This window comes from Ailuropoda melanoleuca, chromosome 2 (assembly GCF_002007445.2).
Source record: "Ailuropoda melanoleuca isolate Jingjing chromosome 2, ASM200744v2, whole genome shotgun sequence".
NCBI lineage: Eukaryota > Metazoa > Chordata > Mammalia > Carnivora > Ursidae > Ailuropoda > Ailuropoda melanoleuca.
The window spans coordinates 108,277,181-108,421,359 of NC_048219.1; the positions used below are offsets into that span (position 1 = coordinate 108,277,181).

A 144,179-nucleotide genomic window follows, 5' to 3' on the forward strand; every position below is an offset into this window, starting at 1 on the left:
CTGGTTTATCGAGTCATTCTTGAGCAGGATGGTTCTTAGCCTCCAAGTGTTTGAGTTTCTTCCAGGTTTTTCCTTGTGGTTGAGTTCCAATTTCAGAGCGTTGTGGTCTGAGAATATGCAGGGGATAATTTCAATCTTTTGGTATTGGCTGAGACCTGTTTTGTGTCCCAGAGCATGATCTATTCTTGAGAATGTTCCATGGGCATTTGAATAGAATGAGTATTCTTTGGTTCTGGGGTGTAGTGTTCTATATATATCTATGAGGTCCAACTCGTCGAGTATGGCATTCAAAGCCTTTGATTCTTTGCTTAGTTTTTGCCAGGGTGTTCTGTCTATTTCTGATAGTGGGGTGTTGAGGTCCCCTACTATTACTGTGTTCTTATCTATATGTCTCTTTATTTTGGTTAAGAGTTGGCTTGTGTATCTTGCTGCTCCCCTGTTGGGGGCATATATATTAATAATTGTCATATCCACTTGTTGAATACTTCCTTTAAGAATAATATAGTGCCCTTCTGTATCTCTCTCTATGGCCTCTAGTTTAAAATCCAGTCTATCTGATATGAGAATTGCTACTCCAGCTTTCTTTTGAGGTCCATTTGCGTGGAAGATGGTACTCCATCCCCTTACTCTAAGTCTGAATGCATCTTTGGGTTCAAAATGAGTCTCTTGTAGACAGCAAATGGATGGGTCATGTCTTTTTATCCAATCTGCAACCCTGTGGCGTTTTATGGGAGAGTTTAAGCCATTTAGATTGATAGAGATTATTGACAGATATGATTTTAATGATGCCATTTCTCTTTAAAGTCTTTGTATCGGTTGTGACTTGCTGCTCTGTATCACTCTTGGGGCCTTTTTACCTTTATAGAGCCCCCCTTAATATCTCCTGTAGGGCTGGTTTCGTGGTTACGAAATTGGTTAATGATTGGCGATTTTGGAACGTCTTTATTTCTCCATCAATTCTGAATGACAGCTTTGCTGGATAAAGGATCCTTGGCTGCATGTTTTTCTCTGAAAGAGCTTTAAAAATGCCCCCCCAAGCCTTTCTCTCATTCCAGGTCTCTGTAGACAGGTCTGACGTAATCCTGATACCTTTGCCTTGGTACGTGAGAAATTTCTTTGCCCTGGCCGCTTTCAATACTGTATCCTTGGATCTAATATTTGCGAATTGCACTATGACATGCCGTGGCGTAGGTTTGTCCTGGTTGAGCTTGGATGGGGTCCTCTCTGCCTCTTGGACACGAATGCTTGTTTCCCTTGCTAGATTAGGGAAGTTTTCAGCTACAATTTGTTCAAATATCTCTTCTAGACCTCTGTTTTTCTCCACCCCTTCAGGGATGCCGATGATTCTGACATTGGATCGTTTCATAGAGTCAGTAATCTCCCGTAATCTACATTCGTGGGCGTGGATTTTTTTAAGACCAGCTTCTATTTTCGTTTTTTCTTCTACTAACCCATCCTCCAATTCGCTAACGCGTTCCTCTGCCTCGGTGACCCTGGCCGTCAGAGCCTCTAGTTTTGACTGCATTTGGCTCATAGAATTTTTAATTTCTGTCAGATTCGCTCTCATTTCTGCCCTTAGGGATTCTATATTCTCAGCAACGCTTTCTCTGATGCTTTTTTCAAGTTTACTCATCATCTTGACCATTGTTGCTCTGAATTCCATTTCTGATAATTGGGATACATCCATATGTATTAATTCTGTGGCCGAGGCCAATTCTGTGGCAGAGGCCACAGACTCATTATCTTTTCTTTGCTGGGGGGGACTTCTCCTTCTCGTCATTCTGATGAAGAGAGATTGCAGGGTTGTCCAGAGCCCAAGTGTTGACTGGGACCCAGGCCGTGCGCCCTTGTTTTATAGAGATCTTAGGGATGTGGGCTTCTTCCTTAAAGAGTTTATTTATTTATTTGAGAGAGAGAGAGACAGTCAGCAAGAAAGGGAACCCAAGCAGAGGAGTGGGAGAGGAAGAAGCAGGTTCCCGGTGGAGAAGCCCGATGAAGGACTCCTTACGGAGCGTTGTGATCACACCCTAATCCGAAGACAGGTGCTTGGTGACTGCGCCACTCAGGCGCTCCGGGTTGTGGGCTTCTTGATTTTTCAGCCTGCCTTCTGGGGGAGGGGCCTGCCTGCAGGTACTCAGAAAACCCTGTTTGGGTAGAGTCTCTGTGTCCCTTGCGAGGGGGGATGGGGATGGGCACCCTGTGAGCCGGTATTTCCGGGCTTTTGTTCTCTGGCGGCTTTCCCTGGCGGTTTGCTATGCCTCTTCTGAGAGAGCAGCAGCGGCTGAAATTCAGCCTCTGTCTCAGAACAGAGGGATCGCGGATCGTTCTCCACTGATGTTCTGGCCACTTTAACTCTGTTTCTGTTGGTGCTGCTCAACCCTGCAGCATCCCGGGCTGTGCGCCCCACACCCGGCGTCCCAGCCCTCACTTCCAGGGCCGGCACGTCTCTGTCCTTTGTGTTTCCAACCCCGCCCGCCGCCAGCCGCCCCGCGCGGGCTCCCGGAGCTCCCCGTCTCAGTCTGGTGTCTCACGGGTGCTGACCGCGAGTCCGCCTGCTCCCCCGTGCAGGTGGCCCTCCAGCCGCCAGCCGCCCCGCGGACGCTCCCGGAGCTCCCGGTCTCAGCCTCGATCCAGTGAGCACACCGGAGCTCCGGAGCTCCGTGAGATGCTTGGTGGTGCACGCTCCCGGCTCACGGACTCAGTCTGCCGTTTCCAGAGTGCGGGTCCGCGGTCCGCCCGCTCCCCGGTGCAGGTGGCCCGCCAGCCGCCCTGCGCGCGCTCCTGGAGTTCGCGTTCTAAGTCTGTTGTCTCGCGGGTGCCGTCCGCGAGTCTGCCTGCTCCCCCGTGCAGGTGGCCCGCCAACCGCCAGCCTTCTCGCGTACGCTCCCGGAGCTCCCTTCTCAGCCTGCTGTCTCAAGCGTGCGGGTCCGCGGTCTGTCCACTCCCCCTTGCAGGTGGCTACCGCTTCCCGGCGCCCTGACACGGCGGCTCCCTCCCCCTTCTGTTTAGCTTCCGATATCTGTGCGCGGTTTCACGGCTCCCCGCTTCGTACCTCGATACTCAGCGCTGGAGATGTTCATTTGTAGAGATCCAGATGTATCTTCCTGCGTCTCAGGCTGATTCCGTGGATATTCCTGCTGGTCTGGTACCTATCCAGCTCAACTCAGGGGACCGGCTGAAAAAGGTGTCTCCTACTCCTCCGCCATCTTAACCTCCCCCCCTGGGTCTTGCTTTTTTATCCAATCTGATACCCTGTATCTTTTGATTGGGGCATTAGCCCATTTACATTCAGGGTAACTATTGAAAGATACGAATTTAGTGCCATTGTATTACTTTATATTGTCTGTTCTTTGTTAGGTGACTGTTACTTTTATTGTCTCTGTTCCTCTCTGGTCTGTGTTACTTTTGGGCTCGCTCTTTGCTTAGAGAACCCCTTTCAGTATTTCTTGTAGGGCTGGTTTGGTGATCACAAATTCTTTTAGTTTCTGTTTGTCCTAGAAGCTTTTTATCACTCCTTCTATTTTCAGTGACAGCCTAGCTGGATAAAGTATTCTTGGCTGCATATTTTTCTTGTTTAGTACCCTGACTATATCGTGCCAGTCCTTTCTGGCCTGCTAGATCTCTGTGGATAGGTCTGCTGCCAATGTAATGTTTCTACCGTTATAGGTTACAGACCTCTTGTCCCGAGCTGCTTTCAGGATTTTCTCTTCATCTCTGAGATTTGTAAGTTTTACTATTAGATGTCAGGGTATTGACCTATTTTTATTGATTTTGACAGGAGTTCCTTGTGCCTCCTGAATTTTGATGCCTGTTTCCTTCCCCAAATTAGGGAAGTTCACTATAATTTGCTCCAGTATACCTTCTGCCCTCCTGCCCTTTTTTCTTCTTTTGGGATCCCAATTTTTCTAATATTGTTTAGCTTTATGATATCAATTATCTCTCGAATTCTCCCCTGGTGATCCAGTAGTTTATCTCTCTTTTTCTCAGCTTCTTTATTCTCCATCATTTGTTCTTTATCACTAATTATCTCTTCTGCCTTATTTATCCTAGCAGTTAGAGCCTCCATTTTTTATTGCACCTCATTAATAGCCTCTTTGATTTCGACTTGGTTAGATTTTGGTTCTTTTATTTCTCCAGAAAGGGATTGTCTAGTGTCTTCTATGCTTTTTTCAAGCTCAGCTAGTATCTTTATAATCATTATTCTGAACTCTAGTTCCAACATCTTACTAATGCCCGTATCAGGTAAGTCCCTGGCAGTCAGTACTGCCTCTTGTTTTCTTTTTGAGGTGAGTTTTTCTATCTTGTCATTCTGTCCAGAGAAGAATAGATGAACAAGAGAACAATATACTCAAAAGGCAACCACAACCCTAGAGAAATATACACTAAACAAATCAGAAGAGACCTAAAACCAGGGTTGGGGGAGGTGAGAATATGATCAGGCTGATGAATAGAAAGAACATAGCCATACGCTAGATTTTGGGTGTATTTTGGTCTGTTAGAAGAAACTGCATCCCAAAATTTTAAAGAACAAAAAACATATATATACAAAAATAAGGTTAAATATAATGAAGGGATAGAATATGAGTGTAAAAATGAAAATTAAAGATTTTAAGAAAGGAATTGATAAGTTGGTTGAAAAAAATTTAAAAAAAAATTTTTTTAATTTAAAGTTGAAGAATCATGGGGAAAAAGCCATGAGTTCTGTGTTCCCCTAGCACTAGAGTTTTGCAGTTCCCTTTGATCAGTAAACTTGGTCTTGGCTGGATGTTCTTGCTGATATTCTGGGGGAGAGGCTGTTGCATTGATTATCCAAATGTTTTTGCTCCAGGACGAATTGCACTGCCCTTGCCAGGGGCCAGGCTAAGTAATCTGCTCCAGTTTGCTCTTGGTAGCTTTTGTTCCTTGAAGGCTTTCTGTGCAGCCTCAGTAGATGAAAATGAACATGGCGGCCTCCCAATTTCTGGCCCTGGAGGAGCCGAGGGCTCAGGGCCCCACTCCTCAGTGTGCCCTCAGGGAAAAGCAGTCAGTCACTCTTGTCTCCCTGGTCTCTGACTGCACTCTGTGCTCACCCGGCCTGTGACTGAGCGTTCCTATCTCTGGCACACGACCCCGTTTGGAGTCTCAAACCCAGCAGAGTCCTACGGTGTGCTCCCATGCCACTCTTTTCAGGGGAGGAAGGGGAGTCTCCCCAGATCTGCTGCTTGTTGGGCCCCTGCTCAAAGAGCTCAAAGAGCAGGGGCTCAGCTGTGCTGCGGATCACGGTTTATCTCAACCCCGAGCTGAGAGCCCACTGCTGGGCTCACTCTGCGGCTTGCTTACCCACTCTAATACCTGGGAGCTCTGCTGCACTTAGGCACCTCGGGTCTTCCTGTGACCCTGAGAGTCCTGAGACCCTACTGTCCCAGTGAGGGTTCCACCCCCCTGCTTAGCCACCAGAGTGACGTCCCTCACCAGAGCAGACTTCTAAAAGTTCCGATTTTGTACACCGCTGCTCTATCACTTGCTGGTAGCTGGCTGACGGAGGCTCCCTTCCCCTGTGGTCTGTCTTCCCGTATATCACCTTGGATTCACTTCTCTGCACCTCCTGCCTTGCAGAAAGTGGTCACTTTTCTGTTCGCAGAGTTGCCACTAGTCTTCTTCAATCACCTGTTGAGTTCGCAGGTGTTCAGAATGATTTGATAGTTGTTTAGCTGAGTTCCGGGGACAAGACGAGATTTAGGTCTCCTACTCCTCTGCCATCTTGGACTCCATCAGTCTGTTTGTTCTTAATAGTTTTTATATAAATCAATCCTTCTTACAGATTATGAAAGGATTAAAAATTATTGATTATTTCTGTAAATTAGGCTAGGAATGGAGCTTGGATAAACTCTAGGGTGCTGTGTAAGTTATACACGTTTTAGTAGATAAATCAGTTTGTTAAATAATGAAAGATTGGTTAGCAGATGGCCCCATTCTCCTAAAGCTTAGAAAGTCGTTAAGAGATTCATGGAAATGGAGCAGTGACTGGGCTGGTTTGGCTTGGAGAACAGATGAAGTTAAACTGCCAAAAACGTGTAAAGTCTTGTGCCATCATGTTAGGAGATACGAGTATCTCCCCTGGACTCTCCATAAAGTACAGCTGTCTGTCCTGACGAAGTGTAAAGGAAACAGCTTTGTATTACTGCTGTTTTCACTTTTTGTCGCCTTCTCTTTTCTCCCTCTCTTCTTACATCAGGGACCCAGTCAGGAAAAGAGTGCTGGAGAAACGGGGGGAAGACTTTAAAAAGGAGGGGAAGATCTACAGATTGAGGACTCAAGATGACGGTGAAGATGAAAACAACACCTGGAATGGAAACTCTACTCAACAGATGTAGTGTGACAAGTACAGTATGTGCAATAATCATTGTTTCCCTTATGATTTAATGCAACTAAAATTCTACTGGAGAAGTGGGACTGCTTTTTTGTTTTCCGGCTGGTCTATAAAGTCTCTTTATTCCTGCTTAGTGGGTTAAAGTTGTTTAACTCCTCAGACAACTCAAGAGATGAGATAACTGGCCGCTAGGTCCTTGCATATGGTAACCAATTGCTAGAAGCCTAAAAGAATCAAAAGGTCTGCCACAGCCCCCCTTTATCCGCTTTGTTACTCAGTATCTCATATACCCATTAGCCCCATGCCCTCAGATGACACGTTTTGTTTAGAGCTATTTTGCTCCAGAACTTTGAAGTCCACACAAGGTAACTGGTTATGTCACGGAGTAATTTGACTCTGAGAGCATTTTTAACCACCCAATCAGATGATAATTTATGTTTAACTTTTCTCTTTTTTGCTCATCAGCTGCAAACAATATCTTGTAGTTTTTAATCTTAAACACTGAATAAAAAATCTTTTCCAAAAATCGAAATGATCTTAGTTTTGCTTTAAGTTTTCTTATCCTAGCATCTTTTTGTTGCACAGGGCTCTGTTGAGGTCTTTTGTTTGATTTTTTTCCCCCCAGTACTGCCCTGGAGCTATCTCAGGAAAGTAGCCGTGACCACCCTACTTGACATATCACTGAAGGAAGATGTTTTCTGACGTACATGGATGCTCTGTTGCTGTCTGTCCTAAGTCAATGAGGCATCACTTTGTTTGCATAATGTTATGTATGGTCTTTGTTCTCCTCAGATGCAAAACAGCTGCTGAGTTACAGCTAGTTCTCCATCACCTTTATCCTGAAGTTTTGCTCTGGACAGTCACCTTTCAAAGACCTAAAGTACCTGTAGGTAGGACAGGAAGTATGGAATAAAGATATGCCTTCTGCTCATTTGGTTATTCTTAAGAATTTTAAAGAGATTCTTAACCTGACTTACATGATATTTCATTCCTTGGTTTTGGTAATGGAGACCACTAACTTGTAATGTTTGAAAAAGAGTAGGCTTGACAGTTCCTCTTTTAACCTTCCATTTTTAGATTGGAAGATAGCGCTTTTGAGTGACCTTATAGACTGACTCAATTTTGTAACGGGAAGAGGAAATTTTCTCAGAGCAAACTTTCTGTTTTTCACCTATGAAATAACGATTTTTAAAAATGCTAATAATGTTGGCAAGGAAACAGCCAGGCTATGATGTTGGTAAGAGTGAAGACTGGTATACTCTTTCCAGAAAACATCAGCAACCTTAAATGTTTCAAACTCCTTGATCATTTTTTCTAAATGTACACAAAGTTTAGGTACAAACATACTCGTTAAGTCTTACACCAACCAAATGCCTTCTGCAGAAATAATTAATTTTTGATGAGGAGAAATGGTACAATACTAATTTATCAATTCAGTTTAACATGTTTTCATTGACTACCTGTTATGTGTTTAGGGGGAAAAAAAGCAGAATACAGAGTTGTAGGTACAGTATGATCTCAGCTTTGTAAACACATTTTATATATAGATAGTACCTGTATTAACGTAAAGAAAACAACCAAACACCGGGGCGCCTGGGTGGCACAGCGGTTAAGCGTCTGCCTTCAGCTCAGGGCGTGATCCCGGCGATCTGGGATCGAGCCCCACATCAGGCTCTTTCGCTATGAGCCTGCTTCTTTCTCTCCCACTCCCCCTGCTTGTGTTCCCTCTCTCGCTGGCTATTCTCTATCTCTGTCAAATAAATAAATAAAAAATCTTAAAAAAAAAAAAAACCTCTTTAAAAAAAAAAAAAAGAAAAAGAAAACAACCAAACATTAACAATGATAAGATGGGTATTTGTTCTTTTAGTTCTTTTTGCACCTAATAGGTTTTCCCACTTTTCTGCAATGATCATATTACTTGCATAATTTAAAAAGTGAGTTTGGAAAAGAAAAATTTTCACCAAGCATCCCATTTAAGTAAAGGATTGTAATCTTAAAAAAGACAGCAATATGTGATTTTTAAAAAACCCCAAACCTTTCAAATGGGTGTGACCCTGCTAATAACTATTAGAAATATGCTTGCAGAAACTTGGAGTACCTCGTTTGTTTGCTTGAAAAAAATTAGATTTCAGAGAAATGTACATAAAAGAATGTTCACAATCTGAGTAGGAGGATCCCTCCTCTGTTTTATAATTTAAGAAGTATACTTGGTAAAAAATTCAAAACAACATAGAAGGCTGTGAAATGAAAATGAAGTCTCTTTCCTTGCATCTTACCCCAGAGGTAACTCCAGAGTAACCTCTAATAACAGTTTCTTTTGTAATCTTCAGAAAAATGTTACACATATATAAGCCAATATGTGATATTTTTTAAATACAATATTATATATACTGCTCTGCATCTTGTTTTTTACTTACACAGTCTTGAAGATCTTTCCCTGTCAACACATAAGCTACCTCATTCTTATTAATGGCTGTGTAACATTTTACTTGATAAATGTACCCCAACTTAATCTGTTATCTGGTGGCATCCATTAGTTATTACAGGGTTTTGTTTTGTTTTGTTTTGTTTCGCTTGTTTTTGTTTTTCTATTAGAAATACTGCTCTACTGAACATCTTGGGACAGTATCTTCTTAGCTGTGAAAATATACAGTACATGTACAGTAGGCTATGTTTGTATAACTGAGTCATGGAGTGTGTGTTTGCAGTTTGGATTATAAATGCAGTTGCCAGACTGTTGCCTCTAAAGGCTTTATGAATTTACTCTCCCACCAGCAGGTCTCAGAATGGTGATTTCCCCATATTCTTACCACCATTGTTACATTTTTTCATCTTTGTCAGTGGTAGATGAAAAATGGTATGCATTTTATATGCATTGTATTGATCACGAATGTCGTTGAGTGTCTTTTAATATTACTGGTCATTTCAGTTTGAGAACTGCCTGTATTTGCCAATTTTTATTTTGTTTTTCATCTTTATTGATATATAAGAATTCCATGTACATAAAGAAATTTAGCCCTTTGTCTAGCATATGCTATAAATATTTTCTCCCTGTTTATCTTTTGATGAGTATGTTGACAGTAATTTTTTGCCACAGTATTTGTGTGATCAGATTTATCAGTGTTTTTCTTTATGGCCTCTGGGTCGTAAGTCTTGCTTATAAATACTTCTCTTTGAAAATTAATTTTAAAAAATCCACCCTTCTGTCCTAGTATTCATTTCTTTTACATTTAAGTCTAGTATCCTGGGATGGGATTTGGCTCCCTTCCCTGTGGCTAACATCCTCAGGAGCTAACCTCTTGACCCACCACCATTTATGGACTACTCTGTCTGTCCCCCTAATTTGGCATGCCACCTTTGCCCTGTCCTTTATGCCCATATGTAGTTGTTTATGTGTAGTCTTTTGTTGATCTTTCTTTTCTCTCCCTGCTACCAAGCTATTTTTTTTATAACTAGCTCTATAATGCTTTTTCTTTTTTTTTTGCCCAGATTGTTCTGGCTCTTCCTACAGGTTTATTTAATGTGAAACTTTATATCAGTCTGTGCCCCCCCCCAAAAAGTTACATTGAATTTTGAGATTAGATGTAATTGACAACTTACAATACTGTGTCTTTCTCTCAGTTTTAGAACTACCCTTACCCCCATCTGACAAACTTTTCCATCTGTTGATGGAGGAAAATGCTTCTATACCATAAATTGTCAGGTTGGGGCCCCCAGCAGTGAAACATTTGATAGGAATTTTCTACAGATACAACAAATTCAGGTAAGGAATGCCTGCAAGAAACAAAATTTCAAGTATAATCATTTAATTTTATTTTAAGTAAGTAAACTCCATGCCACATGTGGGGCTCAGACTCATGACCTTGTGGTTAAGAGTCACATGCCCCACCAACCCAGCCAGCCAGGCACCTCATGATCACTCTTTTAACTCTAGCTGAAAACTACTCTTTATTTTTAAATAACATTCTCCCTGATATCTAGAAATAAGTTTTTAAGTATTCTACACTGAGATTGTCTTATTATTACTAGCACATTGAAGGGAATTGATAAAGACCACATCATCTTTCTGTGCTCCCACCACTACTCTGGATGTGTTTTGTGAATAAACACACAAAAGGAGCAGGTATGCTTTCTATGCCCTGTCTCCTGTGCTTGCTGGAGACAGACGTGGTCCTTTATCCTCAAGAGGCTGATTGATAGTAGAGAAATATATACTTCCAGTATAATATGGACAAGCTGTAATGGGGGTATTTATAAGCAAAGTAGAGGAAGGTATGTTTTGGGGAATTCAGGGGAAGCTATGCAGAGGAAAGTGCATTGTTTGAGCTGAGATTCGAAGGCATTTTCAGAAGAAGGGGCATCCTAGGGAGAAGAATTGTATTTGCAAAGACACGAAGAGGGGATAGTCAAGGGCTTACACGAGGTTCAGAATTACCACAAATTGAGAGAGAAAGAAGAGAAATAAGCTAAGTGAACTAAGGGCAGATTACATGGGCCTTTGAAGTCATCCTGGGCAGGGGGAAGTTAGGAAGGATATAAAAGATGGCTATGAGGGGAATAAAGTATCATTCAGAGATCATTTCTCTTTGGATGTTAGGATATCTCTGCCCAGGGAATATGTAATGTAAGCAGAAAGCACGGGTCTGGTGGAAAAGCTTAGAAGCACCAGAGGGCTTGTGTGACTGCATAAATTCTTCGGAACCTACCTTCTCAAGGAGAAGCAGCCATAGGATATAGGACATAGCTCACAGTACCATTTTTCTTTTCTAAGCAACATAAGGTCTGAGGCTGGGAAGAGTTTGAAGAGAGGGCAGGAGATGACAATGCAGTCCATCTACACAGTGGAGTTGATGTCTTATAAAAAGTATTGCTATGGTTTTTACTCATATTTCCACCTTCAAAGCCTCTGAACCTTAAAAGAGCCCTAGGTTAAGTGGCTCATAGAACCACCCGATGAGGTCAGTACTTGCACATTTCCACAAGAGCCAGGTGCAGGATCTTCCAGTGCTCTCATGAATTCCTGATACTGGGACAAGACGTATTTCCATTTTAATTAGAGAGGAGACTTCAAGATTCATGTAGTCCTACAGCTCAGAAGGCGTTTATGAAGAAATCTGGCATGAGCAGAACAGAAGATCCTAAGGAGTTTGTGGGCAGTGAAGGTATACAGGCAAACTAGGCTTGTTTTGCAGAACTGGAGCAAGTGGTAACTTGTGGGTCAGAATGCAGAAATAGTGCTCAATTCCTGTTGGCCTGCTTGTGTTTTCCCTTGCTTGGAGTGCTTACAGTACTTGTATGACAAAAACGTCACACAACAGACGCCGAGAATCGCAAGACAAAAGAGTACGTACAAAGCTGTCTGGGCTTCTGTCACACCTAGTGTTAACCCCAGGAACTGCACTTCCTCCTTTCGCATGGGGCTGACTGTAGGTCCAGCATCTAGGAGAGGAAGACAGAGGGCAGTTTATGCACTCATACAGATGTAGTTAGCAGATCCATGTTAACCGATATTCCTTGGAATAGAGTGACACAGGCATCCAGTGCAAGCTCATTGCTGAGCTGATGACAGGATGCATCCCTTTCACTGAGTTACTGAACCTCTGAATGAAGTAGTTGTATTTTTTAAAAATCTGTCAAAAGTTGGAGTAAAGTGGATAATTACCTCTTTTCTGTAGTGATTTATGCTTTTCAGTCATTTAGATCTTAGGCCCCTTACATCTTGCCAGCCACTGTGTTTGCAGTCATTGTGTTAGATCCTTCTGTCCACCTGAAGGCATGTGCCTGGTTTCTTGCCTCAGGTTGCACAGTTAGTGGTAGGGCTGGGACAAGAATCTAGACTTGCTCTTCCCAGACCAGGGCCTAGTTTCTAGATGTAACATTAATCTTCGGTTCCCTTGTTTCATCTTAAGAATGGAGCATTCAAAGAATATTTTGGTTGAATGAATGAAAATAAATATTGGAAAGGCAGAGAGGAGGGGAATAAACTAGAAGAAAGTAGACTGAAAAGGCCCCTCTCTTCCTCTGGCTTTAGTCCATCCCAGAGCCATGTCTCACCTTCTGGCTGGAGACAAGGGTGTGGCCCCGCAGCAGGGTCAGGGAAGCCGTTGCACCGGGTTATCGAGGCGAAGAACTTGGCTGATGCTTTTGGGATTCTTGGCAGAGAAGGGTCAGTGTAGTTCACAAAATGCAGACCAAACCGCTCTGCGAAGCCTGTGGCCCACTCAAAGTTGTCCATCACACTCCAAACCGTGTATCCTCGAAGGTCCACCTTATCTTGCACAGCTGCCCAAATGCAGAGGCTACAGCGTGAGCTTCCTTTGTTTTATTAAAGAGCCCATTCCGCCCAGCCTCCAGAAGCCACGGCTGCCTACAGCTCTCCCAGTCCCCGCTTACAAGTGCAGGGTCCTCTGTGGAGGGACTTAGAGCCATCAGCATTTTCCTAGAAAGGCTCAGTCCTGGTTGGGAATCTGGAACATCAGTAGACTACGTTAATCCTGCTGAGTCACCTGCTGTCCTGTCTCCACGTGCTGGCATACCAGTCTTGGGGAGCGCCTTAGAGTGTTAATGCTTCTTCCAAAGGAGAATAAGTGCCCCTTGGAAAGATTTTCACTGGACTAGGACTTTCTAACCGCTTCTTTCTGCTGCTGCAGCACTCACTCTTCCACTTAGCATTAGAGTCCCTTGTCCTAATCCCATCCCAGAGGGTTCTGCTGAGCTAAGGGTCTCAAACTTCTGCTTGAGGAACAAAAGACCCTACAGACAGCCCCCACAGCCTGCTTCTCCTCCTCCTAGCTCCTGCCTTCAGCAGGCCGCTGCTGGTCAGGGACATCAGACATCAGGAATGATCTGGCAGAGCAGATGACTCTGGCCAGGAATTCAGGTCTCACTTTATCAGGCAACTGGGGTTGCTTGCTGAGCTTACATCTAGGAAGGAAAAGACTCAGAGTGCAGCCTCAAAAGCTTAAACCCAACAGGAGTGAGAAACCACCTCTTTCTCATGGTGGGGTCTCGTGGATACAGTATTCCCCTAACTGGAGACATTAGCAGGCGTTTCCGGTGGTGAGAGGTGCGCATGGAGTAAGGGATTCTCCTGCCCTACCTTTCAGGGCTTCGTTGATGTAACTGCGGAGGTAGTAGATCCTGAGGGTGTCATTGAGGTCCGTTTCTCCCCGTTGGGACACTCCATTCTCTGTTACATAAATTGGGGGGTTGTTGTACTCCTCCTTTAACCAGTTCAGTATCTTCCTGAAGCCAAATGGTGTTATCTTCAGCCAGAAGGAACCAGAGTCGGGCCAAGAGCGATCTGTGATGGAGGCAACTCCCCTACAGGTGCAAACACAAGAGATTAGGTCTTAATTTGTAAATCCCTAGAGGCCCTTTGCACAAAACACAAAGCAGGATTTATCCTAGGAAAAGCCTTAGGTTTAGTCTAGACTTGACAGTCATGACTAACTGCAAAGAGTCAGGTTGCCTCACATTCTCCTCTTTTCATTAGTTCTAGTTGTACTGCTCAATGCTGGCGTAGCTGTGACAGGCCACCTGAGCTCTCTGTGTGCACCTCTGCAGATGAATGGCTTTACTCATGGACTGATCCCTCCAAAGGCTGAAAGGCTCTGGGATTCCCTGATCATAGTCTCCAGTAGGATCTGAGTGCTCTGTCAGGAGAGAACGGGCTTCCCTGCGTCAAAAACATCTAGTCAACACCAGACGTGTGGCCACAGGCACCAGTGGTTGGGGCTCCCATTTGTGTGAGGACAGGGAGCAGATAGGCTGGGACCTGCTTCAAGAGCCCAAGACCCTGCCTCTCTCCAGTGATAGATCAGGGGAGGGCAACAGCTTGTGCCAAAGAAGCACTCCTGGGGGGAAGCACAGAAACTTGAACATCTCCAGAATCATTTTTTTTTTAATTTTGCTTAACTTACAGTACAGTATTGGTTTCTAGAGTAATATTCAGTGATTCATCACTTACATAAAATACCCAGTGTTCGTCACCACAATTGCCCTCCTTAATACCCGTCACTCATGCAGCCCATCCCCACCCACCTCCCCTCCACCAACCCTCAGTTTGTTCTCGATCATTAAGAGTCTCCTGTGGTTGGTTTCTCTCTCTCCTTTCTTTTTCTCCCCTTCCCGTATGTTCATCTGTTTTCCTCCTTAAATTTCCCATATGAGTGAGATTATATGGTATTTGTCTTTCTCTGCAGAGTCATACATTTCAAATAAGAACCAATTATTTAGATTTTAATGTCCAAATCCTTCAGAAAAAAAAAGTCTTATCAGTAACTGAATTTTTCTTGTTCAGCTGAAATGGACCCAGAACATTTTATAAGTTTCAACACAGTTCACGGGGAGACAATGCAAGGAACCATGAGGCAGCAAGACTCCAGTGGATGCTTGGATAGGGACCAGCAGGGGGGCAGGGTGTTCTCAGCCCCCTCAGCGAGTCCAACTCTGGGGGTTGCAGAAATGCAGTGGGGGGGGTGTTTTAAAAGGACCTAGATTCACAGCTGATGTGGAAACATGCTTGTTATAAAAGGAACAAGACAGTGTATATCTATCTCTCTATATTAATCTATATCTATCTATATATATATCAATATCATTGTGGTTTTGGTAATACATTTTTATGTATAAATACCACATAAACTATACTTATAGTTTATATCATGTATGTACTTAGGTGTTATATTTATGAAGAGAAGGAGAGTAGTATACCTCCTACACATATGCATACACTTCTGGAATGACACCCATAAGAATTTCGTATTCTTGCTTTCTGATGTTTCTACCGTAAGTATATTTGTATAATGCAAAAATAATAGTTTGACATTTACCCCAAAAAGGGGAAAAAAACCAACAAAACCCCTTACTGTTATTTTGACTGAACTACATCTGATGAGTGAAGCAAATCTGACAGAAGAAGAAAACCAAGGGAAGAAAAATACATGGAAGTCTTGAACATGTTTGACAAGAACTCCAATCTTGTCTGTCTCGATGAGAAGCACCTTAGAAATCCTAGCAGGTATTACTAGCGGACTGACAGAGGTTTGACTAGGTATCTCAGGAGTGGACTCATCTTCAAATGCCAGGATGTATGGTATCAGGAGGCAGCTCTCTGAGGCTGTGCAGTAAGAGCTGGGCAAAGGGCACCTTGCTGTCTTCTCCAAAGATTGTTCCACGTGCCCTGTTGGCCGACTTACCTGTCTGCATCAAAGGAGGAGATCCAAGAGGCATAGTCAAGGTTGTAGGCCAGGATGGTGGTGTAGTGATTGAACCCAAAAAAGTCATAGGTGCCATTGATCCTCCTCTTCTCACTCTCCGTGAACTCTGGGAGCCTGGGTGGAAGGAGCCATGAGAAGTGTGGGGCTTGAGCATTATGCTTTGGGAAGAGAATGTCCTGGGACAGGGTTGGGGGAGCTCTCTAAACCATAGGCCTAGTGGGGGCAGGCGGGGTGCTGTCCAGAAGCAAGCAGAGATTCTTCCAGCTGCTGCTGAAAGCACCCGAGGCTCCTCCCACCAGACCAAAACCTCACTTCCCTTTTTTGTAACAAGACCCTCTCTCTTCCTGTTGGCCAGTTCAAACTCCAAGTGACTTTCAGAAACCTCTTCAGGGCCATACACATGGACATTATGTACACACAGGTGTATTTTTATTTACTTCAATAATTAACATCATCTTCTGATACTTAACCATCTATGATAGATTTTGAAATTAAGAACAGGTCAGAGATACATCCCTTGAGAATAATCCTTCATGGTCACAAGGTTTTAATATCTTATAATTTTTATTTCCATAATCTGCCCTTTCTAAGGTACTCTGTTTCTGTTGTGATTTGTTTAGGCATGCCTCTTTTCTCCAAAGTTCATCCTTATTAGTAGGGGAAATATTTTTTAAAAATTTATTGAACTTTTGACGGGGCGCCTGGGTGGCACAGCGGTTAAGCGTCTGCCTTCGGCTCAGGGCGTGATCCCGGTGTTCTGGGATCGAGCCCCACATCAGGCTCCTGCGCTATGAGCCTGCTTCTTCCTCTCCTACTCCCCCTGCTTGTGCTCCCTCTCTCGCTGGCTGTCTCTCTCTGTCAAATAAATAAATAAAATCTTTAAAAAAAATTTTATTGAACTTTTGAGATTTGGACTTTATTCTCACGTGATTTTACTACACTTTTTTTTAAACCTCTGGTGGAGCATTTTCCACATGTACCCTTAGTGAGGCTTTGCTACAGAACGTGACTGACATGCACTTGGGGGCAGCACTTACAGGTTCCACAACCGAATCTGAGCTCGTGTCCCCTGACAGGGAACCCCTGGGGCTGCTAGTTTAGGATTGCTTAGAGATGACCCTGCTTAGGCACCTGACACTTCCATCTTGACTGAGATTTTTGCTGCCATTAACCTGGTGGATCAAAACCTTCCCCCACTGGGGTTTCTGAAATGCTGGGAGAAAACTAAAGCCCAAACCCCGCACACCTCTCACCCTCCTGCCCAGGAGCTAGCAGTGGCTCGTTAGGGCTTGTGGCATCAAGGCTGAGCCCCTGTGCCCAGCCTCCAGGCCCTCTGCCCCGTGGCCTTTCCCCCCACCCCAGCCACTGGGCCAGTTCCCCCAACTCTGAATTGCAGGTACCCCACTCATTCCCAGCAAGCCAGCGTTCACGCCCTTCCCCTCAGTTGGAATGCCCTCTGCTCTCCCACACGCTATTCATTGTCAAGGCCCAGCTTAACTGATGTCCCACCTTGTCCATGAAGTCTGGTTCTACTCAGCCCTCCCTCATCTCATCTTCTGAATTTTCTTTGTATGGAGAAATTAGGGAAGAGAACTGTAGTGGTGAAGTTACTCTCTTCCCAGCTGGCGTGTCGGCAGCTTGAGGAGCCAGACTTGGAAGCCTCTCCTTACCTGGACCTTACTGGACCTGGCCCTGACCTGGGCACACGGTAGGTGCTCAGCCGAGTTGTGTCGATGGACCAGAGTGCCAGCGTGCTTGTTTGAGACCAGAGTTAGCAGATCCGACCTTGAGGCACAGCCCACTCAGTGGGACTTGCCCCAGCCTGGGCAGGAGTGCTTTGTAAGGATGGGGACTGGATTCTTGAAACTGCACAGCTGGGCTACATAAGGGAAAGACTCCACCGGCTATGTTAGGAATTCATACCTTTGGAATTCCTTTTATCTTCCCCTGCTCATGGTCACATGAGTTCCCTTGGAGCTTGTGGGTATATTCCCGTAAGGTCAGGTCACTCTGTCCCCTTCTGCACACCACATCTCTAATCCTAGCCAGATGACTCTTCAACTCAGAGTGGGGGCCCTGGAGTCAGCTTGGTTTCAAATCCCAACTCTCACTTCAGTAGCTGGGTAATCTTGCCATAATCTTTGTGCCTCAGTTTATTCTTCCTTAAATACGACTAAGAATGCCAATAGAAGATGGATAAATGCTAAGTGTCCATGTTGCTATTACTCCCTTAACAGGAAGAGGAGTGGACCAAAAGTAGGACTGCTTTGGTGCAACCATCGCCCCCTACTGGGCAAATGACAAAACGCATGTGCCTGGCAGTCCTCCACTGCTACTCACATTCACTCATAAGGTGGTGGTGATATATTAACCAGAATGAGCTGGGGAATTCGTCCTTGCGTGAGTTGGTGGATTGCTAAGAAGAGGGGTGCCCTTGAGACAAATTTCCTGGCGGTCCTACAGAATAATAACCACGTCTGCCTTTTGTCAAACACACAGCAAGGCCCTGTCTTCAGCTGAGAGCTTCACATGCACAATCATGTTCAGTCTTCCCAGCCAGCAGGAAACCTCAGAGATACAAACAGTAATTTGCCTAAGACAGGCCTCTCTGACCCCAACGGCCATGCTCTCACCACTGAGCTGTCCACCAGGAGCCTCAGTTTGGCATCACAGATCAGACTTCCTCCTGACCTTTCCCTGGCTGAGCGAGTGGGCACCAGGACTTACCGAGACTTGCTGAGGCCTGCGGCCAAGCTCCGGTCACGGATCCGTGTCTTCATCACCTCATTGTAATCGCCGTTCTTGAAAATAGGATGTGCAAACCAGCCTCCCATAAACTGCAGGGGGGGGGGGGTGACAGCCTGGTCGTTCCAGCTTAAATGCCCACAGGTCTTCCCACCTGCTAGTCTCCTTGCGGGCAGGGCTGCATTCTCAACCCCTGCAGCTCAAAAGGAATAAACTGCACTGAGCGCTGCCTCAGGACCCAGTAGATGCTGCCTGGCTGCCCTTGGCAGGGTCCCGCAGAAGACCAGGAGAAACTAGAAGCCTCCAGGCTGTGGATTTCCTCTTAGCAGAGCAGGCCCTTCCCTATCATCCTGCCTAAGGATCAACCAGAACTCTGGGGAGGGCTGAGTTGCAAGGCTTTCCTGGCTGCCCAAGGCCAAAAGTTCCCTGGGGAACTTTTCAACCTATTTTCTTGAATGGGGTCTAGACAATCCTTACCCTTAACGAGGATATGTGGCACCCAAATATGATGATGCTGGGGTCCTGAGAGGCTTCTTCGGTCTCTCCCCATCGCCCCCTTACTTGCTGGCTGATGCCTTAAATGTGGGGTGAGGGCAGGCTTCCATTCTCAAAGAGGAGGCTTTGGAACACACACATCCTGGCAAAAGAGGCCTTGTGCACTCGAGATAACAAAGTGTTTCCGTGGAAGCTGATTTGGGGTATGTGTGTATCCTGATCCTGGGCCACAGTTTCAGAGTTCATCAGGTGGCTCAATCTAATGAGATCAGAGCTTAACATTTCCTGAGGTTTGGGGTTTTGATTTCAGGAAAATTATTGCTCTACTTTACTAGTTCTGTGAGTCTAAAATGAGACTTATTTGTGTTCCAAGACTTTTTCCTCAGCTGGCTAATAAATGGGAAAGTTAAGCTCTTTGCATTCATTAATTTGACTGCTGTTACCAAGTTCTCTTGTGAAAAGTCTGAAACCAAAACTCATGTTGTCTCCTCAGAATGCTCTTCTCTTCAGGCTTGTCCACAGAGCCAAAAGTGGGGGCCAGTGTGGAGAGAGAGACCCTTGCCTTTCTTTTCTGATGCTGAAACATGCGAGAGGGTGCTTTCTAACCCCATCAGAGACACTAGCAAGTGCCAGGGGATTGATTTATTTTAGAGATAGCGTGAGCATGGGGAGGGACAGAAGGAGAGGGGGAGAATCTTAAGCAGACTGTGACTGTGCTGAGAAAAGAACCCCATACGGGGCTTGATCTCACGACCCTGAGATTATGACCTGAGCCAAAATCAGGAGTCAGACTTGAATGTTCAACCACCTGAGCCAGCCAGGTGCCCAATGACTGCTTTCTAGGATCAAAATTCCATAACCAAAGGTGCATGTCCTTATGTTAAACTCACAGAATTGGAAAATTATGGGCACTAATGAATTTCACATAATCCAAAGGCCCCCAACTCAAGGAATTCTTAGGCCAAATAAATAAAATTAGATGGTGACACCTACAGGTGAAGTGTGACATTGCAGCCCAGCTCTATTAGCTATTGTAGTCAAACCAGAGATTGAAGAGATGGAATTTCTCTTAGCTTCAAGCCAGTGTTGCATGTAGCAAGCCCTACATGTACAAATCATTTTTAAGACTTAAAAGAAAACTCAACCCCCAAGACCTTTGATCACAGCAAACCTATGATATAGATAGGTCACCTCTGTTTCATAGATGAGATAACTAAGTTACAAAAATGTTTAGGTGATTTTTCCAAGCTCACAAAACCAGGTAATAGCAAAACAGGGCCTTGAACCTAAATCATTGTTTTGCAATCTAATTCCATTTCCCTTAGCTCATGACAGGAGGGAAAGAAAGGCAAGAGTATTAACAATGCCCAGAGGAAAAACAGACCTGAACGTATCTCCTGGCTGCCTCCACATCCTCCTGGTTGGAGGGGTCTCTGGGCTCAGCCCAGTCGCTGCTGATGGTGATGGAAATCACGCCACCTTGACTGGCGCGGTACACGTCGTTGTACAGATGCCAGGCCTCAGCGTGAGCCTTTATTAGGTTGTGGCCAACAATGTAGGGGGCAGTGCCGGGCCTAAAGGAGATTCCTAGAAACACACACATGGATGTCAACGAAGAAAGAACATGACCAAGAACATCACTCTCTCCCTACAGATGGCTTCTGTGTTTGGGAGAAAGAGTGTAGATTTTGGTGTTAGGAGGAAGCGAATTCAAATCCTGGCTTGTTTCTAGCTGGCTGTGTAACTTTGAGTAATTCAGTCTTTCAGGTTCCTCCCTGGCAAAGTGAGCAATAAGAAAGTTGTTGTCAGAAGGAAATGAGAGCGTGTATATGAAGCACCTAGCAGCACTGTGTCTGATGAGAATGCTGGTTTCTTTAAGCTTCTCCCCAAAAGTGACTCCTATATCTCAGGCCAGGTACCCAGCAGAGTATATGCCTTTGGAGCTGACATGCTGGCACTGTCTGGGGACCTACAGTGGAAGTAAGGGTTGGAGAATTCAGCTAATGGAAGCAGCTGACAGATTCCATGAGAGCAAACATCGTGAGAAAGGCCACCTCTCACGTGTTGCAGCAAATTGAAGGAATGGTAAACCAAAGCACCAACCAAAGACCAATAGGAGATAAATGTGGTAACGATTTGTGGCTCTTTCCAGCTTTTACACGTGACCCCAAGGACTCATGTGAACACAAATTCGCTCTCTTAGGCTCAGAACTAGAGAAAAAGTGAATTGGATGGTTCTAAAGGCACAAGGACAGGTCCATAATCCCTTATTCAAGACCCTTAGTGTCTATGTGGTCTAGAAGTACAAGGTTTTTGTAACTTAGAAAAGTACTAAGTGGCAGACAATGTATTTACACAGCACCCCAGCAGGACCCAGGAGAGCTCTCCGTAATTAAGGACCTGAATGCATCTGCAGCAGGAATGTCCACACTAAGTGAGATCATGTCCAGAAGCAGCCTCGTATTGGTTCGAGTCCGGATGAGCTCAGGCCTGCCAAATCAATTTTGCAAACTTCGGTTTTGAAGTTGCAGAAAACACACTGTGGACCTGTACAGTCTGATGGCTTGTCCTTTCCTACATCCATTGGTCCCTGCCCCTGATCTCAGGCAGCTTTCTGTCTGAGGCAGGGCAAAAAAAGCACAAAGAAATGAAGCCATTTGGAGGTGCTGAGCTGTAAAATCCATGTTTAGCAGAAAGTGCTGTCAGAAGGGAACCCGCTGCGTGTCAGGCAGCCTTGAACAAGAGGCAGAGATTCTGAGGCAGCGCCACAGAGCTTTCTTGGCCTCCTCTTCCAGGGCCACCTGGATTTCAAGTCTTGGTGGGGCTCAGAATGTCATGCTCCAAAGAGCTGATGAGTTGAGCCTGGGAACCTTACCTGGAGCTGATGTCCCATAGCCATAGCCCTGGTTGGCGATGACGAAGGGTTCGTTCAGGGTGATCCAAAACTTCACCTTGTCCCCTAGCCTCTGGAAGAGCACATCTGCATACTCTTTAAACCGCTGCACGATGGTCTCATTCTCCCAGCCTCCAACATCCTGGAGTGCCTGGGGCAGATCCCAGTGGTAAATGGTCACCTGTGGAGAAAGCAAGACCAGCAGCTGCATCCATGTACTTTCAAGGGAAATCACTGCTGCTGCGCGCACCAGCACAAATGCTACCAAAGCCGAGAAGGGATGAGAAGACAGGACAGCTCAAAGGTTCCTTGGTGGATGGGGAGGGCAGCCGTGCTGAAGTGTGAGACAGTCAACATCTGGATCTGAGAAGGCTGGGTTTGAGTCCCGGCTCCACCGCCTGCCAGCTGTGTGACCCTGGCTCAGGCACTAAGACCTGCGTGTCATGGAATCGTTGTGGGCCTAAGTGACGTGGCAGAGCCCATGAGAAGTGGCGGACACCCTGGCAGCTCTTCAGGGTTGCCCTGGTTGTGGTCAGGAATCCGAAACGCTACGCTTCAGAACCTGCCTGTGTGGACTGTGCCGAGCGTCTGAGGCTCTGAGGCTCCGGGAGAGTAGAGAAGGGACGCACGCGAGAACTCCGTCCAACGTGTCTAGAGGTCCTTCCTGTGCAGCTGGGAACCCTTTGCTGGAGGTGGCCCCCCTGGCCATGTCCATGAGGCCTTGGTTGTCTCCTGGCCTTCCCCTTGATGGCCTCACACACCCTGTCTTGACGAAGCGGGGTCTCCACCGTCCTCAGTCTGCACGGGGCTAACCACCTTCAGCCCAGACGCAGTCTCTCCCTTGGCATGGCATGCCCTTCCCCTGCCAATGTATCCATCCAGATCCTCCTCTCTATTCAAGACCCACGCCGCGCTGAAGCTTTCCCTGCCCTAGCACTTATCCTTTCCGCTCTGGCTCAGTGCCCTCAAGGGCTGTACCGTCCTTGGCCCTGAGCTGCGTGCTCTCGGATGTTGTTTGGAATTGTGTGTGATGAAGTTCATTGTGCACTCAGACCCTGGGGTCCTGCAGGGCAGCCACCTGGCCGTGTTCTCTCTCTGCATTCGTGGTGGTTAAGTGCTGCATGGCTGGTTAGCTCCGGCCTTGGTATCAGTAGGAGGAAAAAGTCCAGGTAGCACTTTGTTGTAACCATAGGGATTACAGTCTGGCTGCAGTATGTAATCTCAGCTAGTGCAGCAGGGGAAATGCAGAGCTTCCTAGAAGATGCCCTCCACAGCTTTCTCACACGTGCCCAGGGGAAGAGGAAAAGCGTCTGTAGGCTCCCAAGTAAAATTTTAAAATTTTAGTGAGAGCCAAATAAGCTCACAAGTGAACTTCTGTTTTATCATTCTTAACTCCTCACTGAAAACACATGCCCTCTTGCCCCGGTGATTCTGCTTCTAGGACCACAGCCTACAGATAAATTTACACCCAGGTGAAATTATGTGGGTCTGTGATGACTCACTGCACTAGTGGTTAAAATGGCAAAAGACTGGAAACATCACAGGGAAGAGGGTCGGTAAACAGGAAAGTAATTCGAGAGGTAAAGTACAAACAGAATTCCACATAACTTAAAAAAAAAAAGAATCAACAAGGAAACTAGATATGGATATGGAAATATGGGGCAGAAATACTGTTAAATAAAGCAAGTACCAAACTGCATGTATGTGGCCCTTACGAGAAAAGGGGAAAAAGGAACATTTACAGATGTACACATCTCTGGGCAAAAGAAAGACATGAGAACGTAGCAAACGACTGCCTTCTTTAAGCAAGAGAACTGGATGGCTGGGGGTCAGAGATCGAAGGAAACTCTTCACTGCGGACTCTTACACTTTTAAAATTCCACACCCTGTGAATTTATTGGCAGTTCAAAAATTGCATCTGAAAACAGCATTTTGTTTATGGAATAAAGAGCTCCCTTGCCCAGCTGGCTCCCGCATGTGGACTTGACCAGAGCCTGGCTGGGGCCCGATCTCACCTGGGGCTTGATGTTGGCAGCCAGCAACGCGTCAATGAGCCGCACGTAGTAGCTGAGGCCCGCTTCATTGATGTGCTTGGTGGTGCCGTCCGGGAGGACACGAGACCAGGCAACAGAGAAGCGATAGTGGGACACACCCAGGTTCTGCAGGGCGACCACGTCCTCGGAAATCTTGTGGTAACTGTCACAGGCCACATCTCCGGTGTCATCATTCCCAACCCTCAGTGGTGTGTGAGAAAACGTGTCCCAAATGCTGAGTCCTTTGCCGTCTGCTCTCCATGCACCTTCAATCTCAAGGTGACAAGACATGGCCTAGTTAAGTTCTGCAGTCAAGCCCCCACAAGTTCCTTTCTGTCAATGGGGTGTCGCAAGTCAGGACACAAGTCAGCGTCACCTCCTCTGGGAAACTTCTCTGGCCACCCTCTGATTTCTGAGCTCCCACAGCCTTCTGTACACACTGTCTGTCCATCCCGGCACTGTCACACTGCATCACGCAGTTATGGGAGTGCTGACGGACTGCCCTAGGCGCTGGGTCTTTCATCTTGGTGGCCCAGTGCTTAACACAGCAGGGTCTGGTGTATGGCCGGTTCTCACTAGAAGCCTGAATGAACAATTCCACATGCTTCCAAACCCAGCCATGATCAAACAAAACACCAGCGATGCTAGCTGCGGAGGCAGAAGTTCTAATCAGGACCCGTCTCATGGCTTCTGTGCTTCCTTTCTCTTTTCCCACCTACCTTACAGGAAAATGACCATAAGCCACTGGGCAAATGCCTACTTACAGACTCAGGTAATGGGCCAGGCACAAGTTCTGTAACTTACTTTTTTTTTTTTTTAAGATATATTTATTTCAGAGACAGAGCAAGCATGCATGAGCTGGGGTGGGAGGCAGGGGCAAAAAGAGAGAAAGAGAGAATCCCAAGCAGACTCTCTGCCAAGCAAGGAGCCCGATGCAGGGCTTGAGCCCACAACCCTGAGATCATGACCTGAGCCAAAATCAAGAGTCAGTTGCTTAACTGACTGAGCCACCCACGTGCCCCTACTTTAAAGCACTATAGCACATATGCTGTGATATTACGTGACTGGACACTGCTCAGGTAGTGTTGGCATCCCAACCAAGAACACACACCCAGGCTTGACCTGCATAGCCCCCATGCAAGGGGCGGGTCCAGGGCCAGCAGGCACGCACGGGCACAGGACATGGCCTTGGTGGCTGGGAGATTAATGCAGGAGGGTGGAAAAAATAAGTGACAACGTTGAGGCTCTTAGGAGCTAGATTTTTCACCATCAGAGAAAGGAGATAAAAATATGGGCGATGGGGAGGGGGGTGGGGGGATGGGCTAGCCTGGTGATGGGTATTAAGGAGGACACATATTGCATGAAGCACTGGGTATTATACGCAAACAGTGAATCATGGAACACTACATCAAGAACTAATGATGTACTGTATGGTCACTAAAATAAATTTAAAAAAATAAAAATAATAATAACATAAAAAAAATACGGGCGATGGGAAGGCTGGCATTAAGCCTGTGGAGTTGAATTGGAATTAGAGGTATCAGTATGAACTCACTGTTTTTCAATCTACATAGAGATGGGGTGGAGGTAGAAATACATACAGGTGCGTGCGTGTGTGTGTGCACACGTGTACGCGTGTGTATGTCCTGGCTCTGTCTATTGCAAGAGCTGAGGAATGCTGACACCCAGTCGTGGTGAGAACACCCAGCACCTAGACCTCGGGTTCTAAATGCCCCTATCTGGTTAAAGAGTCTAGGGCTCATTAGAGAAATGGATGGTTACAAGGCTGGGGAAGAAAAGGCCCAAGATGAGCCTGGAGCATCCTGCACCAGGAAGAACTAAGGAAGTGCTCCAAGAACGATGGGCCATGTGAAAAGGACATAGGATCTGGCTAAAAGGACCTCCCTGCAGTAAAATATTTGAAAATATGAACATCTAAAAACACAATACTAGCAAAAGTATAATTCATTGAATAAAATGGGACTCTGTGAGGTCATACTGCTGATGCATAGTTATATACTATGAGTAAATAGGAGAAAAGTCAAAGCTTGACCTTCTGCTGAATGCCACCTAACAAATACAAGAGCAATGAAAAAGTGAGAAAATCACTGTCGGCTATCACTGTAAAAACCCATTCAGGCAAAAATTATTAACAGTCGCTAGACCGGGTAAAGTCTGATGAGGAACAGGTTACTTATAGGGTCTCCAAGTAGCTCCCCACAAAATACTTATTATTTTTAACTACAAAATACTTACCAATTTTATGGTAGAGAAGCCTGGCAAACACCTCATTCAAGTGATGAAATCATTTCATATACATACAATCTCTATGTATACACACACACACACACACACACAGAAAATAAGGCAAATGGTAAAATTTTAACAGTTGAGGAATATGGGGAAAGGGTATATAGGAGTCCTCTACTATTTTTGCAACTTTTCTCTATGTTCAAAAAGATTTCCAAATAAAAAGTTTTAAAAAGAATGCACGACTGGGGTGTTGGGGGGGTGCAGTCGGTTGAGCATCTGACGCTTGGTTTCGGCTCAGGTCGTCATCTCAGGGTCAATGAGATCGAGCCCTGCGTTGGGCTCTCCGCTCAGTGCTAAGTCCGCTTAAGATGGTTTCTCTCCCTCTCCATCTACCCCTCTCCCTCAACCCCTCTCGCCATGCGTGCACTCTCTCTCTCTCTTTCGTTCTCTCTCAAATAAATACATAAATCTGTAAGAAAAAAAAGAATGCACAAAAAAAGAATGCACAATCAGTTGGTATCTAATCAGGAAGCCTGCACTATAAGCACTTCTCATCAATTCTTGACTTGTACGTGACACTTTGCTAATTAGATGATTTAATGTCACAAATGGCAGGAATTATGCCTGCCGGCTGCCTGGTGAATAGAAATGGGTGCTTGCTGATGCCAATTTAATCATTCAAGATGTGAGTTGGCTAAAAGCTTTTTAAGACACTCCTTTCCCTTGCATGGACAGGGCTTAAGAATCCTATAGGGTCTGCAGCCTGTGCCCTAGAATAAATTCTCTTTTTTTTTTAAGATTTTATTTATTTGACAGAGACAAAGTGAGAGAAGGAACACAAGCAGGGGGAGTGGGAGAGGGAGCAGACTTCCCTCTGAGCAGGGAGCCCGATGTGGGGCTTGATCCCAGGACCCTGGGATCATGACCTGAGCCAAAGGCAGACGCTTAACAACTAAGCCACCCAGGCACCCCTAGAATAAATTCCTAATCCTTCCTGTGTCCAGCTATAAACCTGTGGGATAGTGGTTCTCCCCCAGGGGCTATTTTGTCCCTGAAGAGACACTTCGCAATGTCCGGAAACATCTTTGGTTGTTACAAGTTGGGAAGGAATGGGCTGACGTCCGGCGGTACAGACCAGGGACGCTGCTAAACATCCAGCAGGGCAGAGGGAAGCCCCTCAACGAGGACTCATCCATGCAAATGTGCAGCAGGCCAAACTGGGGAAACCCTGGACAGTGGGTTCTCTTGCCCTGAAGTAAGAGTAACAGAACATCATCTCTGAAATCTTGGCATTTCCTCAAATGGCTCTTTCACGCAAGGTGTTGGCCAGAGCACCTAAGAGGACCAAGAACTGGGGTTTCCTCCAGTCCACAGAACAGGTTACATGAGCAGTTTTTCTATTTGTACATGTACTTAATCATGTCTGGACATGGCAGAATTTAGCCTGAGACTTCACTGTAACCTAGTAGTGCGGTCATCTGGGAGTAGCTAACCATCCCCTCCCTTAAAAACATTTTCAGTAGCTCTGATTGTCTAGAAAACGGCCGAGGGCTAGGCAGACCCAGGGTCAGGTCAGCTCACAGCACTGACCCTGCCCAGGTCCCACAGGGAGCACACTGAGCCCCCACTCCTGCCTCAAAATCAATGGAGGCAGAAGATGTAAAGCAGGGACTCCCCACTAACTGCCTGGGCAAGTCACTCTTTGCTTTCTATCTTTCATTTTTCTGGGGAAAAGCAAAACCCTTCTGCTTTCTGTATCAGTGAGCTTCATTTGGAACAAATAAGCTAACACTAGGATGTGGTCAGGACATCAAAACAAGCCCAGGCCCCTGTGACTGCTGTTCTGAGCCAACTGCCTGCTCAGAAGAGACGGGGTGAGAAACAGACACATTCTAGCAGAGAAGCTTCCTGTTGGCATGTATCTGCCTAGTGTTTGTGTCCAGGTTCATCTGCTCCATTTTGCCTGCCAACACCTGTCTCAGCACAGCTCTTAGAAGCCAAGCTGGTCTGCCTGAATTCGGGGATGTGAAGAAGCTGGGCTGTCCAGGGAAAGGACCTCCATGACTCCAAGCATGGCACCTGTACTTTCCTCCCACAGGTCTGTGAAAACCCCCTGCTCTTACCTGCACCTCCCGGCACCAAGCACACAGCCTGGCACATAGTAGGTACGCAACAAATGTTGCTGAACCGGCCCCGGACTTCTCACCTGATACGCAGCGGAAGCTGCACTCCAGATGAAGCCCTCGGGAAAATGTCCATAGAGAAACTCGTCTTCCCTGGGCAGTGGCATGCCGTTGTTGGTGATGACCTCTGTGTAGTACCGGGCAGAGGCTCTTGCTGTGCGAGGCCTGTTTGTGTTATTGAAGTCGACATGGTACAGTCCAAACTTGACTGTGTAGCCATACAGCCACTCAAAATTGTCCATCAGAGACCATGCAGAATACCCTCGAAGATCTACACCATCAAGTCTGTAGGCTGGGAACATCCCAAAGGGAGCAGAGAAGAGCTTTACACCAGGAGGGTGAGGTCCCCAAGAAGCCCAGCCAAGACTGGCACCTCATTCAAGACAGTAGTCCTAAACCAATACCTTCTACACACAAGTAACGTATGCCCAGGTAGACACATCGCCTTGTCTTTTCTGCCAGCCCTGATGCCCTCACAGCAATAGTTAATGACTGACCTCTGCAAAACCAAATTCTTTTGTTGGGGTAGAGGCACATGCCTCAAATCAAGGGTCTCAGCCCACTTTAGAAGTTAAACATACAAATGAGAATTAGAGTTTCTTGTTCTGGGGTGCATGGAATTTACCAGAATATAAGCTCCATGTTATCTTTTCGTTCACTGCACTTAGAATAGCACTTGTCACATAGTAGTTGCTCAGTAAGGAATGGACGGACCCATGAAAATACTCTGTATGCGTGGGTAGATGACCATAGCTTTTTTTTCCAGATTTCTAAAGGGATGTGTAACCCCAGATAGGAAAATAATTATGGAGTTAGGACCTACGAGAGACCTGTTGATGGTTTGTAATTCACTCTGCCAAACCATTTCAGGGACATGACATATGGATGCTGGAAGATTCTGTAAGGGGGACATGAATGCTCACATACCTTTCAAGGCTTCATTGATGTAGGTTTTGTGGTAAAATATCCTATCGGTATCTTCCACTTTCGGATTTGTCAGCCCCACTCCATTTTCAGTGATGTAAATGGGGATGTCACCGTACTCTTCCTTGATCCAGCTGAGCAGTCTTCGTGTCCCCCAGGGCACAGCTCTGTTCAGTGCTGTGGAAGGCCATGAAGGGTCCTCCTCCTCGGTTGTCTCCCAGTCATCTTCATAGGAGGGTGGGTTTAACCTGGGTGTTTTGTGCTGCACTATTCTGGAGTAGTAGGTGTTGAGGCAGAACACGTCAGCTGTAGCCCTGATGTACCTCTTCTCTTCCTCGGTGAAGCTTGGCAGGCGGGAGGTGGCTAAGTGTTGAAGTTCACTCCTATTCCCCACTTTCCACTTCATGGCATCGGGATAGTCTCCATTTCGGAAAATGGGGTGGGCAAACCAGCCCAGTGAGAACTGCAACATACGGTCAGCTGCTTCCACGTCCCTCGGGATCTCTGGTGACTTGGGCTCTGCCCAGTGTGCACTGAGGCTCAAAGAGATGACCCCCTTCTGTTCCTGCCTGTATTTCTCATCATAAGTGTGATAGACTCTGGCATGAGCTTTGAGAATTGCATGGCCAATCCTGTAAGGTCCCCAGCCCGGGTCCTTCACCAGTGGAGGAAAATCCCCTGAGCCATAACCTAACCATGCCTGGTTTGTGGGCTCATTAAAGGTCATCCAGAACTTGACTCTGTCCCCAAAGGTCTGGAAACAAAAGTCCGCATAGCTGTTAAACAACTCAATCAAGGAAGGATTTTCCCAGCCTCCAATATCCTGGAGGGCCTGGGGCAGGTCCCAGTGGAACAGTGTCACCATGGGTGAGATGTTGCTTGCCACCAAGCCATTGATCAGCCTGTTGTAATAATCAACACCGTGTCTATTGATAGAACTGTTTCTCCCTGTTGGGAAAATCCGAGACCAGGAGAGAGAGAAGCGATAGGCCTTCACCTTCAAAGCTCGAAGCATATTCAGATCGGCATCCAATTGGTTATAGCTGTCACAGGCAATGTCTCCAGTGGCACCGTCTTTCACATTGCTCCCCGGTGTGTGGGTGAAGTTATCCCAGATACTGGGGCCTTTGCCATCAGCATCCCAAGCTCCTTCAATCTGATAGGCTGATGAAGACACGCCCCACAGAAAGTCATCCCGGAAAGTGCCATGGTAGAACAAATCTCTTTCAAACTTGGGTTGGTTGGAGAACTTTTCCCAAACGACTTTAGCTTTGGAGGGCACGTCAGACGGAAAAGTGAAGGTTCTCATTTTAGGGGGAAAGTCTGCCGTACTGGCTGGTGGCAGTCTCTTCATCACCTTGGGAAGGAAACCATTCTTTTCAATGATGCTGGTGAAAAAGTAGGCAGACTTCCTAGGAGTCCTTGGCTTGCTGCTGTCATTGAAGCTGACGTGATGCAGCCCAAACCTCTGGCTGTAACCAGAAGGGCCTTCAAAGCCATCCATGAGGGCACGAGCGATGTAAGATCGAACATCCACAGAGTCCTCCTTGATAGCTATGGAGAAAAACAAAACTCAGGATTGTTTTTAAGTCACTGTTACTGATGTTGCTATTTAAAGGTTTTCCTTTTGATATGCACATTTTGGAGGGGACTTGGATTACCCCCAAAATGCTAACCCTTTTTCCTTAGAATGAATAAAAGAAAAATCCATAAGACCCTACAAATCATCAGGCCACATCTGTGGTCATAAATCTCAATCCAGAGGAGCGTTGCTGCCTTAAAATGAATACGAGAATGTGTCCCATCTGCTATTATCAGGGCTCCTTGTTTTTTTATAGAATGCATAAATACTTAAAATGTACTTTTGTTTTTCCTTATGCTTGGCAATGACGTAAAATGATCACACATTTTATGTTAAAAAAGAGAAATAAAGCCTACAGTTAGATATTTCCTGGTACAGTGGTTTGAATAGTGGTCCCCAAAAAGATATGTCCAATTCTTAATTTCCCATACCAGTGAATGTAACCTTATTTGGTGAAAGGGTCTTTGTAGATGTAATTAAGTTAGGGATCTTAAGATGAGATCATCCGCATTAACTGGGTGAGTCAGAAATCCAGACAAGCATCCTTAAAAGAGAAATAGACAAGATCTACATGAAGCTGGAGGCAGACATTGGCATGAAACAACCGCTAGCCAGGGAATACCTGGAGCCACCAGACGCTGGAAGAGGTAAGGAAGAAGTCTACTTTGGAGACTTTGGAGGGAGAGTGGCCCCACTGACATCTCCATTTTGGACTTCTGGCCTCCAGAACTATGAGAAAATTTTTTAAAAAGAAAAAAAAAAAGTCTAGTGAGTCAACCAAAGACCAGCATCAGAGTAAAGCAATGGCTTTGGGCTCAAACTGGGAACCGGCAAAATATTAAGCCCTATTTTTATCAGATTACACAGCCTCTTAACAGATGCTAACTGTATAAGAGGCAGGTAATTCATATATTTTGTATAGTTCATTTAATCATTCAATAAATAATTTAGTAAGCACCTACATTGTCCCAGGCTGTAATAGGCTCTGGAAACAAAGACGAATAGAAGCCTCATAGGTTTGTGGGTATTGCTGAGACAGAGATAGATAGAAAGCCCTGTGGTTTCACTCACTGGCTGTTTGTACACAGCATGTAATCTCTCTGAGCTTCAGTTTTCACAATTGTTCCGTGAGGATATCTGCCCCTACTGTGTCTGGGTGGCTCAATCAGTTAAGCATCTGCCTTCGGCTCAGGTCATGATCCCAGGATCCTGGGATGCAGCCCCATGTTAGGCTCCTTGCTGATCAGGAAGTCTGCTTCTCCCTCTCCCTCTGCCCCTCCTCACTCCCCGGCTTGTGCATGTGCTCTCTCAAATAAAATCTTTTTAAAAAAAAATCTGCTCCTATGTCCTGCACAAAACTGTTTCAAAGATCACTTGAGGTAATATCTTAAAGGGATTCCAGGATTGTGAAGATTACAGAATTGTAACCCTGATGCTAAGAGTACAAGGAAAGTATAAGAGGGTGTTTGGCCTCAGGAACAGTGAATGTGTGTCTCCATTCTTTACTGCAGTGCCTAGGGCAGGTATTACTCATCAGCTCTTTCACTGAATCTAGACCAGGCTTTGAAATCTCAACATAGCCCCCTAGGCAGGTGACTAGCCACTTATCAATCGATTAGCACTGACATATGATATGAAAACTATTTGCCATTCCTTTTTACTTGGAATAAAAAGGCTTATGGGAAAAAGACAGTCTCTTCAACAAATGGCATTGGGAAAGTTGGACAGCTACATGTAGAAGAATGAAACTGGACCAGTTTCCTACACCATAAACAAAAATAAACTCAAATGTATTGAAGACCTAAATGTGAGACCTGAAACCATAACCTAGAGGCGAGAGAGCACAGGCAGTAATTTCTCTGACATAGGCCATATTGGCATCTTTCTTGATATGTGTCCTGAGGCAAGGAAAACAAAACCAAAAATAAAGTATTGGGACTACATCAAAATAAAAAGCTTCTGCACAGCAAAGGAAACCATCAACAAAACTAACAGACAACCCCTGGAACAGGAAAAGATGTTTGAAAATGACATATCCAATAAAGGGTTTGTATTCAAAATATATAAAGAATTGATACAACCCAACACCCAAAAAATAAATAATCCAATCAAAAAAATGGGCAGAAGAGACAAGCAGACATTTCTCCAAAGAAGACATACAGATGGCCAACAGTGAAATATGTTCAACATAACTCATCATCAGGGAAATGTAATTCAAAGCTACAATGAAATATCACTTCAGATCTGTCAGAGTGGCTAAAATAAAAAACACACGAAACAACAAGTGTTGGTGAGGATGTGGAGAAAAAGGAACTCTTATGCACTGTTGGGGGGAGTGTAAATTACTACAGCCACTGTGGAAAACAGTACAGAGGTTCCTCAAAAACTTAAAAATACAATTACCCTATGATCCAGTAATTCTAGTACTGGGTATTTATTCAAAGAAGAAAAAAACACTAATTCAAAAAGATATATGCACCCTGTTCACTGCAGCATTATTTACAACAGCCAAATTATGTAAGCAGCCCAAGTGTCTATCAAAAGATGAATGGATAAAGAAGATGTGGTATTTAAAAATACAATGCAATATTAACCAACCATAAAAAAGAATGAAATCTTACCAATTGCAACAACATCTATGGATGTAGAGGGTATAATGCCACGTGAAATAAGCCAATCAGATAAATACAAATACCATATGATTTCACTCATATGTGGAATTTAAGAAACAAAACAAATAAAGAATACAAGAGACAAACCAAGACTCTTAACCATAGAGAACAAACTGATGGTTACCAAAGGGGAAGGGGAAGGGATGGTTGAAATAGGTGAAGGAGAGTATGAGTACATTTATCATGATGAGCACTAAGTAACGTATAGAATTGTCAGATCAGGGGCGCCTGGGTGGCACAGTGGTTAAGCGTCTGCCTTCGGCTCAGGGCGTGATCCCAGCATTATGGGATCGAGCCCCACATCAGGCTCCTCCGCTTTGAGCCTGCTTCTTCCTCTCCCATACCCCCTGCTTGTGTTCCCTCTCTGGCTGGCTGTCTCTATCTCTGTCAAATAAATAAATAAAATCTTAAAAAAAAAAAAAAAAGAATTGTCAGATCACTATATTGTATGCGTAAAACTAGTATAACACTGTATGTTAACTATATTGGAATTAAAATTTAAAAAAATTTAAAAGATATATGAAACTGTGTTAGACAAGAATGATTTTGTAGATATGAATTAATTGGATCAAAGTGAATGGTGTGCAATGTAGATGTTACAGCTGGTTAAAGAAGATGCAGATTAATGTGGCCAGAACAATGAGGGAAGGTTTAATGGGGTGGAGTCCCATCTTATAATGCCACTGTCATCCTATATTGTAATTTTCTGTGTTCCTCTGGGAGTGGTGCGTCCCATGGGAAAAGGGTAACATGAAGGATTCATGCTATTACTACCACTACTACTCTTTGACTTCATTTTCTTGGGAGAGTGTTTTTGTCTCATTAAACAAAACTCTGAAGACTTGGAGAAGTACCACCCACCTTCCAGTCACCAGCATATCCACCATTCTTACCCTTGAGCACCTCGTTGATATATTTATTGAAGTAGTCTACTCTCAAGGAATCCTCAAAGAGATCTTCGGTCTCCCCTATGGGCATGCCATTCCCAGCCAGGTAGATCGGAACTTTTCCTTTTGTATATTCCAAATATACAAACTGCAACAGTCTCCTTATACCCCAGGGCACCACATAAATCCAAGGGGATGAGGTCTGGGGCCATGCAGGGTCCACGTGTTGGGAGAAGCCTCCAATGGTATCATAGCTGGGGATGCAGGAATCTTGTTGGGCCTTGCTGATGAGGCGGGAGGTATAATGAGACAGACCCAGAAAATCAGCGGAGCCTTTCAGGAGCTGCTTCTCTGCCTCTGTGAACTCAGGGAGTTGGGCCACAGGACTGGGGCACTGTTGGTTCATCTGTTGGATCCGGGCCTTCAGGGCAGCAGGGTAGTCTCCATCCACAAAGATGGGGTGTGCAAACCAGCCCAGCATGAAATGCAAGAAGCGTTCAGAGGCTCTGAGGTCCTCAGGACTCTCTGGGGACAGAGGTTCTGCCCAGTCTGAGTTCAACACAATGCCCACGCGTCCCTGCTGCCATGGACGATAGTGGCTATTGTAGTGGTGCCAAACTCTGGCATGAGCCTTGAGGACCAAGTGAGCCACCTTGTGAGGAAGAAAGAAGGAAATACAGTGCTTAATAACAACCAATAGCAAAGCCAACAACCATAAGCCAACAGCAAGTTGACAACATCAACAAGTTAGCACCAATGTCGTTACCAATGTTAATAACAACACTAACACTGAAAATGTCCACATCAGTAACAAGAGTAACGTAAACAACATCGGCAAGTCATCAACAAGTTAGAGACAGCCAGCAAGAGAGGGAACACAAGCAGGAGAGTGGGAGAGGAAGAAGCAGGCTCATAGCAGAAGAGCCTGACGTGGGGCTCGATCCCATAACGCCGGGATCACGCCCTGAGCCGAAGGCAGATGCTTAACCGCTGTGCCACCCAGGCGCCCCCATCAACAAGTTGATGCCAATGTCAACAAGTCAACAATATCAATAAGAAGTTAAGACGGATGCTAACAATGTCAATAAATCAACGACATGGACAATGTTGACATCGACAACCCCACCAGCACCAGTGCCAGCAACATCAACGATGCAGACAAGAGTCAGTAAGTCAATGACAATGTCAACAAGTCACCACCACCGCTGACAGGTCAATAGCAGCAGTACCAACAGCCATACTTCATAGTAAACATTGTTAGTGAATTCTCTCACGAATTTCTTACAACAACCTTATACGGCAAGTATAATTATCTTTACCACTGTACAGATGAGGGGAACAAGATCCAGAGAGGTGTAGAACGCAGGAAGTCTGACTCTAGGCCCGTATTGTCCCACGTGATGCTATTTCGCCTTTGTCCTCAATAATCCTTATTGACTAATTCATCAACAATGAATTTGGCGGGATCATTTTAGTTGACATATGAGGGATGGGACAATTCTAACGTACCTGTCCTCCTTTCTACTTAATGAACTCTAGGAAGAAAACCAATGACCAGGAATCTCTTTGTAGACTTAACTCCGGGTCTTACAAAAGTCAACAGCTTCCTTTGGCAGAGCACCATGGGAAAATGGGCAAAAGCAGGGTGCCTGGAGTGTAACAAACCTAGATTTGAATCTTGACCTTGTCACTAACTCGCTCAGGGAACTCAATCTTCTCATTCAGTCTCCTTGTCTGCAAGAAGCAGTAATTATGGATCATTTAGCAGGACTAAATAAGATCGTTTATACAAAGCACCAAGCAGAAACCCGGAGTGCAGGAGGGGGCCTGCTGCTGGCTAGCTTCCTTTCCTTTTTTGTTTTTATCATCTGAAGGTGATGACACTTATTTTTGAAAATTTTCCTATCAAAATATGCCCTAGAAGTGAAATTTCTCACCGCTTCTCATGTTCCAAATGTTAGTCTTGTCCGTGTCCGGACAAGGCACGGGGATTAACTGGGTCCTAACCTCCAGTAGCAACCTGTGCTCTTTTCCAAAAGGCAGGAATGCTTGCCTTCTAAACGAGTCCGCGTCAGGTAGGGGGCTCAGTGGACTATCAGATAACCAGCAAAACCAGCTACTGTGGCCGTGTAAGAGCACGCAAGTGTTAGTGACGTGTCAGGTGAAAAATGGGCGCTCGGGTAATTGTGATGTGTCAGTGTAGGCTCGTCAACTGTAATGAATGTACGATACTGGCGGGGCGGGAGTGTGTGTGTGTTGATAATGGGAGAAGCTGTGCGGGGCTGGGGGCGGGGGTAGAGGGTATATGGGAAATCTAGGTAACTTCTGTTCAAGGTTGCTGTGAACATTAACTACTGCAAAAAAAAAAATACAGTATACTTTAAAAAAATGCACTAAATTGAGTGTACTCTGAGTATACTGTGAACGCAAGGGAGCCAGGACTGGAAGGAGACATGGGCAGAATTGGGAGAGATACTTTTTCTTTGAAATTTTCCCTTAATGGTATTATACTGTTTTAACAAATACATAAAAGCAAGACGTGAAGGAGCAAAGTGAGGTGGACTTTCCAGGATCCACGCTTATAGGCATAAGAAGCCTGAGGAGAAGCTAAGGAGAAGACGTTAGGATGAGATTTACAATGAGGAGACCAATAGAAAGGTTCCAACCTTCCATTTTCAGAAGTGTTCTCCCTCACTGTGTGCGGTCATTTGCTGAACGAGACCAGAGTGGAAGCCTTGACTTCAGTGCTATGATTTTTGGCATTTCACCAAGTCACTGATTCCGATTTTTCTAGCTCATTCTGACTGTGGACATTTTAGACTGCTAATTTTCTTATATGTATTTGTATCATCTCGTCCAAAAAGTTTTAAATCTCAAAGACATGGGCCACGCGTCCTCTTTAACAGCCAGCATGGGGCAGCGCAAAGACTCCCATTTCAGAACAGAACCCCAAGTGTGGCAGGAGAAAGCCAGACTAACAGGTCCATCCTGAAGAAGGCTGCCAGGGAAAGCTGTGATTCTGAAGAAAAAAGGAAATGATGGAAAGGTCCTATACTAAGCCATTAAAATTTTTGTCTCCAGTGTAAACATCCCCTTCTTGTGGGAATGAAAGCTACCCGGACTAGCCTCTGGACAGCCCAACCCTTTCTCCCTCCCCGCCGCTCAGCCAGGTGTGAAGGGTGGAGCTGGGATCGGCACCCAGACCAGGCAGGGCATTCCAGTCCCCTAGCCTAGACCCAGTGACTGGTTCAGGGATGGGCACGCGACCCAGGCGGCAGCCACGAGACACAGGAAGGCGTTTCTGGGAATGCAGAAGAGAGGCAAGCTTGCTTTCCCGCTGGTCTTGAAAGAGGAAAGCAGGGCTGCTGTCTTCTGGTTACCAGGCAGCCCAAGCAGAAAGCCCACAGGGGGCAAGAGAGGAAGAGAAATTGAGTGCTAGTGGCATCATTCGGGGTCTGATCGACCTCCACTGTGACCAGCTAAAACCCAGACTTTGCAGATGCCTGAGCGGAGGTATTCCCTCTCTGCTTAGGTCAGTCTGGGTTTGGTTTTCTGTCCTTCGCCACTAGGAGTCCTGGCTGAGGTGGAGAACTTGCTGTGGAGGTAAGCCGACTCGGGCCCAAATTCTGTCTTCTAACGGCTGGCCCTCTACCCATGCCCTCATGAAGTAGCTTCTGCTCACTGAGCCCCAGTTCCCTCCCCCAGCCGCTCTGTTCCAAGCATGTAGACTCTGTTTTCCAAGTGCCCGCACAGTGTCCGGACAAGGCACGGGGATTAACAACTTCCAGTGCCTTCCCTCCCCCGCTCTGGCCGCCTTTAAAGGACAAAAAGGAAAGGCCTGCTGAAGGGCAGAGAAAAGGGCTTTCTCCCAGAGAAAGGTCTCCCCCAGGGAGGCGGCCCGACAGGGACGACAGGTACCTTGAAAGAGGCCACCCCCGGGTCTGAGATGCCCGGCGCGTGTCGGCCAGTGCCGTAGCCAGCGTAGCTCATCACCCACGGCTCGTGGAAGGTCACCCACAGCTTCACGCGGTCCCCGAAGGTGGCGAAGCAGAAAGCCGCGTAGTCCAGGAAGGCGTCCACCACGCTGTCGTTCTGCCACCCGCCGCGCTCCTGCAGCGCCCGGGGCAGGTCCCAGTGGAAGAGCGTGGCCATGGGCTGGACGCGCGCGGCCCGCAGGCTGTCCAGGAGCCTGCCGTAGTAGGCGACACCCCGGCGGCTGGGCCCGGGCCCGCGCCCGCTGGGGAAGATGCGGGACCAGGAGATGGAGAACTTGTACACCTGAGCTCGGAGGCCCCGAAGCAGGGCCACGTCGGTGTCCACCTTGTGGTAACTGTCACTGGCCACCTCCGGCGTCGCTGCGCCCTCGGCGTCGCTCGGGCGCCCCTGCGGGTCCCAGACGCTCGCCCCTCTTCCGCCCTCGGCCCAGCCTCCTTCCACGTTAAAGGCTCCGGTGGAGACGCCCCAGAGGAAGCCTTCCGGGAAGACGTCCTGCAGGAAAGCGTCTCTTTCGGCCCCGGACTGGTTGGCAAACGTTCCCCAGACTCTTCTGTAGGCCGAGCCCTGCGGCGAGGGGCCGGCTGAGCTCCCCGCGCGCTGCTGCCCCGCGGCCTGCAGGGGCGGGCGGTCCGTCCGAGCGCAGGGCCTGCTGCGGGATCGGGGAGACAAAGGGACACAGGAATGACTCTGCGGGTTACCTCCGCCCTGAGACTGATGCATAGCCACAACGTGTGTCATCAGGAACGGTTCCAGAAACAAAGTTGCGGGCAGAAAGTGACTAATGGGTACGAAAATTACTATTATTGCCCGTTCTTAGGCAAGTTATTATTCCTCCTGTAGGAGTCAAACACTGTGCAAGCCTGCTGTTCCCTTAGTAGCTTGTCCTTGAGTGCTGTTTTTGGTTCTGATGCCATGCTTTTTTCTTATTTATTATTTATAAAAAAACATAGCTAATTGGGGCTCCTCGGTGGCTCAGTGGGCTAAGTATTGGCCTCTTGATTCTGGCTCAGGTTATGATCTCAAGGTCCTGATATTGAGCCCTGTGTTGGTCTCCTGATTAAGATTCTCTCCCTCTGCCCCTCTCTCACCTCGCTCGCACTCTATAACTAACTAACTAAATACAAACAACATAGCTAATGATAATGACGGCTTTACTTCATTATGGCTTGATTCTGGGCTGGCCACTGTGATAAGAATGTAGGGCTCTCATTTAATTTTCACAAATTTATGAGATAAGTACTATAATTATTTACTCTCATCCTGCAGAAAAGGAAACTGAGACTGAAAGTAATGAGTAAGTTCTGGGCATCAGGGGACCAGCACCTATTTACCAGCTGGTTCAATAATTGAGCCACTGGTATAGCTCTACTGATAAGCACCAGCTAAATATTAACCTTCGCTCTTCCACTGGGACCTGCCCCCGGGGCTGCAGGAGCATGGTGAGTGGTAGTCCTTCCTTCATGCTGCCTGGGTTATGGACATAATGGCAGGAGCTCAAGCATCCATCCTGGACCGTAAGGTAGAAGCCTTGTTAAGGATGACAAAACAAAGTAGGAGCCTGGATTCCCGATAATTTTACCTATTCTAGATTATCCATCTCCAGCCTTTTTAATGTAAATGAACTCATATCTTCTTTTCTTTTAAATGAGAACTTCTCCTTGATCACACAGTTTGCAAATCGTAGAGCAGTCTGTGCTATCACCGTCTTTGTGTGTAGACATTAATATATTTTAAATATTTTATATAGGGGCGCCTGGGTGGCACAGCGGTTAAGCGTCTGCCTTCGGCTCAGGGCGTGATCCCGGCGTTATGAGATCGAGCCCCACATCAGGCTCTTCCGCTATGAGCCTGCTTCTTCCTCTCTCACTCCCCCTGCTTGTGTTCCCTCTCTCGCTGGCTGTCTCTATCTCTGTAGAATAAATAAATAAAATCTTAAAAAAAAAAATAAATAAAATAAATATTTTATATATATATAAATTCAGATAAATATATATTTGAAATAAAACAATGTAAAAATGCTATCCTTACATGAATGCAGTCTATTTTCGATGTAATTTTTAGTCCATTTCTCTCCTTTTGTCTTTCCTTATTATTATTATTTTTTAATAAAATGGTTCTAACATTTCAAAACAAACCCTAAGTTGGTTTCCTAGTCTCCAAGTCCTGGCCTGCAGGCTAGAAAGCACTGTTCAATGGCACGTGGTAGTTATACCAGCAAGGGGCAACCCTGAGGAAGGGTCTGTGTAGGTGGGTACACTTGGTTCTGCAAGGAAAATATAGAGTGGGGGGAAGGGAGGGGGTGCACGTTCCCAAGGAGGTGCGGTCCAAGAGCATTTCCTGCCCAAGGGCCATCGTGTGGAGAGATGACGACATTTGTACTAGGCTGGCCAAGAGTACAGAACTGGTAGAAGTGACAGGGACACTGCAGAGGGACCTCCATCCCATGGAGTGAACCTGGGTCTTCCAAACCTAAGCACCTTCTGTTTCATGAAGCATCGACTAACACATTTGCCGAAACAGCAGTGGGGGAATGATCTCTAGTTATGGATTATCCACAATATATACAGGTGTCTGGAGCACAATCAGGGACACAGGCCACACTCAGCTGCTCTGACCCAGCCCTTCTGCCCCTGGCCTGTCCTCCTGGCTTGGAGGACATGAGGTCTTGAAGAAATAAACAAAGAGCCCCTGGATAAAATACAATTTGCTCTAAAGGCTTTTTTTTTTTTTTTAAGTTTAAAAACTACTTCAGTAACCTCTACACCCAACGTGGGGCTAGAACTCACAACCCCGAGATCAAGAGTCGCATGTTCTTCTGACTGAGCCCGCCAGGTGCCCCTCAATTTACTCTAAAGGTTTGAATGCCGGGAGCCCAGGGTTTCCCTAACTCGGGAAGAGATTTAGCACCCAGAGCCTCAATCCCTATGCCCAGGCCTTCCAGGCAGCCCTCCTTCAGCTGCCCCTCCCCTGCCCCCAGCCGCCTCAGATCATCCCAGATAATGCTCTTTCTCCCCTATCTGGGGAGCAGTGCTGTGTCTCCTGCCACAGTCTGGTGTTAGAGTCATTTGTGGGCTTCTCTGACCCCTCTCTGAGGTCTAACATTCTCAAAGAGAATGATCTTAGTCCTGTAGGAAACCTGCCGCCCCCCCTTGCTCCTGCCCCCGGTGGGTTCTCCACTAACGTTCACCTGAGTGAGGACCCCTGGCTGTTAGTTTAATGTTAGCCAGCGTTGGACCTTTGCTTCAGGCTTAGGGAGAACCTTAGAGCCGGTGTCACATGACATCTTGTGGTTTTACAATCACTGAGCTTTCAGGGTAACCCTTTTTTTATGGCCTCTTGAGATCTATTTTCTTTCTTTCTTTTTTTTTTTTTTTAAAGATTTTATTTATTTATTCGACAGAGATAGAGACAGCCAGTGAGAGAGGGAACACAAGCAGGGGTAGTGGGAGAGGAAGAAGCAGGCTCCCAGCAGAGGAGCCTGATGTGGGGCTCGATCCCAGAACACCGGGATCACGCCCTGAGCCGAAGGCAGACGCTTAACAACTGCGCTACCCAGGCGCCCCTTGAGATCTATTTTCTGATAAGACATGGCCCAGCACTTCTCCACTGACCCCAAGGGTGGGCAGGGAGCAGTTCTGACCTGTCTCCTCTTTCCACTGTTCACAGTCCCAGGACAGACTTACATGAAGCGGGTGCTCCGGGTTTGTGGATTTGACCTGCTGGCTCGAAGTGAGTTGAGACGACTAAACAACAGAATGAGATATACAAGTGCTGGGAGAGGAAAAGGACAAAGAAGTGCTAGCAACTGGACCATGGACAGAGCTGTCCTAGCAAAGTCTAAGATGAAGAGCAAGGAGAGCTCTAATTCAAAGTCAGGGAAGCTAAATGAGTCCTTCCAGGCTTTGTCCTTTGTCAACACACGGTGCACGAAGCTCATGCATGTAACACACACATGGAAGGCTGAAGGTTCTGGGGAACAAATGTGCCGGTTTCCACACCATCTTGTCTTAATCATTTGAGAATCACATTAGATGATGAGTGTGTGAGGGTGTCATTACGGGGGTAACCTCAAACCTGCTCTGATTTTTAAAAAAAAATAAGTCATTTATAAATTTTGGTACTTCAGTTATTCAGTAAGAAATTATTTGCCCCCCACCATAGATTAAAACCTCTCAGGGACGCCTGGGTGGTGCAGTGTGTTAAGCGTCTGACTCTTGGTTTCGGCTCTGGTCATGGTCTCACCGGTCATGGGATCAAGCCCTGCATTGGGCTCTGTGCGAAATCTGTGCCTGCCACCATCCCCTCTCTCTCCCTCTCTCTAAATAAATACATCTTTTAAAAAATAGAATAAAACCTTTCAGAACACCACTGAGTTAGGCTTCTGTCCCACTGCAACAGCTGAATCTCCAACCTGCACTGTCTGCTTGTGGGAAAGATGTTTCACAGCTGACAGAAGGAAATAGGTGCAGAGAACTCACCCACTTACTCAGGTCATGTCACTTCAGTGGGGTGGTCAGATCTATCTTTAACCCAGCCTGCTCTTCCACAAACTCACACTATCTCCAACAAGATCTTAAACTAAAAGGCAGGGGTTCAAATCCCAGCTCTGCTTGCTGTATGCACTGGGGCAAACTGCAAGGTCACAAGTGTAGAATGACATGTGAGGGTGCAGAAACACGTGGGCCCAGAGTAAGATGCTGTGGGAGACAGACTCTTCGATGCTGTCCCCTCTGAGCCTTCATTTCTCACCGTGATAAAAATCACTGGCCAAGAGGCAGATGACAACAGTCCCATGAGATTATACATGTGAAAGAGTATTCTTCAAATACCAGCTATTGGTAGTTCAACAGGAAATCTAACATTACCTTTTCTTGGAACTTGGTGAACAGCTTAGGAGAGTATTCAGATCAACCCCAATGGTGAGAACCTGGTTTTCACTTATGGCTGTAAAAGAAGAAGTTTAATTAACACTCTCTGAAGTCCAACCAACAATATTCATAACTGCAATCAATAATTTTCTTATTTAGACAACACACCCAAACTCTAAGCAATTATTCTAAGCTCCCTGGAAAATACCACAGGCTAAAGATGTGGGGAGGTCAGGAGTGATTTCCATGTACTCAGAACAGTGGTTCTCAAACTTCCATTTGCACTTGCAGAGCTTGTGAGACACAGATTGCTCGGCCCAGCCCAGAGTTTCTGATCCAGTGCATTTGACATGGGGCTCGAGGATCTAGCAAGTTCCCAGGTGATCCTGATGTTGCTGGTCTGAAGACCACACATGGAGAACAATTGACTTAGAAGAACTCAAACATCAGAAAGAGATGGAATTTTCTGAATTGTAGTGAACTATGCATAAACATAAAATTGACCATTTTAGGCATTTAGAAAGGTCTGTAGGAACATAAAATTGACCATTTTAGCCATTTAGAAAGGGCTGTAGGAACAGGACCATCATGCCATCGAAAGGGAGCTAGGGTGAGGGTTATCAAGTTATGTCTATGGATGAGGGTCATGAGGTCTGTGAAGCCAGCTCAGCACTGGTTACAGGTAGTAGAAAGGGCACTACTGACCTCTAGCATACTCTGCCTTATAGGGTGACTGGAATGAACATCAGGACACCCAGGAACCTGCCCTTCTCTAGTAGCCCTCAGCTCCTGATGCCTTAACACAATCCACCTTTCCCTAGATGTGACTGGACCCAGAGTGATCTCTTGATCCATGGCCCACCAATCAGATTCACTTTCACGAATTAGAACTAAGAGACACAGAGAAGATGGTCCATGAGCTGTAGGTCTTAGACCTGAAGGCTTCGGTAAGGTGCCCACCACGGCCATGTGCGAGCTGAGGTAATGAGGAAAAGAACAAGGGTAAGTGGAGGGGGGCAAAGGTGAGAGATCTTGGAGGGAGGGGTAATGACAATGGACACTCGGGCACAGAGCAGCTCCCACACTTATACCTGAACCTGGAAGCCTGATGGTCTTTATTTCCACAAGATCAAGGCATCTCTGTCATCTTTGTACAGAGCCTCACTTCTTTCTTGAGTCAATGGGAGCTAAGAGACCAGCAATACAAAGGGACACTAAAGCCTTCTGGGGTGGGCTCTCAGACCAGCCCTCTTCTGGTCCCTCCTCTTACTGGAACCCCAGACTTTTAAAAACTGCTACTCCCCAAGCCAGTGCACCCAATGTCACTCAAAACCTCTCCAGCAAAAGGGGAACCCTCTTACACTGTTGGTGGGAATGCAAACTGGTGCAACCACTCTGGAAAACAGTATGGAGTTTCCTCAAAAAGTTAAAAACAGAACTACTCTACAATCTAGCAATTGCACTACTAGGTATTTACTTAAAGGATACAAAAATAGTGATTTGAAGGGGCATGTGCACCCCAATGTTTATAGCAGCACTATCAACAACAGCCAAATTATGGAAAGAGCCCAAATGTCCATACCGATGAATGCATAAAGAAGATGTGGCGTATATGCAATGGAATATTATGCAGCCATCAAAAAGAATGAAATCTTGTCATTTGAAACAACATGGCTAGAACCAGAGTGTATTATGCTAAGCAAAATAAGTCAGTCAGAGAAGGACAAATACCATATGATTTCATTCATATGTGGAATTTAAGAAACATATGAACAGAGGGTAAGGGAAAGAAAAATAAAAAGATGAAAACAGAGAGAGAGGCTAACCATGAGACTCTTAACTATTGAGAACAAACTGAGGGTTGATGGAGGGATGGGCTAGCTGGGTGATGGGCATTGAGGAGGGCACATGATGTGAGGAGCACTGGGTGTTCTATGTAAGTAATGAATCACTAAATTCTACTCCTGAAACCAATTCTACACTGTATGTTAACTAACTTGAATTGAAATAAAAACTTGGAAGGACAAAGACAAACCTCGGCAGCAATGGTCCACTCACCCTCAAGAAGGCTGAAGAACAGCCCAGTTAAGTTCTTCTTAGTGGAAGGGCAGTCCTGGAATCTCAGATTGAAGATGAAAATTTTCACTTTTGGCTCCATAGTCTGAAAAAGATCAAAGCCAGCAAGTGAACGGAAACTGCCTAGAGTAAGTCTTTGGGTAACAGGGACGGATCTTCAAGAGGAGAAGTGACAAATGCTCTGGTTTGGGAAGTGTTCTCCAGCCAGGTCATTTAATATAGGGAACTGACTCTAGACTCTGAGGGAGAACAGTCTACACTTTTCAGGAACATCAGCGAAACATCAGCCACTCTCCCCATTGATCCCCAGCAAAGAGACATGTTCAACAGGCTTACAAGGCTCTTCCCAGAACCAGGCCCTGTGTTGGGCCAGGAACAAGGCCATCCACTCATGTTAGGGGCCTTTGTTACTACAAAAAGCTTAATCAGGTGCCACCGTAACAGTATTTATGAATGTCTGGGGTTTGCTTCAAACAATCTGGCTTGAGGGGCACCTGGGTGGCTCAGTCAGTTAGGTGTCTGACTCTTCATCTCAGCTCAGGTCTTGATCTCAGGGTCGTGAGTTAGAAACAACAACAGCAACAACAAAACCCCCCAGTCTGGCTTGAGAAGGGGAAGGTAGGGGTTAGATGGAACAAGATCAGCCATGAGTCAATAGCTTTTGAAGTTGGGGAAGGCGTCATGACACTTTTCTTTCTACCTCTGGATATATTTGACATTTCCTATGATAAAAAGTTAAAAGAAGAGGTCCTCATTCAAATGGAACAGGTGTGACTTTTCTCCCATTTCTAAGCCATTTCACTGTCGAAGGAAACAACTGAAAGTTAGCATGTTGCTTGACTTCACCTTAAATTACCTTCTTTTGGGAAGGCTGGGTTTGGTCATTTTCCCTACACCAAGCTTCTCCTCCTCTGCGGGGTTAAAGGCCACTGAGAGATACCAATACAGCCTCTTCCAAAGAAGGCAGGCACATTATTTTCTGAGTCACCTGCAACAGTGTCCCTTCTTTACAGACGAGGTGCCTTCAGCTTTGAGAAGCTGAGTGGCTCAGGACCACAATTAGTGGTGTTGGAGCGCACATAGCCCTTGTCCTTTCCCTGCGCTCGTCAGTGCGGGAAACCCCAACTATTAAGGAAACGGAGGGTTTTCTCTTTCCTGAAAGGTCAGTACATGGCGGGGCAGGGAGGCAGTCTGTAAGATCATAGGATGGGAGAGCTGGAGGAGCCTTCTGCTAAGTGGAGAAGTCCCTGGGTGAGCAGAGCCTTTCCTGCTAAGAGGATGTAGGATTCTGCTCCTGCACCGCCTGCGGAATTCAGAACTCGGATGTGCTATGGCTCTTCATCGGAGTGCTGGACATGAAGGGTGCCCTCCAGCCCTAAAACACCTGTGCACTGGCGGGAGGAGCACCAAAGGATGGGCCCTGAGGCTCAGAGAGGGACATGCAAGTGCTCTGGGGAGAGTGGAGGGAAACAGCAATGGCAGAGGACACCTGCTCCTGTCTTCCCGGCCTTCAACCTCTTCCCTTACAGTCCCCAGGAGGAGGGCGAGGGGACCTGGGATGGGAGGGATGGGCGGGATGCTGGGAAGGGAGCTGTGGGCAGCATGATTCGGGGTCCTGGGAAGAACTCAGCTGCTCTTCCTGTCCTGGGGGCGCGAACTGTGGGAATGCTGCAGGCTTGTAACCAATGACCGCAGAGAGGGACAGTACCCTCTCCAGCTCGGTTCTCGCCTTACAGCTGGTGACCAGGTCATCCTGCATCTCTGGGGTTGCAGCCGAGCTGTCAAGTGCAACATCTGGAATTTAATTCCTACCTAAGGAAATAAAAGGAACAAAGAATCGCAGCAGGGCATAATCCCTGGCTGCCAAGTTTGTCCAGGAAGGTTTTACTGTTTGTTGGGCCAGCTATTGACTGAGGGTTCACAGCTTTATCCAGGCACTGGTGGGAGGAGGTTTTCTTGAAAATGTTTTGATATAAAAAGGGAAACACTGTAAACCACATCCTCAGGCAGAAATTGAGCCAACGCTCTGTTGATGGGCTCTCCGAAGCATGCTGCGTCTGCATACCCAGACGGTTTTCAAATGTCAGCATTGTCTGAACCCATTAACTGAGCAACAAGCTCTGGTTGAATTTCTTAAGGGAGACAAAAGACAGATTTAATTATCACAGGCATCGGAAGGCCTTGAAGACACTACTTAAGTGCCACTGACGGACCAGAAATCTGGCTAGCAAGCCCACAGGGGCAGGCTCTAGGTCAAGGCAATTTGGGTTCAGGTAAGAAGATATTTACAAAAACAACTAAAATTATATGTGATTTTCAAAAATGCCACCCTCATTATAACATCCCCAACACCTTGAATTTATTTTTGCTTTGGAGAGGCAGTGTGGTGTCATATGTAAGCCCTGCTTCCAATCCCAGCTCTGCTCCCTACCTAGTGTCTGACCTTCGTATGCTTCTTACGTGCTGGGGTCGGCCGTGGGGGGTAGAAGTATGGTGAGGATCGAGTGCCCCACACGGTGCTGGGCACAGAGCCGGCACTAAAATCATAGCGGCTATTACTCGAATGCCCTGTGACTGCACCCGCTGTCTTGGATTATTAGATCATATTACTTGCAGATAATAAAAGTAGTGGTGCCTATGATGGCCAGCAGGAAACCCAGAGACATGGTGACGGGACTAATGCTAATTCCTCCCTTTCCAGCGTTCAGCCTCAGGTCGAATGGAGATTCCACCGAGCAGCAGCACTGAGGATTTGATGCTGATGAGCTCGGCCTCTCAACAGATCATTCCTCTAACAATCCATCCGGCTTGGTGGTGGGGATGCTGGGATTCAAAACCAGGACGCACAGGGCGGAAAGCAGAGGGGAGCGGCTTTGTGCCCACCCCTGCAGGCGCAAGCGGAAGGCATGGGCGAATGCTGGCGGCTAGGCATCCCCAGAGAGGCCTGTGAGAAGGTCGCTCTTCAGGAGTGAGTATAGAAATACTGTTAGGATTCGGAAGGTACAATCCGTTCTACCCTGTCAGGAGGTGGGGGAATAGCCAGGACTCCATGGAATTTGGAATTCGTCTTCCTCAAGGAAGTTGCTCAGCAGTGACCAAGCACAGGAGAGAAAGCTAACGGGTAGGTAGGTGGCAACCAACATACTTTCTCTAACGTTAATCACAATCCTTACATTTGAGGAAAACAATCCTGGGAATGGGAAAAAAGGGCCTGAGGTTACAGGAAGGTTCCCATAGCTGGCATCTGATTTAGCAGACCTGGGTGTGAAATGTCTTTTTTGTTGTTTGGGGTGAAATACACATACAATTTACCATCGTAACCATTCTGAGTGTATAGTTCAGTGACATCAAGTCCATTCACGCTGTTGTGTAACCATGACCACCGTCCATGACATGACTTTTTGAATCTTAGAACACTGAAATTTCAATTCTCAGATTTCTCCACAAGAGATCATGAAATATTTACCTTAATGACATAACCCTCATGATCCCTTCCAGGGAAGACTGCCTGACCCCCCTCCATGGTCTCCAGCAATGCGTTCAAGGGAGATCTTCCCTGGTGCAACTCTGCTTCTCCACCAACCGTGGGGACAAGCTCGGTTTACACACCAGCCAGGGCGTTAAAGGTCTAGTATGCTATCGGGAACCTTCTCCATTCCTCATCAATATGCGAAATGGCTCAAATTACCTGCAGTTTACTCAGCTTCTGTGGGAAACTTGACTCTCTTGGGCATTCGTAAGACAAATCAAGAGAGAGGAAATCGACAGTGCCCTAGAAATAAGTAAATAGGGTTATTAGAATGTAAGCAATTTCAAGGCAAACTACTGTTCAGAAATATCCCTTTTTCTTTCTCCTCCTATTCCTAAACTGATGCTCTGAAGTGAGATTGTCCAGGAGAAAAGCAGGCAGAGGACAAGCTGGGACAGAATGAGAATGTGTGTGTGGGATGTGCCTGCATGTTGTTGGGAATACATCACCACGGATTCAGCAAAGTTCTTCGCACACAGTAAGTGCTTGAGAAGTGTATATGACTCAGTGAGTGAATGGAGTACGTATGCCAGAAATGGTGGGTTCCCACCAAACAGGTGAGCACTAAGGGAGTCAGAGGCCAGAGCTGCCCTGGTCGGCACCCTCCTCCCAGCCCTTCCAGTTTGCTGGGATGGAAAGAGTGGAGCCCTCAGACACCCACAGGACCCTCAGGGATCTTTCCAGACCCTACTGGGGTTTTGGGTTTCATTTTAATTGTAGGCTATAGTTACTGGCTACTGTCAGGCCACAGTTTAAAGTCCGCCCTCGTGGACCCTAGCTTGGCCCATAATATTATCGGAGAACAGAGCTCTCACGGTCTTGGACATACCCCCTGCACGGTCTCTGGCCTGCGTACATTCTGAGAACTTCGGATCTGCAAGAGTCTAAGCACACAAAGATACAACTGTGATTCCCTCGCTGCCTTTCTCAAAAGTCATTTCTATCCTTATCAGGACTAGATCATCAATCCTTCCTAGATGATCTGTTCCTTCAGGACAAAGACCCTGGATAATGCATCCAACGACAACCAAGTGCCCTGTGGACCTTCGATGACTGACTCACCACCAGTTCCCTGTGGCTTTCCTAATCAAGTCCTCAGCAGTGTTTACCGAACAGTCCACACCTTGCTCCACTTTGCTGAGTACCACTCCAACCCTTCCTTCCCACCCTCCGCCCGCGGCTCTTACTTTTGTCTGTCCATTCTGCACAACACATAGTCGTTGAGTTCCTGCTCTTAAAATCACTGTGCTCAGTGCAGCAGATGACGATTCACATTTAAAGAGAAGTAAGAACCACAGAAGCTTACCACTTAATAGAGTTAGCAAATGCACGACATGAAAAAAACACAGAGAATTAGAAAGGTTATAAGCGAAGTCCACGCCAGTGGTCTTCAAACTCACCTGGGAACTGAGGAAGCCTCTGAAGACCCAGGATGGTCCCTCCACATTAAGCCTTGGCCGTTATGGGCTTTACTAGCTCTGCAGGTGATTCTGATACACAAGGCTTGGGGAGCGCTGATGTAAGCAAAGGGCTAAGTGTTCCAAGCGGAGAGAGCACATCAGGTTGAGCAAGGGAGTATTATTAAATGAGACCTCTTGATGGAGAGCATATGTGCATGTATGTTGTAAATGGGTAGAATTTTGTTGGAAGAGATCTGAGCAAGGCTAGGATAGGAAGCATACATGAGTGCACATGCAGAAGAGCAGGAAAAAAGCATAGCATACACACTGGGAAAAATAGGAGGGGAGACCTGAGAGAGAGCAAGATAGCCTGAGAGAGCTACACTCTGGAAGGCCCTGAGAAATTTGCACCAATTCAAGCAATCTGTGGCAAAATACACAGAACATAAAATTTAACATGTCCAGCAGCATTAGTGCATTCACATCGTTGGGCCACCATCACCACCATCCATGCAACGCATTTTAAAATCTCAGAGTGAGCACTGAGTGTAGCTTCCCAGTAGGGAACTGATAAAAACTGTGCTCTTGGAAAATCCAGAAGCACTGGGGGTCATGGACTGGGGCAAAGAGACCAGTTCAAAGGCTACTGCCCAACAAGCACTTTTCTGATCAGCACTTTGGTCTTCTGGGTTCATAACTGATAGCAGTTATTACCCCTTATAAATTAATTTAGATGGCATTCGGGCCATACAGTCAGCCTCGGAGCTGGTTATTCAGAACCTTATCACATCTGGATTTTAAGTTCCTGAGCTGGTAAATTTGAAGACTGGACCCTGACCCACGGAGCCTGCATCGTAGCCCAGACCCCAGGTGTCTGTCATAGGGCACTGTGCTATCTATGCAACACCCTGCTGAATGCCACAGAACTACAGAAATCAGCTATTTTTTCTGATGACTTTTCACATTGCCCAGCAGCCAAGATTACAGAGGCCAAAGCTGTTTAATTCTCAGATTTTTTTTTAACTTTTCTTATTAAAATTGTAGTTAAAAAATTATGTTTAGAGGAGGCAGGAACCAACATGGTACTACAGGGAGCACACTGTTTAAAAAACAAAACAAAACCCTTTACTTTTCCTTGTATCTGTTTTGCTATAAGCTGGCCTCTCCTCTAATAAGCTATTTTGGACTCAATAAAAATCAGAGCAAACTGGAGCGCCTGGGTGGCTCAGCCAGTTAATCGAACTGCCTTCGGCCCAGGTCATGATCCCAGGGTCCTGGGATCCAGCCCCGCATCAGGCTCCTTGCTCAGCAGGAGTCTGCTTCTCCCTCTCCCTTTGCTTGCTATTCCCCCTGCTTGTGCGCTCTCTCCCTCCCTCTCTCTGTCAAATGAGAAAATCAAATCTTAAAAAAAAAAAAAAAAAATCAAAGCAAACAGAGCTGTTTGACTTTTTTGCACAGGCAAGGGCTAGGGCTGCAACAAATCAGATTTTGTTTGTAAACGTGAATCTAGAGAATGGACTGCGCTCAGAAGAGGCACTTTAAAAAAAATGTCAAGCCGACAGAGGAAAACTCTTGTGCTCTAAAATTAAAATTACAACTTTACTCAGATGTTACAAATGCTATCTTGGGGGACTGTCATCACCTTGGCAAGCGAAGATGTGGATGATTCCAGCAGGAGCTCCGAGACGGCGTCAGCTCGCAGGACCAGAGAGAGCTTTCCACCTAAAACCAACCAGAGGAACCAGCTGCATGTGAGCGAGGTGGGACGCTGGCACCACAGGAGCTGCGTGGGGACTCATTTCCTGTTCCATGTTCACGGACTTTAAAAGGGATTTCTGGGGGCACCTGGGTGGCTCCGTCTGTTAAGCGTCTGCTTTCTGCTCAGGTCACGGTCCTGGGGTCATGGGTTCAAGGCCCTCGTGGGGGCTCCCTGCTCAGCGGAGGCTTCTTCTCCCTCCCCCTCTGCTGCTCCCCCTGCTTGTGTTCTCTCTCTCCCTCTCTCAAGTAAAATAAAACCTTTTAAAAAAGGGGGCGGGGAGTTCTGAAGAAATCACTTACATCACTTTATTCCAGCTGAAAGATTTTGGATAACAAGGTGGCTTTAAAAACGAAAAAGTCCCTTTGGAGAATGTTTCATCTAAAGCAGGACTCTGAAACGCAGGACACTTGTAAGTCTCTTAGAAGAATAAAAGCAATTACCATGCTCTGCCCCTCCACAGTGTAGAAGGCGGTGAGGGGAGAACTGCTTCCCCACTTGCTTAAAGCAGGGCACTCTCGGGAAGCCCCTGTTCCCAGCCCCTCTTCACTGTAGAACGGCAGTTCAGCCCCTACTGCGCATGCGCGGCGGGGAAACCGAAGGAACTGCAAACAGCTGCAGAGCGTGCCCTCTTGCTTTGCTATTTGGTTACCTACAGTGGTGCCGGTACTTGTGCGCTCCTCAGCGGACTGAGCCCTGCAACAAGTGCCCTTTAGCCTCCCAGGTGCTCCTGACGCAGTGGTCCTCCCACTACCTTTTGAGAAACACGGCCGCCGAGTAGCGCTTCTTCAGCGGTTTGCGCTGCGTTTATGACTCACGCGCCTCTCTCTCCCACCGGATTGTGTGCTCGCTGAGGAGCAAAATTTAAAACACCCCCTTAATCCCTCTAGATACGGACTTCAGCACTGGATGCATAGCCGACCTGCGGTTTGGAAACACTTAAAACCTGAATAAAACCGGAGTTTTCAGAGTTAAACTGTAAGGCTGTATGCCTGACTTCACCTTCATGCAAATTCTCTACAGGAGGACGATCTCCTAAAACAGTGAAACCACCACTAACAACTACAAGAGTGATTGGCTTTCCCCCACCCCCCCATAATCTTTATGCCCAATGTGGGTCTCGAACTCAGAACCCCCAAGATCAAGAGTCGCTTGCTTTTCAAACTGAGCCAGCCGGGTGCCCCCAAAGGAGCTTATTTTAATAAACATGATAGAACTCTGAAATCTTCTGAGTGGGGAATATCATTTAGAGACGTTCAGCCCTCGTCTGATAAGATAGCGTCATTATCTAGTTACTCAGTGATCGTGCCTGGTGGTTCCGTTTCTCCTTTCACAGATTCCCGTGCTCTCGTCATTATCACATCAGCACATCTGGAACATACAGCTTGTGCTTAACATTTAAAAATGTACAGTTTAGTGTCATCTCTAGACCAATGAAATGAAACAAGAGTACACAAATCATTTCTATTTGACTCTGCAAGCTTTTAGAATTAGAGTGAACAAATGTACTTGAAGTTCCAGAAATTCTTATATCATACAGAATAATCAAACTTCCCCACCATGGTTGCCAGCCTAGCCCCAGTGCAAGCATAAACTATACTTCTTAAAATACTGCAAAAGGCAGATTACTCAAAACCAGATTCTCACTCTAAGCTTGCGGCTCATGTTTCCTATGGGACTGAAAGCGGGGTAATTGCTCTGCTTTAGGATAATTTGTTGGACGTAATTAAAGGTAGGTGTTCATGCATATAGAGCTCAAAATTGGTATTTGCAGGGCATTGAAGATTAACTGTTTTAAGCCTGTGTAGAAAATCACTGCATAGTATCATGTAAGTTCGTGTCCCTACTAGGCTTTGCTAGACCTCACTAAGGATAACCTCACCTGTTTCCACCACAAAGGGAAGTCATCCCGTTAAAAACCATTGCAGTTGTTTACAAAAAATAGCCCCTTTCCTTTTGCTCCTTCCCCCTTTGCCTCAAATGAGCCAATAAAGTAATCTGGCCAATACTGAACTGCCAATACCAATGCTTCAAGTTACTACTACTTCTTGGGTAGGCTGGTATTATTAGGGTTATCCTGGGTTGCATCCTAGTGTTGTACAAGTGGGGGATGCTGTGTGCAATTCTACTCTTCCCATGAGAGGGTTGTTCCCGCTACCCCCAACCTCCAACTTTGCCAAGAATCCTCTCTTCTATTGAATCCTCCCCAGAGACAGCACATTGAACACATAAATAGTAGGTTTATAATCATGAATATAGAAAGATTAGAAACTAACTTTTAAAAAATTCTGGTAAAATATATATAACAGAAAATTAACCATTAAATTTTTATTTTTATTTATTTATTATTTTTATGAGGAGGGGCTAGGGTTCGGGGAAGGGCAGAGGGAGAGGAGAGAGAGAATCTCAAGCGGACTCTCTACTGAATGGAAAGCCCGATGCAGGGCTCGATCTCACGACCTGAGATCATGACCTGAGCCTAAATCAAGAGTTGGAAGCTCAATTGACTGAGCCACCCAGCAACCAATTAAACTACTATTAATTTTTTAAAAAAGATTTTACTTATTTGAGAGAGAGAGTGAGAGAGCTCAAGCAGGGGGAGGAGCAGAGGGAGAGGGACGAACAGACTCCATGCTGAATGTGGAGCCTGACAAAATGCTCGAGCCCATGACCTCGAGACCACAACCTGAGCCAAAATCAAGAGTTGGAAGCTCAATTGACTGAGTCACCCAGGCGCCACACCATTAAATTTTTTAAGTGTACATTTCAGTGGCATTAAGTACATTCACTTTGTTGTGCAATCATCACCACCATCTATCTTCAAAACTTTTCCATCAACCCAAACTAAAACTCTGTGTTCATTGAACAGGGAACTCCCCATTTCCCTGTCCCTGGTAACCAGTATTCTACTTCCTGTCTCTGTGAAGTTGATGATTGTAGGTCCTTCGTGTATGTGGAATCCTACAGTAATTGTCCTTTTGTGACTGGCATATTTCACTTAGCATAATGTCTTCAAGGTTCATCCGTGTTACGGTATGTGTCAGAATTTCACATCTTTTTAATATCAAATAATATTCCATTGTACGTAAATAGCACATTTTGTTTATCCCTTCATCCATCCATGGGCATTTGGGTTATTTCCACCTTTTGGCTGTGTAAATAACACTGCTATGAACATAGGGGTATAAATACCCGTATAAGTCCCTGCTTTCAGTTCTTTTGTGTATGTCCCCACAAGTGCTAGATGATGTGGTAATTTTATGTTTAATTTTTTGAGGAACTGCCATACTCTTTTCAATACTGGCTACATCATTTCACACTCCTGTCAGCAATGCATAAAGATTACAATTTCTCTATATTTTCACCAACACCCGTGATTTTCTGCTTTCAAAAATAACAGCTATTCTTATGGATGTGAAGTGATATCTCATTGTGGTTTTGATTTGCTTTCCATAATGATTGAGCATTCTTAACGATTGAGTTGATTTGTGTATATAGTACAAGGTAAGGGGTCAATTTTGTTCCACATACAATGGATGTTCAGTTTTCCCAGGAACACTCGTTGAAAAGACTCTCTTTTCCCCACTGAAAAGCCTTCACACTTTTGTAGAAAATCATTTGGCCATATAGGGAAGGGTTTATTTGTGGGCTTTCTATTTAATTCCATAGGTATATATGTCTGTCCTTACGCTAGTACCACACTATTTTGATTACTGTAGCTTTGTAGAAAAATTTTAAATCAGGAAATGTGAGTCTTCCAACTTTGTTCATTTTCAAGATCGTTTTGGCTGTTTGGGGTCCCTTTGAGATTCCATGCATATTTAAGGATGGATTTTTCTATTTTTTGCAAAAACCGTCCCTAGGATTTTGACAGGGATTTCATTGACTCTGTATATTGCTTTGGGAAGTACTGAAATCTCAACAATATTAAGTCTTCCAATCCATGAACAAAGGATGTCTTTCCATTTGTTTTTGTTTTCTTTACCTTCTTTCAGCAATGTTTTAAAATTTTCAGTGTACAAGTCTTTTGCCTCCTTAGTTAAGTTTAAAAAATAACTTTTTTATTTTTTTAAAGATTTTATTTATTTGAGAGAAAAAGAGAACACAAGCAGGGGCAGAGGGAGAGGGATAAGCAGACTCCCTGCTGAGCAAGGAGCCTAATGCAGGGCTTGATCCCAGGACACCAGGATCATGACCTGAGCTGAAGGGAGATGCTTAACTGACTGAGCCAGCCAGGTGCCCCTAGAAAATAACTTTTAAAAACTACTTATTAGAGGGAGCATAACTCGGGGCACCTGGCTGGCTCAGTCGGTAGAGCATCCAACTCTTGATCTCAGAGTTGTGAGATCACTGGGCGTGGAGCCTACTTTAAAAAAAAAAAAAAGGAGGGAGCATAACTCTCCAATCATTAAGTGTGAGCTGTGTATGGTGACTTCTTTCCAAAGAGTGCAGTGTGGAAGGGAGGTTAAAAGAGTAACTTTACGCTAGGGATACCTGACAAATACAATCTCAATGAGGCGATCAGGGACATCGACAGTGTAAGTCACGTTGATAGTATGTACCCTTGATATGACATGATGAAAGCAGCACTTTATTCTGTAATCTTCCTTCCTCAAACTCATAATCTCAACCTATCCATGAGAGAAACCTCCAACAAATCCCAATAGCGGTAGTCACAAAAGACCGCATATTATATTATTCCATTCATACGAAATGTTCGCAACAGGGAAATCTATAGAGACAGGAAGTTTATTAGTGGTTGTTTGGGGCTGAGATGAGAGAGGGGAATGGGGACAGTAGGATGATAGTTGGAGCCTCTTGTTGGGTACAGAGACTACTTAAAAATAAAATCTTTAAAGTATACAGTTCAGTAGTTTTTAGTATATTTACAAAGCTGTGCAATCATATCCACTAATTCTAAAACAGTTTCATCACCAAAAAAGAAATTTCTTATCCATTAGCAGTCACTTCCCGTTCTCTCTTCAAGCCCTAGACATGCTAATCTACTGTAGTGGCTCTATGCCTATTATGGGGACTTAATATAAATGAAATCATATAATATGTGGTCTTTTCTGATTAGCTGCTTTCACTTAGCTTAATGTCTCCAAGGTACATCTGTGCTGTGGCACGTATCATTCCTTTTTGGGTAAATAATATTCCATTTTATGTATATACCACATGTTGTTTATCCATCAGTTGAGGGACATTAGTGTTGTTTCCATTTTGGGTTATTATGAAAAATGCTGTTATGAATGTTTGTGATAAGTTTTCTCCCGGGCATTTGTTTTCATTTCTCTTGGACATATACCTAGGAGAGGAATCGTTGAGTCACAGGGTAACTCTAAAGTTTATCTGTTTGAGAAACTGCCAGACTGTTTTCCAAAACACCCGCACCATCATTCATTCCCACCAGTGGTGTGGGTTCCAATTTCTCTACATCATTGCCAACACTTGTTTTTGTTGTTTTGTTTTTACTACAGCCACCCTAGTTGGTCCAAGGTGGTATTCTAATTGTTGGATTGAGAAGTCACTCTATGGGTATTTGTTATAGTATTTCGCCTTTTTTTTTTTTTAAAAAGCAGTTCAGTAATTTTTTAATAGTATTTTGCTTTTAACCAACATATTTTATACAACTTTTTTCTGTGTATTAGGTGATATATTTTAAAAAGAACAAAAGGCTATCGGATTGGACTAAAAAGGGAGGGGAGACTAAGAGAGAGAAAGAAAGAAGAAAAACCACCTTTTGGAATAGGAAGGAGACTGGAAAAAGAATTTATTTTGTGTCCTGCATTATATTGGGGTAGAAAATCTAGTGATATTGATGAAACACAAAATGAAGTCTGGGAGAAATGAGCAGAAGAAGAAAAGGAAAATATGAGCTTAAAAAACAGTCTTTAGTAACCTGATGACGATTAAAAATGGAATCCGCAAACATTTTAATAACATGTTTATATAGTTTTAGAATCAAAATAAGTCTATGGAGTCTGTCTTCAAAACAAGATAGATTTTCCTTTGTTTGAGATGAACCAAGTTCAGTCTTGCCTTCTTTCAAAGTTCATTTACCCGGTGCTTCCTTAGTAGGATTACAACCAACAAACGTTTACTTGCTCACCCACCCCAAGGAGGGTTCCTTCTTTCCAAAGAATCCGGTTTCAAATTCAGCCTCTCCTCATCTCCTACCCTCTACTCCCAGCTCACTAAACTGACTGCTGGGCTTGTCGCTGTCTCCCTGCAGGGGCTCTTCTCTCCACCTGGAATCCTCTTGTCCAATCCATTTGCTTGGTCCCTTCCTTGCTGTCCTCTCTGAGGACGACCTTCCTGACACCCCTGTCTGAAATGTCCCTGCCCACACTCACACTCTTTCTTCCCTTGCCCTGCTTTCATTTTTAACATAGAAAAAATGTTTGATCTCTTTATAATCAAATACATGCAAATGAAGCATATAAGGAGATCATAGTTTTCCATTGTCAAATTTACCAATAACAAAAATGATTACATCATGGAAGACAGGCTGAGTAGGGTTAGAGCAGTTTTACAACTGTTGGTATACATGATTAAAACTTTCTGGAAGATAATTCAGCAACATGCTTTAAAGTCTTAAAGAATGCACAGTTTTTGACCCAGTAATTTCTTTTTTCTTTTCTTTTCTTTTCTTTTCTTTTCTTTTCTTTTCTTTTCTTTTCTTTTCCTTTCCTTTTTTTTTTTTTTTAAGATTTCATTTATTTATTTGAGAGAGAGAGAGCACAAGTTGGGGGGAGAAGCAGAGGCAGAGAGAGAAGCAGATTCCCCGCTGATCATGGAACACTACATCAAAAACTAAGGATGTTCTATATGGTGACTAACATAACATAATAAAAAATTATTACTTAATTAAAAAAAAAAGATTCCCCTCTGAGCAGGGAGCTTGATGTGGGGCTTGATCCCAGAACCTTGAGATCATAACCTAAGCCAAATGCACTTAACAGACTGAGCCATCCAGGTGCCCCATGACCTAGTAATTTCAATTCTAAGAATCAGAAGGAATTCATCGGAAGGTAGGCAGAGGTTTATATATAGGAACATTCACTGCAATGTAATTCATAATGGTGAAAATTAAACTTATGTATAGAATAACATATATGGGGCGCCTGGGTGACTCATTTGGTCAAGCCTCTGCCTTCGGCTCAGGTCGTGATCCCAGAGTCCTGGGATCGAAATCCCACATTGGGCTCCCCGTGAGCAGGGAGTTTTCTTCTCCTTCTAACCCTCCCCCTTCTCGTTCTCTCTTGAATAAATAAATAAAATCTTTAAATAAATAAATATTGCTCTCATTTATATATATTATTTTATTTTTTAAAAAATATTTCATTTATTGGGGCACCTGGGTAGCACAGTCGTTAAGCGTCTGCCTTCGGCTCAGGGCGTGATCCTGGCGTTCTGGGATCGAGCCCCACATCAGGCTCCTCTGCTGGGAGCCTGCTTCTTCCTCTCCCACTCCCCCTGCTTGTGTTCCCTCTCTCGCTGGCTGTCTCTCTGTCAAATAAATAAATAAAATCTTTTTAAAAATTTATTTATTTATCTGAAAGAGAGAAATAGCAAGAGAGAGCACAAGCGGGGAGGAGATTACTTCACCTAGTAATTTATTAAAATCACTAAGGTACTGGTCCCGCCCAAACTTACTGTATTAGAACCTGAATCAGAATTAGCTTTCAAGAAGGAATATGGACAATTGCAATTACGTTCTTCTCACTACCTATCAGTATATCACTATTTTGTCTGTCTTCTTTGCTGGAATGAAAACTTCAGCTGGAATGCATAACTTGCTTTGCATGAGCAAAAGGGGAGACTGAGGAAGGACAGGCAATCTGGAAGCCTTGGAGAGCCAGGGAGGTAGGACTGGAGAAGGAAGGGCAGAAGGATACTACATGGTGGCCCAGACTCGAGACTGGGGAAGGAGTGCTTAAAACATATTTTCAAAGGAAATCCTGGGCACTATGTGATATAAGCTACCTCTGCCTCTGTCCATTGGGAAGCTTCCAGTACAATGTTATCTTTTCACTAATGAATACATATGACAAGATTATTGAAGGGGAGTGGGAAGACATGCCACGTACTGCTTTACGGAGGTTGCGGGAAGGTGGGTAATGAAGGCTGCTAGTGGGTCAGCCATCAGGGTTGTGTGTACTTACCTTGAGAAGCATATTTTTCATGGTAAATCTCATAGGCTCTTCTGTGGGCATCCGTGAGGGTCTGGAGACGTGAAGATCTTGATTCCTGTTGGGGAAGCTCTTTTATCACCTCCTCCAAGTCACTGAATGTGAACCAGATTTTGACCAGGTCCCCAAAGGAGTGGAAGGCGAATGTGGCATAGTCTGCGAAGAGATCAGCAAAGACTTCACTTCTCTGGACAGTGCTGGCGGGGAGGGTCTGGTGATGCAGAACGACCAGGGGCTGAAGCTGCGCCATCTTGAGGGTCTCAAGGAATCGCCGGTAGCACTGCACTGTTTTGGTGTCTGGGTTCTTGGAGCTTCCTGCTGGGAGAAGTTGTGCCCACGGCAGAAATACTTTATAATGGGTGATCTCACTGGCATGAACACTACCGAAGTACTCTGGCAGGAAAGCAGGCAGTGGTTGTTGACAAACATAAATGCTTTTGTCCTCTGCTGTACAATTAGAACCCTGGGTTCCCAATGGACCGCTCAGGTTGTACAGCAAGTCATTGGTGAGAGGACCAGCCGCTGAAATGAAGTTTCTATCAGATTTCCAATCTAACCCCCAGCATGAAAAGCTTAGGAGGACAATAAAGACTGAATTCCAAGCCAGCTCCATTTTCGAGGACCTGTTAGGAAGTATATGGAGTCCTTACTTTATAACAACAGCTAGGTTGTAAAATGCTAAGTGATTATTAACACTTAATATTTAACTGGGTTATCTATGGTAATGAGATCAGTACACGACTTACCAGCATAATATCAAAAATTTCAAGACCATAGAGATAACACAAAAACCTCAAACATCACACATAATTTAAGCAGATGAACCTGGAAAATGTCTGAAGGGGAAAAGTTCTCCATGTTTTTTGCTTAATTACAAATTATTTCAAAATTCATTTACATAATAGAAAAAAGGCAAGTCCCTTGTCAAGCCTTTTTTCCACCTTAAAAATTTGTAACTAGGGGTGCCTGGTTGGCTCAGTTGTTAAGTGTTGGGCTCTTGGTTTTGGCTCAGGTCACGATCTTGGGGTCCTGGGATCGAGCCCCAAATTGCGCAGAGCACTCAGCACAGAGTCTGCTTGAGATTCTCTCCCTCTCCCTCTGCCCTTCCCCCTGCTCTCTCTCTAAAATAAAATCTTTTAAAAAATTATGAAACTTAAAGAAATATATATAAGTAAATGACTAACACCTTGTGTAAAGGATTCAAATATAGAAACATGAAAAACCTGCAAATTCCCCTTCCCTAATCCTCCTTTCCTTTCTCAGGTAAGGAAGGAAAACTGCTCAAAACTGCTTCCTTCCAGTTTTCTTTCTTTCTGTAGTTTAATGGTTATTCAGGAGTCAGAATGCCTGGGTTTAAATCTTATCTGGTGAAAGTTACTTCATTTCTCCATGCTTCTGTTTTCTCATTGGTAACAATGGTGAACAGGTAAATTGTGAGAATGAAATGAGATCATTCTTTAGCATGTTTAGAACAATGCACCTCAATGAATGCTATTACTAAATATATATACAAGTGCAAACATATGTAAGTGTATAACATTTTAAACATAATTTAATATATATGGGATTATGCCTTATGCATTGTTCCTCGGATTTCTTTTTTTCCACTTAACAGCTTCTGGAATTCTGTTTGTATCAGAATATATAGAACCACTTCTTTTTAACAGATGCATAGCACACATAAGGATGTACCCTAATTGAACCTCTAGTATATAGAACACTGGTTAATCCCTAATTTTAATGTGTTGCAAATGAATATCTATATCTATACATCATTGTCTATATGTATGACCATTTCAAGACAGAGTCTTAGAAATTAAGTTCCAGACTCAATATTATACACATTTAGAATTTTGATTGAAATCCAAATAGTCTTCCAAAATAGGCTTCTTCAAATTTAAATCCTACCTAATGTTAGAAGGATGCCTAAATCTCTGCTTTGCTAGCACCTGTTATAAAACTTCACATTTTTGACACTTTGAAAGATGAAAATATTATCTCCTTGTTGATTTCTCATTTTTCTGTTTAGAGGGGATAGTTAGCTGTTCATGTTATACCATATATGTGTGGGTTTATTTCTGGGCTATTTTGTTCCATTGACCTGTGTGTGCATCTGTTTTTAGGCCAATACCATACTATTTTGATTACTACAGCTTTGTAATACAGTTTGAAATTAGGGAGTGTGATACCTCCAGCTTTGTTTTTCTTTCTCAAGATTGTTTTGGCTGGTCAGGGCCTTTTGTGTTTCCATATACATTTTAGAATTGTTTGTTCTATTTCTATGAAAAATGCCATTGGAATTTTGATAGGGATTACATTAAATCCATAAATTGGGTAGTATGGACATCTTAACAATGTTAATTCTTCCAATTCATGAGCATGGAATATCTTCCCATTTATTTGTATCTTCTTCAATTTACTTCATCAATGTCTTATGGTTTTCAGAAAACAGGTCTTTCACATCTTTGGTTAAATTTATTCCTAGGTATTTTATTCTTGATGCAATTGTGAGATTTTCTTAATTTCTCTTTCTGATAATTTATTGTTAGTGTATAGAAATTCAACACATTTTTGCATATTGACTTTGTATGCTACAACTTTACTCAATTTGTTGATTCCTTCCAAGTTTTTTTGGTGGAGTCTCTAGAGTTTTCTGTATGTGATATCTTATCATCTGCAAATAGTGACAGTTTTACATCTTCCTTTCTCATTTGGATTCCTTTCATTTCATTTTCTTGCCTAATTGCTCTTGAACTTCTAGTACTATATTGAATAAAAGTGGTGAGAGTGGGCATTTTGTCTCCTTCCTGACCTTAGATGAAAAGTTTTCAGCTTTTCGCCATTTGAGTATGATGTTAGCTGTGGGCTTGTTGTAAATGGCCTTTATTATGTTGAGGTACATTCCCTCTACACCCACTTTGTTGAGTTTTTATCATAAATGGATGTTGAATTTTGTCAAGTGCTTTTTTCTTCATCTACTAAGGTGGTCATATGATTTTTGTCCTTCATTTTGTTAATGTGGCGTATCACATTGATTGATTTGGAGATGTTGCACTTTCCTGGAACAAATCCCACTTGAACATGGTGTATGATCCTTTTAATGTATTTTTAAATTTGGTGTACTAATATTATGGTAAGGACTTTTGCATCAGTGTTCTTCAGAGACATTGCCTGTAATTTTTTCATTTGGTGACCTTGTCTGATTTTGGTATTAGGGTAATGCTGGTCTTGTAAAACAAGTTTATGTGTTCCCTTCTCTCTTATTTTTTGGAAGGACTGGCATTAATTTTCTTCAAATGTTTGGTAGAATTCACTATTGAATCCATATAATCCTGGACTTTTGTTTGTGGGAGGTTTTTGATTATTAATTCAAACTCCTTATTAGTAATTGGTCTGTTCAGATTTTCTATTTATGACTTAGTCTTGGTAGGTTGTATATTTCCAGGAATTTATTTTTTCTAGGTTGTTCTATTTGTGTACAATTGCTCACAGTAAGTCTCTTAAGGATCCTTTGTATTTCTGTGCTATCAGTTTTAATGTCTCTCTTTGGATTTTGAGTCCTCTTTTTTTCTTGCTGAGTCTAGTTAAAGGTTTATCTTTTTCCTCTTTTCAAAAACCAGCCGTTTCATTGAGCTTTTTTATTGTTATTTCAGTCTTTATTTCCTCTGTTATTTCCTTCCTTCCACTAACATTTGTTCTTTTCTAGATCTTTGAGATGTAGGTTAGGTTGTTTGAGATGATTCTTGATGTAGCTATTTATCCCTATAAAGTTGCCTCTTAGGGACGCCTGGCTGGCTCAGTTGGAAGACTGTGTGACTCTTGATCTCGGGGTAATGAATTTGAGTCCCATGTTAGGTGTAGAGATGACTTAAATCAATAAAACAAAAAAAATAAGTTCCCTCTTTGAACAGCTTTTGCTGCATTCCATAAATTTTTATATGTCGTATTTCCATTTGTCTCAAGGTATTTTAGAATTTTGGTTTCTTCTCTGAAATTGGTTGTTTGGTAGCATGTTTAATCTCTGCATACTTGTTGATTTGCCAGTTTTTTTTAAGGTTTTACTTATTTGAGTGAGAGAGAGAGATTGAGAGAGTGAGTGGGAGGAGGGGCAGAGGGAGAAGCAGAGTCCCTGTGGAGCAGGGAGCCCGACACCAGACTCAATCCCAGGACCCTGGGATCACAACCCGAGCCAAAGGCAGATGCTTAACCAACTGAGCCACCCAAGCGCCTCCCGTTTTCTTCTGTAATTGATTTCTAGTTTCACACTATATTACGGTCAGAATAGATGCTTGATGATTTCAACCTTCTTAAATTTATTGACTTATTTTGTTGCATAACATGATCTGCCTCGGAGAATGTTTCTTGTGTGCTTAAGAACGTGTGTTGTTACTTTGGGATGGACTATCCTGTAGAAGCCTGTGGAGTCCATCTGTTCTAATAGGTCATTTAAAGTCAATGTTTCCTTACTGGTATTTTGTCTGGATTATCTATTCATTGATCAAAGTGGGTACTTAAGTCTCCATTACTGTATTGCTACCTATTTCTCCCTTTAGGGTGTAATACCTGCTTTATATATTTAGGTACTCCTATGGCTGTATTTTTTTCCGTGTGTTCTGGAGGTTATTTCCATTTCAAACATACAGGTTTATCCCATTTTTGTTTATCTACAGTACAGTTGTACCACAACTTATGCAGTCATTTCCTTATTGATGGGTATCTGTGGGGATTTCGTGGGAAATATATTATAGATCAGTTAAAACATTCAAGTCTTCCCATTCAGAAACATGTTGTGCCTATCCAACTATAACACTTGTTTAATTTCTTCATAAGGATCTTTTACATGCTCCATCATCCATTAGCCACTTGACCTCCTTGACAAGTAACATGTAGGAGAAAAGGGTGTGTGGAAATACAAGCACACTTACTCAGACATAAAAAAACTGGGGCTTTATTTCTAATGACCTCACCTTGCCCTGGAAGCCCCTATTAAAATGGCAAAATTGGTAACAGGAGCATTCATCAAAAAACTCATCTTTCCTACGCTTCAAATTTCCCTTTAGGTAAGTATTTGATCAAATTACAGTTCAATTTTTTGTCAGGCTGTTTCTTTCAGGATCTCCCCATCTCATTTTATCATGTTGGGAGTCAGTGCAGAGAGGGGCTCTTTCTTGCTGTCCAGAGTTTCTTGCTGTCCCTGTTACTGAATGTCCTGCCTATTGTCTGCGCCTTCTGCTAGCATCTCCTAACTGCCTCAAAAGGAGGCTTGATATCCTATACCCCGAGGTTTCCTCTTCCCAACAGCTTCTACTTAATTAGGAACATACCTTTGAAGTCTGCATCTGCTAACTGTGCAATTTCTCTATTCATTCCCAGTCCTCCTCACCGTATTGTTTTCAAGCCATTGGAGAGTGAAGTTATTATTAGTGAACACACATACAACGTAAACATTCCCTAACTGGTCTTGCAGGCCCCCAAATGCCATCTGTTGTTAAAAGGTGCAACAGTGCGAACTGCTACATCATGAACATCCTAATGATGAAAAAGTACAATAAACTTTTAATTTTTATAAACAGTCTTAAAAAATAAAACACAGAACTGGGATTAACCTTGGAAAGTAATCTCCAAAGCCCCTTATCCATCATACTAACTCTAATAAGGACTCCTTACAGGAACATAATCCTAGAGGCTTGTAATGCTATATACTTCCACCCACCTGCCCCACATTAAACAAAAAGGGGAACGACTCATGTTTGTGAGTACAGCTGCTCCCCGCAACCCCCGAATAATTCAAGTTTGAACTGTGTGGGTTCATTCATACATGGATTTTTTTCAATATATTGAAAAATTTTTAGAGATCTTCAACAATTTGAAAAAATTTGTAGACAAACCGTATAACCTCGAAATACTGAAAAAAGAAAAAGTATTACTTTAAGAATACTATAATACATGTAACATACAAAATATGTGCTAATCGACTATTTATATTATCAGTAAGGCTTCCAGTCAACAGTAGGCCATTAGTAGTTAAGTCTTTGGGAAGTCAAAAGTTATACAGATTTTTGACTGGGGGATCTGGTGCCCCCAACCTCCATGTTATTTAAGGGTCAACTGTAGATGAAAGCAGTAATTAGAGAAGGGAGGAATTAAATCCAATAGACAACTGCAGAGCACATTACTTTATTCTGATGAAGAAAAGCAGCAGTTGGCGATTGTAAAAAGTTATTCACATACCATAAAAGTAATAGACCTTTTCTTATATGTGTGAAAACAAGGTCTTGGTTACAGAAACCACACACTGGGTTCCAACTTCATTTAGACAAGAAACATAGCTTACGTTAATATAAAAGTATATTACAGGAATGTGCCATATAGGACACCAACTAGATTATTATTCCTCAAAATAAATCTTCCTGAAGCCTTGCTGCCAGAAACATTTCTCTTGCTAGTAGAGTTACATCTGGACTCCAGGCCAGGAAGTAGGGGCCACAGTCTCTCAGTTATTAGTTACTTTCAGTATCTCAATCTTCAAGCAAGTAATTAGGGTTAACTACCAAGTAGGGATCTTCTTCGTAGCTCTCACTTCCTTCTGTGGAGCCTTTCAATCCAGCTTGGGTGAGCTCAATTAGAACATGATCCTGTGAACACAAACATTTGTCCTCAGGTCTCCAGCGGTATTGTAAAAATGCCCCCATTCATAGAACCTGACCCTTCTGAGTGTTTGCTACTAGCACTCCTCTTCAAAAGGACTTACAAAAAGGACTATCCCTTAAAATCTTTACCAAGATTCTGTTAAACTCCTTTCCCACTAGGATACAGACCTTTTCATACCATAAACCTTTTTTTAGAAAAATTACAAAATATATAGATAAGCTCAACAGACACTGATTTTAGTAAGGTTTCCTGGCATACTACAGCTTGTAAATATAATTTCAAAAAAGATAAGATAGGGGCGCCTGGGTAGTCCAGTCAGTTAAGCGTCTGTTGGCTCAGGTCATGATCCCAGGGGGATCGAGCCCCTCATAGGGCTCCTTGCTCAGCGGGAAGCCTGCTTCTCCCTCCCTCTGCCTGTTGCCCCCCTGCTTGTGCTTTCTCTGTCTCTCCCTGTCAAATAAATAAAATCTTAAAAAAAAAAAAAGATAAGATATAATGCATGAATTTTAAGATTATGCAACTGTGTAAAATCCTTTGATAAATACGCTTATCATTCTGTTTATCACTCTGATAAAAGTTTTAATTTTACTTATGTTAATTTTTAATCACTGGCCACTGAACTCTTTCATATACCATCCATTCATAAGTAGAATCTAAAGATAATTAACATGGAAAAATTTTCGCTATGAGCTATGAGCTAGTAAAAAAGGGAGAACATGCCATATGTACCTAAAATACCCAAACAAATGAGGGGCACCTGGGTGGCTGAGTTGCTTAGGCATCTGACTCTTGATTTCCGCTCTGGTCATGATGTCAGAGTTGTGACCATCAAACCCTGCATCAGGCATGGTTAAGATTCTCTCTCTCCTCCCTTTGCCCCTCTCCACCCCTTGCCCCCCAGGGCATGTGTGTTCTCTCTCTAAAAAAACAAAACAAGACAAACCCACAAAGGAGAGGGACTTCCAGCCAAGCCCATAGAGAACTCAGGAAACAGTGATTTGATCCAAAGAAGGCAGAAATGTCCCACAGTATGAGCACTATCGTTCGCTAAGAGGGAATGGACACATTCAAGAGCTCGCTTTATGTACTAACACACCCTCACAGGGAGAACACTTCATCAGCACAATATTAATTTCTCTAGTCTTTTGTAGTGAGCTAGCTCAGGTGGTGTAAACTTAAAAAGGTAGCCCCAGTTCAGATCAGCTAATTTCACCAGGTGTCCCAATGTGGATTTCTTGTGTGGGTCATTTTATCTTACACTAATCCCAGGAGACACTAGGGAGGGAAGGGCTGGCCTGGTGCAAACACACTGCCCAGAACTAGAAAGACCTCTGAATGCACACCACCCCAATCCAGCTTTATTTTCATAGGTATTATTTATTAAATTCTGATCTGAGTAGCTATTCTCAACACCCCCCCAACACACAACCACCTATAATCATACACTCACATATACTTCCACAAGTAAATGACTTTTCAGATGACACAACCCTGATATGTGACACCCACAGTATTTATATAGTGGACACTGTAAAGTGAACTACAAGACAACTGAATCTGCCATTTAAACAGAAAAATTCAATCATTCAACAAATATTTGACCTCTCTATGGGCCAGACACCACAACAGATCCTGGGGATATAGTAGTTAACAAAACAAAGTCCCTGCCCTCTTGGTGCTTGTATTCTAATGAGACAAACTGAACACCTACTGCCAGACAATGATAAGCACTATGAAGTAATATGAAGCAGGATTAGGGAGTGATACCGAGGAGGCTCTTCTTCTGACAGGCCAGGCAAGAACCACCTCTTTGAGAAGGCAACATTTGAGCAGATATCAGAATGGAAGAGGGAAATGGGTAAAGAGACAAAAGACAAGTCAAAGGTTTTCATGTTTTGGTGTGTCTAAGAATAGGGACAAGGCCAGCAGCACTGAGTAGCAACAGGAAGAGTCCTATGCAAGTGATCTGATTGTGTAAGTTTTGCAGGCCATGGTATGGAGACTGGATTTTATTGTAAACATGAGGGAAGAACTGGAAGGCAGGGCACTGAAACATTTTTATTTGTTAAAAGATCTGTCTGGCTGCTGGACACAGAGCCAGTGCAAAGGAGGGCAGTCAGGAGGCTCCTGTGAAAGTCCAGGCATGGTAGCTAAAGATGTGAAGGTGGGGAGAACAGAACACAGAACACACATACTGAAGGCAGGGCTCACAGAGTTTGCTGCTAAAAGAAGCTATGAGGGGAAATTGGAATTGGATGATTCTAAGATAGAAGGCTTAGAATAAGTAAATGGGAACACTGTGGGGGGAGGGGGAACTGTTTTGAACACACTAAGTGTGAGATGCCTATAGTTCACAAGCAGGCAGCTGGCTAGATATCTGGAATTTAGAGGAGAGGTGAGAGCTAAATCTGGGAGTCATCAGTGGATGGGTTTAAACTCACAGAACCAAATGAGATCACTCAGGTAATCAATGTAAAGAGAAAAGAGGTCTGAGGACTGAGGACAGCACTCCACTTAAAAAGTTATAAGACTTGAGAAAAGAGACTAAGAGGAAATAACCAGCAAGACAGGAGAAGAGCCAGGAGAATATGGCGACTTAGAAGGAGCAATCAATAGTGACAAACGCTACTGACAGGCTGAATACAGAGAATGACCAACTGATGTGAGTAGGGAGGAATATGCCTGTAATGGTCCCATAAGAGAGTGGGAGAAGTCACAGCACTGGGCAGTGCCAGTGTGAGGTTGGTAAGACGCAGTAATGAACAGTCTGCTTGAGATTAGTGGTCATGAATTTAAAGCAGGACATGGCCCATGGTTGTATGCCTTTCTCCAGATACTTTTAACTGCTTGGATGCAGTAGAGTGAAAGATTTACATTTAACCAAGGCTGGGGTTTCACCAATCAAGTAGAACAGAGAGACTACAGCTTAAAGTTTGAGAAAAGAATGATCATTGGGACAGACCACATGTAGGCTGGGTGATATGGGAGATGAGGATATGGGGAAGAGGAAACATAGAAAACAAGAGGTAAGGATCAGAATACTTGTAGGTTTATAGTTAAGGGAATAGAAAACATAAGACCCTAAATCCACCTTCCCAGATTTAACTTAGGTTCTGCTTGTTTCAGCAGAGGAAGAAGTCAATTAACTGCTGTAAATTCTCTTTTTTACGACTCACAATTGTGACTAGATCCCAAGAATTCAAAATAAATGAACATTTATAAACCTGCAGATGTGAGGCATGGACTCCCTCTATCATTAATAATCATGCAAGAGTAGTTCTGTACGTACATAGTGGGTGAGTCGATGAATGACTTTCTCTATGATTCTCTTTTTATTTATAAGTTCCTCTTCAGAATCTATTTCCGATTCCATTTCCTTCAAGTACCAGTTAACAAGCTCACTCCTCTTTAATGCCGACTCATCCTCTTCTGCAACAAAAAATATATTTCAAGAGGATTAAATTTTCCTTCTAGCAAATTGTACTGCCAATCCTTGGGGTTTGCATACACAATAAGATAATGTACAGATTAGATAACCGTCAACCTGTCAGAAAGCGTATCTGCTGAAATAAGATTTGCAATGTTCCAGCGTAAGCCTGAAATAACCTGTCATATTACTTGTATTAAAGTATGCCTCACTTTATCCTGAGGAAAAAAATCTAATAAAATAGAGATTGTAAAAAACAAGTTTCTTAAAGCTATTAAGATTTCAAAGTATGAAGGTGTTTCCTTCACCTTCTATGCTTCATCACCCATGGGAACGTTTGCCAATAGCAACTGAAAGCATCAATTAGCAACAGCAAACAAAACTTCTTAAACCTAACTTTTCCTCTGTGGAACAAGGAAGACTTTACACAGCTGAGATCAACCAAGAAGTGAACCGTTGGCTTTAACTCAAAGTAAAAAATTACCAATTTATTTCAGCAAGGTCTATCTATACTGAATGACTGTCTACTTCTTAAAAAAGAGTCCAAAGCAGAACTCTAAAGTCACAAGAAAAGTTGGAACTTGGATAATATAACCACTACAGAAACAAAGTATAATGAAAGAAAACTACTTAGGCTTGAATCTAGGTATTCCTAATAAAACAAAAAATCAAAAATAAGAAAATTCTAGCTTTACTGACAATGCCTTTGAAGAGTTTTATTATGGGTGTACTGAAACTTCATTATCTAAATATTCTTGGTAAGTGAGCTTCCTGGTTTAAAGTCGTACTCCCTGTGGGGGGTGCCTAGGTGCCCTGGGATCCGGCCCACATCAGGCTTCCTCCTCGGCGGGGAGCCTGCTTCTCCCTCTGCCCCTCCCCCCAGCTTGTGCTTGTGCTTTCTCTCCCCCCAAAATAAATAAAATCATTAAAAATAATAATAAAGTTGTGCTCCCTGTGTTAGACTAGAGAACAGACATCCAGCTGAAGACTGAGAATTCATAACTTACTTGATTGGGTGAACAGTATCTTTTTTTTTTTTTTTAAAGGAAGACACAGCAGAATTTATCTGTGGAAGGCAGATAGTGTCTGGGTGCTAACCATATCTGTTTCATTAATGGTTTGCCATGTTTAAAATTCAGATGCATGATAAAGAGAAAAATGAAATACAATGTGAATACAAGAACATGTGAGCTCCCAAATGCTTTTTAGTGAGAAGACGGTTTGGCTAACACCTGTCTGTCCTAGTCACCTTTTTACTGCCTTCTCTCCTTCCTCCAATTGGCCTACAGTTCCAAGGAAACAGGGGCAAAAACTACAGGGCTCAAATCTTTAGTAAGCTAAGACAATCTCTCTATTCTCTTCTTCCATCACAGACAGGACACTGTGATGAGAGAATATGTCTGGAAGCCAGCATTTTGGGACTCTGAAGTAAAAACTACCTGATGGCTAACTACCAAATTAAAGTTTAAGTTCACCCCTTGATTTCATAATTTTTCCTTCTGCCTTGGGGTTAATTATAGGCATGTTAGAATAGCACAGTAAAGCAGTCAAGGTAGAAGTTACTAGTGTCTAGATATCATACTTTACCTATGGAGAAATGAGGATTTTACTTCATTTTTAGTATAGAATAAGCTGGGCTATTATGGCCCTTTCAGTTCAATTACTCGCCTATGAAATAAATAACCTAGAGTCCACCCAATTCAAAAGCTATTCTAAGGAACAGTGATTTTGCATCTGTATAAACATTTGCTAAGTGCTTCTTTAACATATTATCAGGTCCCAACTTCTGCGTCTCAAAAATATTAAAATAGGTCAAGGACATTAAACAAATGACCTTTGTCTGGCAATGAACTTATGGGTAAATGTCCAGACTGTCAGATGTACTGATATCCCAAAGACTTTCTTTGCCGAAGTGAGCTCGTGAAACAATTTATTATCTCTTCTGACAAAACAGAGTCTTTAGCAACAGAAGTGGTTTATGCAAATACAACTTACATAATGACTGAGCATGTACGCACACCAGGTACAGCCTTACCTTCCTCCATCTTTCTGAGGTGAAGCACAATAAGGTTAGAGATTCGGCAGTACTCCGGGAAGCTCAGCCTTAAGGAGGCTTTAGGAACCAAATCTTGGTTTACGTCTTCACTGTGGCCATTGATTCCATTCACAGGAGCAGGGCTGTCAACATGACCTAAGTGAAATATCAACCATCTGAATCTTATTTTTGTGCCTCCAACACTCCCATATCAAATGTTTGTAAGTATACTACTTCTATTTTAATACTAATTTCTAAACAAGCATATAGTTATACTCAGTATTTAGTAATTTTACAAATAATTTAGAAGCAAATTTGTAAATGCTACTAGTGAAGACAAAAACTTAATTTGGGAGGGCGCCTGGGTGGCTCAGTTGGTTAAGCATCTGCCTTTGGCTCAGGTCATGATCCCAGGGTCCTGGAATCGAGTCCTGCATCAGGCGCCTTGCTCAGTGGGGGGGTCTGCTTCTCCCTCTTCCTCTGCTGCTCCCCCTGCTTGTGCTTGTTCTCTCTGACAAATAAATAAAGTCTGAAAAAACAAACAAATTTCGAAGGGGGTGCTTGGGTGGCTCAGTCGGTTAAACGTCTGACTCTTGATTTTGGCTCAGGTCATGACCTCACGGTTGTGAGATCGAGCCCCGTGTCGGACTCCATGTGTGGAGCCTCCTTAAGATCCTCTCTGCCCCTCCTCCCTCCTTATGTGAGTGCACTCTCTCTCAAACACAACACAACAAAACAAAAAACAAAAAACCTAATGTGGAAGGAATGGGAAGGATGGCAGATATAAAGATTTCATGATCTAAAAGTTCACTTGTAGTATCATACACAAAATTTAAAAATCTGGTATTTGTCTGGTTCAGTGTACTCAAGAACATGTGTTTAATTCAAAAGCAAAATAACACTATATAAAGCTGGGGAATTAGGTCCACTCTCACCATTTTGGTGTATTTTCTTTCAGTCCTTCAAGCATATATGCTTTATATTAACTATTTAATTGTATTTTACTTTGTACATAGTACAATTCGATATCCATTTTTTCCCTTTTGCTAGATAGATTTCAAAACTATCAACAAGTACACTTTTACCATAACATCTTAGAGAACATTTTGGTCCCTAACTCCAGAACAGTAAACAAGTAAGTGTCTCACCGCTGATGCCATCTGGGCCTTCATCTACCTCCATCTGGGCCTCTTCTTCTTGATCTAGATTAACATCAGGTGTTTCCACACGGATGATTGACTTATTCAGTAACCTGAAAGCTTCCTTCACATGTTTAGGCTGGACCTAAACCAATCGAGATGAAGTAAATCAGAAAGTCAGTGTTCTTGATATACCAGATTTTCTCCATACCAAACCATGGTGGCATTTTAGTTTTCTCCCACACACATAAAACACGAGTTAACACCATAAATTCACCAGAATGGCTTAAAAGGACTCATAATATATAGTATTGGAAAGAATGTAGAACAACTTTCATTCACTGCTTGTGGGAATATAAACTGATACAACCACTGTGGAAAAAAGCATTTTGGCAGTCTTTACTGAACTGAACACATGTACAACCTATGACAACAATTCCACTTCTAGGTGTATACCCAACAGAAATATACACACACATGTATACCATATAGACCAAAAGACATGCATATCCCATAGAACCCAAACTGGAAACTATCCAAATATCCATTAACAGAAGAATAGGGGAATCATTGTGATATACTGACGGAATATTACACAGCAATGAAAACGGGCAAACTACTTCTACACAAAACCTGGATGATATCTGATAGTGTTAATGCTGTATGAAAACCAGACACAAGGGTGGACATATTCTATGACTGTGCTTATATAAAGTAATGGTTATCCTTAAATCCTCACGTATATGGTCAAATTATTTTTGACAAGGGTGTCAAGACCACTCCTTGGGGAAAGCACAGTCTCTGCAACAAATGGTACTAGGGAAACTGGGTATCTTATATATAAAAGAATGAAGTTAGACCCCTGCCTTACATCACATATAAAATTAACTCAAAATAGACTGAAGACCTAAAACTATAAAATGTACATAAGAAAACATAGGAAAAAAGCCCCAGGACATTGGATTTGATAATGGTGTCAAAAGCACAGGAAACAAAAGGGAAAAATGACAAATGAAACAATATACAATTCAAAAACTTCTGAGCATCAAGGTAATCAACAGAGTAAAAAAGGCAACCTACAGAATGGGATAAATTATCTGCGTATTATGTATCTGATAAGGGATTAATACCCAAAGCATATAAATACCCACGTTCATTGCAGCATTATTAACACCACCCAAGAGGTGGAAGTGACCCAAATGTCCACTGATGGATCAATGGATAAATAAAATATGGTACGCAGTATACCCCCTTATTCTCAGGGATTATATTCCAAGACCCCCAATGGATGCCTAAACTGCAGACAGTACTTAACCTTACATAAACTGTTTTTTCCTATCCATCCATATCTATGATAAAATTTAATTTATAAATCAGGTACAATAAGAGCTTAACGATAACTAACAATAAATGGAAAAATTACAACAATATACTGTAATGAAAGTTACATGAATGTGGTCTCTCTCAAAATAACTTACTGTATTGTACACACCCTTGTGATGTGATGATGCAGCTTTAGGCCACTACTGACTTTCGGATAATACTTTGGAGGGTCACCTACCTCTTAATGGTGACTCACCTCTATATGGACTCTATATTCTATGACATAATTGTTTCATCATATTCAATAAATGCTTAACAGCAAACTTCAAGGGAGAAATCCTAGCACTGTGTATCTTAAGAGCACTCAACTGTTATACCAAAGACAAAAACATGCTTATAAACCAACAATCAATTGCTCTTTCCTCCCATTATTAAAGTGACTTTGATACCTCGTCACAGCAGTGCATTCGAGCCATTGCTTCAGACAGACGGATCATGCTCTCAAGTTGTCGCACCGTAATCCTCCATGAAGACTTGGTTACTCCAGAGCCATCCCTCTGGCGGAGACGTTTATACTGTTCCACAATGAAGTCCTCTGACTCTTTAGAAATCTGTTTCAGAACAAGTCAGAGCTTTTCTACTTGATGGGAGCTGCATTAAACATAGTTTAAGAGCCTTCCAGGTAGAGACACTCTGGGGAACTGAGAGGGTCAAACTTTGAAGTCAACAAAGAATTAACACGGAAATGCATTTCAAAAGAACTAAACTAAGGTGCCTGTGAATTTCACATACTAATTTTATAAACAGGAATACAGCAGGGTATTGAAGCAAATGCCATTTCTAAAAGACGCAGAACAAGCTGAAGCAGTGGAATAGGGTGTAATGCCTCTTAAACCCAAGATGCCAAAGCTCATTAAACAAATTAATGCTCAAACTATTCTTGAAACTCATTTATGCTGTTTTGGGAAAAAGAGAGGTCTACACACACGTGCACACACACACCAGCTATTTCAGTAAACCTTATTATTTGTTGAAAAACAACAACAAAGTGAGAATAATAAAAGAATACTCAGTTTTTCAGAGCAAGGAACTCAGCCTATTAAGGAAGCACGCCAAGGTCACACGGCTGGTACACAGTCACAGAGAACAAAAGCCTCCTTACACATACGTGACCAATAACCCTTAGTTTTAAATGCCTCATTAAGCTTCTTTCAGGACAGTGAGAATCAATCCCAGTATTATGGATAATCAGTGAAGATGACAGATAATTAAAATCTAAGGGCAACTCCCAAAAGTTGAGCCAGACAATAGTGTAAAACCCTGACCCAGAATCAAAAAATTTTTTTGGTATTCTATTTTAGGAAAATGTTAAACAAAACCAATGGACTAAGAAGTCTACTTTAAAAATAAATGTCCTTGGGGCACCTGGGTGGCTCAGTAAGTTAAGCATCTGCCTTTGGCTTAGGTCATGATCTCAGGGTCCTGGGATCGAGCCCCGTATCAGGCTCCCTGCTCAGCGGGGAGCCTGCTCCTCCCTCACCCTCGCCTCCCTACTCCTGTTCTGTGCCCGCTCGCTCTCTCACTCAGGTTCTCTCTTTCTCGAGTAAAATAAAAAAAACCTTTAAAAAAATGTCCTGGATCCAGGACAGATTCAATTAAATGAACTACATCAATCACTGTAAAATATTAAGCCATATTCATCACAATGACCTAAAGGAATCCATATTTTTCCTTAGAGAAAGATTCAAGAACATTCAGTAGACTACTGATTTGAGCTCATATGATTCTTAGGAATAGTGGCTGAAATAAAAGTATGTCCTACTTTATTTGGTTATCCAAAATTCTTCATCCATAAAAATCTTTTTATTAGCATCTAACAAGTAGAAGAAAATTATGCATATTTTTAGAAAATTTCCTCTTTTCAACTCTGAAGAAACAGTGTTCTCAAAACAGAAAACCTCAAAAAGGGGGCACCTGGGTGGCACAGTGGTTAAGCGTCTGCCTTCAGCTCAGGGCGTGATCCCAGCGTTATGGGATCGAGCCCCACATGGCTCCTCCGTTAGCAGCCTGCTTCTTCCTCTCCCACTCCCCCTGCTTGTGTTCCCTCTCTCGCTGACTGTCTCTATCTCTGTCGAATAAATAAATAAAATCTTTAAAAAAAAAAAAAAAAAAAAAAAAAAAGAAAACCTCAAAAAGAAAAAAACCAAAAAACCCCGAAGAAGTATAGTTCAGTTAATTTCCACAGAACCCTTTTTAATGCCCTCTTAAATGCCCTATTCCAGTACAAAAGGGTAAGTTACCTTGGGTTTAAACTGTCTTGCAAAGAGAAGATATCTCCTGATATCATCAAGGGAATAGACACGATCAATCGAATCCTCAATTCTTGAATGCAAGTCTACTATACGCCTGGCAATAGCATAATCTGTAACCTAATTCAAAAGAAGAAAATCACTTCGGTCAGTCACAACAATATCCACTCCAGATTATCGCTGGCATTAATAAATTATTTATAGCTAAAAACAAGCTCTAATATGCCACCAAAAGCTGTATTAACGGGTACCAAGTTTCTGAGCAAAGTATGGTACCAGTTTCTTTAAAATCAAAAGTTAAATGCATACCTTTGCCCCACTCTAAGAATATTCCTGAAGGAATTAACTGACTTTAACAACAACAGCAGAATTAAGATTTCTAGGGTGCTTTGTATATGGCAGGCACTGTTGCCTTAAGTGTGTCTAGAAGCATTAACTCATGTAACCTCACAAAAATCTTACCAGGTAGGTAATATTACCCCTGTTTTAGAGTTAAGTAAATAGAGGCCCGGAGAGGTAACATAGCTTGTCTGACATCACAATACATAATGGAGCCAGGATTTGAATAGTCTAGCTTCAGAGTCTATGCTCTTAGCCACAATATTATATTGGCACTTGTGAATATATGAAGATAACCACAGAATTGTTATTAACATTGAAAAAAAAAAAGGGACGCCTGGGTGGCTCAGTCAGCTAAGCATCTGCCTTTGGCTCAGGTCATGATCCCAGGGTCCTGGGATCGAGTCCTACATTGGGCTCCTTGCTCAGCGGGGAACCTACTCTCCCTCTGCCTGCTGCTCCCCGTTTGTGCTCGCTCTCCTTCTCTGACAAATGAATAAAATCTTAACAATTCACCCAACCAAAAACATATAATTTTCTTCCCCATGGTACAAAAAAAGCCATTGATATATAGAGAAATATTAATACGTGAATAAAGGGTACATGGGTGCTACATGCACTCTTCTATTTCTTGCAGCAACTTTTCCCTAAGTTTGAAATTATTTCCAATTAAAAAGTTTAAACACTAAATTAAAGAATCACACACAAACACAAATATATGAAAATCAGACAACTACCAGCTATGAGGGTGGAGATGGTGAAGGGGGATGACTGGGTTAAATATTTATATGGATTTGTGAAGAGAAAAAACAAAACATAAAAAACTAAAAATCCCCAAACATTCACATAATGGAAGGCAGCTTTTATTTGATAATAAAGTTTTGCTATAAGCAAGAGGTAATCATTTTATTTAAAGTAGTGTAGGACTTTCACGCTCAGCAATTAACAGTATAGCCTAGAATATTAGCTTCCACACAATGTCATTTTGCACTTCTGTGCACATCTGAGTTGTGCAATGTGGCTGGATATTTAAGTCTAGGTATAAATGACTTTAATAACTAACATGTTAGAATCTAAGTAAATCCACAAGTTTATAGTTAACCTTAAAACTGTTACATAATTAGGAAAAAAATGTGATATACATTCAACTGGATGAGAGGATAAAGAAAGATAAATGACTCATGATTTGGTGGAAAACATTTCTTTGTATTCCAATTTTTTCCAAGCTCACTGAAAAAAACAAAACAAAACAACACCCAACAAAAAAAATTCCTATAAAAATCTTTAAGAGTATGGCTGGGAGTTAATTGTAGTATGTTTCCTTTTACCTCTTGAGAATTAAAAAAACAGTAACAAAAACAACAAAAAACTCAATATTCCTGAATAAAATTAAGTGGAACCAGCAATTAAAGTGACTTTATTTTGATTTTTCTTAATAAACCTTCTGCCCGATCTTGTACCATTCTGAGAGAAATGAAAGTCAGTGCGAACACATGCAACAGCGGTTCAGGAGTACATCCTACAGTCTTGTCTCCTTCAATTACTCAAACAGGAAATAAGAAAGGAAGCCAACAGTGACAGTTCACACAGTTACCTCATTACATTCATCCACAAGTATAAAGAAGAGATCAAATCGGGACATGATGGGAGCTGACAAATTTATATTTTGTTTCAAAGATTTTGATCTGTCATAGTGTCCACTGATTGGGTTTGCTGCTGCCAAAATGGACGTCCTGGCATTCAGAGTAGCCTGACCACAAAAGAAATCATTGTTACAGGTTTAAAAAGACATTTGGAATGGCCAATAAACACAGGACAAAATGCTCAATCTTACTCATAATTAACTAAATGCAAACCAAAATATTAAGGCATCACTTTTCACCTACTGAATCATCAAAATTTAAAGTATGATAATGTATGGCAAACAGGTACTCCTATATGAATGGTGGTGTTACGACACACACACACTCTTTAAGCCAGCAATCTCTTGTTAGGAATTTATCTTGCAGCTAGGTACAGGAAGATGCATGTTCAAGGATGTTTACTACAATATGGCTTGTAATCAAAAGGCTGAAAATGACCAAATGTCACTTTCTAGGAGTGTAATGAGCCAAACTGGGGACACAGACTTGAAAATCATGTGGTAAAATAAATACTAAAATGGATCTAATACGTGCTGGTACAGAAAGATTGCCAAAATAAAATTATGAAGTTAAATGAGCAAAGAATTAAGTTATATGTATTATGCTTATTTATGTATGAAAAATTTCTGAAAGGGTTGTAACTTCTCAACATTTATTGGTGATAGGAATTGCAGGGGAAGATTTCACCTTTTAATTTATATTTTACTCTACTGCTTAAATTTTCCTTACCTATTTGAATATATTACTTTTATTAAAAAGTTTGGTTTCTCTCTCATGTTGGTTACAATACTGTACTTATTATTTTCATTTAAATAATCTGTTGACTTTGCCTGTTTTTTGTTACAAGGAAGCACACATTATCAAAGAATATAGAAGCTTGGTGGAAATTCTGAGAGTGAAATGATAAAAATTTCACCAATACTTTTCTCTATTCTCTGTCACAGCAACACATTTTCAAAGTACCTATAATTTGGATTAATAATCCTCCGGGTTATGTTTCTCATTTCAATGATCAGCATTTCATGTTGAAATAATACATTTTATCCAAGTGAGAGTCTCTAGAGCTACACTAATTTTTAAGGCTATGGCATGATGCAGCAGAACAGAAGTGAACACACATACCTTCACTCCTGCTTTAGTGATGGAGATGGTCTGTTGTTCCATAGCCTCGTGAATAGCAACTTGATCCCGCACATCCATCTTATCAAATTCATCAATACAACATACACCCTTGTAACCAAAGAAATTAGCATAAGAAACTGCCTTTGAGATGTCAAACAGCAAGAATAAACTCAAGTTCGCTCCCACACAGACCTTTTAATTCTCTAAACAACTCTAAAGTAGGTTAAGTAAGCAATCTTAATTTCCTCTACTAAAGTAGGATAGTTCGACAGATTCCAGAGCTAGAAGGAACCATATACGTTGACTCGTTTTAAACCAAGAGCAAGATTAAAAACATACAGTTACTTACTGCATTCTTACTCAACATCAAAACCTTGTGTAAATCTCTATGTCAAATATTCTGGGTCACCTCAGGATTCATTACAGGCCGAGGTAGTGAAGGGTAAAGTTGGAACATAACTTTATAAATGTATAGCTACAGCTTATGTGCCTTCACAGATCTAACAGATCTATGTTAAATACATGCAAAATGCAAGAGACATACTCATAGAAGTGTCATGGTCTGGAAAGGATCAAATGCTGGGAACTACAGTCACAGCAAACACATATGCTTAGGGTAGGCAATACATTCTAGAGAAGCTCAGAAAGTAATTAATGATGACAATCTCAATTAAATTCTAGATTAATACAACTATGAATTATTTACTAAAAGTGTTTTTTTAAAAGGATATCTCTTTAATAGAAACTTATAGGCCTTTGCTGATAGGGTAGGGGCTATTCTGATTTCTTTATAACCTGAAGTATAAAATGTTCTTACATTATCAGCCAACATCAAAGCTCCAGCTTCAATGACAAATTCATGAGATTCTTCATCTCTCACAACAGCTGCTGTTAAGCCAGCAGCACTGGATGCTTTGCCACTGGTGTAGACAGCTCTGGGGCTGAACTCCTCCACGTGCCTGTTCAACCGTTATCATATTCATTAACACATGACTATAAGCATCCTTTCTAGAAATGTCAGCTGACAGGGCTTATGTCAATCAAAAATTTAAATTTCTTAAAGAACATCTGAGAAAGGTATTAAACATAAGCAATTCATAAAGACATATGTCACAGACTAAACAGAAAGCCTTATGTCTCCTTTGGCCTTTTAAATCAACTTAAATCCATTCCTGTCAAATGGAAGATGAAGTTCATACATGACAAGAACATCATTTTAAAATAAGTCTTTAATAATAAAGTTTGGCAACAATGATCTATTAGAAGGCCTTGCACTTAAAAAGCAAAACAAGATAAAACTATATCTGGGGGGCGCCTGGGTGGCACAGCGGTTAAGCGTCTGCCTTCGGCTCAGGGCGTGATCCCGGCGTTATGGGATCGAGCCCCACATCAGGCTCCTCCGCTATGAGCCTGCTTCTTCCTCTCCCACTCCCCCTGCTTGTGTTCCCTCTCTCGCTGGCTGTCTCTATCTCTGTCGAATAAATAAATAAAATCTTTAAAAAAAGAAAAAAAGAAAAAAAAACTATATCTGGGATTTATTCCAAAATAATAGGTTGGTTTAAGATCTAAAAATCAGTAAAATGCCATATCAATAGAATAAAGGATAAGAACCATCTTGATAGATGCAGAAAAAGCACGTGACAAAATCCAATACCCTTTTACGATAAAAAGTCAACAAACTAGAAATAGAAGAGAATTTCCCACAACTTAATAAAGGCATCTGTGAAAACCCACACGCTAACATCATACTTAATGGTAATAGGCTGAATACTTTCTCCTTAAGTTCAGAAACAAGACACAGATGTTTGCTCTTGCCATTTCTATGCAACATTATACTGAAAAGTCTAGCCAGGGCAACTGGGGAAGAAAAACAAAAGGCACCTATATTTGAAAGGAAGAACAACTATCACTATTCCCAGATAACATGACCTTATAGATAGAAAATCCTATGGAATCCACTAAAACAGAATAAATGAGTGCTTGCAAGGTTGCAAGATCAAAGATCAACAATCTATTGTATTTCTATATACCTGCCATGAACAAGCCAAAAATGAAAATAAGAAAAACAGTTCTATTTACAATAGCATGAAAAAGAATAAAATACTTATGAATAAATTTAAGAAGCACAAGCTTAGGGGCGCCTGGATGGTTCAGTCGTTAAGCGTCTGCCTTCAGCTCAGGGCGTGATCCCAGAGTCCTGGGATTGAGCCCCACATCAGGCTCCTCCACTGGGAGCCTGCTTCTTCTTCTCCCACTCCCCCTGCCTGTGTTCCCTCTCTCGCTGGCTGTCTCTCTCTCTGTCAAATAAATAAATAAAATCTTTAAAAAAAAAAAAAAAAGAAGCACAAGCTTATACTGTGAAAACTACAGAACAATGTTAAAAAAAAATTAAAAACCTAAATAAATGGAAAGATATCCCATGTTCATGGATCAGAAGACTTAAAATTGTTTAAAAGACAATATACCTCAAATTGACCTACAGATTAATGCAATCTCTATTAATATCACAACTGGCTTCTTTGTAGAAACAGACAAAGTGGATCCTAAAATTCATGTAGGGGGCACCTGGGTGGCTTAACAGGTTGGGTGTCCGATTCTTGATTTCAGCTTGGGTCATGATTTCAGGGTTGTGAGATCAAGCCCCACACTGGGCTCCACTCTGGCTGTGAAGCCTGCTTGGTATTCTCTCTCCCTCTCCCTCTGCTCCTCCCCCTGCCACTCATGTGTGCTCCCTCTAAAACAAACAAACAAACAAACTAAAAAAATAAAATAAAATTCATGCGAAAACTCAAGGTACCCAGAATAGCCAAAACAATTCAGGAAAAGAGAGTTGGATGACTCACACCTCTGATTTTAAAACTCACTACAAAACTACAGTAATCAAGATATAGTAGTATTGGCCGAAGGACAGAAATGAGATTATGAAATATAACTGAGAGTCCAGAAATAAATCCTGACACTTACAGTCAACTTATTTTCACCAAAGGTGCCCAAAACAATTCAACAGGATAAAAGGATAGTCTTGCCATTCAAACAACTGGATATCCACACGCAAAAGAATAAAGTTGGACTCCTACCTCATATTATGTAAAAAATTAACTCAAAATAAATCAAGGACCTAAAGTATTTGTCTATTTATTTATTTGAGAGAGAGAGTGAGATTGAGCACAGAGCCCGTTGTGAGGCTGGATCCCAGGACTCAAGGATCATGACCTGAGAGGAATGCAGACACTTAATCAAGTGAGCCACTCACCCCAAGGACCTAAATTTTAAGAGCTAAAGTTATCCCAAAAAATTGCAAGCAGGGACGTGAACAGATACTTGCACATCAATGTTCATAGATAGCAGCAGTATTCACAACAGCCCAAAGGTGAAAACCCAAATGTCCATCATGGATGAACAGATAGAACAAAAGGTGGTAAATTCATACAATCAATTATTACTCACTCTTTAAAAGAAAGGGGTTCTAAGATATTCTACAGCATGGATAACCCCTGAATATTATGCTAAGTGAAATAAACCGATCACAAAAGGACAAATACACTATATGATTCCATGTATACAAGGGATCTAGAATAATCAAATTCAGAGACAGAAAGTAGGATGGTGGTTGCTAGAGGCAGGTACAGGGGTAAATGTGAAGCTACTGTTTTAATGCAGAGACTTTCACTTTGGGAGAGGAAGGAGTTCTGAAGATGGATGGTGTTGACGACTGCACAATCTGAATGTACTTAATGCCACTGAAAAGTACATATACAAATGTTTAAAATGGTAAATGTGATGTATATTTTACAATTTAAAAAAATGGTGAAAACTTATATACTAATGTTCGTAGCAGCATTGCTTATAAAAGCCAAAGTGAAAACAATCCAAATGCCCATTAACTGGTAAATAGATAATTAAATATGTAAGTACATTATGATAGTATATGAGGTAATAAAAGGACATGAAGTATGGCATACTCCAACATGGCTGAACCTTGAACACATTATGCTAAGTAGAATAAGCCAGTCACAATGAATCACATAGTATATGATTCCATTTACAGGAAATGTCCAGATAGAGACACTAACATAGATTAGTGGTTGCCTGTGGCCAGTGAGGAGAATGAAGGCTGCTAGTGGGTACAGGATTTCTTTTTGGGTAATGAAAATGTTGTAAACTTAGTTTGGTGATGGTCATACAACTCTATGAATATACTAAAACCACTGAACTGTATACTTTGAAGAGGTGAATTTTATGATATGGAAATTATATTACAATAAAGATGCTAAAAAAACCCACCAGATATAAAAGGCTATTTTTTTAAAAAAAGATTTTATTTATTTATTCGACAGAGATAGAGACAGCCAGCGAGAGAGGGAACACAAGCAGGGGGAGTGCGAGAGGAAGAAGCAGGCTCATAGCGGAGGAGCCTGACGTGGGGCTCGACCCCATAACGCCGGGATCACGCCCTGAGCCGAAGGCAGACGCTTAACCGCTGTGCCATCCAGGCACCCCTAAAAGGCTATTTCTAAGATAATAGTGTACAATACAATTCTTTTACCAGCAGCAACATTGTGGCACATCTTTTTGTGGTGGTGAAGGGGAGGCGGAAGGTGGGAACAGAGGAAATGAAGAGAGAAGAACCTCCCCCGCTTTAAAGATTTTATTTGACAGAGAGAGAGAGAGCACATGGACACAAGCAGGGGGAGTGGCAGAGGGAGAGGGAGAGGTAGGCTTCCCCAGGGCTTGGATCCCAGGACCCCAGGATCATGACTTAAAGGCAGACACTTATTTGACTGAGCCACTCAGGCGCCCCAGAAGAATCCCTTTCAACACAGAACTATTATTTTCAAATCTGAAGCCTAGTCCTTGATATACGTGAAGGAAATAATACTTATTTATAAAAATTCCAAACCAACTAAAAATGTTCTGTTCTAGAACAGTACCATGTTACATATTTCCCAAATAAAGGAAAAGCAGCTTGATACAGTACGAAGAGCACAAGTTTTGCGGTCGGATACATCTGAGTTCTAATATTCATGGCTCAGCAGTCACTTGTTAGCTATAAGAACTCGGGTAATTTACTAAGTTTCAGAGAAGTTTTGTTTGCCTCCCCCCAAAAAGAGTATTATTTTACATGCCTGTCTTGGTGCTGCTAGGACAAGATGCATATACATACACACACAGCACCAAGAACACAGCAGGTGTTTCAAAACTGCTTGCTATTATTTTGACCTCTAAGTTTCTTAAAAGTTTGAAAGTAATCAAGTATTTGCCACAGTTTCTAAAATTAAGCAAAAATTGCTTAAACAGTACACATGCTGATAAGATTAGCATAATGTGTCTCATCCTTATTGCACTGCTATCGGAAAGCATGTTCTATTTAAAAACCTTAAAAATGTTTGTATCCTTAGTCTCAGCAATCCCATGCTTAGGTATTTTTCCAAAGGAAAAAATAAAATAAAATAAAAATTTATACAAATCATGATGTTCACTGTATTAATACCCATAATAATTACAATAAATGAAGACAGGCTAGGACAATAATTTTGTAAGTTACAGTATACAAACAAAAAATGGTGAAAATAAACATGGAAAAAAATTTAAGGCAAATTAAATTTAAAAATATCTATGCTGTGATTTATAAGGATGAAAATTTATATTCATGTACTGAAAGACTTATAAAAAGATTATACAAAGATATCATATAAGGATTAAAAGAATTCTAAATGGGACTGGGATTATAGGCAATTTTTCTCTGTTCTAAAAAACTGTAAAATGTTATCACATTCTGTTAAAACAATTAAGGTGATTTAATCTAAGAAAGTTATATTTTCAACAGTCATAATTTATACTCCTGCTTTAGTGAAGGCACACTGACTACATTCTTGGTAGCACAGAAAGCCTGGAACTATACACACTATTTTTTCCAATGTGCTACCTCAGGCAAACACTTACTTGAGAAACTGGCTCTTAGCTGTACTTGGGTCACCAACGATGCAAACATTTATGTCCCCTCGAAGAGAGGTTCCTTCCCCTGTTGTCTTTGGAACACCACCAAAGAGCATCAGCAAGACACCCCGTTTCACTTCATCATTGCCTAAAAATAAAATACAAGGTATTTTTCAATATGAGGTTAAACAGTTTCATAAGAAACTACAAGGCATGGGGCGCCTGGGTGGCACAGTGGTTAAGCGTCTGCCTTCGGCTCAGGGTGTGATCCCGGCATTATGGGATTGAGCCCCACATCAGGGGCTATGAGCCTGCTTCTTCCTCTCCCACTCCCCCTGCTTGTGTTCCCTCTCTCGCTGGCTGTCTCTATCTCTGTCGAATAATTAAATAAAATCTTTAAAAAAAAAAAAAAGAAACTACAATGCATGTTTATCAATCAAGAGCCAAGAGAGCTGAAGTGAAGTGTAAGACTGAAGTAAAAATACCTGGTTCTAATCTTGGTTCTTGCTTTGTGAACTTAAAGCCACCTAACCACTGTCCCAATGTTCTCACCTATACCACAGATGTCACAGATGCTGATGCTCACCATTCTAAGAGCCTTTCCTTGTTTATAAATCCTACTTCCTCACAAAGCCCTTTCAGATGTAGTATTTCTCAAATAACTCCATAAATAAACTGTCCACCACAGCACACTGCACTTGCTAATTCTAGTAGCAGATCTTGCTGTTGTATCAAAGAGTTTGAGAAAACAGTCCTTGATTTACTTCTTTTGTATCACCAACAGTGTATAGTGCTGAAATAAAAACACACTAAATCAACTGCTATGGATTAGATAAGATGCTGAATGTGATTTATGGCTGCTTCTACAAGCTGTTTATGAATCTATGAATCTTATGAATATATAAGAAGGAAAAGTACAGTAAAAAAACTGGATCTTTAAAAATGTGCTGTTAAAAACCATTTTTTTCTGTGCTAATTATCATGACTTTTTGTGAATTTTATCAACTAAGCGCTGGGCACATTCACACAAACCACTCCTTAAAGGCAGAAAAAAAAAATCCATTCCAAAAACAAAACTTCGCTGACTTAGGATCTTTGAAACAAATGTGTTGGGAGGTTTCATCACTTTTAAACAGTATACAAATTTTTTGATGCTTTTCACTTGAAAATGCAGCTTAAGTCTCCTGTCTTTAGGGGTGGCTGGACTTCATAACTTGCTTCTATAAAACAGCATACGGTGAAGTGAAGGTGTGTAACTTCTGAGATTAGGTCCTGAGAAGCATTTTATTTCCTCAAGCCAGCTGCTGTGTTGTGAGAACACTAAAACAGCCCCATGGAAGAGATTCATGTGGCGAGGAATTGAGCTTCCAACTAACAACTAGCATTAACAGATAAGTCCGTCAGCCTAGTCAAGCTTTCAGATGACTGCAGCCCCAGCTGCTATCTTAGCTGCATCCTTGTGAAAGACTGAGTAGGAACCACTCAGCCAGAACCACCCAACTAAGCCGCTCTCAAATCCTGACCCATAGACTGTATGAGACCCTATTTGTTGTCTGAAGCCACTAAGTTTTGGGGTAACTTGTTATACAGCAATAGATTAATTTCTGGGGGGGGGTAGAGCTAGATCAAAGTTTGGACACTACTCAATTAAGGGAGGACACTCTAAAATACATAAAAGATTATTACCATAAAGGATCTCAGTTCAATTTCACTGGCCAAATATTTAGATAGGAAAAAAGGGTTATTTTTAAATAGTTAAAAATATATACCTAAGAGAAATACCTATAACCCTGAGTTCCTGCCATAACTCCAATTCAGTATGAAAGGATGGAAAAAGTAAGGGTAAAGCACGAGGCTTGAAAATTTAGTCATATCCTTCAACACACAAAGGGTATTAAATGATGGTGAGCAACTAGCAACCAAGAGCCAAGGAAACAAAGGAAGAAACCACTGAAGGTATAGACATAGTACATAAAACCAAGAAAACATCATGAAATCTTCTTCTTGGGGGAAAAAAAAAGATAAGGATATTATTCTAACATATTGGAATACAGTTAAGTTCTACCCTAAAGCCAGAAAAAGAAGCCTAAATGAATTTTTTCCTTTAAAAAAAAATCATGGTAAAATATACATAAATACAATTTACTATCTTTTTTAAGTGTAAAATTCAGCAGAATTAAATACACTGTTTTATAATCACCACCCTATCCATTTCCAGAACTTCTCATCATCAACAGAAACTTTATCCATGAAACACTAACTCCCCATTCCCCTTCCCCATAGGGTAACCTCTTTCTACTTTGTGTCCCTGTGAACTTGCCTATTTTAGGTACCTCATTTTAAGTGGACTCATATAATATGTCCTTTTGTAAATGATTTTAATACCCCTTGTAAGTCCACTAAAAACCCTTTTGATCTGATTTATGTGCTGTAAGAGATCACTTATTGCTGTTTTTAAAAAAATTTTAAGTTGCAGTATAGTTAACATAAGTATTTTTTGCTGTTTCTTTTTTTTTTTTTTTTTTAAGATTTTTTATTATTTATGCGACAGAGATAGAGACAGCCAGCGAGAGAGGGAACACAAGCAGGGGGAGTGGGAGAGGAAGAAGCAGGCTCATAGCAGTGGAACCTGATGTGGGGCTCGATCCCATAACGCCAGGATCACGCCCTGAGCCGAAGGCAGACGCTTAACCGCTGTGCCACCCAGGCGCCCCTTTTTTGCTGTTTCTTAATCATCATTTTGATTTCAAGTTTATGCCACAAATGGAAGGAACTCTTACCATGTATAGTAGGGAACAGGCTGGTACAGAGATTGTGGTACAGATTTTTATCCTGACTCATTTCAAACACTTTCTCCCACTCCTTCACAGTCATTTGGTTCTTTAATGCTCTCAGCGGTCTGTTCCTCATCTCGGAGTTCTTTCCCTCCAAACTGAGGGGTGGAGAAGAAAGGAAAATATACTTACATGGAAACAGTCAAAGTAAAATGAAACAGAAAGAGCTTCAATACAAACAAAAAAATAGCCTGGGGGGTTAACTTCAGAATCTGTTGACTACAAAGGCTTTCAAAAAAATCCCCAAACTAGTAAGGCCTAAGTTAATCAAGATATTGAAGAGTTTGTCATTTGTCCAGCGAATTGAAAACAAAAAAGCAAATGCTGTTTTATATTGCCATCTAAATGAATCTGAATGCTCAAGAGATGAGCCACAATAAAATGTTAATCACTGATATGAATAAAAAGTAATAGAGTATTATATTCACCCCTCTTCTTCCAATACTGGACTATTTTCCAAACCTTTTCTCACCGCTTTCCCACTAAGGACACAGAATCAAGTTCTACACTACTATACAACCAGGAATCCATCACTCACAGAAAGGGCAAGTTACTTCACTTCCCAGATTACTAAATTTTTCTATTTGTACTTTCTCCAAGAGTATGATAGAGGAACTGCAGTAATTAAAAACCAACAAAATTATACCATGGACAATTTGTATTAATGCTCTTATGGCACTGAGCTCTTAAACATGAAAACAAACAGGTTTTTCCTCAAGGTCAGAAAGACATGAAAAGATCTGGTTTTATTATTATTTTTTAATTTTTTTTTTAAAGATTTTATTTATTTATTTGACAGAGATAGAGACAGCCAGCGAGAGAGGGAACACAAGCAGGGAGAGTGGGAGAGGAAGAAGCAGGCTCATAGCGGAAGAGCCTGATGTGGGGCTCGATCCCATAACGCCGGGATCACGCCCTGAGCCGAAGGCAGACGCTTAACCGCTGTGCCACCCAGGCGCCCCAAGATCTGGTTTTAAAACTAAAGAATCAGGGGCACCTGGGTTGCTCAGCTGGTTAAGCAACTGCCTTTGGCTCAGGTCACGGATCTCGGGATCCTGGGATCAAGCCCTGAATTGGGCTCCCTGCACATCGGGAGTCTGCTTCTCCCTCTCCTTCTGCTGCTCCCCCCACTCATGCTTGCTCACGTGTGCTTTCTCTCTCTCTCGCAAATAAATAAAATCTTAAAAAAAACAACAACAACAACCAACAACACAAAAACTAAAGAATAACCCCCCCCCACACCATTAACACTGACCTGAAACCTCAGTAGTTTTAGAAGCCCATATTGTTTTGGCAGCCCTAGGGAAGGTTTTTCTCAACCTCTGCCAGTCTGTTAAGACTCACCCTTGGGTTGGTGGGTGCAACACAGCAGGCAAGAAAGACCAGCCTGTATGAAAGATCCCTAACACCAAGAGCCCGGAGTCCTCGAATGCCTTCCGTCTCATATCCATCAACACCACTTACACGGGAATTAGTTTCTGCACGCGCACCTGAAAGAATGAATGATAGTTTATTTCACAGCTCAAATATCAAGGGGTGCTGAGAATCAAAATTGCTTAAATAAACAAAATCTGTACACCCAAAGATTTCATTTAGGCCTTGAAATTTTTCAGAACAAGACTTTTTGAGGCAAAATCAATTTGTCTCTATTCTTATCATACTTCCTTGCTCACCCTGATGGGTAGCCAAAAACAAGACAAGGAAGATTCAAGAAGCTGAATGTTCTATAGTTTCAGGTAATGAGAATTTGTTAGATTTGAGCTGAAGATTACTGACCTGGTATGCTAAGCTTAGAAACATCAGGCACAACAATTAAAGTCCCTGTAAAGTCACACTTGTCACCAGCTTGAGCTGACTCCACAGCTTCAGCTCTCAAGATCACTTCTAAACTTCGGGGGATACTCCCTCGAGGAAGCTCAGCTTGAGTCTCTTGAATACGAACCTGTAACAACGGCCAAGGATGAGAAGAGATTATCTTTCACACGTCATATAATCTAAATTAATGCCACAAATATCAACATATTCCAAACTCTTACCATTTGCAGACTTTTGACATTTGCCAAAATTCATCTTAAAAATTCTCTACCCTAATACTCCTTTCAGTGTGGTAAGAGATAACATCTACTTAAAAACTTCACCTTCAGGGGGCAACCTGGGTGGCTCAGTCAGCGTCCTGGGATCAAGACCCATGCTGGGCTCCCTGCTCAGCAGGGAGTCTGCTTCTCCCCCTCCCTCTCCCTCTGTGTGCACGCTTGCACTCTCTCTCAAATAAACAAATCTTTAAAAGCAAAAACAAAAACAACTTCACGTTCAGGGGTGTGTGGGTGGCTCAGTTGGTTAAGTGTCTGACTCTTGATTTCAGCTCAGGTCTGAGCTCAGGGTCCTGAGATCAAGCCCCACATTGGGCTTTGCACTCAGCACGGAGTCTGCTTGTCCCTCACCCTCTGTTTCTCCCCTCACTTTCACTCTCTCTCTCAAATAAGTAGATAAAAGTCTTTAAAACAAACAAAAAAAAACACCCTTCACCTTTAGTAGACTTACCATGATGAGCAATGAGTAATATGTGGAAGTTGGATCACTACATTTTACACCTGAAACTAATTTAACACTAGGTTAACTACACCGGAATTAAAATGATAAAAAATAAAAACTTCACTTTTACTCTCATTAAAAAATGTTTTCCTCCCTGCTCAAACTATGTAGTTAAATATCTGTTCTGTTCCATCTTCCCCCAAATTTTCAGGGAAATTTTATGAAAAATTTCACATACTTTATACATGCCACCTCAATACTACTGTTAATATTACTTAGACACACACATATTTTTACTGTATTATTTGAAAGATGTTACAAAAATCAAGATCCTTCATCCCTAACTACTTTAGCACTCATCCCCTAAGAGTTAAGAACATCTCCTATGTAACCACGATATTACCACACCAAGACAATTAAATATTTAATTCTGTAAGGTCTGCTATTATCTAGTCCATCCTTAAATTTCCTCAATTGTGAATAATGCCCTTTATTACAACTGTTTTTTTCCCCAAACCAATTCCCAACCTAGATTTACCCTTGTATTTGATTGTTATATAATGTTCTTCTTCAAATCTAAAGCACCTCTTACCCAAAGTTGTTGGTAGAGTATATGTTTCATATAAACTAAGTATCAGACTGATATTAAAACATTAAGTAGGACTAAAAACTGAAGTTAATATTAATTATTTTAGTCTGGTACTCATTCCCCCATGCTTAAGTGCTTGAGGTGCTACAACTTTTCTTTCCCTTTGCCTATCACAGAGTTACTAAGTCTTCTGGGGACCTGAGAGGTCCTCCACCCACAACCTTAATTTTTATTGCTACCATCCAACTCCTGCCCAGGTAATTACAACTGCCTAATTAATTTGTCTCTTGTTATATACTACACACCAATGCCCCATTAGTCTTCCTTTAAAAAAGAAAAGTTCCTGTCTCCTGAAAATATATTCCCCGTGTTTATCAAGATAGGTCCAAATTTCCCAACCTGAGATTTTAAGGCTCCGAGTACCTCCATGCCTCACACCAAATCATCCCTCAGATCATCTCCAATTTGGCTCCTCTACTTCCATCGTGATAATCCTCACTGCTACCAAGAAACACGTCCATTTTTGCCTGTCCTTTTATTCATGCCTTCCTCTCTAACCACCAACGTGAGGTCTTAAACCAACAAGTTTCCACTTCTTCAAAGTTTTCTTAACACTAGTTCTTCTTCACCATCATCATCTTCTTCATCATGTTTACTATTTATTCTCTGACAAATACATTTTGTCACGGTCTGAAGGAGCTTCCAATCCAACTTATTAAAGGTTAAAACACATTAATATATTGATAACTGAAATTTGCATTAAGAGTTTTGGGCTTAAATTTGTAGTCACATATAATGAACCTCCACTTATATAAAAACTAAGCTTAAAATCACCTAAATAAGCTTGTAATAACTGCAAGTGCCTAGAGGTGAATTATTAGCATAAACTGAATCTGAACTAAACGGAAGTTAATAAATACCTTTTGAAAATCAACAAATCTTGATTTATTTGTATCCAGCAAGAATCTCCTTCTGTTGGCACAAACTGGATTTCGGCAGATGTTCGGCTGTGTGTATTTGAACTGCTGTTCTACATCCTTGATCACTGTCTGACAGTCCAAGCACAGGAATGTTCCACTCACAAGCTCTGGGTGAACGGGATGAGTCCGTACCACCTGCCCACTGATGCGAGTGAGCAAACCAATTCTGGATGAAGTGAGTTCTCGAATTCTGTTTAAAGACAGGTGTCTCATTAGTAAATATTCATTTCCAACCTAAGAAATGTTTCCATTTTAATGAGAGGGTATTCAAGGATAAATTTACATTAAAACAAACAAACAAACAAAAAACACCAAAAAACAAGAAAGAAGGAATTCTTTGGACTCTTCTCTAAGAATGATTTAGTCAATGTGCCCATTCCTAAATCAGACAAGTGTATATGCATTCACAGCAAAAAACATCAATATGAAAACTAAATAATGGACAGCAAAGAAATGAAATTACAATTATAAAACAGATGATCCCATTTTATTTTATAAGCAAATGTTCTCTGCTTACCTATAATTTCTAAATAATCATGTATTAGTTTCACAGTAAAGTTATCATAGGAAAGAAATGGTATATTCAGAAGTTCAGAAACACTTCCTTTACCTCACAAACTCATTTTATATTATATAACTTGCTAATTTTACAAGTAATTTCAGTAGTTTAAGTTTTCAAAATATCACTTCAAATTCTTCCAGTAAATTTATTCTTTAAATAACTGCTAAAGGGAAAAATGTTTTAAAGTTATGCCATTTAAACTCTGACAAAAATTTCCAGCGATTCATGAATTTCTGTGACTGTTCTCAGTTTTCATATTTTCTCACTTGATTGATTTTTCCAGATGTCCCCTGAAAGGTGTCCTGAAATATGACAATCTCCAGAAATGGCTTTATTTAACTTACTTCCCATTTCATCTTCCTAGAAAAATGTATTTCTTCAAAACCAAACTTTCGAAATAACTAAGCCTAACTCTTCACACATGTAAGACTAAACCTAGGGGCGCCTGGGTGGCTCAGTTGATTAAGCATCTGCCTTCGGCTCAGATCATGAGGTCCTGAGATCGAGCCCCATGTTGGGCTCCCTGCTCAGCGGGGAGTCTGCTTCTGCCTCTCCCTCTGCCCCTCCTCCCTGCTCATGCTATCTCTCTCACTTGGTCTCTCTCTCAAGTAAATAAATAAAATCTTAAAAAAAAAAAAAGAAAAAAGACTAAACCTTCTGAGTTTTAATCATTAAGTGATGCCTATACTGTTTGGTGAATTCCTGTTCTTCCAAAGAAGGGTTTCTTACTTGTGTCTGGTAGGTAAGTCTTGGAATGCAACATAAAAATCCTTGGCAAGAGGAATCTCTTTTCGGTCTTTGACGAAGGTTTTCAAGGCCCGACATAGGTAAGGGTAAACTCTGAAAAGCAAACAAACGAACAAAAATCACATGTCACCTTCAAGAGGCCTACCAAGGCCCAGGCACCCTTTACCTTTCACACTTACAAACAGCTGAGACTAAGCAATTTCATCTGGCTACAACCAAGCCTTAAAATTTAACTATGCAGGATACTTCTATTGTCTAGTCTAGGTTTGAGACTCTTCTAATCCTCTCCTATCCCACCACAAACAGATCTAAGACAAGAAAAACACCAAAGATAAAATGTTATACCCAAATATTCACTATCTTTAAATTGGCACTTAGCACCGACACTGTAGGCCACTCCTCCGTTCAAGATGAATCTACCCAAACAATCTAGGTGGTTTGCAATCTAGAAAGACAGTCTCCTATTTGATGTCAAGGCCTGGTATATTTTTCTAGGTATAATTCTTGACTGGTAAGAAATGGATGAGGGTAGAAATCTGTGTGCTGACATGAGAGCAAACTGGCAGAAACATACGACTTGATTGGTTAGACTGAAGTGTCTTGATACAAGTTCCCAGTAGTTGTTGCAGCTTGGTTTTTAAGCAGTGGGATCTGGAAGTCCTCTGAAAAATGAGCTACTTTCTGGAGACAGAACTGCTAGATGGCCTGTGTATGAAGTATGGGTATAGGTGTTTCTACCACCAGCCTCGATTTTCGATCTCCCTCACATTTGTCAATACAACTTATCCTGCTTTGTACTCTCACAATAAACTCTGCTGCTTATCCCTGCAAACATTCTTGATGATCAGATATGACTAGAAACACTGAAACAAGTCAACCATCTTCCAGCCCACCATGTAAAGGAATAGGGCTGTCTCTCCTTACTTCTGGGTCTTCATTTCTGTTTCACAACTGTCCACGATGTTTATATTAACCTGGTTTTATTTATACAAATAGTCACATTTATTTAATCCAAATGCTGACAAAGATTTGTTTAAAGATATGTTTCTTATTTTATACAGCAATTAAAATGAAAGCCAAAATTATTAATGTCTAGTTTCTGCCCAAAAGAAATACCACTCAGCTATTAAAATGTTTTCCAGGGATTTTATACGATATGAAAAATTATGTTATACCGTTAAGTTAAAGGGCAGGAGACTATATCTACACTATGATCTCAATAGTTACATATACCCAGAAATAAAACAAAATGTGCCAGAAGATCCTTGGGAATTTGTAAGACTATAAGTATGTCTGTATTCCCTCTACTTATCTCTACTTTCTAAATTTCTTACAATATACACATTACTTTTATAATCAGAAAAAAGTTAAACTTTAAGAACAATGTCATTACTTTAAAGACACCCCTGATCAAGAATAGGATCCACACGCTTTCTCAAAACACCTACTCCCGGGGGCAAGGGGAAGGATCAGATGAACGACACAGCAATAGCACTGAATGCCTGATACAAAGTAAGTGATCCTCTGAAAACTTGGGAAAAGTACATTGGAAGTGTAGGTTTTCAACATTCACATGTGAAAAATATTCAGCTCTACAAAGGCCTAAATTAGTTCAACTAAAATGACCACTGGCTCTATCAAAGGCCTTTTGTGACAGCTAGCTTCTGCCTCACAAATGAACACTTGCAGTCCAAGAAGAGCTGGATTCACAGGCTCCAAGCCTATTTAAAGTAAAGAAGATTAATACACCATACCTATAGAACTCTTCTTGAATGGTGGTAGAAAGTTGTTGGTTAAATTGCTCCAGGTCCACAAAACTTACAACCAATGTGTTTCTCTCGGGACGAATGAGCTCCTCTGCTAACTGTAAGTATTTAGTTTCTCCATCACTGTTCTGGAACCTGCAGATACATGTAAGTCAGATTAAACTGAAGAATTAGGTAGTAAAAAGAAGAATCTAAATGCCTGATAAGTCAGTGTATTGGTTAAAAGTCATCAGGTTTAGGGTCAAGACAGGCTCACTTTACTAATTGTGTAACTTGGGGCAAGTTACCTATCCCCTTTTTTTGAGGGAAAAAAATAAACATAAATTAGGATATCGCTTTGTTTCATAAGATTACTGTGAAGTTTCAACGAGAATGCCTGTGAAATGCTTTGCACAGAGCCCAGAACACAGAAAAACAGACTTCAGATTTTAATCTGCATTTCTTAATTTAATATTTTCTAATAAAAATGCCAACTATTCCTTTATTATTGTTATGTATAATTAAGACTGGAAAATATTAAACCAAGAAATGCAAGTTGAAATCCAAAGATTCAGTTTCTATAAGGAAAATTAACAGACTAGCTGTTAATTTAAAAACATGAATAAAAATAAATACAGAGATGAGGTACTTCACTGCCCAAGTCCTCAGGAAAACAGAAATATCTATACACACAACATAAAGCATTATCACAAACATTTTTGCTTTTTGTTCTTTTAACATAAACTGCAGATTCGTTTTGAGGCAAAAATCGATTCCTTCTTCAAATACAACATGCTGTTAGATATATACTGGACATCTACCTGCAAAGCATTATGCCAGAGATATTTGAAGCTGAAAATGACAGTGTTGTTCCTGCCCTAGGATTGACACTCTCATAGGAGACATTATTAAAGAGAGGTAACAAGACAACCAAACTGTCCATGACAAATGAGTAAAGAAAATGTATACACATACAAAGGAACACTACTCAGCCTTAAAAAGGAAAGTCTGATATATGTGTAATGATATATGTGTAAACAAAGATGAACTCCAAGGATGTTATGCTAAATGAAATACGCCAATCACAGAAAGACAAATATTGAACGATTCTACCCATATGAGGTATCTAAGATAGTCAAATTAATAGAGTCAAAGTGGAATGAGGGCGGCTGGCTGGCTTAGCTGGTAGAGCATGCAAACTCTTGATCTCAGGATTAGGAGTTCAAGCCCCAGGTTCAGTGCTGAGCTTACATTAAATAAATAGAGAGCAGGATGGTGGTTGCCAGAGGCTAGAGCAAGGTGGGAAATGTGGAGGTACTAATCAATAGGCATACGGTTTCAGCCAAGTGAGACTGAGTAAGCTTTAAGAGATCTACTGTGTAACACTGTACTTATAGTCAATAATATACTGTATAGCTAAAAATTTTTAAGAGGGTAGACCTCATGTTAAGTGCTCCTTCCACAGTAAAATCAAGGGGAAAAAAAGGTCAAGAAATGTGCTGTGGGGATATAAACTAATTCTGCTCAATAAGAACATCCAGAAAGGCTTCAAGAACTTAAAAGGTGACACTGGAATACAGCCCTGAAAGACATTCAGAATTTGAAAGAAAACAAAATAAAAACACCAAAAGAACCCCAGTGGTGGTTAAACTGGCTATAGATGGTGGAAAATAAGTGGCAATGTCAGAAAAGGTATAGGAACAGGGATGGTGACAGGCTGGTTGTGGAAGGTGAAACTGGGAAGGGCTATGAAGAACTTGGGACTTTGTTCCATAAACAAGGGCAAATCAAAGTGGAATTTTGAGAGGAAGTTAACATCTCCCCTGACCCCCTCAGAGTGATTATTTGTCTTATTTATCATTATCCCCAGCACATAGCTGTATGGTAAACTGCAAGGTAGTGAAAGCAATCATATTCTTTGTTAAAATTAAACATTGAGGACCTTTGCCATATGGTGTGGTGGCCAGGTGGGGTTAAGGATGGGATTTACATTCAAGATGAAGTGGCTGACAGGTAGATATATTACTCTACAGAGATAACGGAAAATGGCATCTTAGGAGCATAAGGGAAGAAAGGATTGGTGTTGCCTAAAAGGTTTATAGGGATTCACAAAGGAGTTGTGAGTTTTTAGATGGGCTTTGAAAGATGAAGAGCTGTGAGGCAGAAGTCAGGAATGCAAATTAAATTATTGTTTTAAATATATCAGAATTTCATTAAGATAGCAGAATTATTCACAGTAGTAATAGTAAAAGTGTGGAAACAACCCAAAGTCCGTGGATGAATGGACAAAAAATGGTACAGGTATACAGTGAAATACTGTTCAGCTTTAAGAAGAAATTGACACATGCTGCATACATGGATGAACCTTGAAGACATTATGGTGGAATAAGCTGGTCACAAAAAGGCAAGCACTGTGTGACTCCCAAGTATAAGCGGTAACTAGAATAGTGAAATTCATAGTAAGGGCAAGGGTGGTTGCCAGATGCTGGCGCAGGGTGGGGATTGGGGTTACTCTTGGGTGGTTGCTAAGTGTCAGTTTGGGAAGGCCAAAAAGAGTTCTGGAGATGGATGGTGGTGATAGTTGCTTAACAAGGTGCATGTATGTACTTCATGCCACTCAACTCTACACTTAAAAAAGTTAAATGGTAAGTTTTATGTTACGTATATTTTACAATTAAAAAAAATATTTCATAAGACACTCCAAAGTCCACACTCTAAGGGAAAGAAGTGATACATCTGCACTATCTAAGAAAATAACTGGCGGCAGTGGCGGAAAGCCAGACAGGGAGGGGGAGTTATGACAGGCCAGGAGCTTGGAAGGCAACAGAACCCCCCTCCAAAAAAAAGTGTGTGTATGGGGAGGGGGGTGGTGGAATTTCGGAAATGGAGGGATGGATGGAGGGCGTGTGCTCAGCCACTTTTAAGCAGGTCGTGGCTCTTCCGAACATCTGTCTACGCGCAGGGTTCATGCTAGTACTTTTAACTCCATAGGCTCCAGGGTTTCGGGCCCTCGGCGACCCCAACACGAAGGGGCCTGGCTGTCCGGTTCAATCAGGATTCTGCAGGGATCCCCCACTCGATCGTGCTACTTATCCTCCCCGAGCCTCAGTTTCCGCATAGGTAACCAGGGCCGACCCGACCACCAGCCTTACAGGCGGTGAACACGGAATGATGGGATCAAAGAGCTGCGCACAGTCACAGTCTGAGGAAGGGCTCGTGGTGAATTTTAGTCCCCCGCGGCAGCCCGGCTAAGCCCCAAGTGAGGCGTGGACGCTCTGCAAGGCGTGTGACCCCCCCCCCGTTCCCCAACACGCGGCGGCCCACGGCCCCGAGAGCCGTAAACCGAGGACCCGGGGCGCCGGAGCGGGGAGCGGCAGCTCAGGGAAGTTCCGCGAGGAAGGTGCGCTCCCCGACTTACTCCTCCAAGAAATCCAGGAACAGTTTCTGACACTTCTCGGCCACCTCGTCGCGGACTTCCAGGTGCTGGCTGCCGGCGCTCGGCTCCGCTGCCGCTGCGAGGTCCATTGCTGCCTAATGCCGAGGGGCCGCAGCAGACACCGTCCACAGCCACGAGTCGCTTCACCAGCTACGCTACTGCTTTGCGCGCGCCGCTGCCACCACCGCCCGCCCCCTCGCCCCACCGTGATGGCCGGAACCAATCCTGGAGCAAGAGCTCGCGGATTTCGCGCCAAACCTGCCCAATGAGCGTGGCTTCTCCCTCAGCCCCCGCCCACAGAGCCGGGATTTCGCGCCAAAAGCAAAGACCTGGAGGAAGCCCGGGGGTTCTGCCTTTGCGCCTGCGTAGTTTGGCCGTGTCGCCGGCAGTTTGGTTTCCGGAGCAGGTTAAAAGGTTGGATCTTGGTTGGGGTGGTTTTTCAATTGTTCTTCAAATTATTTCACTGATATTAATTGAGCAGTAGACATAAGGCTCTATGGAAGAGAAAAATGAGTAAGATTCATACCTGCTTGAGCCGTGTAATTGGAGGAAATAAACTGTAAATCACCGGGTAAAGCTCTGTACAAGAGCCCAAAGATATGTATAAATAGTACCAGGGCGGGGGCGTTGGCAGAGTTACTGTAGTTGGTGCTGGGAAAAATCAGCGAAATGTTTGACATTGTTGATTAACTCCTCTCTTAAACGCAACTGTTGGCTTGCGTTCTTTTGATTTTCTTTGCTCTCTTTGACAATCTTTACCCAACTTCGTTCCACTTGCTTTTTTTCCTATGTGGTTATTCTTGGTTAGCTTTTGTAAACGCCTCTTCTTCAGTAAGTCCCGTAAGTGGTCTGGTTCCAGGCCCTTCTTTCTCCGAAAGAAGTTGTGTTGGGCGATCCTCTTCATTCCTGTTGTTGTGGGTTCGTTGAGCAAGCCTGGTCAGGAAAGAATTCTTGAAAGATGTTACAGTGCAATTTAGCAAGTTTAAGTAGCACGGGGATAAGACCCGTCATTAGAAAGAGCCGCACCTTTGCTGTATGAAACTGGTGGTTCTATACTTAGAGTTCAGGGGGGAGGAGACGTGCAGGAAGTGTTAGATCATAAATATTTTCTTGGCATTTCTACTCATAAAACTACTTTCACAAGGTTTTTCTGGTGCTTATTCAGCTTGATACTAACTATTGGTGAGATGTACAGGCAGTCATGAGACCCTTTAAGAATGTAGCAACCAGCACCTATTTGATCCTTATCAGAATTAGGCGGGCAATAGGTCAGCCTTCTGCGCTAAAGGTGAACATTTTTCTGCTTCTGTGTCTGATCACCGTGGCTTCTGGGTGCTGATGACCTCCACCTTGTGTATCACCAACCAGCACTCTTTCTTGGGCCTCCAAGAGATTAAGAGAAGCCTGGACCACTTCCATTTTTTGAGGTTTCCACACACGAAAAAAATTTTTTCTTAATGCCAAACAGGGTGACAGAAGTTACTGTAATTCCTTTAACACCCCCACGCATGTACAAATACACTTTTCACAAAATAACAAGTTTTAACAAAAATGCTCACTGCCGATGTACTGTAGTGTATCTGAAACTGTATGTCTTACCTTATTTGAAGGGGATGGGAACCCTTATGGCCATATATCCCTCAGCTCTTCACACGCTTCAGATTCTGGACATCACCACTTGTATCCATTTTAGGAACCTCAAACTCCGTGAGCTACAGGACAGTCATAATCCTCATGCTACTAAGAATGGATCCAGGAGATAGTGAGGAGCAGTTTGCTGACCCGATTTGGTCTCTTCCTCTTCAAAGATCCCATCATTCTTTCCCATTTTTCCTTTCTGCCCACCTCTTTCTTTTCTATCCTCTCAGGGTCGAGTTCTCAGAACTTTAGTCTCACATACAGAAGGAAAAAAAAACAAGGAAAAAGAGTGCAGAGTTCCAGGCTAATTTAGAGCTATGCCCACTGAGAAAATTGGGATTTCCTCTTCTCAGCCCTCCCCACCTTTCTCACTCAGACATGCACCTGTGGCCCAGACTAGTAGATGAGGTCTCCAAGTGAGAGTTGTGGGGATACTTTCCATAGCAGGAGGAGGGGGTGGGTTATGAAACATCTCTCTTCTATGTCCCAGAGAGTCATATGCCTCTGTGTGTGTGTGTGTGTGTGTGTGTGTGTGTGTGTGTGTGTGTAGGACTGAGACTGCCATTCTTAGAAAGGCCTGCTTGCAAGGTTGGCCTTCGGCTGGCATTTGGGAAGTTGAATGGTCTAAGTTCCCTACACTGATAAGACCCTGTCCCTAAATGATTAGGATGGCTCACTGTGCCTAAAATGTTTGTGCAAACAATGCGGTTTATGCTGAATTTGTTCTAAGAGTCTGGAATCTTGATATGTGCTAGTTAGAGGGTGCCTCTGTGATCAGACCCCAGTAAAAACTCTAGGCTTCTCCGATGAGCTTCCCTGGTAGACAGTGTGATGTGTGTTGTCACAGTTAGATGCTGGGGTGGAATTAAATGCATTCCATATGACTCCATAGGGAGAGGACTCTGGGATGCTTGTGTTTGGTCTCCTTTGGACTGCTCCATGTGCCTTTTATCTTCGCTGATTTTATTTTCTATCCTTTTGCTGTAATAAATGGTAGCTGTGAGTACAGTTATATGCTGAGTCCTGTGAGCCCTCCTAGTAAATTATTGAAACTGAGGACCACCAACATATATATATATAACTGTCAACATGTGACCATTCCTGGTCCAACAACACACCTCTCTGGTTTTCCTTCTCCACTGTTACTATTGCATTTAAAAAAAAAAACTATTTTAGAATGGTCTTAGATTTACTAAAAGTTGTGCAATATAGCACAGAGTTCTCATATACTATGTGCCTATTTTTCCCTATTGGTAACATCTTACTATAATACATTTGTCACAACTAAAGAATCAACTTTGGCACAGTACTGTTAGCTAAACTCTATACTTTATTTGGATTTTGCTCGTTTCCCCCAATGTCCTTTTCCTCTTCCAGGATCCCATCCAGGGTACTACATTACATCGCATTGTCATGTCTCCTTAGTCTCCTCTGGTCTGTGACAATTACTTAGACTTTCCTTGGTTTTCATGACATCGAGAGTTTTGAGGTAACTGCTCAGATATTTTACAAAACATCCCTCAACTGGGATTTTTCTGATGTTTTTCTCATGATTAAACTGTACTTATGGGTTTTGGAAGGAAGACCACAGAGGTATAGTTCTTACACTCCCTTACAGTTTTGAAGCAAATCCTAGATATATCATTTCATATGTAGACATTTCAGAATGAATCTGTAAAAGATATGGGCTATTGGAATGTTACTCAGTCATAAAAAAGAATGAGATCTTGCCATTTGTGACAACATGAATGAACCCAGAGAGTATTTATGCTAAGTGAAATAAGTCAAGCAAAGACATATACCATATGGTTTCACTTATATGTGGGATCTAAAAAACAAAACAAATGAAGAAACAGAATCATAAATACAGAGAACTGATGATTGCCAGAGGGGAAGAGGGTGGGGATCAAGAGGTACAAACTTCCAGGTGTAAATAAATCATGGAGTTAGGGAATATAGTCAATGACATTGTAATAACATATGATGATGATGGTGACTATGCTTATCATGATGAACACTGAGTAATGTATAGAATTGTTGAGTCACTATGTTGTACACTTGAAACTAATATAACATTTTACATCAACTATATTTCAATTAAAAAAGGGCTATTTTTCTAGAAACATATCTTTGGCTGGGAAGGAACCTTCCTTTAAACAGCTGTAGTAGTACCGATTAATGATGCTGATTCTTTTAAATCAAACTGTAATATTTTCCTCGATTACCAACACTTTATCACACTTTGAGTAAAACTAGCAGGTTAAATTTTGATATGATTTATTTTAGCTGGTATGCAGTGTTCAATAAGGTATTTATCAAACATCCTATGAGGTATTTTCTTCCAAATATAATCAGTCCCCAACTTATAAAATATTTAATATATCCTACCTCTTATTAACAGAATAAGAAAATTTTATGCTAGCTACTGACCAAATTAGTTTTTAGCAGTTCTTGATGAAATGCCTTTTTAGTCATTTGCTTTTCTCTTTAGTTACCGACATGTGAGAAGTTTGATCATGATGTCTATCAAAAGTAGTGGTGAGGACAGTGGGAATGATGGCAGTTTTTACCAATTTTTATATGATACTTGTTTAATTTTTCCCAAAAGCTAAATATCAGAATCATACACACACACAGTTACTGAAAAATATTTAAAACTTTCATCATACTTGTCATTTCACAATTTAAACCATACCTTACATTATATTATTATAAATTAAAAGAATGAGAAACTGCATTCAAATTTACTCTTATTTTTATAGCTGTTATAAAAATGGATACATTAATCACATTGTATCTATGTTATTTTAATATTGATTCAACTGCTTTTAATCATCACCTTTACAAATTGTATTCCATATTTTGTCTCCCAGTGGTTATTAGACTTTCTTTTTTTATTTTATTTATTTATTTTTTTTAAAGATTTTATTTATTTATTTCACAGAGACAGAGACAGCCAGCGAGAGAGGGAACACAAGCAGGGGGAGTGGGAGAGAAAGAAGCAGGCTCACAGCAGAGGAGCCTGATGTGGGGCTCGATCCCATAACGCCGGGATCACGCCCTGAGCCGAAGGCAGACGCTTAACCGCTGTGCCACCCAGGTGCCCCTAGACTTTCTTTTTTTAAAAAAAGATTTTATTTATTTATTTATTTGATTGAGAGAGAGAGAGAGCGTATGAGGGAGCGAGCATAAACGGGAGGAGGGTGGAGGGAGAGGGACAAAGCAGCTGAAGCTTTCTGAGTTCCCCACCTGTGATTCTCCCTCTTTTCTCTGAACTCTGGAAACATTACATCACCTAGTTGGCACAAGCAGTGTTCTGCCTTGATTTGATTGGTTTTCTTTTCTGGTTGTTATCTTTTTTTTTTTTTTTTTTTTAAAGATTTTATTTTNTTTTATTTTATTTGACAGAGATAGAGACAGCCAGCGAGAGAGGGAACACAAGCAGGGGAAGTGGGAGAGGAAGAAGCAGGCTCATAGCAGAGGAGCCTGATGTGGGGCTCGATCCCACAATGCCGGGATCACGCCCTGAGCCGAAGGCAGACGCTTAACCGCTGTGCCACCCAGGCGCCCCTCTGGTTGTTATCTTTTGACTTGATGCCAAACATCTTCATTGAGTGAGTAAAACTGGGAACTTGGGAAGACTTAAAATCACTTAAGAAAAGAAAGAGCACATTTTCTTAAAATATTTGGTGTGCATAATGGAAACTTCAAATATATAAAAAAGCAGAGAGAATAGAATTATGCACCCTGATGTATCCATCATCTAGTCCAATCTTGTTGGATCTAAAAACCCAACATTTTCTTCTGATGCCAAATTATTTGGAAACAAATTTCTGACATCACATAAATTCTTTTGTAAATCTTCTAGTAAAAGATGAGCATTCTTAAAAAATACATATTTGTGATACACACACACACACACACACACACACACAACCACTATATCACTATATCAGATGCTCTTATGCATCAGGTCAGATCTTCCCAGGCTCACCTGTCTCTCATTCCAGTTGCATGTGGGCTCTGAGCCACTTGACTACATCTCTTGTCCCCTGTGCCTCTCAGGTTTCCCCGTTGTCAGCACTGAGGAACCGGCTCATGCCTCTCAAAAGAACCCTGGAGGAGAAATGAAGTGAAGGCCCTAAGAGAATCTTTGATCAATGGAAGAGGAGAGTCAGTGGTTAAATTTTTTACCCTTAACCAATCCCCTACCAATGGCTATTTAGATTAGGTTAGGTTTTTTTCCCTCTCTTCTTCCCCTTGTCCCCCATTAGAAACAATAGTGCATTAAACATCTTTGTGTGTGTATTTCTTGAGGATAAATTCTTGGAAGGGCTGGCCCTAGGTGAAAGGGAATGGACATTCTATTCTACATTTTCATAAACTGCCAAATTAATTTTCAATAAGGTTGTACCAATTTATTTTCTTACCAATGCACAGGGCATTTTCATTTTTTTATTTGAGAGAGAATGTGTGCAAAAGTGGGTGGAGGGGTAGAGGGAGAGGGAGAGAAAGAATCTCAGGCAGACTCCCCGGTGAGTGGGGAACCCAAAAGATACGGGACTCAGTCCCATGACCCATGAGATTATGACCTGAGCTGAAATCATGAGTTGGATGCTTAACTGACTGAGCCACCGTTGCACCCCAAGGGCATTTTCATTTTAAGTGAAACAAGAATCTTAAGGCAAATGGATTCAGTTCTGATCTTAGAATTATAGGTTGTAGTTTTCTGATGGAGGAGGATTATTTGGTCAATAGACGCTACCTGGTGCCCCTAAAATTACAGCGCTCCCCGTACTTCGTTCCATTCATGCATTTATTCAATCATGCAACAAATATTTAATGAATACCTACTATATGCGAGTACCAAGATAGACACTAGTGATACCATAGTGAGCAGATAACAGTCCCTGTCTGTCATGGAGCTTACATTCTAGGGAGCCAGGCACACTGGAGCATCCTGAAGACTTTGATATAATTCATTTCTTTTGCTGCTAAGCCTCAACCAGGTAAACTGTTTCTGTTGCAGGTTGGGGTCCAATAATTACCCAGAGTTTCACAAAGAGATAAAACCCATCTACTTGGCTTGAAATTGAAAAAGGAAATTTCACACCCCATTCTTCAAAGACAAAGAGATTCATACACTTCATGTGCAGTTGTGGTGGGCTGTGCGAGCGTCATGGGTTAATCGTCCAACTTTATTGGCCCCAAGAGACTCGTGCTGGGCGCAGCGGACTGGTGGTTGACAGGCAGCTCAGAAATAGAGCACAAGCACAAAACACAAGCACAAAACCAAAAACAGCCCATGCTCTTTTCAGCAGTTATAGAGAGGATTGTATGACCCATGGCAGCTTTTTAGAAAGCGTTGGGTTGCACAGTATGTGGGAGGCAACAGGATGGCTGTCTGATTCCCAGTATGACTTCAACTGAAATATCCAAGGGTGTGGCCTGTATGGGATTTGTGTTACATTCTAATTAACAGGAACACAGGGCTCTAGTGCTTTGTGCTACTAGTTCCTTCTATGCTACAGCTCAGTGTATCTATTATGTTCTTCACTCACCGAAGTGTTGAAGTATCTGCAGTGGCAGCCGTTTCTGTAGATAGGGCCTTAGAGGGGCACCTGGGTGGCTCAGTTATTTAAGTGTCTGCCCTCAGCTCAGGCCGTGATCCTGGGGTCCCGGGATTGAGCCCCGAGTAGGGCTCCCTGCTCAGTGGGGAGTGGTTCTCCCTGTGCCTCTGTCCTTCCCCACTGCCCCTCACCCCGCTCGTGCTCGCTCTCTCTCTCTCTCTCTCTCAAATAAATAGAATCTTAAGAAAAAAAGGTAGGGCCTTAGAAACTTACCTAAAGATGGAGGCAGGATACAAATACAAAGTGCAGAAATATGCCAGTATACTGTAATACATAAAGTATAAAGTGATACAAAAGAGGAAGGTAGAAATGGAGGATTCTAATTAGTGTGTTTTCTGTAAAATGAGATAATCGTTGATTCCTTATTTTATAGTAAATTATGATTTTAACAACTGCAGGTAATACACATTCACAGAAGAAGAGCAGAGACACAGATAAACGAAAAGATAATAAAAACCATCTCAAGTATCACACAGAAATATTACTTGTTAACATTTTCATGATGTACCTCCTTCCATGTGAAACATGCTATTATATAAGCTGGGTTTTTTTTTTCTTCCTTTTACAATTCTATATAATGAACATCTTTTCAGTTGGTAAATATATTTCAGTATTATTTTAATGGCTGTCTAGATTACTATGAAGTCCATCCATGTAGTATATCTTTACATATTTAATTTAAATCTTTATTTATTTATATATTTTTAAAGATTTTATTTATTTATTTGAGAGCGAGCACTCGAGCTTGAGTGGGGGGAGGGGCAGAGGGAGAGGGAGAAGCAGATTCCCTGCTGAGCAGGGAGCCTGACATGGAGCTTGATCCCAGGACCCTGAGATCATCACCTGAGCAGAAGGCAGATGCTTAACCGACTGAGCATGCAGGCGCCACAATTTAAATATTTAGATAATTTTTTGACGAAGAATTAATGAGTCAAAGGGGAAAACATTTTAATGCTCTCGATATATGTGACCACGTCGACCTCCAGAAAACTTGTGCGTTCTGTACAGCATTATAGTAGTACCACTGCAATTTTTTTCTTCCTTGCCCATTAAAGATGGAAAAATAAGACCACAGTCAGTTTTTACATATATCCTAATCATTTCCTAAGGCACCTTACCAGCTTTCAACAAATATAGTTCAGTGTATCCACTAAACCTGGATCTCTGTTCCACTGTGGCTTATACAAGGGTACTCTGTCCTGCTGCATTTCACCGGGAGGGTGCTCACTCCGAGACTGCATCTCCCTCATTGTGTGAATCCTCAGAAAGGGACTCCGAGACAGAGATTGTGTGCAGCATATTTTGGGGGGCATGCTGTTGGGATCAAGACCCAGTAGAGATAAGGAAAGTACAACTGGGCAGTAGGAGAATTTGAGCTGTGATGTGGTTGCAACAAAGACCTCAGCCGGTCCCACAGGGAGCTCTGGAGGTCAGACAGCCCCTCGAAGCCGGTCCCAGATTGAGGCAAAGGGGTGGAGCTTTTGACTCCAACATCAACCAGTCATTGGATGCAGGCTGCCCTGTGGAGGAAATGTCACTTGAGGTGAAGCTGCTTCTTTGGGTTAAGGTCAATTCCCAGAAGGGGATATGGCTGGGAGCCTTCAACAGCCAACACTCCCAGCAGCTGGTGGGGAATCAGGTCCTGAGGAGGGTACCTGGGTGACATCATAACACGCACTACCGCCCACCCTTGCACCTCTCAGATCCACTTGCTTTATATAGTACCTGCATTGCCCTGGGAACAGCGCTTCCAGGATCCTGGTTGGCTCTTTCCCTGGCATCCTACAAGATGAGGATTAGGATGAACTACAGTCTTTGCAGCTGCAGCTAGTCTTGAAGCCACAGCTGATACTCATCAGGACTCCCACTACCACGAGATTCTCCTCACTCTCAGCCACCAACACTGTTGAGGTGTTGACTTACTGGGTGTGACAAAGACCTTTATTCCAAAGGGGCCTGAGCCTTTGGTCACCACCATACCTATCTCAGGCCATGGCTGAATCTGGTGAATGGTCATATGAGGAGAAGCCCTACTGGATTATCTGGTGTCAAACATTTTCCCTACCCCCAATGCATAGCAGAGACTGCCAATAAGGTGTGTTAAACCTGCCATATTGTGACTCTTCTTTGCCTCCTAGTTATTGACATGAGGAGCCTAAAATGGCAGAGCAGCAGCTGTGGTTTCATGTTTATGGGGCTCTACTGTGTTTCTTGGTGCAAGTGTTACTCTCCTGGAGCCAGGACCTCTGGATCCAGGGTCTCAAGCTGTGGAGCAGGGAGCATGAATTTCCCAAGGGGATCACTGGGAGAGATGGGGGGCAGGGCCACTACTTCCAACTCTTGTATCCTGGCCCTTGTATTCCACCTGATGGGTACCATGCAACAACAGTGGTTGTTGATTCAAGATATATACATACCATATCCTGGAGGTGGTGCCCCCTCTGTGCATAGTATCTCCATACTGGCAGCTTGGTCAAGCCTTCAAAGGGCCCCTCTATCATTCTAGAAGGCTTCAAGCTTCTGGGTGGTGCAGAATGTAATAGAATCAGTGTTGGAAACTCAAGTGAGTTGAGAAAGAGCTGAGCTGTCAAAGTGTCTGAACAGCTGATTCAAGCAAGAAGCCCAAAATGAAAGCCTTAAATCCCTTACTACAATGGCATTAAGCAAGATGCTAAAAGCAAAGCAAAGACTTCTCTGTTGCACTTCCCCCCATGGACTGATGAGTGGTGGGGATCAGGTGGATCAGTGCAGTTGTGGGGGTCATCTCACTGTTGAGGTAGCCTTGAACAAAAGGCAATGGTAGGGGCACTGGGGTGGCTCAGTCTATTGGGCAGCCGACTCTTGATTTCAGCCCAGGTCATGATCTCAGGGTCCTGGGATCCAGCTGCAAGTTGGGCTCTGTACTAGGTGGGAAGTCTGCTTGAGAGTTCTCTCTCTCCCTTTGCCCCTCCCCCCTCTCCCCTCCCCACCGCCCCGCTCATGTCCTCTCTTGCTTGCTCTCAAATAAATAAATAAATCTTTAAAAAAGCTAGTTTTATGGACACTGAGGTGGAGGGTAGGATGAGGGGAAAGGATTGAGTTGGTGTGGGAAAAAGTGTCTTCAAGGTTCCCCCTCCTCTCTTCCTTTTTTTTTTTTTTAATTTTATTTAAATTCTAGGGAGTTTACAGTGCAGTACTGGTTTCAGGAGTAGAATTCAGTGGTTCATCACTGACATACAACACCCAGTGCTCATCATAACAAGTACCCTCCTTAATTCCCATCACCCATCACCCATCTAGCCCATCCCCAACACACCTCCCTCCATCAACCCTCAGTTTGTTCTCTTTTGTTAAGAGTCTCTTGTGGTTTTCTCTCTCTCTCTCTCTTTCCACCCTCCCATATGTTCACCTGTTTTGTTTCTTAAATTCCACATATGAGTGAAATCATATGGTATTTGTCTTTCTCTGACTTATTTCTCTTAGCATAATACACTCTAACTCCATCCATGTCATTGCAAGTGGCAAGATTTCATTCTTTTTGATGACTGAGTAATATTCCATTGTATCTATATACCACATCTTCTTTATCCATTTATCAGTCAGTGGACATTTGGGCTCTTTCCATAGTTTGGCTATCGTTGATAATGCTGCTATAAATATTGGGATGCATGTACCCCTTTGAATCTGTATTTTTGTATCCTTTGGGTAAATACTTAGTGGTGCAATTGCTGGGTCATAGGGTAATTCTATTTTTTTTTTTTAAAGATTTTATTTATTTATTTGACAGAGAGAGAGACAGCCAGTGAGAGAGGGAACACAAGCAGGAGGAGTGGGAGAGGAAGAAGCAGGCTCATAGCGGAGGAGCCTGATGTGGGGCTTGATCCCATAATGCCAGGATCACGCCCTGAGCCAAAGGCAGATGCTTAACCGCTGTGCCACCCAGGCGCCCCTGGGTAATTCTATTTTTAACTCTTTGAGGAACCCCCATACTGTTTTCCAGAGTGGCTACACCAGTTTGCATTCCCATCAACAGTGCAAGAAGGTTCCCTTTTCTCTGCATCCTTGCCAACACCTGTTGTTTCCTGTGTTGTTAATTTTTGCCATTCTGACAAATGTGAGGTGGTAACTCATCATGATTTAGATTTGTATTTCCCTGATGATTAATGATGTTGAGCATCTTTTCATGTGTCTGTTAGCCAACTGGATGTCTTCTTTGCAAAAGTGTCTATTCATAGTTTCTGCCCATTTCTTAACTGGATTATTTGTTGAATTTGATAAGTTCTGTATAGATTTTGGATACTAACCCCTTATTGGATATGTTGTTTGCAAATATCTTCTCCCATTCTGGAGGCCGCCTTTTAATTTTGTTATTTCCTTCACTGTGCAGAAACTCTTTATCTTGATGAAGCCCCAATAGTTCATTTTGCTTTTGTTTCCCTTGCCTCCAGAGACATGTATAGTAAGAAGTTGCTACAGCTGAGGCTGCTTGGGTTCTCCTCTGGGATTTTTATGGTTTCCTGTCTCACATTTAGGTCTTCCATCCATTTTGAATTTATTTTTGTGTATGGTATAAGAAAGTGGCCCAGTTTCATTCTTCTGCATGTTGCTGACCAGTTTTCCCAACACCATTTGTTGAAGAGACTGTCTTTCTTCCATTGGATCTTCTTGCCTGCTTTGTTGAAGATTAGTTGACTGTATAGTTGTGGGTCCATTTCTGGGTTCTCTGTTCTGTTCCATTGATCTATTTGTTTTTGTGCCAGTACCATACTGTCTTGATGACTACAGGTTTGTAATAGAGCTTGAAGTTCAGAATTGTGATGCCTCCAGCTTTGCTTTTCTTTTTCAGGATTGCTTTGGTTATTTGGGGTCTTTTATGGTTCCATACAGAATTTAGGAGTGTTTGTTCTAGCTCTGTGAGAAATGCTGGTGGTATTTTGATAGGGTTTGCATTAAATGTATAGATTGCTTTGGGTAGTATAGACATTTTAACAAAGTTTGTTCTTCCAATCCATGAGCATGGAATGTTTTTCCATTTCTTTGTGTTCTCTTCAATTTCTTTCATAAGTGTTCTATAGTTTTCAGAGTACAGATCTTTTACCTCTTTAGTTAGACTTATTCCTAGGTATCTTATGGTTTTTGGTGTAATTGTAAATGGGATCAATTCCTTGATTTTTCTGCTGCTTTGTTATTGGTGTATAGAAATGCAACAGATTTCTGTATGCTGATTTTATATCCTGACACTTTGCTGAATTCATGTATTAGTTCTAGCAATTTTTTGGTGGAGTCCTTCGGGTTTTCTATATAGAGTATCATGTTGTCAGCAAATAGTGAAAGTTTGACTTCTTACTTGCTAATTTGGATGCCTTTTATTTCTTTTTGTTTTCTGATTGCTGAGGCTAAGACTTCCAGTACTATGTTAAATGGTAATGGTGAGAGTGGACATCCCTGTCTCGCTACTGACCGTAGAGGAAAAGCACTCAGTTTTTCCCCACTGAGGATGGTATTAGCTGTGGGTCTTTCATATATGGCTTTTACGATGTTGAGGTATGTTCCGTCTATACCTACTTTGTTGAGGGTTTTTATCAAGAATGGATGCTGTATTTTGTTAAATGCTTTTTCTGCATCTATTGAGAGGATCATATGGTTCTTACCCTTTCTTTTATTAACGTTGTATATCATGTTGATTGATTTTGAATATTGAACTAACCCTGTAGCCCAGGAATAAATCCCACTTGATTGTGGTGAATAATTCTTTTTTTAAAAAAAGATTTTATTTATTTATTTGACAGAGAAAGAAAGAACACAAGCGGGAGGGGGGCGTGGCAGGTAGAGGGAGAGGGAGAAGCATGCCCCAACAGCTGAGCAGAGAGACTGAGGCGGGACTCAATCCCAGGATCCTGGGATCATGGCCTGAGCCAAAGGTAGACACTTAACCAACTGAGCCACCCAGGTGCCCCAATACTTTTTTTTTTTTTTAAGATTTTATTTATGTACTTATTTTAGTGAGAGAGGGAAAGAGAGAGAGTGAGCACACCAGTGCGGGGAGGGGCAGAAGGAGAGGGAGAAAGAGAATCTCAAGCTGACTCCATGCTGAGCTCATAGCCCAACATGGGGCTGGATCCTATGAACCCAAGACCATGACCTGAGCTGAAATCAGGAGTTGGATGCTCAACTGACTGAGTCACCCAGGCGACCTGGTGAATAATTATTTTAATGTACTGTTGGATTGGATTTGCTAGTATCTTGTTGAGAATTTTTGCATTCATGGCCATCAGGGATGTTGGCTTATAATTCTCCTTTTTAGTGGGGTCTTGTCTGGTTTTGGAATCAAGGTAATGCCTTATAGAAGGAGTTTGGAAGTTTTCCTTCCATTTCTATATTTTGAGACAGTTGGAGAAGGGGTGCCTGGGTGGCTCAGTCGGTTAAGTGTCTGCCTTTGGCTCAGGTCATGATCCCAGAGCCCTGAGATCAAGCCCCAAATCAGGCTCCTTGCTCATCAGGGGAGTCTGCTTCTCCCTCTCACTCTGCCCCTGCTCCTGTGCTCCCTCTCTTGCTCACTCTCTCTCTTCTCAAATAAATAAAATCTTTAAAAAAAAAAAAAGAAAAAAAAAGAAACAATGGAGAAGAATAGGTTATTAACTCTTCTTTAAATGTCTGGTAGAATTCCTCTGGGAAGCCATTCCTCTGGACTTTTGTTTATTGGGAGATTTTTGATTATTGATTCAATTTCTTGGCTGGTTATGGGTCTGTTCAAATGTCCTCTTTCTTCCTGTTCAGCTTTGGTAGTTTGTAAGTTTGTATGTTTTTATGTTTCTAGGAATTTGTCCATTTCTTTCAGATTGCCCAGTTTGTTGGCATGTAATTTTTCATAATATTCTCTTATAATTGTTTGTTCAGTGGTGTTGGTTGTGATCTCTCCTCTTTCATTCTTGATTTTATTTATTTGGGTCTTTTCTCTTTCATTTTCAATAAATCTGGCTAGGGGGTTTATCAATTTTATTAATTCTTTAAAAGAACCAGCTCTTAGTTTCATATATTTGTTCTACTGGTTTTTTGTGCATTGTTTCTATATCATTTATTTCTGCTCTAATCTTTATTATTCTCCTTCTGCTGGCTTTAGGCTTTATTTGCTGTTAGTTTTCTAGCTCCTTTAGGTGTAGGGTTAGGTTATGTATTTGACTTTTCTAGCTTCTTGAGGTATTGTATTGCAATATACTTTCCTCTTAGGACTGCCCTTGCTGCATCCCAAAGGATTTGGACTGTTAGTTTTCATTTTCATTTGCTTCCATGTATTTTTAATTTCTTTTTTATTTTACTTGTTAACCTATTTATTCTTTAGTAGGATGTTCTTTAAACTCCGTGTATTTGTGGTCTTTCCAAATTTTCTCTTGTGGTTGACTTCAAGTTTCATAGCATTGGGGTCTGAAAATATGCAGAGTATGATCTCAATCTTTTTGTACTTGTCGAGGGCTGATTTGTGACTTAGTATGTGATGTATTCTGGAGAATGTTCCATGTGCACTCAAAGAGAATGTGTATTCTGCTGCTTTAGGATAAAATGTTCTGAATATATCCGTTAAGTCCATCTGGTGCTATGTGTCATTCAAGTCATTGTTTCCTTGTTGATCTTGTTGATTTTCTGCTTAGATGATCTGTTCATTGCTGTGAGTGGGATGTTAAAGTCCCTTACTATTACTGTATTATAATCAATGTTTCTTTATGTTTATTATTAATTGATTTATATATTTATATATTTGGTGCTCCTAAGTTGGGGGCATAAATATTTACAATTGTTAGATCTTGATAGATAGACCGCTTAATTATGATACAATGTAACTCTTGTTACAGTCTTTTGTTTAAAATTTAGTTTGTCTGATATAAGTATGGCTACTCCAGCTTTCTTTTGATATCCATTAGCATGATAGCTGGTTCTCCACCCCCTCACTTTCAATCTGCAGTTGTCTTTAGGTCTAAAATGAGTCTCTTGTAGGCAGCATGTAGCTGGGTCTTTTCTTTTTTTTAATCCATTCTGACACCCTGTATCTTTTGATTGGAGCATTTAGTCCATTTACATTCAGAGTGATTATTGATAGATTTGAATTTAGTGCCATTGTGTTACCTGTAAAGTTGGTGTTTCTGGTGCTGTTATCTGGTCCTTTCTAGTCTTTGTTGCTTTTGGTCTCCCCCCCCCCCCAAAGAGTCCCCTTTAATTCCTTTACTTTTTGTTTGTCTGGGAAACTTCTTATCTTTCCCATTCTGAATGACAGCCTTGATGGATAAAGTATTCTTGGCTGCCTATTTTCCCCATTCAGCAGCTTGAATATATCCTGCCACTTTCTTCTGGCCTGCCACGTTTCTCTGGACAGATCTGCTGTGAACCTGATCTATCTTCCCTTGTAGGCTAAGGACTTTTTTTCCCTTACTGATTTCAGGATTCTTTTCTTGTCTGTGTATTTTGTGAAATTGATGATGATATGCCTTGGTGATGGCTTGCTTTTGTTGAATTTAATGGGAGTTCTCATGCTTCTTGGATTTTGATGTATGTTTCCTTCCCCAGATTAGGGGAGTTTTTAGCTATAATTTGTTCAGCTAAACCTTCTTCCACTTTATCTCTCTCTTCATCTTCTGGGACTCTTATGATATGCATGGTATTTCATTTTAAGGAGTTGCTGAGTTCCCTGAGTCCATTTTCGTGATCCAATACCTTTCTTTCCCTCTTCTTTTCAGCTTCATTATTTTCCATAATTTTATCTTTTTTTAAAGATTTTATTTATTTATTTATTTATTTGAGAGAGAGAGAAAGAGAATGAGAGAGAGAGAGAGAATGAGAGAGAGAGAGGTCATGAGCAGGGGGAGTGGGTAGAGGGAGAAGCAGACTCCTCGCCGAGCAGGGAGCCCAATGCAGGACTCGATCCTAGGACCCTGGGATCATGACCTGAGCCAAAGGCAGACAGTTAACCCACTGAGCCACCCAAGTGCCCCATAATTGTATCTTCTATATCACTGATTCATTCCTCTGCTTTGTCTGTCCTCATTTTTATGGCATCCATTAGGTTTGCATCTCAGTTCTAGCATTTTTAATTTCACCCCGGCTAGATTTTAGTTCTTTTACCTCTGCATTTAGGGATTCTCTAGTGTCTTCTATGTTTTTTTAAAGCCCAGCTAGTATGTTTATAATTGTTGTTTAAAATTCTAGTTCAGACGTCTTACTTATATCTGTATTGATTAAATCCCTGACCGTTACTTCTTCCTGTTCTTTCTTTTGGGGGTGAATGCCTCTGTCTTGTCATTTTGTCCTGGGGGGGAAAGGAGAAGCTAGGGCCTAGGTGTGTTTGGTCTGCTTGTTAAAAGAAGCTAGATCCAGGGCGCCCAGGTGGCTCAGTCAGGTAAGCATCTGCCTTCAGCTCAGGTCATGATCCCAGGGTCCTGGGATTGAGCCCCGTGTTAGGCTCCCTGCTCAGTGGAGATCCCCCTTCCCCCTCCCTCTCTCTCTGCTGCTTGTGCTCTCTCTGTGAAATACATAAATAAAATCTTTAAAAAAAATAACAGAAGGTAGATCCAAAAATAAAGTAAAATAAAATAAAATAAAAATAAAATGGAAGCTAGATCCTATTTCCCCTATAGCTGAAGCTATACAGCACTCTATGATCAGTAGACTTGGTGCATGTGAGGGGTTTGTGCTGGTCTTCTGGGGGAGGTGCCTATTGTGCTGATTCTCAGGCAAACTTATCCTAGTGGAGTTGCTCCTGGAGGGTGCATCCCCCTCCTCTCCTCTCTAAGGAGGTCTCAGCAGACCTATAGAACACTTCTGCCCAAGGCTTCAGATAGAAAAACCTAAGAATGAAGGTTATGATTATAAATATGTGAAGAGTGTGACCTGCCAAAGGGGTCTGAATCCTTGACTGCATCTCCCTTCAGAGATTGTGATGCATTGGCCATGCACCAGTCTGGTGTGGGGAGGGCACATTTCCATATCAGGTGTGCCAGGTAAGGCCTTTGTCATCACCTGTGGCCAGGCCTGAAAAATCACACACAGCACAAGAGGCCGCTCCCCGGAAGACCAGCACAAACCCCTCGCATGCACCAAGTCTACTGATCATAGAGTGCTGTAAAGCTTCAGCTATAGGGGAAATAAGATCTAGCTTCCATTTTATTTTTATTTTATTGTATTTATTTTTCCCCTATCAGGCATGCCAGGTAAGGCCTTTGTAATCACCTGTGGCTAGGCCTGAAAAATCACACATAGATTTTTAACCAGGACCTAGACTCCTCAGATAGTAGACCCCATGGTGTTGTGCCTACTGTTTTGCTATAAAGTAGGACTCTTAGTATGAGTTGTAGTGTGGGATTCCATGTTGGTAATCAAAATTTGTAAGCTGCTGGATACTGTTAGTAGATGAGGCTTTGTGGAAAGGAAAGAAAAACCTACACATTAAGTATGTGTTGAGTCAAGTCAAGGGGAATTGCTGCCCTTTCTAGGGTGGAAGGGTCCAGTGTAATCAACTTGCTAAAAAAGGAAGGGTTGGTTTTCTCAAGAGATGGTGTCATACTGGGGCTCAGCACTGATTTCTTTCACTAACAGATAGGACATTTAGCAGTGAGAATAATTAGATGAGCTTTGGTCTGCGAAAACTCATACTGGGTCCATATCCACTATCTCTGCCACTGGGCTACTCTTTTAAGAGCCTATTGTGCCAGCCTTGCAGTGGCTGATGACAGAGGCTGGCTGACATCAACTGGCCCAGTCACTCTGTCTGCCGGTGCCTTGTCCATGGTGATTACTCTCTGGTGGGCATTAACATGTGATACGAAGATCTTTACATTTGTGCATATGTCTTTTTTATATATAAGCCTCCTTATTCCCAATTTCTAATCTTTCTCTTTCCCAACCTCTGACTAATCAGCATAGCCATTTCATTTGCCCACAAGTGAATGTGTAGTCTTACCTAGGGCCACTTCTCTTTTTATACAAGACGGATAGCCAGAGGCACTGTCCACTGGGAGAATTCGTTTTCTTTTTTTTAAGATTTTATTTATTTATTTGACAGAGAGAGAGACAGCCAGTGAGAGAGGGAACACAGCAGGGGGAGTGGGAGAGGAAGAAGCAGGCTCCCAGCAGAGGAGCCTGATGCGGGGTTCGATTTCAGAACGCCAGGATCACGCCCTGAGCCGAAGGCAGACGCTTAACGACTGAGCCACCCAGGTGCCCCCCACTGGGAGGATTTCAAATCTTCCAAGTCCACCCTTGAGGTGTAGTAGTGTACATCAGCAGTTACTTGCCAAGTCAGCCCAACCACGAACCAAATATGGCCCTTTTCTCCTCTGCCAACTGGTCTTAAGAATCTCCTTTCCCCCTCTACCCCATACAAGGCCATAAGTTTGAGCTGAGGAGCAATGAAGCGCCAGTAGTAATGACAAGGGACCCTGAGAGTCCTGATTATCTAACTAACTTAGGCCTTTTACTATTCATGCCCAGTCCCAGATATACAAACCACTATCTTATGATGGATTGCTTTTGACCCTTATAATTTGGTGGATCTGAAAGAACCCAGCACATAATGGGAAGGTCTGGCCACATGGTCACTTGATGTCCTATAGTCAGGTGCTCTATCTCCACCAGACCCTGTAGCAAGCCAGGGGCTGTTTACTGAATGGTGTATAGTTTTCTGCTGTTGGCACAGCATTGCTCCAGAAGCTCTGGGGACCATGTTGTGATTTTCCTCCTGAGGCCGCCTATAAACTCCACATGGTACCTATTCCACCACTGATACAATTAGAACCATAGGTTCTGCTGCTTGAACTGCAGCCTGGACCTGGTGTAGAGCCCTCTCCTGCTCTAGGCACTACTCACACCTGATAGCATTCCATGTAGATGGGTCAGAGCGGTATTCCAGAGCTCTTAGTTCCATGTTTCTAAAATAAACTAGGATATTATTATTACACTTTTTGAATGTCTTATGTCTTATGAAAAGTGGGGCAACCATAAAAATGTTATGGAGGAAATCTCTTTAATCCACAGTCATGAATGCAGCACCATGCTTTCTGCAAGTACTGCTGTAGAAACTGTCAGGGAGAAAGGAAGGAATCCCAGTGAAGAGATCTTTTAGGATGCTCTTCAATGATAGGTTTCTTTAAAAACATTCAATAAATGATTTTCTTTCCTATCACCTTAAAATAAAAATGAAAAAAACCCAAAAAACCAGAACCATATTTCATTTTTTTAATGATTTTTTATTATATTATGTTAGTCACCATACAGTACATCCCCGGATTCCGATGTAAAGTTCGATGATTCATTAGTTGCGTATAACACCCAGTGCACCATGCAATACGTGCCCTCCTTACTAGCCATCACCGGTCTATCCCATTCCCCCACCCCCCCCGCCCCTCTGAGGCCCTCAGTTTGTTTCTCATAGTCCATACAGAACCGTATTTCAAATGATAAAGTTGCATGCATGTTTTCAAAATCTATTTTGTATATATGTTTAGCCTCACCATGTCTGCTTGCCTTGTTGAATATTCTGGGGATGGCAAAAAGAAAACAAAAGAATTTTGGAATTAGTATTTTAATACTTCTGGAAAATTCAGAATCTGGAAATTCCTGATTCTGAAGGAAATATTAAGTTATATATGTGGAGGCTATGACTAATAACAAGTTAGAGCAGCAATAAAGCTGTGTGTGCATGTCAGTGGTTTTCCTGCAAATTGGAAATGTTAGCTATCCCAAACTGGATCCAGTGACAACCCAGATGCAGGAGTGTGTTACTTCAGAAAGCATGTTTTGAGTTACTTGTTTAAAGAACACTCATACAGAGATATGTCTGCCTGCATATGTTACAAAGTAGAGTACAGACGTACCCTCTTTTACTGCACTTTGCTTTATTGTGTTTCACAGATGAAGGTCTGTGGCTATCCTGGGTTAAACAAGTCTATTGGCACCATTTTCCCAACAGCATTTGCTCACTTCATGTCTCTGTCACATTTTGGTAATTCCAACAATATTTCAAACGTTTTCAGTATCATTATATTTGTTATGGTGATCTGTGATCAGTGATCTTTGAAGTTACTATTGTAATTGGTTTGGGGCACCACAAAACCATGCCCATATGATGGCGAATTTAATCAATAAATGTGTGTGTTCTGACTTTTCCATCTACCAGCCATTCTCTCATCTCTTTCTCTCTCCTCAAACCTCCCTATTCCTTGAGACACAACAATATTGAAATTGGCCAATTAATAACTCTACAGTGGCTTTTAAATATTCAAGTGAAAGGAAGAGTCACATGTCTTTCACTTTATTTATTTTTTTTTAAAGATTTACCTACCCATTTTAGAATGAGGGGGGGGATGGGCAGAAGGAGAAAGAGTTTCAAGCAGGCTCTGTGCTGAGCGTAGAGTCCAATGTCGGGCTCAATCCCATGACCTGAGGTCATGACCTGAGCCGAAATCAAGTGCTGGACGCTTAACTGACTGAGCCACCCAGGTGCCCCACATGTCTCTCACTTTAAAGCAAACACTAGAAATGATTAAGCTTAGTGAGGAAGGCATGCTGAAATCTGAGACAGACTGAAAGCTAGGCCTCTTGTGCCAAACAGCTAGTCAAGTTATAAATGTGAAGGAAAAGTTCTTGAAGGAAATTAAAAGTGCTACTCCAGTGAACACCTAAATGATAAGAAAGTGGAACAGCCTTATTGCTGATATGGATAAAGTTTTAGTGGTCTCAGTAGATCAAAGCAACCACATTTCCTTAACCAAAGCTTAAACCAGGGCAAGGCTCTAGCTCACTTCAATTCTGACAGAGGTAAGGAAGCTTCAAAAGAAAAGTTGGAAGATAGCAGAGGTTGGTTTATGAGGTGTAAGGCAAGAAGCCATCTCTTTAACATAACAGTGCAAGGTGAAGCAGCAAGTGCTGACCTAGAAGCTGCAATGCAGAACATCAAAGCTAAGTAACTACTGAAGTTGATGACACTAAACAGATTTTCAATGTAGACAAAACAGCCTTCTATTGAAGAAGAGGCCTCTAGGACTTTCATAGCTAGAGAGAAGTCAATACCTGGCTCCAAAGCTTCAAAGGACAGGCTGACTTTCTTGTTAGGGCTAATGCAGCTGGTGACTTGACGTGAAAGCCAGTGCTCATTACCATTCTGAACCTCCCAGAGCCCTTACAACTTATGCTCAACCTACTCTGTCTGTAGTCTATAAACAACAAAGCCTGGAAGAGAGTACATCTATTGACAACATGGCTTACTGACTGTTTTAAGCCTACTGTTCAGACCAACTGCTCAGAATAAAATATTCCTATAAAAAGATTACTGCTTATTGACAATGCTGCTTGTCACCCAAGAGCTCTGATGGAGATGTGCAATGAGATGAATGTTTTCATGCCTGCTAACACAACATCCCTTCCATAGCCCATGGATCAAGGAGTAATTTTGACTTTCAAGTCTTATTATTTAAGAAATACCTTTCATAAGGCTACAGCTGCCATAGATGGTGATTCCCCTGATGGGTCTGGGCAAAGACAATTGAAAACCTTCTAAAAAAGATTCACCATTCCAGATGCCATTAGGACATTCATGATTCATGGGAATGGTCAAAATATCATCACAAACAAGAGTTTGGAAGAAGTTTATTCCAACTCTCATGGATGACTTGAGAAGTTCAAACTTCACTGGAGGAAATAGTGAGAATTAGAATTAGAAGTGGAACCTGAAGGTGGCTGAATTGCCATTCTTCTTTTTTTCCCCTTTCCAATGCATCAGATAAAACACTAGCTAATGATTCAGCTAGATCAACAGGGTTAATCTGATGGGGAAAAATGTTATGTTATCAGCTGCATTATTGCTTCTACCTTACAATAAAAATTTAATGGATGAGTCGTTCCTTCTTATGGATGAGCAAAGAGAGTGGTTTCTTGAGATGGAATCTATGCCTGGTGAAGATGCTGTGAAGGTTGCTGAAATGACAATAAGGAATTTAGAATATTACATTAATTTAGTTGATAAAGCAGTGGCAGGGTTTGAGAGGATTGACTCCAGTTTTGAAAGAAGTTCAATTGTGGGTAAAATGCTATCAAGCAGTGTCACATGCTATAGAGAAATTGTTCATGAAGGAGTCAATTGATGCAGCAGGCTTCACTGTGGTTTTATTTTAGGAAACTGCCACAGCCACCCCAACCTTTAGCAACCACCACTGTGATCAGTCAGCAGCTGTCAACATTGAGACAAGACCCTCTACCAGCAAAAAGATTATGACTGGCTGAAGATAATTAGCATTCTTTAGCAACAAAGTACTTTTATTTATTTTTTATTTTTTTAAAAGATTTATTTATTTATTTATTTTAAAGAGAGAGTGTATGTGGGGAAGGGCAAAGGAAGAGAGAAACTTTAGTAGACTCCTCTCTGAGTTCGGAGCCTGACGCTGGACTTGATGTTGCGATGCCTAGATCATGACCTGAGCTGAAACTGAGTTGGATGCTTAACCAACTGTGCCACCCAGGGGCCCCAGAAACAATGTACTTTTAAATTAAGGGATGCACACTGTTGTTGTTATTGTTTTTTTTTTTAGACATATTGCACACTTAACAGACTACAGTATAGTATAAACATAATTTTTATATGCACTGAGAAACTAAAAAAACTCATTTGACTTGCTTTATTGAGATACTCACTTTATTGTGGTGGTCTGGAACTGATTTGCTATATCTCCAAGGTATGCCTGTAGTTAATTTGAAAACTATTTCTGTAAAAGATCTGACTGAATAAGAAAAATGGATTAACTATTTTGAAGCTGAAATAATCCATCAGTATATGTCATCTACTTATTTTTAAAAGCACATAGGAAAAAAGGCATAGGGTTAAAAATGACATTACTGTTTATATCCTTTCAGCCCTCTCTGAGTGCACACACATATTCGGATATGTACATATAATTTTCCATAAACAGTGTGACAAGGTGTCTAGGTTAGGGTCCTGGCGGGAAACACATGGCACACTCAGGAATGGTATGCTTGAAGACAGTTTTGTGAAGTGTTCATAAACAAAAGTTTGGGAAGCTTTAAAGAAAATAGAAAGGGATGGTGATGTACTGTAGAACCAGCGGCTATAGGAAGCTATTACCACCTCTAGACCTGAAGGGGCAAAGAGAGAGAGTAGTAACTGGAACCCAAGAAGAAGCTGTGGCTATATGGAATGAGCTGTGACCTTCTGCTCAGCGCAAGCTTGAGGAGAGGAGAGCAGAAATGGCCAAAATGTGACTCAGCAGAGAAGGAAAATAAATATCCTGACCTTTCTCTTCTCCTTCCATTTGATCTCCTGTTGGTGCTTTCCAAAGACCAAATCCAATTAGAAGCCATTGAGAAGGGTACCTGGTTGATGCAGTCTATAGAAGTTGGCCTCCCAGGGCATACATCAGAGTGGAAAAGGGCAGAGAGTGGGGAGAAGGGGAAAAATAAAGAATGCCCAGCTCACATACAGAGCTTTCAGTAATAATAACTACACATCTATATAGTTGTAGCTTTGCATGGTTCTGATATATACAACTCTCAGTTACCACTGTTTTGTTAAATTACACCAGTCTTCTAACAGCATGGTTCAAATTCCAGTTATCATGGTATATTAACTATGAGTAATTGCATAAAATACAAACTTCACTGCTAGCTCTCCAGTCCACAGATCATTCTGCAAATAACAGCTGTTCATCATGTTCTGTGATCAATCATGTCACTTCTTTCAAAGTCTGTCAGTGATTGGTCACTGCACACGTTATTAGTTCATACAGACAGCAACGTGTGTAGTTATGTTGCCTCCTTGTCTCCCACTAATGAACCCATGTGACGTTTTACAAAAGCAGATAACTAACTGAAAGAGGGAACTGGCCAACAAAGATGAAAGTAACACAAAGAAAAACAGAACTCCATAAGTGAAATCTGAATAGAATATACGTGGAGTCATAGAAATAATAGCTGACCATGGTGACGTGGCCCTATTTGAGAAACTCCAGATACACAGCCAGAGGAACTGGCTAGTAACATCTAGTAAAGATGAACTTATTGATGTGAACAAGGAAAGTAGCTGTGATGGAAAGGATGAAGATATCTCAGAGGAGTGACAATGGCAAAATACTTCACATTAAAGGAACTCTTGCAGATATTTCATGACACTGCAAGTACAAAGGATAAAGTGTGGGAGGCTCTCTGAACTTAGGAAGTAGTATGGTAATTCACCAAAGCATAGGAGAGATGGTCACTCCATACTGAAAGTTATGACTAGAAGAAGAGCAGCACTGTTCAAATTACTCTTGCTAAGTTTTCTTAAAAGGAATAAAACAACTGAATTCTCAATATTGTAATGTTTTAAATTATAGTGTACTAAATAAATATTAATTTTCCTATTTTTTGTTTGACAAATTTTAAAGGTCATAGAATAATCCTATTATCCCCACCCCCAACATTGCTTTGCAACTTAGTTTGTACGGTTATTTTTAGGGTCCTACACAACTGTGCAAAGCAAGGACTGTCTGTATTGTGTTTTCCAATGACTGATTAACATTTTATAATATGGACAAAAGCATTATTTAATGGAAAATTTTTTTTTTGCATTTTTTCTACCGGTATAAACAATGCTGCAATAAATATCCTTATAACATCTTTTTTTATGGACCTGTATTCTTAGGACAAATTCTAACAATGATGGGTCAGAGGCTATGCACCTTCACATTTTGCTATGTGCTGCTAAACTTCCTTCCAGACAGCCTGGCTGAATGCCAGTTTACTTCACCAACAGTGCCTCCAAGTTTCCAGTTCTCTGTCCCTGTCTTATCATCATTGCCAGTTTGATATCTCATTGGTGTTTCAATTTGATTGCCAGAGAAGTTGAAAATCTTGAGGAGATAAAGTTTTACAAAGTTATTGGAAAGAGAGTTCCCTAAAGATTACTCATGTTGTAAGTAGACAGAGCATTTACTTGCTCTGGGGACATAATGACATCTTGATCTATTAAAAACAGCAGCAGCCACCGGTCCATCTCCCTGAGCAGCAATTTAGAGTTTGGTGGTTCGTTTTAATTAAGCAAAACAAACAAACAATGATTTGAGGAAAGAGTGTACAAAAAAGTGGTAAGACTTTACAAACTGGCGGCTATCACTCTTTGCCAGATGGCTTGTTTTTAAAGGCCTCTGGGTCACACTTTGGTCTTTCAACTAAATATATACATACATGGTCAGATTTAAATGAATACAATATACTGTCAAATGTGAATGTAAAAATAAACTCCTGTGTAAAAACATTTTATCCTGGGCTTATTATTAAGTTTCATCCCTGAACTACCAAAATTAACCCATCAATTTATAAGTAGTATCAGGCACAAGCCACATATTCATTGTTTTGCTATGAATATGGGGCTACAAAAAGTTTAAGATGTGGTCCCTGCCCTTAGCATTAACAATACCTGTTCAGAGAATATATTTTATATGCATAAAACTACAAAGGAGCTTTTACTTGTGACTCTCATTTAGTCTCCACAATCCTGCAAGGTAGGAATTAACTACTATGCAGATGAGGAGATCTGAGACTCAGTTACACACATATTTCCTGTCAGGACTGAACTCAAAGTTTTCTAATTCCCCTTTGCTACACCAAATTGTTTAAGAAATCCAGTGGAAGAAACAACAGGAGTGAAAAGTAACAAGAATTTTAGACGAAAATTAGGTATAAAACCATGTGGTCTTAATAGTGAGGTGGTGTACGTTTTCTACAGGTTGAATAGCCTGGGGTATAGTCAGTTGGACAGATCAACATTTAGAAGATCCTAACCAAACCTGGGAGTAAAAGAACCATTCTTCTAAGTGTGTGGGATCTTGGGAGACAGATGCAGGTGTGGAAAATGAAGGGTTGAAGGAGCTTTGCCAGGGTCCTGTGAGATAAAAACATTTTATGGCTGAGCAAAGGGAAGGAATGACAGATGCAGCTTGTCTGAAAGGTCAGAACATCTACAGCCATACCACCCTGAACGTGCCCGATCTCATCTGAAAGGTCAGAACATCAAGGGGCAGGTGGTGTGGCTTCTGCTGTACTGACTAGGTAACATATCACACAGTTGAACAAAGGGCTACTCTGACTGAGTTAACCATAGTCCTTTGTGCTTGGTGTTGACATGTGGAACAGAGTGGCAAAATAAAAATGTTTGTTTTAAACAGGGTCTATTGGATTTTTGAGAAACTGAAGCCACCAGATAACAAATACAACTCAAAATTAGAGAAATCCTCAAATGCCAGCAGGGTGCATTAAAACATAAATTAGGGGAATGTTGTATTTTCTCTACAATTAGTGCCAAAGCCAGTATCACTGAGTCTGTAACTGCAGCCTTAAAAAAAGGACCAGGCTGACGCATGCAAAGGAATATGTTAATGGTCTAAATACTTCCAGATATGTCAATTATATCTCAATAAAACTAGAAGAATGAAGAACTCCCTCCCCCTTAAAAACCACCTTCCAGAGCGCTTGCAAGAGTTTATTTGCTGAAAAATATATTCTTACGTGACCCATCTGTATAGTAATGTACTATACAGAAACATTTACTTCAAGGAAAAAGAAATTTAAAAGTCTTGAACTCATGTTTCAGCCCGACAAAGTTTTATTTCATAAAGTGCTCTTAACTATAAATAAGTTACAGAGAAAAAAGAAATCTGAAATATAGGAAGTTATGCAGTACAAGAGATGGTCCATGGCAAAAGCCTCAAAACAAATTTGACTCTATTCTAGAACCCTTTGTTGCTCCATGCAACAGCCAAAGAGAGAACTTCCTGTGGAGCCTGCTACCCTCAGCCACTGCAAAAGCCAACTGGGCAATAATTCAGTATGAAAACTACTGTGCTAGGAGATACCATTACTCATTGTTCATATGTTATTTTCTTCTTTCATATTATAATTGTCATCCTCCAGATGGTCCATAGGGTTTACATGTGATAACTCCTTCTATGTGAACACATGTCAAGAACAAAAACAAAACCAGGCAAAAATATCATGTAGGACAGTATGATAAAACATTTATTGAAAACATAAATGATGGCATAACTCCCACCAAAGAATATGTGAACAAAAATAGGCATAAATGAGTTAAGAACTAATTAGAAACCTAAGAAATAAAACAAATACACTGAAAAAATGCAATAAATGGGGTTAATTTTAGAGTAGGCATATTTGAGGAGTAATTAAATAAATTAGGAGATAACATTGAAGAACTCAATCAGAACACAAAACAGAGACAAAGATGAAAAATATGAGAATACTTAGAGACCTAGCAGAATAGTTAGAGGCCCAAATTTAGCCAACTGGAGTTAAAAAAAAATGGAGCAAATGGTAAAGAAGCAATATTGAAGAGATACTTCCTGAGAGGTTTTCATAATTGAAAAATAGATGTGGGTCTTAGACAAAAAGCACATTCATTACTAAGCAAGATGAATAACTGTTGAACAGTTCACAAATTGGTAGAATATCAAAGATAAAGAGGCAATGTAAAAGCTTCCAAGGAAAGAGGCTAGATTATCTACAAAGGAAAAACAATTATACTGACAGTAAATTGTTCACAGGCAACAAGAGAATTTAATGATGTAATATTTTAAGAAAAGTAACTGCCAACCTAGAATTTTATACTGAGCCAAACTATCATTCAAGAGGACAGGACATTTTAGCATTTATAATCAACGGGCTCTAACCTAAAGAAATACTAAAGGGAAGAATACTAAACAATACTAAATACTAAAGAAGAAAAATGAACCCAGATGAAATGTACAGATATAAAAAATGGCACAGAACTTGATAAAAATAAGTCTGTATATTAACTACAGACTGTAAAAAAAGAAAGCAAACTAGGGAAAAAAACCTTAAAGAAAGGAGAAGGAAGGAAAATGATACAAGAGCAGAAATTAATGAACAACAACAACAAAAAAAACAAACAGAGAGGATCGATAGGATCAAAAGCTAAAGATATTAGGTGAAGAGATTTAAAAAACAGATAAATGTCTAATAAGACCTTAATGATTAAAGAAAGAGAAAAAAGATAAAAGAAGATGAAGTTAAATTTTTTTTAAAACCCTAAGAGAATACTGTGAACCTTATCCCATTAAATATAAAACTTCCTATCTCAAACCTTTTCTTTCTTTTTTTTAAAAGATTTTATTTATGTATTTACTTATTTATTTGGAGAGAGCATAAGCAGGGGGAGGGGCAGGAGGAGAGGGAAAGAGAATCTCAAGCTGACTTCACACTGAGTGCACAGCCTGACTGGGAGCTCTATCTCATGACCCTGAGATCATGACCTAAGCCAAAATCAAGAGTCAGACACTTGACCGGCTGAGCCACCCAGGCACCCCTCAAACAAATCTTTTCAAAAATCAGAGGCTGATATGCCATCAATATCCAAACTGGAGAAAAAATATAAAAGAGAAAACAATGGCTATAAACAGAGACATAAAATCCTTAAATATAAAATTAATAAATATAAGTGGACTATAAAAGTTAAGAATGTACATTATAGTCTCTAGAGCAACCACTAAAAAACAATACAAAGAAGTTCAATTAAAATACAAATAGGAAAGTGAAATACTAAAAAACATTTAAAGTCGTTAAAAAAAAAAGAAGCAGAAAAACAGGAAAAAAAACAAGAGGCAAGTAGGAAACATCAAATGGTAGATACAAATCTGATCATATAAACATTAAATCCCACATTACCATATTATATTAAATCTCTTGGGATAAACTTTCCAATTAAAATGTAGAGATTGTTAGAATGTATAAACAAGACGCAACTATACGCTGTCTGTAAGAAACCCACTAAACACAAATACAGGCGGGCTGAAGGTAAATGGTAAAAAAAGATATGTGCAAACAATAAGCACAAGAAGATGTTAACAGCCATATTAAGATTAGATAAAACATTTTAAGAGAGAGCATTACCAGAGTTATAAAGGGACATTTCATCAGATAAAAGGGTCAATTCATCAGGAATATGCAAAAATCAGCATAGTATTGTATGCCTAATAACATATACAAAGAGCTTCTAAATACTCGAACCAAAATTTTAAAGAATTAAAAGAAGAAATAGACAATTCCAAAATTTCTGCGACTCATAGAACTAGATAAAAAACCCAGCAAAGATGCAAGTTCCGAACAACACTATCAACACTATTTCTATCAGTATACTCAACAAGGACAGCATATACATCCTTTCCAGTAGTACACAGTTAGATTTACAAAGAGATGCAATGAACTAGGACACAGAACACCAAAAACTACAATAAAGATTGCAAGGGGAAATTGAAGACCCAAAAAATAAATGGGATGATATATTTCATATTCATGGACTGGAAGACTTAAACTGTTAAGATGGCAATTCTCCTCAAACTGATCTATAGAATCAATACAATCAAAGTCAAAAGAAACTATTGGTGCAAGAATAGACAATATGGGGGAGCCTGGGTGGCACACTCATTAAACATCTGCCTTTGGCTCAGGGCGTGATCCCAGCGTTCTAGGATCGAGCTCCACATCAGGCTTCTCTGCTAGGAGCCTGCTTCTTCCTCTCCCACTCCCCCTGCTTGTGTTCCCTCTCTTGCTGGCTGTCTCTCTCTGTCAAATAAAGTCCTTAAAAAAAAAAAAGAATAGACAATATGGATCAATGGAATAGAACAGAGTTTAGAAATAGACCCATACCTATACAGTCAACTCTTTTCTACAAAGGTGCTAAGGTAATTCTACAGGGAAAGGATAGTCTTTTCAACAAACGGTGCTGAATCAACTAAATATCAGTATGGTGGGGTCGGGGTGGGGGAAGACCCTTACAAATACCATATACAATTAACTCAAAATGGATCATAACCTAAATGTAAGAGCTCAAACTACTACAATTTTAGGAAACATAAGAGAAAACACTGTGATACTGGCTGAGGCAGAGATTTCTTAAACATATCACAAGCACAACCATAAAATTAAAAACTTTTGCTCTTTGAAAAACAGTTATGAAAAAAAAAAGGCAAGCCACAGACTGGAAGAAACTAGCTGCCAAACATACATCTGTCAGAGGGCTCATATTCAGAATATCTAGAGTTCTTTTAACTCAAGTAGAAGATAATGAACCCAATAAAAGAAATGGGCAAAAGATGTGAAGACACTTCCACAAAGATATAGATACAGCCAATAAGCACATGAAAAGATGCTTAACATCATTAATCAGTAGGGAAATGCAAATTATAGCCACAATGAGATACTACTACCAATCACTACAACAGCTAAAATTAAAAAGCCTGACATTTCTACGTGTTGGTGATGATGTGGAGCAGCTTAAATTTTCATTCCCTGCTAACAGAAATGCAAAATGGCACAACTACTTTGGAAAACAGATTGGCAGTATCTTACAAAGTTAAACATACACTTCTCATATTACTCAGAAATTTCACTCCTAAGTATCTACCTAATAGAAATGAAAACATGTCTACACAGACTTTCAAGGTTCATAGGGGCATCATTTATTATAGATTAAAATCCGGGCACCACTTATATGTCCATCAACTAAATGGGGAAGTAAACTATGAAATATCTATTCTATGGAATACTACTCATCAATAAAAAAAAACATACTGGGGCACCTGGGTGTCTCAGTTGGTTGAACGTCCGACTCTTGATTTCGGCTCAGGTCACAATAACGGCTCAGGTCATGACCTCAGGGTTGTGAGATTAAGCCCCAATTTGGGCTCCACACTCGGTTGTGGAGCCTGCTTAAGATTCTCTCCCCCTCTCCCTCTCTAAAAAGAAAAAAAAATTATTATTATTATATGCAACATGGATGAATCTCAAAACCATAATGCTTAAAGAAAGAAATCAAGCACAGAAGACTATTATATTGTTCCATTTATATGGAACTCTTTAGAAAAGGCAAAACAACTGTAATTAAAATAGATCTTTAGTCGCCAGAAGTGGAGACTGTCGAGAGGTTAAGATGGCGGAGGAGTAGGGGACCCCTTTTACAGCCGGTCCCCTGAGTTGAGCTGGATAGGTACCAGACCAGCAGGAACATCCACGGAATCAGCCTGAGACGCAGGAAGATACATCTGGATCTCTACAAATGAACATCTCCAGCGCTGAGTATCGAGGTACGAAGCGGGGAGCCGTGAAACCGCGCACAGATATCGGAAGCTAAACAGAAGGGGGAGGGAGCCGCCGTGTCAGGGCGCCGGGAAGCGGTAGCCACCTGCAAGGGGGAGCGGACAGACCGCGGACCCGCACGCTTGAGACAGCAGGCTGAGAAGGGAGCTCCGGGAGCGCACGCAGGACGGCTGGCGGTTGGAGGGCCACCTGCACGGGGGAGCAGGTGGACTCGCGGACGGCACCCGCGAGACAGCAGACTTAGAACGCGAGCTCCGGGAGCCCGCGCGGGGCGGCTGGCGGCGGGCGGGGTTGGAAACACAAAGGACAGAGACGTGCCGGCCCTGGAAGTGAGGGCTGGGACGCCGGGTGTGGGGCGCACAGCCCGGGATGCTGCAGGGTTGAGCAGCACCAACAGAAACAGAGTTAAAGTGGCCAGAACATCAGTGGAGAACGATCCGCGATCCCTCTGTTCTGAGACAGAGGCTGAATTTCAGCCGCTGCTGCTCTCTCAGAAGAGGCATAGCAAACCGCCAGGGAAAGCCGCCAGAGAACAAAAGCCCGGAAATACCGGCTCACAGGGTGCCCATCCCCATCCCCCCTCGCAAGGGACACAGAGACTCTACCCAAACAGGGTTTTCTGAGTACCTGCAGGCAGGCCCCTCCCCCAGAAGGCAGGCTGAAAAATCAAGAAGCCCACAACCCGGAGCGCCTGAGTGGCGCAGTCACCAAGCACCTGTCTTCGGATTAGGGTGTGATCACAACGCTCCGTAAGGAGTCCTTCATCGGGCTTCTCCACCGGGAACCTGCTTCTTCCTCTCCCACTCCTCTGCTTGGGTTCCCTTTCTTGCTGACTGTCTCTCTCTCTCTCAAATAAATAAATAAACTCTTTAAGGAAGAAGCCCACATCCCTAAGATCTCTATAAAACAAGGGCGCACGGCCTGGGTCCCAGTCAACACTTGGGCTCTGGACAACCCTGCAATCTCTCTTCATCAGAATGACGAGAAGGAGAAGTCCCCCCCAGCAAAGAAAAGATAATGAGTCTGTGGCCTCTGCCACAGAATTGGCCTCGGCCACAGAATTAATACATATGGATGTATCCCAATTATCAGAAATGGAATTCAGAGCAACAATGGTCAAGATGATGAGTAAACTTGAAAAAAGCATCAGAGAAAGCGTTGCTGAGAATATAGAATCCCTAAGGGCAGAAATGAGAGCGAATCTGACAGAAATTAAAAACTCAGTGGGCCAAATACAGTCAAAACTAGAGGCTCTGACGGCCAGGGTCACCGAGGCAGAGGAACGCGTTAGCGAATTGGAGGATGGGTTAGTAGAAGAAAAAACGAAAATAGAAGCTGGTCTTAAAAAAATCCACGCCCACGAATGTAGATTACGGGAGATTACTGACTCTATGAAACGATCCAATGTCAGAATCATCGGCATCCCTGAAGGGGTGGAGAAAAACAGAGGTCTAGAAGAGATATTTGAACAAATTGTAGCTGAAAACTTCCCTAATCTAGCAAGGGAAACAAGCATTCGTGTCCAAGAGGCAGAGAGGACCCCATCCAAGCTCAACCAGGACAAACCTACGCCACGGCATGTCATAGTGCAATTCGCAAATATTAGATCCAAGGATACAGTATTGAAAGCGGCCAGGGCAAAGAAATTTCTCACGTACCAAGGCAAAGGTATCAGGATTACGTCAGACCTGTCTACAGAGACCTGGAATGAGAGAAAGGCTTGGGGGGGCATTTTTAAAGCTCTTTCAGAGAAAAACATGCAGCCAAGGATCCTTTATCCAGCAAAGCTGTCATTCAGAATTGATGGAGAAATAAAGACGTTCCAAAATCGCCAATCATTAACCAATTTCGTAACCACGAAACCAGCCCTACAGGAGATATTAAGGGGGGCTCTATAAAGGTAAAAAGGCCCCAAGAGTGATACAGAGCAGCAAGTCACAACCGATACAAAGACTTTAAAGAGAAATGGCATCATTAAAATCATATCTGTCAATAATCTCTATCAATCTAAATGGCTTAAACTCTCCCATAAAACGCCACAGGGTTGCAGATTGGATAAAAAGACATGACCCATCCATTTGCTGTCTACAAGAGACTCATTTTGAACCCAAAGATGCATTCAGACTTAGAGTAAGGGGATGGAGTACCATCTTCCACGCAAATGGACCTCAAAAGAAAGCTGGAGTAGCAATTCTCATATCAGATAGACTGGATTTTAAACTAGAGGCCATAGAGAGAGATACAGAAGGGCACTATATTATTCTTAAAGGAAGTATTCAACAAGTGGATATGACAATTATTAATATATATGCCCCCAACAGGGGAGCAGCAAGATACACAAGCCAACTCTTAACCAAAATAAAGAGACATATAGATAAGAACACAGTAATAGTAGGGGACCTCAACACCCCACTATCAGAAATAGACAGAACACCCTGGCAAAAACTAAGCAAAGAATCAAAGGCTTTGAATGCCATACTCGACGAGTTGGACCTCATAGATATATATAGAACACTACACCCCAGAACCAAAGAATACTCATTCTATTCAAATGCCCATGGAACATTCTCAAGAATAGATCATGCTCTGGGACACAAAACAGGTCTCAGCCAATACCAAAAGATTGAAATTATCCCCTGCATATTCTCAGACCACAACGCTCTGAAATTGGAACTCAACCACAAGGAAAAACCTGGAAGAAACTCAAACACTTGGAGGCTAAGAACCATCCTGCTCAAGAATGACTCGATAAACCAGGAAATCAAAAAACAAATTAAACAATTTATGGAGACCAACGAGAATGAATACACAACGGTCCAAAACCTATGGGATACTGCAAAGGCAGTCCTAAGGGGGAAATACATAGCCATCCAAGCCTCACTCAAAAGAATAGAAAAATCTAAAATGCAGTTTCTATATTCTCACCTCAAGAAACTGGAACAGCAACAGAGGGACAGGCCTAACCCACTGACAAGGAAGGAGTTGACCAAGATTAGAGCAGAAATCAATGAATTAGAGACCAGAACCACAGTAGAGCAGATCAACAGGACTAGAAGCTGGTTCTTTGAGAGAATCCATAAAATTGATAGACCACTGGCAAAACTTGTCCAAAAACAAAGAGAAAGGACTGAGATTATTAAAATTATGACTGAAAAGGGAGAGGTCACGACCAGCACCATTGAAATTGCAAGGATTATTAGAAACTTTTATCAACAGCTATATGCCAAAAAACTAAACAATCTGGAAGAGATGGAGGCCTTCCTGGAAACCTATAAACTACCAAGACTGAAACAGGAAGAAATAGATTTCTTAAATAGGCCAATTAACTATGAAGAAATTGAGTCAGTGATAAACAACCTTCCAAATAATAAAACTCCAGGCCCAGACGGTTTTCCTGGGGAATTCTACCAAACATTCAAAGAAGAAATAATACCTATTCTCCTAAAGCTATTTCAAAAAATAGAAACAGAAGGAAAGCTACCAAACTCATTCTATGAGGCTAATATTACCTTGATCCCCAAACCAGGCAAAGACCCCCTCAAAAAGGAGAATTACAGACCGATTTCTCTAATGAATATGGATGCCAAAATCCTCAACAAGATCCTTGCTAATAGAATCCAACAGTACATTAAAAGGATTATCCATCATGACCAAGTGGGATTCATACCTGGGATGCAAGCATGGTTCAACACTCGCAAATCAATCAATGTGATACATCATATCAACAAGAAAAGACTCAAGAACCATATGATCCTCTCAATTGATGCAGAAAAAGCATTTGACAAAATACAGCATCCTTTCCTGATTAAAACCCTTCAGAGTGTAGGAATAGAGGGTACATTTCTCAATCTCATAAAAGCCATCTATGAAAAGCCTACTGCAAGCATTATTCTCAATGGGGAAAAGCTGGAAGCCTTTCCCTTAAGATCAGGAACACGACAAGGATGCCCACTCTCGCCACTATTATTCAACATAGTACTAGAAGTCCTTGCAACAGCAATCAGAAGACAAAAAGGGATCAAAGGTATCCAAATCGGCAAAGAAGAAGTCAAACTGTCTCTCTTTGCAGATGACATGATACTCTATATGGAAAACCCAAAGGAATCCACTCCCAAACTATTAGAAGTTATAGAACAATTCAGTAAGGTGGCAGGATACAAAATCAATGCCCAGAAATCAGTTGCATTTCTATACACGAATAACGAGACTGAAGAAAGAGAAATTAGGGAATCCATCCCATTTACAATAACACCAAAAACCATGCGTTACCTTGGAATTAACTTAACCAGAGACGTAAAGGACCTATATGCTAGAAACTATAGATCACTTTTGAAAGATATTGAGGAAGACATAAAAAGATGGAAAAATATTCCATGCTCATGGATTGGAAGAATTAACATAGTTAAAATGTCCATACTACCCAGAGCAATCTACACTTTCAATGCTATCCCGATCAAAATACCGAGGACATTTTTCAAAGAACTGGAACAAATAGTCCTTAAATTTGTATGGAACCAGAAAAGGCCCCGAATCTCCAAGGAACTGTTGAAAAGGAAAAACAAAGCTGGGGGCATCACAATGCCGGATTTCGAGCTGTACTACAAAGCTGTGATCACAAAGACAGCATGGTACTGGCACAAAAACAGACACATCGACCAATGGAACAGAATAGAGAACCCAGAAATGGACCCTCGGCTCTTTGGGCAACTAATCTTTGATAAAGCAGGAAAAAACATCCGGTGGAAAAAAGACAGTCTCTTCAATAAATGGTGCTGGGAAAATTGGACAGCTACATGCAAAAGAATGAAACTTGACCACTCTCTCACACCATACACAAAAATAAACTCCAAATGGATGAAAGACCTCAATGTGAGACAGGAATCCATCAAAATTCTAGAGGAGAACATAGGCAACAACTTCTATGACATCGGCCAGAGCAACCTTTTTCACGACACATCTCCAAAGGCAAGAGAAATAAAAGATAAAATGAACTTATGGGACTTTATCAGGATAAAGAGCTTCTGCACAGCCAAGGAAACAGTCAAAAAAACTAAGAGACAGCCCACGGAATGGGAGAATATATTTGCAAAGGACACCACAGATAAAGGACTGGTATCCAAGATCTACAAAGAACTTCTCAAACTCAATACACGAGAAACAAATAAACAAATCATAAAATGGGCAGAAGATATGAACAGACACTTTTCCAATGAAGACATACAAATGGCTAACAGACACATGAAAAAATGTTCAAAATCATTAGCCATCAGGGAAATTCAAATCAAAACCACACTGAGATACCACCTTACGCCAGTTAGAATGGCAAAGATAGACAAGGCAAGAAACAACAATTGTTGGAGAGGATGTGGAGAAAGGGGATCCCTCCTACATTGTTGGTGGGAATGCAAGTTGGTACAGCCACTCTGGAAAACAGTGTGGAGGTCCCTTAAAAAGTTAAAAATTGAACTACCCTATGACCCAGCCATTGCACTACTGGGTGTTTACCCCAAAGATACAGACGTAGTAAAGAGAAGGGCCATATGCACCCCAATGTTCATAGCTGCATTGTCCACAATAGCCAAATCATGGAAGGAGCCGAGATGCCCTTCAACAGATGACTGGATTAAGAAGCTGTGGTCCATATATACAATGGAATATTACTCAGCTATCAGAAAGAACGAATTCTCAACATTTGCTGCAACATGGACGGCACTGGAGGAGATAATGCTAAGTGAAATAAGTCAAGCAGAGAAAGACAATTATCATATGATTTCTCTCATCTATGGAACATAAGAACTAGGATGATCGGTAGGGGAAGAAAGGGATAAAGAAAAGGGGGGTAATCAGAAGGGGGAATGAAACATGAGAGACTATGGACTATGAGAAACAAACTGAAGACTTCAGAGGGGAGGGGGTGGGGGAATGGGATAGACTGGTGATGGGTAGTAAGGAGGGCACGTATTGCATGGTGCACTGGGTGTTTTATGCAACTAATGAAGCATCAAACTTTACATCGGAATCTGGGGATGTACTGTATGGTGATTAACATAATATAAAAAAAAAAGAAGTGGAGACTGGAAAGATGCACTAGGAACTTGCTGGGGCAATGAAAGTGTTCTGCAGTTTGATTATGGTACAGCTTACTTCACTGTATAAAATTACCAAAATTAATCAAAATGCCACACTTAAGGTGAGCGAATTTTATTGTATATATTAGCAAATTGAATTCAGTAGTACATACGTACATAAAGTAGCATGTAGGGATCAAATATTATTTATTCCAGAAAAATATCAGAAATTTCTATTACTGTAATCTACCATATTCAAAACTAAAAGAAAAAAAATTGCAGCAAATACAGAAAAGTTTTTGACAAATTCAACATTCGTAATAGAAACTCTTAACAAATGGAATCTTCATTAACCTGAGAAAAGGCATCTATTAAAAATCTACAGAAAATACCACACTTAATCTTGAGACTTTACAGTATTTAAATTAAATTACAACCAAGAAAAAGATGGCCCCATGACCGCTTTCATTCAACCTTCTACTTGAGGGCTCAACTAATGCAATAAGTAAATATGATATAAGAATAAGACAGAAGAGGGGCGCCTGGGTGGCACAGCGGTTAAGCGTCTGCCTTCAGCTCAGGGCGTGATCCCGGCGTGATGGGATCGAGCCCCACATCAGGCTCCTCTGCTATGAGCCTGCTTCTTCCTCTCCCACTCCCCCTGCTTGTGTTCCCTCTCTCGCTGGCTGTCTCTATCTCTGTCGAATAAATAAATAAAATCTTAAAAAAAAAAAAAAGAATAAGACAGAAGAGACAAAACTCCTTATCTGCCAGACACTACTCTAGATGCCAGGCACTGTTCTAAGGGTTTCACGCTTTTAAAACCCCACAAAAGTCCCATGAGATAGGATTATGCAAATGAGGAAAGTTGAGGATAAGCAAATTACCCAAGATTATATACAGCTAGTGAATAGCAAAATCAGGATGTGAATCCAGGCAGTATAGCCACAGAATATATACCTTTCACTCCTGTGCTACCCTTCTTCACATCTGTCTACTTTGAAAATACAAAACACTCAATACAAACTATAGAACTAAAAGTTCAAGTGTGTTGCTGCACACACAAACATATAAAAACTGGTAACTGATAAGTGTTCTTATGCCTTAGTAACACACAACTTAAAAATTTTGGAAGAAAGATCCCATTCCCGATAGAAAAAAAAGTAGTAAGGTACTCTAGCATAAACTAAAAATTAAAAAACAATTTTCAAAGATAGTTTGAGTACCAATATATTTTACAATTAAAAAATACCAAAAATGAAGGGATATATAATGTTCATTTACTGGAAAACTAAAGAGATGAAAATTCCATGTCTTTCAGATTATTCTACAGATCTATGGTAATTCTATAAAAAGCCCAGAATATATCAAATAAATGTGCACAACAATATTAGGTAAAGTTAATAGAAAGATAAGTATTTAGTTAAAATATAAAAACACAAAAAGGAATAAAAAAACACTGAATTCATATAATAGTCACCACTAGCGTAGAAAAGAATAGGATCAGTGTGGGCACACAAGAACACCTTAACAAGTTTCCACAATGTCTTTTCCCCTAAAAAAATAAAGTATTTGAAAGCAAATATGACCATGTGAAAATTTGATAAAGCTGGGTGGCAAGTACAGGGATGACCTTTTTATCATGATCTAATCTGGTTGGCATGTTTGGAATACTTCATAATAAAAAAATTAGATAAAAAAGATCGTATCAGGGACACCTGGGTTGTTCAGTAGGTTAAGTGTCTGCCTTTGGCTCAGGTCTTGATTCCAGGGTACTGCGATTGAGTCCCACATGGGGCTCCCTGCTCTGCGGGGAGCCTTCTTCTCCTCCCTCTGCCAACCACTGTGCCCCCCACCCCCTCGCTCATGCTCTCTGGCTCGCTCTCTGTCAAATAAACAAAATCTTGAAAAACAAATCATATCATTCTAAAACTTTACAGTCTTTATTTTGAAAGAAGCTGTGATTCTATGAATTTGAGAATAGCTTTAGGCTATTTTATTTTAGGGCCTGGAAATTAATACAGAAAAAGATGGTTAGTAGTCCATTTATTCTTGGTGTAGCTTAAATTTATTAAATAGTTTTGGAGTGCCTGCTATACTCAAGATAGTCTGTAGAATATGAAGGAAAGATATAAAAATTGAGTCTCTACTTTCACAGAGGTTTATAATCTAGATGGTGAATTAAATTAACTTTCCAAAGTAATGGGCAGATGTTCACGGTCCAGGGGCAATGTCCTACTTTTCTGACCTCCCTATTTTTCTGTATTTTTTCTTTTCCTGTAGGAAAATACCTCAGTTTTGTTTCTGCCCATTACATGTGGTTCCCTGTAAAATTAACATTAGCATCAACCATCTAGAGGGAAAATGTTCCTAACTGTAATTCTTACACAAAAGTTTCTTTTTGGTAGGGAAAATGAGAGTGCATTTTAGTGACATTCACTAAATATTAGTACCAGTTAAAAGTCAAATAAAATTCTGCAATATTTTTAAATCTATGTGGAATAAACTATTAAGCAACCAAGCTTTCAGCCTTAAGAATTCTATCCTCTTATACCCATCTGAACTTATTATCTTGATCTGAATACATGTTATGAATATATCAGCTTTCATTTGTTTTTAGGCATTTACATAAACTAGTTGTGTACTTTTTCTTTTTCCAAATTATAAATGCCAAGAACCAGTTACAAAATCAGACTGCCATGAAGTACACAAAGACAACCATGACTAGCTTCAAAATTTTATTGAAATTCAAGTTAGAATTTAACAATTTAATGCAGCATTATATTGAATATCTTCTAACCAGTATTCCCACCTGCTTTACATGATTTCTGGGCACAACTTTAAAGAATTGATACTTTCTGCCTAATTTTCCACGATATGCCAATTATACATTCATTAAAACCTCAGATACTTCCCTAAAATTGTCCTTATTTCAATGTCAGAATTTAAAAAAATAAGCTCAAATATTGAAAATTTAAGACATAGCCACGATAATATAGAAAAGGAAAAACTTAATCTGAACTGTTTAAAATTGTTAACATTTATTATAGTAATACAATATGAATTTTTAACATAACCATATGAATTTTTCATTAAAATGTTCAACTATTTTCTACTGAAGCATGTCTAAAGTTATAAAAATCTTTTCTTTTAAAGTAACCTATAGTGAATTAATCCAAAGTAATTGTGGCATTTTAGATAAGACATTTACTCCACTGCATATTTTAAGTAGCTAAGGGATAGCCTGATCAATAGCAGGTTACTGGAAAGAATAAAAAAAAGTGCAGGTTTCTTTAAGGAGTGAGTCGTTTGGGATCACGGGGGAACATTGAGGTCTGACGAACATTGTGCAATCCCAAAAACAGCATCGTCACTCGTTCCAGCCCTGGGGAAAACAAAATAATCATTAATTCCTTTTCTGAAAACCTTTCAGGGTCTTACTTATTGAAACTACCAACACAGTATTACTAATCAACAGAACACTTCTATTATTTTGAGTTAATTTAAAATGGAACACCTGGGTGGCTTAGTTGGTTGAGAATCTGATTCTTGATTTCTGCTCAGGTCATGGTCTCAGGGTTGTAGGATCAAGCCCTGAGTTGGGCTCTGTGTTGGGCGTGGAGCCTGCTTAGGATTCTCTTTCCCTCTCCCTTTGCCCCCTCACCCCGCCCTTGTGCCCCTATGCATATTCTTGCTATAAAATAAAGTAAAATAAAATAAGATAAAATGGACTGTTTTGGGTTTGGTTCAGAAATAGAAAAATTGAAATGATGCTGTATGTGGGAAGGACTAAATGAGATATCCTTAAGTTGTCTGGATTCTATGAACTACAAAAATCTTGTAAACATCCAAAACTTACGATTTAAACAAACACAAAAAAGCCATTTTATAAGTCTATATGTGGGGCGTCTGGGTGGTCCAGTCCATTAAGTGTCCAACTTTTGATGTTGGCTCAGGTCGTGATCTCAGGGTTGTGAGATCAAGCCCCACATCGGGCTCAGGTGCTGGGCACGGAGCCTGTTTAAGATTCTCTCTCTTCCTCTCTCCCTCCCCTCAAGAAAAAAAAAAAAAGTATATATACAACATATATATACATGTTTGCCTATATGTTTTCAAATGGGACCAGAATCTTTTTTTTTTTTTTTAAAGATTTTATTTATTTGACAGAGAGAGAGACAGCCAGCGAGAGAGGGAACACAGGTAGGGGGAGTGGGAGAGGAAGAAGCAGGATCCCAGCGGAAAGCCTAATGTGGGGCTCAATCCCAGGACTCTGGGATCATGCCCTGAGCCGAACGCAGACGCTTAACGACTGAGCCACCCAGGCACCCCATGGGACCAGAATCTTAATTATGCAGTCCAGGCCATCAATTTAAGATAAGAGCCATAAACTTGTTCAAGGAAATTTATTAATGGAAATACCAAAAATATACTGTAATTCAATAGATATGTAACATGGTGGTTCCTAGAATAAAAGATTCTAGGATACATTACTGTAAATGTTCTAAGTGCAGAAGAGACTGATTTTTGACTTGTGACTTAAATATTGTATTACTGGTAAAAATTAAGATCAAATACCACCTAAAAAACAGAGCAGAACTAGCAAATGAAGCTTCGTGTTGCAATTTATCTATTTTACCCAAGTTGTATAAGACATGTATCACAGAAAAAAGGCAAGGTCAAAGAATATTTTTACATAGCAATGACTTAATTTTAAAGGAATGTATTTAATTTCTAAAACAGAAATAAAAATAAGACAATTAACATTTTTATTGCTATTCCTTACCCCAAAAATCTGCATATGTTTGAACCTTGTATTATAGTAATCTAATATTAATCTTAAAAAAAAAACACCATATCCCATCTTCCCTTCAATCATTAATTACCTAAAAGAGTGGTATCTGATAACCATTCAAATGTCCTTCACAAGTATGATTAAAATTTACATTGTCAGTCACAAAAGTTTGCAAAATATACAAAATACACATTACTGAATACTTTAAGAGAAAATAGTTGTGACTCTCCCATTAAAAATTAAACTATATATCCAATGTAGCACCCTTTGTGATAACAAAAGGCTGGTATCAATCCACATGTCCATCAGTAAGAAGCTGGTTAACAAGATTATGGTGTACCCTTTCAATGGATTAATTCTATGTAGTGTTAAAAAGAGACTGAAAAAGTCTTTAAGAAGTGATAAGGAACAGGTTACAAAATACAGTAAGTGACAAATGCAAGGTATTGAACGATTTATATAGTATGCTACAATTTGTATAAAAAATGTATTTTTAAAAGTGTATATTTTTGCATATGCAAAGATTATTTTTGCAAAGGTAAGAAGAAAACTAGAAACAATAGTTTCCTACAGGGAGGTGTATACACACTCTTCCATACCCTTTTAATTTGATAAATTTTATTTTATTTTATTTATTATTTTTTTTAAAAGATTTTATTTATTTATTTAACAGAGAGAGCCAGCCAGCGAGAGAGGGAACACAGGCAGGGGAAGTAGGAGAGGAAGAAGCAGGCTCACAGCGGAGGAGCCTGATGTGGGGCTTGATCCCAGGACTCTGGGATCACGCCCTGAGCCGAAGGCAGACGCTTAACGACTGAGCCACTCAGGCGCCCCTAATTTGATAAATTTTAAAGTATTACCTATTCACCAACCCCCCAAAACAAACAATAAACAAAAATTTTAACAAAACTATAAACTCAGAATTCTTTTAAGAGTCTCTGATATGGACATCCAAAACTGAGCTAAACATTTACACTTTTATTTATTTATTTTTAAAAGATTTCTTTTTTTTCTTTTTTTTTTTTTAAAGATTTTATTTATTTATTTGACAGAGATAGAGACAGCCAGCGAGAGAGGGAACACAAGCAGGGGGAGTGGGAGAGGAAGAAGCAGGCTCATAGCGGAGCCTGATGTGGGGCTCGATCCCATAACGCCGGGATCACGCCCTGAGCCGAAGGCAGATGCTTAACCGCTGTGCCACCCAGGCGCCCCTTTCTTTATTTTTTTAAGTAATCTCTACACCCATTATGGTGCTCGAACTCACAACCCCAAGACCAAGAGCTGCATGCTGCACTAACTGAGTCAGCCAGGCACTCCTTACCCTTTTTAAATCACAGAGTGGTTTCTTACGTATACTCTAGAAGTGGCCCTAAAAGTCAATGAAATGTTATATTACAACAAAAAGTTTAGCAGCAATCTGAGCTAACTTGAGGGAGAGCTTTAATTTGGGCTAATTAGAATGAACTCATGGATGCAGAGAGAAAACAGGATACTCAATTTATAAAGTGTTTTGCTTCTAAACTCTTCAGAGGGAAAAAATGGCTAGAAATGTATTACAATATTTTAGAACACACAAATTAGCTGTTCATTTTGTTCCCTGGAAATCAAATTTTCATTTAGTCACAACTCACTTAAAAATTTGTTATAATTCAAATTTGTACTATACTTAGCATGCATGGACTTTTTTTTTTTTTTTTAAAGATTTCATTTATTTATTCGACAGAGATAGAGACAGCCAGAGAGAGAGGGAACACAAGCAGGCGGAGTGGGAGAGGAAGAAGCAGGCTCCTAGTAGAGGAACCTGATGTGGGGCTCGATCCTATAATGCCGGGATCACGCCCTGAGCCAAAGGCAGACGCTTAACCGCTGTGCTGTGCCACCCAGGCGCCCCATGGACTTATTTTTAAGCAGTAACAACATACAAAATTTAGTTTTTGGAGTCTAATGCTGAAGAAATTTAGTTAGAACTGAATGAAATCTCGGTTGGAAATATATCGTCATAATATTAAAAAAATATTACCAATGCCTCCGCCAGCATGAGGAGGGGCTCCAAAGCGGAAGGAATTCAATGTATGCCTTAATTTTCTCCAAATCTAGAAAAAAACAAAAACAAAGTTAAATATCAAACATAATGTATCATCTTACTTAGTAGCTTAAAAAAAAAAGAAGGTACAAAAGCATTTATTGTTCAATAAAGATTAAAACAAATGATGTTGTTTCTGAGAAGTCTTTAAAAGGTTTAAAATGTGTTATTCTCACAATATACATTACTATCCCAAATATATTTAAGTTGTTTACCAATTCCATGATGTAAGGCTCGCTCTGTCAGCAGCTGAGGATCATGTATTCTTTGAGCTCCTGATAGTATTTCTTCTCCTCTCATGAACATATCGTAAGAGTTGGACTGTCTCTTCAGGGAAAAGCAAATACACAAGAACACTCTTGAACCGACTGTCATTCTATTGCCATTACTCATGAGAAAAAAAAATCTCATTTGCATGAAAAACAA

The 144,179-nt window shown here is 41.7% G+C and overlaps 4 protein-coding genes, 1 long non-coding RNA gene and 1 other non-coding gene across 7 annotated transcripts in view; 2 read left to right on the top strand and 4 right to left on the bottom strand.

Annotated features, from left to right (window-relative positions):
- UBXN4 (UBX domain protein 4) overlaps positions 1-6,881 on the top strand; it is a 59,387-nt gene extending 52,506 nt beyond the window's left edge. The window contains exon 13 of the mRNA XM_034654489.1: positions 6,215-6,881. Within this exon, the coding sequence (XP_034510380.1) occupies positions 6,215-6,353 (139 nt within the window). The 3' untranslated portion in view covers positions 6,354-6,881. The remainder of the gene's footprint in view (positions 1-6,214) is intronic.
- Positions 6,882-10,605: 3,724 nt separating this feature from the next.
- LCT (lactase) lies at positions 10,606-60,670 on the bottom strand. 2 transcript variants are annotated; one of them, XM_002930273.4, is made up of 17 exons: positions 60,031-60,670; positions 51,749-51,828; positions 48,866-48,949; positions 45,160-45,262; positions 43,099-43,177; positions 38,156-38,882; positions 34,244-34,889; positions 29,100-30,650; positions 28,196-28,464; positions 23,719-24,009; positions 21,686-21,884; positions 20,195-20,397; positions 18,298-18,407; positions 15,550-15,684; positions 13,449-13,672; positions 12,404-12,631; positions 10,606-11,788 (listed from the first exon to the last, which is right to left on the bottom strand). In XM_002930273.4, the coding sequence occupies exons 1-17, from the start codon at positions 60,668-60,670 to the stop codon at positions 11,568-11,570; spliced, it is 5,790 nt and encodes a 1,929-aa protein (XP_002930319.2). In that variant the 3' UTR covers positions 10,606-11,567. The 2 variants fall into 2 exon arrangements, with proteins under 2 accessions (XP_002930319.2, XP_034510379.1); XM_034654488.1 differs by lacking the exon at positions 60,031-60,670 and adding an exon at positions 52,165-52,489.
- A 5,548-nt stretch (positions 60,671-66,218) lies between these two features.
- Positions 66,219-99,596, bottom strand: MCM6 (minichromosome maintenance complex component 6). The gene is given in 18 exon segments (XM_002930274.4): positions 66,219-66,692; positions 69,998-70,137; positions 72,171-72,326; positions 73,319-73,454; positions 75,082-75,243; positions 76,933-77,061; positions 78,875-79,030; positions 80,046-80,153; positions 80,863-81,004; positions 85,989-86,130; positions 88,763-88,865; positions 88,867-88,914; positions 90,161-90,306; positions 90,593-90,758; positions 92,858-93,107; positions 94,209-94,319; positions 95,981-96,127; positions 99,390-99,596. Coding segments are annotated over 18 exon segments (2,466 nt in total). The 5' UTR covers positions 99,497-99,596; the 3' UTR covers positions 66,219-66,575.
- A 146-nt stretch (positions 99,597-99,742) lies between these two features.
- On the top strand, positions 99,743-104,494 carry LOC117801065. The gene is made up of 3 exons (XR_004623451.1): positions 99,743-99,821; positions 102,423-102,534; positions 104,454-104,494. It is a non-coding gene; the product is annotated as an uncharacterized LOC117801065 (long non-coding RNA).
- Positions 104,495-121,402: 16,908 nt separating this feature from the next.
- LOC117801320 lies at positions 121,403-121,496 on the bottom strand. Its single transcript, XR_004623838.1, has one exon. It is a non-coding gene; the product is annotated as a small nucleolar SNORD12/SNORD106 (small nucleolar RNA).
- Positions 121,497-139,601: 18,105 nt separating this feature from the next.
- Positions 139,602-144,179, bottom strand: part of DARS1 (aspartyl-tRNA synthetase 1) — a 59,074-nt gene continuing 54,496 nt past the window's right edge. The window contains 4 exon segments of the mRNA XM_034654490.1: positions 139,602-140,263; positions 143,691-143,733; positions 143,735-143,763; positions 143,969-144,080. Coding sequence (XP_034510381.1) covers positions 140,172-140,263; positions 143,691-143,733; positions 143,735-143,763; positions 143,969-144,080 — 276 coding nt within the window. The 3' untranslated portion in view covers positions 139,602-140,171.

Bases quoted from the DNA above. Each gene is read 5' to 3' on its own strand.
- LCT (XM_002930273.4), bottom strand. From the start codon at position 60,670: ATGGAGCTGGCTTGGAATTCAGTCTTTATTGTCCTCCTAAGCTTTTCA. The intron at 15,685-18,297 runs GTAAGTCCTGGT...CCTTCCACCCAG, and splicing joins GCAGGCCTCAGCAAGTCTCG to GCTCCCAGAGTTCACGGAGA. The intron at 11,789-12,403 runs GTGAGACATGGC...TTCCTCTCCTAG, and splicing joins CCCTTGTCTCCAGCCAGAAG to ATGCTGGACCTACAGTCAGC.